At 40.3% G+C, this 124,400-nt stretch overlaps 1 protein-coding gene across 11 annotated transcripts; it reads left to right on the top strand.

Annotated features, from left to right (window-relative positions):
• Window positions 1–5,717: 5,717 nt before the first annotated feature.
• RPS6KC1 (ribosomal protein S6 kinase C1) lies at window positions 5,718–97,935 on the top strand. Of its 11 annotated transcripts, none has more exons than XM_086744100.1 (17): window positions 5,718–5,865; window positions 10,526–10,561; window positions 14,912–15,032; window positions 24,181–24,296; window positions 26,296–26,389; window positions 30,261–30,320; window positions 31,139–31,501; window positions 47,400–47,518; window positions 54,579–54,671; window positions 66,355–66,402; window positions 67,900–68,032; window positions 77,684–79,261; window positions 79,533–79,622; window positions 91,310–91,392; window positions 92,109–92,204; window positions 95,328–95,441; window positions 97,064–97,935. In XM_086744100.1, the coding sequence occupies exons 1-16, from the start codon at window positions 5,761–5,763 to the stop codon at window positions 95,436–95,438; spliced, it is 3,246 nt and encodes a 1,081-aa protein (XP_086600226.1). In that variant the 5' UTR covers window positions 5,718–5,760; the 3' UTR covers window positions 95,439–95,441; window positions 97,064–97,935. The 11 variants fall into 11 exon arrangements, 10 of the variants coding, with proteins under 10 accessions (XP_086600226.1, XP_086600225.1, XP_086600229.1 ...); XM_086744101.1 differs by adding an exon at window positions 11,460–11,573 and having other exon boundaries at window positions 5,771–5,865; window positions 95,328–97,935; XM_086744099.1 differs by having other exon boundaries at window positions 95,328–97,935.
• Window positions 97,936–124,400: the final 26,465 nt, after the last annotated feature.

The following is a 124,400-nucleotide window of genomic DNA, read 5'->3' as shown; positions in this document are numbered from 1 at the left end:
CTGTGTTCAAGGTGCCATTTCAGGGCAGCAGCACCATGCTTACCCACTCACCTGAGACAGTATTTTAACATTCTCAGGTTAAAATGCACCTGAATTTTGCTCTGCAGAGTGACTACTGACCCCATGCAGGCTGAGGAGACCTGGCCTGAAGGACGGGTGGAAGACCTGCCCGAGCTGCAAGCCCCTGCAGATGGACCCACTGCTACTTACCAGCTGTATAAACAATCCTCTGTAGCTCTGTCGATGCTGCTTGAATAAGCAGTTAAAATGCTTTCTTGAGGTCTTCTGAGAACAGAGTAAGTGCTGGCTCTGTTTACTGTAAGAAAACATAGAACAAAGCATGTGAAATAGGATAGTGCTGAATAGTGTAGATGCTGTGCAGGAACAGTAATCAAGTAAAATACTGTTTCTCTGCATTCCTTTTACTTATGTCATAAAAGTGACTTTAAATAACAATAATTTTAAAGTTTTCCCAGGAGTGGTAGGGAAGACTGGAACTGAAATACTGTGGTTATGTTAAGAGTGTGCTAGTTAGGCAATGTGTCTTGGACACAAGTTACTTACTGGCAAAAGGTAAAAATACCCATCAAATTTCTGTTGGTTTCTTCACAATGTAATAAGAGAGCAAAGCTACTAGCTCCATAATACTTGGGTAGTAAAAGATCTCCCAACTACATTTTCCAGACCTACATTATTTTGGCAATTTATTCTTTTCTATATTTTTTTAAGTATTTGTATGTATTAGATGTACTTCTAAGATAGAAGACAGTAAGTCATGGCTATAGCAACAACAACTGCCATTATTTTTAGGAGCAGAGGGAACCTTCCCATGGAATGCAGTTATTTTCTGTATTTTGACCTGCGTAAGTAAGGTTTTTTACATAATCGTAATCTCAATAGTGATGCTACGAAAAAGGGAAGGGGTGAAACTTTGGGTTTTTTTTAAAATAACCCGTAATGAAAAGGAAGATATGCTGATAAGCACAAAAGTTAATTGTATAACAACAGACATAACAGAGGATAAGAAAAGATTAACCTACTAATATGATGCAAATTATTTCTCATCTCAATGTTGCTATTATTTCTTACCTTGACCTAGGAAAGTCTTAATAAGCCAGTAACACTTAATTGCAGATTGTTTCCTCTAATTATCATTTTGTGTATCTAGGCTGACTCTACCTTGTTAAGAGATATTCTTCAAAATAGGCATCTCCAAATTCTGATTTGTATCTACAAGCCAAATTATTTTATGAGTCATTTGAGCTTTTGAAACTCCCTAGTGAATGCAGGCTACTGACTCACTGAGGGATGTTTTGATTGATTATAGTGCACATAAGAACAGCCATGGTGGTTCAGATCAGTAGTCCACTGAGCTCAGTTTCCTGCTTTCTAAAAGTGGTTAGCAGCAGATGCCTAGATATGTGCAGAAGCTGGAGAAACTTCAAATGAACACTCTCCCTGCCTCTAGCTGTGTGTGAGGGATTTCAGTGATGGTCCGTGTAGGGCCACTGTGGGAAATTACAAGCTTAAGAGTGCGGGTTGCGGAGTACCACAGTGTCCCAACTACAGACCACGTGGTGGCAAATGTGAGGGATTTCAGTGATGGTCCATGTAGGGCCACTGTGGGAGATTACAAGCTGCACACAGCTATGAGAACGCGACCTTGGAGAGGGGAGCTAGGAGGGTTGTTATTGAGCAGTATGTTACTGCTATCTAGGAACCGCTGTTAGCCAGCAGGGCACGTACTTGGCAGGCCTTGCTGCATGAGCTGGCCACGCGTGCACCAACACCTGGTCAGTACTCTGCCACTGAATCTGCTGAGGGTATAAACAGAGGTGGCTCGGAGCGGAGAAGACAGAAAGGACCCAGAGCTCACCCTACGAACAACAGGGGATGCTCTGAGGGTGCTGCGGCTACCTCCCTTCTCTGTTCTGACCCCGCTGATCATTATCCTCCTGCTCGGCGGTGTCTCCGGCTTAGTCGGGGTGGTAAGACTTTCATAAAGGGAAAACAATACGCTGGTAACTGCTTATGCTAGGAACTGTAACTGCTTATGCAAGGCTATAATAGAGCAATAAATACTGTTGTGCTTTTAAATATCATATGCTGGGTGAACTTTGTGCATAGGAATCCTACGAAGTGGCTACAAGCTGTTTTCAGCTCAGTAGATTTCCTAAGCCTGATGTGTTTGTCTCTTTAGTTAGTTTCAGTGACTCTCTCTCCCAAGTACTTAAATTTGCAAACTTTCTGCATCATCAACATCCTTTGACAAGAATCCTGCAAGTCTAGCACTCATTATGTGAAAAACTATTTTGTTATTATTAATTTTATGACCTCATTCATACTAGCTTCACTGGCCTCTGATTCTTGTGTTAAGAGAGACTGAACAGTCTCCATCCATCTTATCCATGCCACTCATTATTTTGTAGACCATTATGATGTTACCCCTTATGTTATTCTTTCTCCCATGCTGAAAAATCTGCATGGAGAAGCTATTCCATGTATGTGATCATTTTTATTGTCCTTCTTGGTTCAGCCATGGAGTCATACAGTTGCAATATACCCTTCTCTGTCTTGTTCTCTATTCCTACAGCTTCTTCTCCCTTCCTCCTCCCACCAAATTACTAACTTTTGAGTTAGAGAGCATTTCAAGATGGATTTTTTTTTTTTCTCAGAAGATGCATCAGTTGGCTATTGAAATTTAAATGAGATCTACACTTCATCAAGGATTAGGCAATTATGGCTTTAGTTCCATTAATTTCTGTTAATACCACTAAAACCTCAAAACTACCACATCTGACAAGCAAATGCTGCTTCATAGAACTGGTTGCCTAATTGTTATTACACTAGAGAGTTCTATGAGCTGCATGACGTATGAAATAATCAGTATACCATGCTAGAAAATGTTCCTTGTTTACTTGAGCCAGTGTCTTTTCAGCTAGCTGTTTGGTTTTTGGATGTGATGCCACTACATCTGAGTAGCTGCAAGCTTCCTATAGCTAAAATTAGAGAAGATGAATATAAAAAAGTATCTTTGAGATCATTCTGTCCAACTCCTCCATTTCAGATCTAACCAAACCTCAGATTAGGTTTGCTCATTTGTGCATTAAAATTACTCCAAACAAAAGATCTCTTCTTGGAAAGTCTCTTCCAATGAAACTTCGAGTGCTCATCATTGGTATAAGAAAACAATAACTATCTAATGGAGTTTGATACATATCTTTCAGCTTTCAGCTTTGGGACTTAGAAACTTGCATTGTAAGAATAATGATCAAGACCAAATTATCTCTGAGGTGCTCCTTTTGATAGTTACTTCCATGAAGTTAGATGTACCAACACCTTGTCAAAAGATGTAAAAGACACACTCTTCCTCTCTTGGAAGCTAAGTGAGAATGGCAAGTGAGCTTCTATGTCTTCTCTCTTCCCCATTCCTTAGGAAAATATTCCCCATGCAAACTAGACTAGACCTATCAAGAAATTAAGAGATAAAAAGGATAAAGAATTTTTCTAGTAACTTGATAGCTGGGATGTCAAAGTAATTAAAAAAAATTCAAAGGCAAGATGGTATAAAACTTACATTTGGACTGTTTCTGCCCTATGATATGTTAGGAACAGTCATTGTGTTCTCCCACAGAAAACGACCTTTCTTTGGGATAGCACTATTCAAAGCAGCAGCTGTATCTGGATTCTAGAACACTTCTCTGTGGAGCTCCTCTTACATGACTTTGCTGGGCTTTCCAGGGTTGTCAAACCAACTGTTTTCTGTCAGATCAGCCCTGGGAGAGGAACAGCTGGTCCACACATGCCTGTTTCCCTGACTCTGCATGTTTGCAGGACCTATTTGCCTCTGGTATACAGGTTGGAATTCCCATTATAATGTGATAAGAATTGAGTGAGGGCAGTGTCCAAATTAAGAGTAACAGTAATCTTGTAATCACTAGAAATAAGGAAGAGGTGAAACTCTGGCAGTACTGCCAAACAGTGTCACACTGAAACTGCTTAGAACGACTCAAAGGTGAGCTTGTGCTTCCAGATCTATAGAAATGCATCTGATCAGGAACTAAGAAAATTAATGTGTTTATAAAAGAAGAGCTTTCATTTACATAGCTATAATTGGGAATGTAAAGATTGACAATGCAGTTCAGTCATCCTCAAAGGAGATGTTTACTATGAGCTTCAGGACAAGACTCTCTCATCTTTGACAAAGAAATGCAATTAAATATTTTTCTTTATGTCAAAGACCTGCATAAGATCAGATATATTAATAATTAAAAGCTCATTTTTTAACATCTGCTATTAAATGAATGAAAACACAGTGAAAAAGAAAATAATCTTAACAGTTCATGTAATCTGAGGCATGATATGTATTTGTATAGATCTACGTTGGTACACATCCCACACAGCCAAGTAAGTGAAGGTACCTCTAATCTTATGAATCCATGAGAGGAGAACGACTTACAGCGCAAAGTTTTGCTCCTTTGGACTGAAGCAATGCACCTCCAACCCTGGAGAGTTTCCTTACACCAAAATATTTTGCAGACCTGTGCACACATGAGAGCCCATCTGCAGGGAGAAGTCCAGGTACAGCTTAAAGAATCTGGAGAAGACACAAGACAGAAAACATGGTGATTTGGTAACTATGAAACTTGCCTTTCTGTTAACATTCCTCTTTAAAATCCTTGAGTCATTTCCGTGTTACAGGCCTTTGAATTTAGGGCAGCGTATCTTAAAATAGCCCACGGCAAACGCTGGAAGTGGTGCACCAGCTCTGTGAGTAGATCTTATTACAGATCTGTAGAGGCCATGGGGCATCTGTGGTCACTGCCGAGTGTAAATCCCTCTCAGCCATGCCCTAGTAGACTACCTTGAACAGGACTGGATTGCCGCAGGGATGGATAATTTCATAGAATCACAGAATGGTTTGGGTTGGAAGGGACCTTAAAGGTCATCTAGTTCCAACCCCCCTGCCCTGGGCAGGAACACTTCAGGGACCAGATCACTCAAAACCCCATCCGACCTGGCTTTGAACACTTCCAGGGATGGGATATCCACAGTTTCTCTGGGCAACCCGTTCCAGTGCCTCACCACCCTCACAGCAAATCATTTTTTCCTTATGTCTAATCTAAACCTACCCTCTTCCAGTTTAAAGCCATTACCCCTTGTCCTATCACTACCTGCCCTTGTCAAAAGTCCCTCTCCAGCTTTCCTGTAGGAAAAGCCGCTAAAGGGGTCCCCAGAGCCTCCTCTTCTCCAGGCTGAACTCTCTCAGCCGGGCCTCACAGGAGAGGTGCTCCAGCCCTCTGTTCATCTTCGTGGCCCTCCTCTGGACCCGCTCCATTTGACCATGACACCTTGGCCCCATCCACGCCATGAAGACTTCCAGGCTCCGGCAAAAGCAGCCACATCCAGCCACCCGTTAGGAACCGAGGATACTCAAAACCGTCAGCTGGAAGCGGTGTGGGAAGGAGAGGGCCTGGACAGACCGGGAGCCGTTCACCACCCTGATGGCTGCGGCGCCCGTCTCCGGCTCAGCCTCAGCCCAGCCGCCAAACACCCAGAGCAGCACCCAGGCACACCCCTCACGGCCAGCGCCTTTCCCGGTGGGGCGGAGGCCGCGGCCGGGCGGGGCTCCCCGCGGCGGGGCGGGCCCGGCCAGGCCCCCGGCACCGCCCGGGCGAGGCGGGGCGTTCCTGGGCGCCGCTTCCGCCTCGGTCCGGGCCCGGCGAGGCGGCAGCGTTGGTGGCGGCGGGGGTCGGCGTCATGCTGAGCCCGCGGGAGCGCGGCGGGGACCTGGCCCGCTTCTACACGGTGACGGAGCCGCGGCGGCACCCCCGCGGGCACACCGTCTACAAGGTCACGGCGCGGGTGAGTCAGCGCCCGGCCGGGCCCCGGCCTCCTCCGTGCCGGCTCTGCCCGGACCGCCGCCCTCCAGCCCCTCCGGTCCCCACGCCCGGCCCTGCCCTGCCCGTTATTTGGTCTCCGGGGCCGCCGCTGTGTGCGGAATGGAGCCTGTGGATGGGCTGCCCGGACCAGGCCGGTCGCGACGTGGAAAGCCCCCTGAGGGACACGGGTGGGAAGGGAGGGAAGGATGGGGCACGGCGGCCTCTCCCGAACTGAGCCTCGGTCCTCTCCTGTCAACTTGTAGCTTCATATTACGTTGTAATTGCCTCAAACGCGCTTTGCAATTAACAGCCAGTTTATTTCCTGTGTGTTGCAGGGTGCGTGAGAATAGCTTGCAACCAAACAATTCTGTCTTCTCCACGCCCCCCCCCAACCTTGTTTTCCGCAAAAATCTCTTGGATAGGTTACAGTTGAATTACTCTCCCACCTGCCCCGCAGTGCAGTCAGCTCTGGAGGAGAAGTGAGGGAGCGGAGTATGTAGGTACAGCACGCCTATGCTGGCAGCACAGAGGCGTTTGAGTTTAGTAATTAGCATCTTTCTTAAGGGCTGCGTGTGCCTGGTGTTCAACCCCGTTTTGGCAGAGGAGGGTCTGGATGAATAAGAGAGGCCTAGTAGAAGAAGGAGAGCTGAAGCAAATAACAATATTGGAAGAGCTGTCTTGGTGCTAGTTTTGCTGAAAGCTTCTTCTGTTCCCCTAGGGAAATTTCTTGCTTGCTTTTCTCCTCCGCTTTCCTATTTAAGCCAAAAAGGGAGAGGTAAATAGGTGGAGATAGGTGCGAGAGGAGAGGGACTTCAAGTCACAGGTCTGGTGGGTTATATTGAGAGCATCAGAACATGTCACAGAGGGACAGTTTATTTAAATGATCTGTTATCTTGTAGTTACTGCAGCTGTAGATGTTTGCCTGTGAGAGCAACGTACGTTTATATGCACCCTTCTCTTAATTCAGAATACAGCGTTCTGTATGTCTATATATATTGTAGTGCTCAGGTCGTTTGACTATGATCACTTTTTGTGACTTGTGAAATTAATTTTTTTTTTTTTTGTCAAATATATGTGTACAAGTCCACTAAACACAAATATAGGATGTGTTTAAAACATTCTTTTTAGTCCAATGAAATGTAGTATTTGTTAAGAGAAAAAAAAAAAAAAACAACAGTTGTTTTTCTATAGGATGTTTTCATCTAAAAAAGCCTTTCCTGAGATAGAGACAAGGAGGAAAATAATGCCATTGCATCTTTCTGCAGTAGCTCATGATGGGCTAAGTGTGTGTGTGTGTTTTAAAAAGTTGTGTCAGTGCAATAGGGAGTAATAGCAATGAGCCAAGACTTTGGTTTATTTTATTCTGTTGACTGTGTTCTTGCTGGCTGAAGCCAGTTAAAATGCTGTGTGATGTTTTTGTTTATGCAGAATCATTCAAGAGCAAGTTGTAGCTAACTAGTGAGGAATGTCATTCTTTCTCCGTGTCCTGCAAACTGTAGATGTGTAGCTGCTTTTCCAAGCGAGGCAGTGCAGAATTAGGCGGTGTGCTGACTGCACATAGTTTAGTACAGAGCAAGGAGCTTGGTCAGTCTGTGAGCTGTCCAAATTAAACTGAGCTAACCAGAGATCATTAGTTCTTCAGTGTGTTTTAATACCTAAAAATCCTCAAAGTGAAAAAATATTAAATATTTCTCTTTTGCAGCAAAGGATGCTCTGGATTCACAAACGTGGAAGTAGTTAAAAATAACTTTTGTTCCAGTAGGGCTCTATCTGCTAATCTGTTATGTAGTAGTTGAAGTGAGGATTTGGGGAGTTAGATGCTGAACAAAATGATTTAAAAATAATTCAATGTGTGTATCTGTTATCCTCCCTTTTTCTCTCCTCCTGTTCCTCCCTACTGTTCCTGCAGTGATCTGGCTCCATGGTTGAGATCTCAGCACTACAGCTGTATTTGCTGATCTGATGCTCAGCAACTTTGGGGGACCGCCAGAAAAAAAGTGAGGTGGATCTTCCTGTTGTGTTGAATACCCTTCCTGGCTGAGATCTAGGCTATATGCTCACGGAGATTTCTGGTTCCTTTCAGTGGTGTATGAGTGAATCCTCTGTGAAATGAAGTTAAATGAACTTTCTCTTCCAATATAATGATAGATTAGTAATCATGGATGAGAAAGCACTTGTTTAGTCTCTTCTGAGTGCTGAGGTGGTCTATCCTTATTGCAACTTTTTCTTAAGGTTTTGTTTGTATAGCAGAGAAACTTGCAAACTGTGAAACAATTGTAAGTGCAGACAAGATTAAATGAATATTGACTTTTTAATGTCCGTTTCCAAAGGCTAAAGACCAGAAAGAGATATCAGCAAGTTATGATACGAGGAGTGTTCTTTAATGATATCTGAAAATACAGGCCACTAATAAAAGTTCAGACGATTTAGAAGATGACAATAATTAATAAAATATGTTAAATTAGTTGAATTAATTAAAATTCTAATGAGTTACGTTGGATATCTGTGGGTCGGACAAGGAACAGGATAATCTGAAATACTTTGTTCTATGGTGAGGATCCTTGTAGGATCTCTGTTTTCAGAGCCTAATGCAGTAATTATGCATTGCTTAGCTTATTGGTGGGTATCCTAGTTGTATTTTAAAAAATAGATTAAAATTGCTTGTGTTTCAGATTTGCAGGAGGAGCTGATCCTTGTGGGAGGATTAAAAAAGTGTACTGAAAATTTGGGGGATTGGATCATCTTTGCCAAGTCTCTAGGTTGATTATAGGTTGGATTGAAGGGGCAGACCTCTTCCGAGGTTGACCTTCAGAAAAGGATATGAAGAACAAAGTAGAACAACACATAAATTATTATGTACTGACTTAAAGTTGGCATGGCTGGTAGATATAGAAGGCAATGTAACATTAGAACAAGCGTGAAACAGGGCCTCTGGGTTTTATTCCAGGTTCTTACGAACTGGCTGGGTAATTACTCATCTCTCTGGGTCTCCTTCTGCCCATATGTTAACTTACCTAGCTGCCAAAACTGTTGCAAGACTTTAACAAAAGGTGAACTGCTAAGCAAAGCAGTTGATATGTGCCCTTTGGTGTTCTTCTGTGATGTGTAGCCATGCCTATGATACCTTCTTCCCTCAGCTCTACAGGGTCCTTACATCAAGTATGCCAGCTGTTAAAAAAGAAGGTTAGAAGTATTTCACCAATTGTACGTATGAACTGCCTGGTAGTGAATGAAGGAGCAACATCCACCAAGGTTAGAATTTGGTAAAGTTGCCAAGCGTTAGGTTACTCAAGAGTAGGGAGAAGTTGAGTAAGGTTTTATCAATGTAGACTACACTGGAAGAAGTGGACTTTGGTGTGCAAGGTGAGAGAAAGAACTTAGACTTGTGAAGGAAAATGTTTTAGGTCTTTTTGGGGATTGCTGGGGAAGGTGACACTTCTCTTTCTGTCTGGTCTCTTCCGAAATGTGTGAGAGAGAGTGGCTGGCCTGTGTTGTAAACGGATGTTACGAAATTTGGGAGGCTTTGGCAAAGATTATTGAAAAAATGAAAGGGAGGAAGAGAGCTAGTTTGTAGGGAGTATGGGAGTGTGTTGTTGTCATTTAGCAAGAGGAAAGTGTAGATGCAGTAACTTCCATCTCAGAGCAACAGCTGCGTGGTGCTTGTGGTGCAGCGGGATGCTGTTAAAGTCTCTGGGGTGCAAGCAGCGTGGGCTCCTTGTGCGTGCCTGTATGTGTCACCTGTTCCCAGCATTAATTATTCTGGGGTGTGTCTGTGTGTGGATAGTCCCAGATTGGATTGAGAATGCCCTGTTTTGCTTTAGCTAACAATGGGCTAATTATTTAGTGAAACTGAGTTATGATGAAGGATATACTGACTTGCACAAGATAATTACATTTATGAATTAAAGTTGTCTTTATTTTATTTGTTTCTTTGTGTGGATATGCTCTTACTGCTGTTTATAAGCCCAGTACAGAACTTGGATTGCAAAGGCTTTTGCCATCAATGTCTATTTAAATAAAAAAATCCTGACAAAATACAGGCTTCTTCATGGTGTGTAACCAAGCCTCGTTTTCACTGCAATTTTCTTCTGGACAAAGTAATTTATAATTAATTAGGCAAAGAGTGTTTAAGGAGAAACAAATACACAAAGATAGTGTCAGACGTGTGTGCACATTGATGGTTGTAACTAAAGTGAAAATACTGTCCTAGTAAACGCAAAGCCTCACATTCGCAATGAGGTTGTGTGCAGCTTATATTAAGCCAAGTAGCCTTAATTAGCTCCGCTTATTGGGAGTAGTGTGGCCCTCCAATCAATTAATAGGGAGCTACTGGAAAGATGATGGGGGATGTGCTCAATGTAGCTTTGTTTTATGAGATGCCTTCTGTGCCATTTTGTCTAGAATGTATGTCTGTGTTTCTAATCACAGTGACTGACTGTGCTGCTAAAATACCTCACCATGTTGTATTTGGATATTAGACTTCTCTAAAACTAAATGAAAGCATTTCTAAGAGCATTTCTAAGCAACTGTTTGCTTTTTTTTCCCAGATTTTTCTCTTCAGCAACAAATCATTGTATGTTACTCTTTAACTTCCAAACTGAAAATGCAAGCACTTACATGTTTTTTTTTGGTTTGCTTTTCAGATTGTTTCAAGAAAAAATCCCGAGGATGTCCAGGAGGTAACAGCTAAAACTTGTGCAAATGTCTTTGTGTATCACATTGTGCCTTTTGAAGCATCTTTGATGTAATTTAGCAATTTCTGTGTTTTGTCATTGTAATTGAGCAAACAGGGTTTTTTTTGTATGTATCCATTTGTCGTTAGCTTTCATAGTTGAAAACAGTAGCTAGTGTAACATGTTGCAGTTCTGCCTTCAGTGATGAATCGTGACTTGAAACAAAGTCTTAGCGAGTAAAGTGTCTTTTGATGACAAAACTGCTTTGATAACTTTGCAAGCTCTTTTCCCAGGGCTGGAATTGGCAAATTGGTGGTTACTTAACTCCTACTGGTAAAATTAGAGATCAGTCTACAACCCAAGTCTTAGGTCTCAGCTGTAGGTACTCTTTTCCTCTTTAACAAATACTTCACTGAAAAGCCTACATCATTACTGTCTATTAGTGAAGAGAGAAAATGGAGGAGCGTAGTAGTAGTTGAGAGAGATTAGACTTGAAGTCATGTACTATGCCCCTCTCTCTGAGGCTCCTTAAGTATTTTCCAGTGATATACTTTGAAAAAACTTTAAAATTGCTTACTCTTTGCCCCTTCCAAAAAGGCTCTGAATAAGGGTCTGCTGTATTCTTGTGCCTCTTTAATACCTCAAAACACCATCAGGAACCATTGTATTGAGACAAAAAAGTACATAATGTGTGTGGGGGTTGTGGGTTTGGGGTTTTTGGTTTGTTTGTTTGGTTTTTTTTTTTAGATTAAAAAACTTCTTTTTCCATCTTCATTTCTTCTGGACTAATAACTTGGCATTGTTACTATTATACTATGTACATCCAAAAACTTCCTTCAAAAGCACAACCTTATGGCTTTTCAGACATTGTGTAACATATCCATATGTTCAATTTCTGGTGCAGTCTCTTACTACAGTTGAGGAGAACCTGGATAGTTGATGACAGAAGAGCCCATAAATGAATTCATTGCATCTCTGTGTGGTCAAACATGAGTTACTGATTAGTGGCTTGGCAGAGGTGAGAATTAGCTAATACACCTAACACCCCTTTGTTGCGTCCTTCTTTGCAATCTTGAGAATCAGATGAACAGAAGCTTTCATGCTTTTTGCATTTTTTTTAGTCTCTGTAAGGTTAAAATAGCCTATCAGAATCAGAGATGATCATGGATCTAGTTTTAGAACTGCATTACTGTAGTTTGTCGCTTGATGTTCACCTTTTCCAGGGACGCTCCTGAATTGAACCTATTCATGAACACATTCTGCCATTGCCTTAATCTTCATTTGTGAGAAAAACACTTTATAGCAGCTGTTGATGAGCCATTCATCAGAAAAATATAGTGTAAGTGTCTTTCAGCTAGAGTATTGCATGAGTATATGTTAAGTAGTTTTGAAACAATAGCAAAACCGTATCTTTTAGTCATTGCTTTGGTCGTTGCTTTGATCTGTGGCTGTAGATTAGCCATGCAGGATTCCACAAACTTTAGTCTGCAAGAAGACATAAATGTGCTATGAACTTGTTCATGATTGCCCTTTTCCACCCTTCATTGTATCAATTATTTTGCATGTGATAGCATGTTAGGTGTAGCGTGATTCTGTAATATGAAAGCATCTGAAAGTACCTAGTTATTAAGAGGAATATCCTAGATGGTAGTTGCTGTGAGGGTGAATTGCAGTCAGAAAACCACATATGTTGCGAGCTTTTCTGCTATACTGGCTTCCTATCGTAGAAAAAGATTTGTGGGCAGCCTTTGAAAGGAAAAGAATATGCTTCTAACCTGTTCCCGCTGGAAATAAATTTACCCCAGTTCTCCGGAATGCTGAATTAGAAATTCAATAGGCAAAATTTTGTGCACGCAACCACCTTGTTGCTTTACTATCTGTCTCGTGCAACCTCCTTCCTGCACCCGTATGGCACCACTTAGCTGTGCATGCCTACTCATTCAGAAGTCTCTCTTAATGTGACTGCTGTGATGTTAATGCATACATTACGTATGTACAACTGTACATAAGGCTGTGTACTGTGACCTCAGCTCTACTTGCAAGTTTTCTGTCACCTCTTTTAACTGCCCTTTGGGATACCAGCCTTTAATACATTGTTGATTGCAGTTCAAGATAACCTCAACTGTTGTTACTGGGACAGGAAGGAAGATGGCCTTGTAAGGACTTTGTTCTCAAGAGGATACAGAAGTTAACATGCAGTTGTGTGTTTAGGAGTTAATAGACATAGAAAGGCTAGCGGACTTAACTTTAATTTTCTTGCTTCTGGGGACTGATGGTGGCAACATGGCATGTGAGGCAATTGTAGCTAGTGTAGTCTTGTGAGTTTTTTTCCTCTTACTCTTTCACAGAGGAGAAAAGGTTGTTCGTATCTGAACAGATGAGTTGCATGAGTTAATAGAGATCTACTGCCTCTAGCAATGACAAGCATCTTATTGCATTACAAGTCTAACATATGTTTTATGATATACTTGCTGTGCTTCGTTGAGCCTCAGGAGTACAATGTGTCCTTCCTCCAAATCTGATTTCTCATAAGTATGTTAGTAAGGGGAGTTTGCTAACTTTGCTGAGCTGCATGCATGCAAAGGCATGATTTCCATGAGCTTGTGAAAAGTTTTAGAATGACCTTGACTGCTTTTGCTATGCAAGCTACTTATGGATATTTATTTTTTTCCTCCTGGCTATTGTGAGATCACTTGCAGCGGTTAAAAATAATACTTTTTTAGTGGAACAGAATCTCATGCTTTTATTTTCTGGCAGCTTTTCACATTGTTTCAAAGTACTGACAGTACAGTAACATAATGTTTCAAGACTTCGCCATCTTAAGCAATTTTATATTCTGTATGCGCACTGCTCAAGAAGTGCTAGTCATTCACTTTCTGGGTATTGGCTTAGATGGAAGTACAGCATTGAAAAATTATTGTTTCTGATAGCAAAATGATTAGTTTGCCTTCTTGAGAGATTCTGATTTTTCCTCCCTTGTCTGTTGAACTCCACCAAGTACTAGTTGTAATTGAGTCCTGAAAATATGTGCGCAATAGATGGGGCTGAGTTAGGACTGCTAGTTTCAGTATAGCTAAGTTTGTAAGGTGGGTAGAGTGTTGCCATATTAAAGCTTTGCATATCTACTGTTAATAGTTCTGTTACCTTTTATCTGCATTGTTCTGTAGGTAGAAATTGCATCTGCTGAAACTTAGGCCTCTGACCTCAGTGTTTAAAAACAAACAAACAAAACCCCTCCAAAACTCCAACAACAAACCCTCTAAAATTAGACCTTTTACTTACCTCTAAGTCTGGTTTACTTTAAAAAAAAGTTTTTCAATTATGATCACTCGTGAGAAGGCAACCTGTTAAATCAGAGATATTTGGAATCTTTTAAATGGTGGTTAGTTGTATTAAGCTAGTTGAGACGTTTGACTGATGGAACACTGGTGCATTGCAATCTCTCTCTCTTCCCCCCCCCCCCCCCCCTTCTACTCTAATCACTTTACATTAGTGTTGAGGTTTATTATGATGAGTTAGTGAATCTGACCAAAACCAAGGCCAAAATATAAAATGTCTATGTTTGGGTTTTTTTTCATCCTGATAACAAACCTGTTGGCAGTCAAGTGTAAATTTTGTTGCTCAGTTCTTTTGCTGGCCTGATTTTCCCATTGGGTTTTCCTCCTTCCTTGAATGGAAAGAATAAAAAGAATGGGATGGAAGAAGGATAAGGTAGGTACCTGACTGGGAGATGACTACTACTTTCTGGAAAGGATGGATCAGGAAAAGCTGCTGTAATGAACCCGTGCTCTCCTTGCATTACTGAACTTGCATTTACGCCTGATCAGCATTTTGCATAAACAAATTACAAGCTGGTTTGTAGTCCTGGGTGCTTAATGTGCTGTCCTTAAGAATTCCTTGTATTGATTTATCTTCCCTCATTTTCTCTTTTGCTGTTGTGTCTCTTCCCCATACTGCCTGCAGCTGTGCCGAGCACAGTACGCTATTGAGCGTTGGATAGTGCAACATGGCATTTTTTCCTCTCTTACTGGTTTTCTATGTAGCTCTGGATCTCAATGTGACAGAAACAGTTCTGCCTTTGCCTTCTCCTTTTCTTTCTTTCAGCTTTCAACTATTTTTTTTTTCTTTGCAGTGTAGTCTTGTTAGCCAGAATGGAGGATTAGGGACAGATAATGACCCTTTTTTAATGATTGTTACAGTTGACATTTCTGATTTTATATTTTTGTTAAACGTATTTTCTGAAGTTGGTTGATTTGCTGATGGTTGTCTGATTTGCTTTAAAAAAATGTATTTATGGTGTGATGCAATGTGAACAATGAACCTCACTAATACTTCTTTCTCCTTTCTCTGCTTCAGATAGTGGTTTGGAAGAGATACAGTGACTTTAAGAAACTGCACAAAGATCTCTGGCAAATTCATAAAAACTTATGCAGGCATACAGAACTCTTTCCACCTTTCGCCAAGGCGATAGTATTTGGTAAGCATAATTTCTTCCTGACTTGCTCAAATTATTGGATAGCTTGGTATCTATAAATACACCTTGTTTTGCAGCTACATGGAACTCTTCCCTGTGCTTTCACTACTCAACTTCTTGATTTGTTTTGTCTTGTAGGTGTGCTGGTATCCTAGTTTGATACTTTTATTTATTTATTTTTTTTAACAGTGGTAGTTATGTCCTTGCTTCCATGCTAGAGATATTAGTTCAAATATTTATTGATGCATATGGTCTGTATCTTTACAATATACGTTCTCTGTTTTCAGGAGCATAAAGTCTGTTAGCTTTGTGAACAGCCGTTGAACAATGAACAAAGATTTTCGTATGAGCTGTCTGTGGTTTATAGTGATGAGTTATTGTAGTGTCAAGTGGTTGTTACAGAAAATAATTTTTTATTTTAGGAATTTGATTGTAATTATCCATTTTCTCTACGTAGATGTTTGAGATCAGTTTTACATATAGCAGTTGAACTATTTCACTAAAACAACCCCTAAGAGAATTGTGACTCTTCATGAGAAATACATGGCAAAAAATAAATAAAGCCAAATATTATTATAAGCCTGATGTATATGTCATCATAAATGAATTATAGGTGGGCTTTCAGTGAAATGGTATGACTCCATATAGAACTCCATCTACCACACTTTTTTAAGCAATGTGTTGTGTTTATTTTAGCAGTGTGATATTTTTTTTTTTTTAAATTGTTTTAGCACATGCTCTTGCGTTCAGCAAAGTGTTGCTGTGTTTTTGATGTGCATATACCTGACAATATGCGGTGGATTTGAGTTTTTTAAGCATTTTCCAGCTTTAATGTGTCCAGCATGTTTGACAACTTTTTTTGCATGCATCTGCCATGTGCTTTGTGAGCATTTTTAAGGCGTTTCTAAGACGTTCCTGTCTGGAATGGATTTGGTGCTTTTTGGTGTGCATCTACCACATGCTTTCGAACCTTTTTTCCAAGCGTTTTAATGGGGTTTTTTTTGTGTGTTTTTTTTTTTTGTTGTTGTTGGTTTTTTTTTTTTTTTTTTTTTTTTAGATGTCCAACAAGTGTTTGGCATTTCTTTGCATACATCTACCATGTGCTCTTTTATTGGTTTGGTTTTGGGTAGGCTTTTTGTCTTTTTTGGCATGCATTTACCACTTATTTTTTGAGTGTTTCTAAGGTGTGGCTGGGAGTCCCAAATGTGTTTGGTGCTTTTTGGTGTGCATCTTCCATGTGTTCTTTTTTGGGTTTTTTTTTGGCAGGCTTTTCACTTCCTAAGGTGTTTTTGGGGTTACTAAGGCATTTCCATGGTGTTTACAAATTGTTTTAGTGTGCATGGTTGGGGTTTTTTTGTGTGTTTTTTTATTTTTTTAAGCATCCAACCTGTGGAGGGGTGTGTGGTTTTTTTGACTTTTTTCTTTTGTATGTACCTTGTGTGTTTTTGAGCATCCAGCATGTTTGGCATTTTTTTGGGCAAACATCTGCTATGTGCTTTCTTTTTAGGCAAGGTTTCTGGTGTGAATTCTGCACTTTTTTTGGTGTGGTTTTTGGTTCCTAAGATGTTGCTGTGGTGGGGTGGTATTTTTTTGATGTCCAACATTTCTTAGGTGTAGCTTTCCTCATACATATATTGGTTGCATGCATATATATGGTTTTAAAAGCATTTTTCATTGTTTTTTTGACATACCTAGCATGTTTTATCTTTTTTGGCATGCATCTACTGCGTGCTTTTCAGTGCTTCTGAGGCATTTTTAAGGTGTTGCTAACTGTGGAAAATGGGTTTAGTGCTGCTTTTTAGTGTGGTGGGTTTTTTAAGTATCAGATGTGTTTGATGGTTTTTTTTGGTGTGAATCTACCACATGCTCTTTTTTGATATGCTGTTTGGCAACCATTTTGGTTTCTAAGATTTTTTTGGGGAGCTTTTTGGCTTGTGAGGTGTTTTGGGACTGGCTTTTCAGTGTCTAAAGTGTTTTGGTGTTAAGGCCATTCCATGGTGTTTACAAGTTGTTTTAGTGTGTGTGGGGGTGTGGTTTTTGTTTTCCTTTTTTTTTTTTTTTTTTTTTTTTTGTGTGTGTGTGTGTAGTGTGGTGTTGTTTTTCCCCACTCCCAGCATCCAGCTTATCTTTATAAACTATGCTTATGGTTTTTGTATGCACCTTGCATAGCGTTTAGTGTCCAGCCTGTTTGGCATTTTTTTGAATGCATCTACCATGGGCTCCTTTTTGGAAAGGTTTCTGGTGTGGATTTTGCGTATGGATTTTGGTTCCTAAAGCATTGCTGTGGCATGTTTGGCATTGCTGCTGTGATGTTTTTAGTGTCCAGCATGTCTGGAGTTTTATGGCATGCATCTCTCATGCAGTCCTCTTTTTTTTTTTTTTTTTTTTCTCTCTCCCCCAAAAGATTTTGATGTGAATTTTTGCACCTTTTTTTTTTTCTGGAATGTTTTTTTGGTTTCTGAGGTATTGCTGTAGCATTGTTTTCCTTTGCCATAGTGTTTCTAAGATGTTTTGTTGGGTTTTTAAACATGCGGCACACTTGTGGCATTTTTTGGTGTGCATCTGTGATGTGCTTTTAAGAGGTTTTTTTTTTTTTTTTTAGCATCCAGCATGGGTTTAACTTTTTTTCCCATCCTACTTTCATGTGCTTTTTTGTTTTTTTTTCCATGTTGTTTCAGCATTTTTAGAGTTCAGCATGTTTGGTGTTTTTTGGCATGTATGTAGTGCATACTTTTTGTGTATTTGGACATGTTTTCCATGTGTTGTGCCTGTTTTCTATGTTCATTGTCATGCATGGTTTCGCACGTTTTTTCATTGTGTTGTGCACATTTTAGCATCCAGCCAGTGTTTGGTATGTTTTCACATGCATCTAGTGCTGGTTTTTTTGCAAGTTTTTTTGTGTGTAACATTTTTAGCAGTTCTAGCATGGTTGGGCATGCATCTAGTGCATGTTTTCCCACATTTTTCCTGTGTGCTGCACATTAGCATGTTTTAACATCCAGATTTGTTTCACATTTTTTTAGAAAGACATCTATTGCATGCTTTTACATGTTTTTTTTTTATGTGTCATATTTTTAGTGTGTCTTAGCATCCAGTATGGTTTTGGTGTTTTTTGGCATGCATTGACTACGTGCTATGCATGGAAAATATGCAAAAACGTTTTTAGCATTTTCGTATGCATTTATCATAAGGTTTTTTGCACTTTTGTGTAGCCTAGCATTTTTTGTGGGTTTTTCCTGCAATTTTTGATTTTTTTTTTTTTGTTGTTGTTGTTGTGTGGGTTTTTTTTTTTTTTTTTGTATTGTGCTTTTTTGGTGTTTTATGCTTTTACATGCATCCTGATTTTGGCAGGGATGAAGTTAATTTTCCTCTCAGTGGCTAAGGTGTTTTGGGTTTTGTATGTGAAGAATGTTGGTAAACACACTGTTAGAGTTGTTGCTAATGGACCAAGGACACTGTCCTGCTTTCCAGGTTTCATTAATGTGCAGATATAGGGAGCTGGGAGGGATCTAGCCGGAATAGTCAACCAAAATTGGCCAAAGAGAGTATTCCATACCATAAACATCACGCTTAGTACTTAAATGGGGGTGGGTTAGTGAGCTAGCTCTCTCTTCTCTCACTGTTCAGAATCAGGATTGTTCTGGAATCATTTACTTTTTTTTCTTTTTGGTGATTGTATTGGTCATCAGGTGGTGAGAAATGGTGCATCATTCATTTGTTTTACTTTTCTTAAATTATTCCTATTGTTTTTCCTATTATAATTATTTATATATATATATACATAATTATATAATTATCTTTTCCTTTGCTGTCCTGGTAAACTGTCTTTATCTCAACCCATGAGTTTTCTTTTCTTCCGGATTCTCTCCCCTATGCCCTGGGTGATTGAGCAGCTGTGTGGTATTCGATTGCTGGCTGTAGTTAAAACCATGACATGGTGTGAGGTGCTATTACTTTGGGACAGTCAAGCCTGTCAGTTTGAAAAGTGCCAAAATTGAGGCTGGTAACTTAACCTTTTTTCCACCACTCGGTGTGACAGCACTATATTACTGCCCAGGGTTATGGTTCTGTAGCCGTACTTGCTGGCCCTCCTTTGCCTTGAGTGCCAGAGAAACTGCCTGACACTCCCTTCGAAGCAAAACCTCAGCCTGGAAAGCACAAATTTTCCTTTTGATATTTTAGGAACAAATGCTGCCACAGACTTATAATTTTTGCTACTTAGTGTTCTTTTTTGATGACTACTGCCTGTAGGAATGGCACTGAGATGCTTTAAAGAATGTACTAACATCATCAAGTTGCAGTTAGCTTATAAGACAAGTCCAAACTGCCCCTACAGCCTCTGACTTAACCCCTTGTTGTGTGGACCAACTAAGTGTAACGCAAGGAAGCTGAATTCTCATGCAGATTTAATGGTTCTCTGCGCAGAGCTGGGTAAAATTCCTGGTTTAAACTTTCTTTCACATCAGCTAAATTGTATCCAACTCTTATGTCTTTTTAGTTTTGCTTATTTATGAAGTTGGAAGTGGGTTAGGTTTGGTGCTATGTCAGAACTTGTGCACTAATGATTAAATAGAGAAAGTAGTATTAGCTACATCCTGCAATGATTTTCTATCTGATTTACAGAGTGCTCACTGGACAAGTTATTAAAAAAGCTAATATTTGCAAAGCATAATTTAATTTCAGGTAGAAGATATGATAGCTCTTTGTAGAGGATGAAAGAGAGGGGTAAAAACAAAAGAAAATCAGAGTGGAAGAGAGTACAGACTTCTAATATCTTAAATAATTTTAAATTGCCAGAAATGCAAATTAGCTGTTCTTACACTAGCTCTGTAAGCAAGGGAAAAATTGAGTGAAATCCCTTCTGCAAAGCTTCTTTCTTCTATTGTATTTGATGAACAAAAGTGACTGCGATGTACATTGTAAGAGAAATCTACAGAAATATTCAATGTAGTTATTTACAAAAAGTTCTTTTATTTTGGGTTACTGTTAATTTCAAACCTACTACATTTGAGTGAAGCTGAGCTGCAGAAGAATACAAGAAAGAGGAGGTAATGTAAAAATGAATTTTAAATGATTGGTACGTAGCTGAAAGGAACAGAAATGTCAGACTCTCCTCAATTTAAGAATTACTTTTCTATTTAAAGCATGAAGTTTTGCTATGTGTTCTTCCATCTCACTTCTACACATAACAGCTGCCGTGTGTTATATTTTAATTTAAAGCTTTTATCTTCACATCAGGCCTAGTATTTTTTGTACTAGAGAAAGATGTAATTTAGGTATATTTTGAGTTTTTGACAAACTTGTTTTCAGTCTTGTTCAGTTAATGGTGAGTTGCAAGGTCCACCGCTATTAAGATCTTTTGTTTTCAAGCCGCTTTAATGGAGTGTTTCTGCAGCGTTTCTTCCCTGTAATGACTTCCAGTTGTTTTAGCTTTTAAAGTGGTTACTAAGTAATATAGCTAGAGGTTGCTGGCAGGTTGTTAATTATACATATTGCTTTGTGGATGGTACACTTTTAAAAAAATGAGCATTGGTGGTTCTGACAGTTGAACTTACTTCTGGTAGAAAAATTAAACCTAAGCAGAATCTCAAGCTCAGTGTTTAGAGTTTCAGGAGATGGTACAGAGAACTGAGATGTATTTAAAAATGAGTAGGTCATGCTTTGCTTCCATATTTCATGCAATCAAAGGCTTGCCACATCTGCAGAGCTGAACCACATTGCGTGCTTTACACCACAGTTGTAACATGCAAGTGTGTGTATTTTTATGCTGTTACAATAGAGCTGCTCACATCAAAGCATGAAACGTATTATGGGTGGGAAAAATAAATCATTTCACTTTTTCTGCACTTCACTTGGACCTTTTCCACCCATTTTATGGAGAAAACATAATGACCTCAAGCATGGGAATCTAAAATGTCCTTACAGATCCAGCTGTTAAAGCTTCTCTGAATTGTTACGCAGCAATTATGATACCTATTTCTGGAAGTGATTACTGTCCTTCCCTAATATTTATCAACATAATTTCTTCAGTATTTTCAGACTGCTTTTTTTTTTCTTTTGTTGGACACTTTAAGTATTCCAATATGTTTGCTATACATGGCATTTTACCAAATACTGGTAAATCTGTACTCAGGGTTTCTTATATCTAACAACTGCAGAAATGTATTCTAGAGTGAAAGATACTCTCCCTCTGGAGACTTTCCAGGGATTTTTTGTCCCTCTGGACAAAAAGAAACCAAAGCACCCAGATATTGATAACTTGCTAACAGTGAGTTAGAAAGATGGTTCACATTGTAAAGCTCAGATAAGGATACTTTTTGGATTTGAAAATACTAAATGAAGTAGCATACTTAAGAATTAGGTGTCATGTACAGTTGGAAGTCTTGTGAGAAACTAGCTGAAACATGAACACGAACCTTGCTAGGTGTTTTGTTGTTCAGATCTGCCCCAGAAAATAATTTGTGGGTTCTCTTCACATGAATTTACATTTGGTTTCCGTGTATATAAGAAATTTTGAATGGCTCATTACTAGAGGAATAGCAGAACTGTGCTAATGCATTTGTTATACGTGAAGTTTGTAGTTGATGCTTCCTACAACCCTGGAAAGACATGATCCCTATAATGAAGTTTCCTAGAAGTGTCTGAGAGATGTAAAGAGTAGTGGAAGTAACATTGATTTAGATGCAGGAAGACTTCCTGATAGAAATGTTGGAAGAGTCAGCTGGGTATCTAAGTACCTTTGAACATCTATTTGAAAAGGATGTTAATGAAAGTCTTGAGCAAGACAAGATTTCTTGAAAGTATGCAAAAAGGGAGAGGGGGAAGGAGTTAGGCAGGGTTGGCTGGGAATTAAACTGCCAGCAAGATGCGAGGCAGTCTGTGAACAAACCAGTACTGAATTATGTTCTTCCTTGCCCCAAAGTCCTCTAGTTCTGTAAGTGGTTGTTTATCATGATGCTGATGAGCTGGAAAATGTGACAGTGACTAATGTTTCAATGACTCTGTTCAAACATGTGTATTACTTTTTTTTTTTAAGCTCAGCTTCCTAAGAAAATAAGGCTTATCTAATTGTCCTGTCAGAAAGTCCAACCTCTTACTCATGTGGCTAATATCAGCTAAATTTGAGAAGGCAGGTGGTTGCAAATGTAGTTGTATTTCTGCAAAGTCTATGAAAAGGCAGCTGAGTAAGAGGAGTGCGCATGCTGTGGTGCTACCAAGAGCCAGGCAGGCTCAGCTCATACTCATGAGTTTGCAGCTGCCTGGACAACCAGTGAATGCTGGTGAGCCTGGTAGTGCTGGTCTTGACACGTCCTATCTGGTGCCCAGTGATAGTACTGAGAAGATATGGATGAGAAGAATTAGTTTTTATTGGGTTTGATGACAAAGTAGATTGGGGAGAGAAAGATCCCTCTGAAACCAGGAAAAAATCTTGGAGGATTACTTGCTTGCAAAAGTTACCTGTTTCTGGCCTTGTTCAGTGTTTATTTCTTTGCAATTGATTTTCTGCTTCGTTATAGCAGTGTTCTTGTTATTTTGTACGTTCATTTAAGTGGCCTATGCTGCTGTGCTTTACTGAGGGAAGTTGGTTTTTCATGGTGTCCTATTTTGCGTGGAATGAAGCAAAAGCCCTATTGCACCACTGGTGTTGCTCTGAAGACATAGGGAGTTTGATGAGCAGTTTAATTGAGCCTGATTTCAATGTTACCACTCAACATGGTAGCATTGCCTTTGCCTTCTTTCTGCTTGCTTATTACTTGCTCTTTTGTACGGCTGCTAAAGTTTGTATGGCTGAAAGGGCAGGGTGAACAAGTCACAGAACCAGTCCAGCTGAAAATTAGCCCAACAATGTCTTTCCTTTCCTTTCATGGAAACATAAGCCCCAAAAGCTTTGTTTGTGATCTTGTGAGTATGTGTATGACTTTCTAGTTTTATTTTCTTTTTTTCTGGTACCACATGGGCAGGAGCTATTTACTTGAAGAATTTCTGGAAAGAATCTGCTTTGATACCGTCTTCTGGGATTATTTTTTTGCTTGCTCTGAGTGTAAATGAATTTTGCTTCTGTATTCAATGTTTCTTTTGTCCTCTTCAAAGGTTAATGCTGCAGAGCTGTCACACGTGGTTCTTATTTTTCTGGTCATGCTGTTAGTTTCTTGAACTTGTCTTCCCAGCCCTTTTTTTCCCTCTGTACAGCTGTTCCGATATCTGTTCCATTCTCCTCCAATTATTACTGTTAACCTCTGCCCTTTTCCTTTTGTAAACTTGTAACTATTTCAACAACAAAGTGATGTTGATCTGAAAAGCTAAAATAAGTTGTGTGCAATTCTGAAGAATGTGGATTTAAGGTAGCAATCCAAGGGTTCTTTCTCCTGAGAAACAAATCTCTCAGGTGAACTCTGGGATTGTTTATTAAACATGTTTTTTCTGATTGGAATGTCTTGGGTGCTGGGTAGGGAAAAGGAAAGGATCATACATTTTGGTAGATGAGCTGCTTCCCAGCTCTGCTTACCTCTTGAATCCAGGAGGAGATGAAACCCTGGCTGCATGGAGCTACTTCAGAGGAAAGCTTCAGTGCCTGGTGGCAGGGCTTCACCATCTCCCCTACGCTCTGTCTCCTCCATAAATGGCACCTTGGAATTGATGAACTGTTTGGGGGCTTTTATCAATACTTTGTTTACTATCTACTTGTATTGTGCCTTGTTCTTAAGAATACGTGAAGAATGCTCAGCTCCTTACAGGATTTGGGCCGTAATCAAGGCTGACACTGACTGGCATATTGTCAAATTGTGCATGTATCATTTATTGTTAGATAACACTGGACATCCGTTACTGTCTCTTGGCTAATGAAGAGTGTTGCCTCACATATTCTTACGATGAGAGGGCGAAGGATTCTTGTCGTAGCTGCCAGCTTTCATCATCCGAGTGGATTGCAGAAGACGGGACTAGGGACAATTGAGAATAGGAAGTTTGAAGATTTGCTATGTTCTCCTGAAGCATTGGAATGACTTTAATAGACTCAGGGCATTGTCTTCGGAAGGTTGCTTTTGTCTTGTTTTTTTTTTTTTTTTTTTTTTTTTTTTTTTTTGTGGTGGTTATTATTGCAGAATAAATGTGTGGTTATTTCTAAAACTGTCAATCCATCTGTCTCTTCCAGGGCGATTTGATGAAACTGTGATTGAAGAAAGAAGGCAATGTGCTGAAGATCTGTTGCAGTTTTCTGCTAATATCCCTGCTCTCTATAACTGCAAACAGCTTGAAGATTTTTTTAAGGTTTGTTAGTATTTGCAGAAGTATTTACTTCTTACTTATATGAATAAAGCATAGTACTGATTCTGCTGTATTTTATAAACCATGAATTGACAGTGAGCTGATCTGACATGCTTTGTGAAGTGACTTGAGTTTTTAATTCACTCTAGAAATGTAGCTTTAAAAAAAAAAGCCTATGCCACACCTCTACAAGGTGGAAAGTTTTACAGGAACTTCAGGTGAAGAGATCTGGAATTTGTTTATTAAATGATGAGCAAAATCTGTGATGTTAAATCCAGGTGCACAGCAGGGAAGTAATAAAAATACTGTCACTGTTTCTGTATTTTATGTAGGTGTTTATAGTTTCATACCAAAGGAAGAAAGGTTGATTTCTTATGGCCTGTTACAGATTCAGGTCCGTGACAACAAATTAGACGTATAACTAGTTAAATGTGCTGCATGTACAGTGTTGTGAGAACTGCTCTCCAAAACATAGTTCTGGACAATACCTTGATCCACACTCTTTATTTTCAGTAGCTTAGTTAGCTTAGTCCAACAATCTGCAAACACATAAGCATGAATTTACATGTAAATATGATAGGAACTCCCTTGAATTAAGGAAATGCTCATCTGGCTGAAATGGAACTCAGGTGTACGAACTTGTTAAGTATATTTAAATGATACATATGCAAAAACACAGCAAAGCACAAAATTCCTAACTTGTTTGTATGATGCAGTTATTGCAGAGCCCTTTAAAATATTTAAGATAATTTTCTTTAAGCTTTGGTAGCAGCAATTAATGGGAGAGTTAGAATATTTTACTTTTCAGTTTATTTGCATTTGCACTTTTTCATTTCTTTGGAAATATTTCTGTTCTGTGGTTTTGGGTATTTTCCTCTCCTTTGCATAACAAAAGTATTAGTTTTAGCCTTCCAATGGACCTTTTCTGGCTTTGTAAGACAATGAATCAATCTAGAAAGGCATTAATTTTTATAGGAGCGGGTGGGTCTACAAGGGGAGTTATGTAAGTGTAATGGTTTTGGCTCATTTGTTAGCTGATGCTATGTCATGTTTTCCCGTAAGAAAGCCTTAGGTTTTGATCAGTCACCAGCTCAGCCAGTGTCTTTCAACTCTGCTCACGGGTGTTTTTGTTCCTTTTCACATTTTTGTGCAAATAACCATGGAGAGATAGACTTGGACAATGAAGTCTTAGAAACAACTGAAGGGAGTGCTCTGTGTGTCTGTGTATTATTGACTCCGGAAAAGTTGTCTGTCTAGTGTGAAATTGCGCTCGCCAGTTCAAGACAGATTAGCAATGCCCATTTGTAACACTGCCTTGGAAATGGTGCAGTTTCTGATGTAGTTGCCTGGAAGGCGTGCACCTGAGATGCAAAGTAGAAATTAAAAAACAAACAAACAAACCAAAACCAACAAAACATTTAGGTAGTTTCTTGTGCAATTAATTGTTCCTTTTGTTACTTCACTTACTTCTGATTCCTTCCAAGCTTGGGAGGGAGTAATGTCCTTCTTATATGCTGGCCCTCTCCCTGTTTGTCCAGTCTCGACTACTACTGAACTCAAGATAATGGGTCATGGGTGGAACATTATTCTGATGGACAAACATTCCTGCGTGAGGGATCTGCTGAGCTGGGGAACACCACTGAAGGGTACAGACTGGATATACCACAGGAGAACAGGAGCGTTGCTGTTCTCTCCCTGTTAAACTTTGGGATTTGCAGGCAGACCTGCTACAGCCTGTATGGTTCAGGGCTCTTGTTACTCACCACAGACACTGCAGTAGGCTGACTATTTAGATACCTAGATGGTTTGTGGCAACCAAACACGGCCTAACCAAAAGTCCTTGTTTAATTTTGCGGTCTTATTTAGTTTAGTTAAATGCATTAACTGTAAAGTAATGGAGGATTCACTAGTTAAGAAATCTAATTTTGACTGTCACTGCTATATAATGAGACTTTCCATAGAGCACAGCAGCTAAATAATTCCTTTCCCTCTTTCTTTTCAGGGTGGAGAGGTACATGATGGGTCTGAACTGATTGGTCCGGTTGAGCCTCTGTCTGACTCTCTTACTGACAACCTGTCTGACTGCAGCTCTGAAGGTTTGCTTTCTTTTCTCATGTAACCTTATAACGTTTTAAAGCAGCATGTAAATGACAAGTACTGTTTTTGTAGGAGCATTGGCATCCAGCTTCTATTTATTTGCTATGACAGAAATGCTGGAACTGGGATTAACAAAAGAGAAGGTGGGCTCAGTACTTTACTACTGGAAGTTTGCCTTAAACAGGAAGTTTTCTGGGAGTTTGGTCTATTTTACAAGTCCTAGTGCTCTGTTGCTCAAAATGAACTGCTTTTCGTGCTAACTGAACTGAATCCTCCAGTTTAAATGTACGTAATCCTGCCAGCTTCCAAAAGGTTGGGCAAACAGTGTGGTAGTGTTCACTACTAATCATGACCCAAGTCTCAAGCTGTAAAAATTTGCAGGGAACTTTAAAACTCTTTTGAGGTTGATCACTGAATACAAGATGACTGTATGACTTTGCCTAAAGCCTGAAAAATAAGTCTAAGATTTGAACTGCCCCATTCATTTCAGAGGATTCTTGTTCAACTGTTCATGCTCTGGATGCCACCATGCTTTCAGTGGCTTAGTGAAATGCAGAAGAGAGTTGATACCGTAATTTAAAGGTTTAAGTATGTCTTCTGGATTGACAATATGAGTGGTGAATGTCAAAGCCTACTGCAGGGCTCAGGGAGATAAGCAAGTTGTTTAAGTCTCTTACGAAAACTCCCAACATTTCTTTTTTTCCCGAGAACTCCTCCCTATTCTTGAAAGTCTGAGAGGCTGTGTGTTAGAGCCAGTGTGGGCTATGTTCAGTGGAAAACTGGAAATCCCTCCTTTAACTTGCTAGTGCTTTCTGGTTGTGCTATGCCAATGGAGGGTGTGTACCTCTTCCTAAGATTGCGTTTCCTTAGCACAGTGAAAAAGATGTGTATGGATGGCTTGAGTACCATGTGCAGAGTAATTTCAGTGGGACTTTAGTTGCACGAAACAATAGTTTGGCTGTGATGTAGGGTCCATCAGCCCAAATAGATACTGGACTAGGACTTCTTGCTTGCCTCTGGAGGCTGAGCTAGCTTAAGCATCTCTGTGTATAATCATCTGCCAAGTACCATGCAATCTTACAGATATTTGTGTTTCTGAGTTATGCTTGGGTCCTTGTGACTTCCAAGAAGTTATTTTCCAAGCCTTCAGATTTTTCTTTGGAACTGTTTTACACTCATATATAAATACAAATTATTATACAAACACTTATTAAGTTTATTTGGGAGGGTTTTTTCCTTAACTATTTAATGGTTTAATTCTGGCATAGAACTTGCTTTGGGAAAACTCTGCTTGAACAAGCAACTGCTTCTGTATTTTTTTTTTTTAGTGCTTTGTTTATTTTTGAGGTGTATGACTTCCCACTGGGATTTCTCAATGTCAGTAACTTTATGCTTAGTTATATAATACATTCTACATGTGCAGTGAGTTTTGGATTTTATTTTGTAATATCTTCTTTGATGTTAATGAACAAATACCCCCGCAATACATCATTCTGTGAAAGGAAAGGTATAGAGCTGTTCAATTACAGAGGGTAGTTATCAGAAATACTGGTGATTAAAAGGGCACTATTTCTGTGAAATTTAACGTTCCAGATTCTGACAGTGCACCCATTTTACATTGTGCCTTATAGAGGAAAAAGTACTTAACGTGAACGTTTACATTCTTTGTTCCCAAGGACCTAATTTTTAGAAGAAAAACACTTCTCTTATGTGAGAGAAAATAGTGGGGGGGGGGGGGGAAGTACTGTGAAGTAGAAAAAATATTTAATACCCTTCTTCTGAATTGGCTGGAGTGCTTTTAGGGGATACTTGCAACAACTATGAGCACAGGATTTCTGGATGCCTAATATTACTTTTGTGGAGTTATATTTTCTAGAAATCTATGTGTCTTCCAGCTTGTATTTTCTTATGTTTGAAACCAAATTTTGGTCTTGTGGGAAACTAGGGACAGAAGGAAACATGTATCTTTAAGGCCTCTAGATGGCAGTGGCAATACTCAGCTCCGAGTCTTCTCCCTGCCTCTCCTCAGGGCATCCTGCCTTCATTTAATTTTTCCCAGTCTGATGATCGTAGTTCACTGTGTTCGTTTTTTGTGAGCATTCAAGGACCTCCATGTGGGCACTGCTCCTTCAGGCTGTTGTACTGTGCAGTGTCAAACCCACTCCTTAACAGGTGCTGGTGTTTGCTTATGAGGGTGGGGTTGTGTTCTCACACTTCTAGCTCTTCTTTTTAGGAAAAGTTCATTTTGCAGAAGATGTGCACATCAATGGCAGAAGATGCAAACTGATGGTAGTAGAAATGGTTTTGCACCAAAATAAGCAATAAATATCTTGCTTGTAAAAGCAGTTTGGCAGTTCATGCTTTCACAGGAACAGGCTTTTCAAGGCTTTTCAAGCCAGGTTACCCAGGCTTTCCACCAATTTTTGGAAACAGCATTTGCTCCTCATATACCCTGTGAAACTGCAGAAGGCAGAGACAAGTACAGGAATTTATGTTCAATTTCAGCATTGTTATACTCATTTAATATTCCTGATGGTCATTTAATATTCCTGATGGTTCCTCTCTAGGCACATGGGATAATATTCAAATGTCCAACTTCCTCTCTAAAAGTCTTTCTATACCGATTGCAGAATTCTTTCGAGAAATTCACCAGGAAGCTAATCTTTTTTTTTATTTTATTTTTCCTTCCCTTCTCCATTCTCTTTGCCCCCCACATTGCTGTCCCTAAATTGGGCAGGTGAACAGCCCATTATTAATGTGCTAATTGGCAAATCTTCTGTCTTTCTCCAGTTGTTCTGTTGTGAGGTTGCCTTCTTTCTTGCAGGACTTGGGGCTACACAGGTACACTGGCAGTCTTCTTGTCTGCATGGACACTTTGCTTTATGTCCCTCCCCTGAAAAGATCAGGATCATTGTCTTCTGTGCACCCTGTCCCCTCTTCTCAAGTAGTCTTGTGATGCTAAGTATCACTGTTCCTTGCTTTTCAGACAAAGAGTGACTGGTAATCTGTTCTTCTTCATGTCTTTTTCCTCTCACTCGCATTAAAGGAGCTGCTAGCTTTTGGAAAAGCAATATTCCTTATTCCTCTTCCATAAATTGTAAACTCCTCTAACTCTAGAGTTGCAAAATCAAAAAGAAAGTTTAAGTTAGTTGCCTTTGAGACAGCTCTTTGCTACTGCTACATACCTTTTGAAGATGAGTCAGAACACTTCACCTGATAAGGTGGATAAACTTTTGACTCTGTTGATAATACAGAAGAAAATAGACACCAGGTTTTAGCTCAGAATTTGCTTTCTCTGTGTGTACAAACAGCGAAATGTCTTGACCTTATTGCCTGTTTTATTGCCTCAGCGGGTACATGTGCCAAGGTGATAAAACAAACTGCTACTTGATATCCAGGTGGGACTGCCAAATACATGCCTTGCTCCATATGTCTCATGCAGGGTACTACTCTGGAATGACATTTTTAAGACTGAAAGCTTTGAAGGCTCTCCTGTTTTAAGTCTCCTTAGCTGTAAATCATCAGAGCAGTGAGAGATAGGAATTAAAGTGCTGCTGCTATTGAAATTAGGTGAGTTGGAGTGCTGAGGTTTGAATTAGCTCTTCCCCCTCCCCCCCCCCCCAGCAAGCACTTGTGTTTTGTTTTTTTAACCTCCGAGGCAACAAAAAATGGCAAATCTAATAACATCCCATTAAAATTGTGACAGCGATACCAAACGGGTGTATCTTATAGCTGGTCAAAGAGCAGTTTCATATCATGTACTTTTACCTGTAGTAGGGTCATGCCCTTTCATTTTTATGACAAGTGACCATCTAAGCTTTTGTACAAAAGGATGTTAAAAACCATTTTTGTCATTCTTATCCTTTTCAGTTCGAAAGGATTTAAGTGGGCTTGATGATGTGACACTTACGAGCCAATCCGAGTGCGGAGGTGAGATCTAGAAGTTCTTTGCATTACATTTGTGGAATTTAAATTATTAGAAAGTAATAATTATGAGTCAATGCTTTTCATGGATGATAATCCTTACAGAATGAAATGATGTATGTGTATACCACTTTGCTTTCCATTTATTTCTAAATAACCCTGCTAGGTTGCTATGGTTTAGTTACTGAAGATCACCTTGCAGTAAGTATATATACTTGTAGCTTATGGCAAATGTTAGCTCAAAATCTGGTGAAAGAGTTGTAAGCTAATTCATTTTACCATGCGTTAGCAATGAATGAAGGCTATACGTGGTAGATACGAGTTGGAGGGCTGTCTGATGCATAAGCTGACAGTAGCTCTGTGTTAATTCAAACTCCTAATTTACTATTTTTGTGATAATTCATCTTACCGATTTAAAACTGTGTTGGGATTTCTTGCAACAGTGATTTGACTCCTGCTGATTGACTTTTTCAATAGCACTCACAGAGAAAGGGTTAGTTTTGTAATTTCCCGGAGCCCAATGGTGAGCAGGCTTTGAAAGTTTAAGTTGAGTGTTAGATGTTGGTCTCTTCATTCCCACTGTTAAAATGAAGACCAGTTGCTCTGTGGAGTTTGTAGCTAATTTTAAATAACCTGTTTCTAGAGGTACTAAAAGCTAGTTTTTAAGACAGCTTTACATGCAGGGATTTTCTGTGCACAAAGTCTCAGGAAGCTGCATAAGTGAGAAGAAAGCTAAAATATTTGCATGGAATAAACGATTTTGGAGGTTCCTAAGGTATATGAAAAACCTAGAGTAAGGAATATCTTTCTGACTGTGCTTTCAGGCTTCTCCAGTGACAGCGACCTGATCTCTCTCACAGTCGATGTAGACTCTCTTGCTGAGTTAGATGATGGAATGGCATCCAACCAAAGTTCTCCCAGTAGAGCTGTTGGCCTTTGTCTTACTTCTGAACCCCCAGTACAAAGTACACTGGCACCTGAGCAGGAGAGGAGCAAACCTGAAGGAGAGAGGGAAAGCCATAGTTTGTTTACTGGAAGTTTAAAACCCAAGCCTGGCAAACAGGATTACTTGGAAAAAGCAGGCGAGTTGATAAAATTGGCCTTGAAGAAGGAGGAGGAAGAAGATTATGAAACTGCCTTCAGCTTTTATAGAAAGGGAGTTGATCTGCTTCTGGAAGGTGTTCAAGGTATGGATCTTCCCATTATGTTTGCCTTACCTTTTGGTTATGTGTATTTGTTGATGACGTTTCTTTAGTTAACATCAGCTTACTGAGTTGCAAAGGGTTGATATAAGATTCAAAATGATGTGTGCCTGATTTTCATGTGCTTAATAGCTGCTGTGCATGTGAGAGAGAGGGAGAAATCTTTCTCTCTAAGACTGACTGATAATTTAGGGTCTCATCTTCCAAGTGCCAGATATCTCCTCTTTTAAAATTGCGGCACAACCTTCGACTTGCAGATAAGTAGCAAAGTGCTTCACTTTTGCCTCTTTTCTTTTTATTATCTAGGCATTAATTAATATGTGGCACTTGCAGCACTGTTGAAACATTATTTAATTTACATGGTTAAGTGAGGATTAATTATCCCCATTTTACGCATGGGGAGAGGCAGACTCAGGTTAACTTCCCGATCACAACAGGATTAGAACTATTCTTGGCTCACAGCCTCTTGCTTCTTCCACTAAACCATTCCCCTTTTCTAGCTAAAGGATACATATGAACTTACATGCCTGCACGGCTAGAGGAGAACAGGATTATTATTTTTTTTTTTTTTTTCCAAAAGACTTCGGTGTATCAATATATGTCTCCAAAACTGCTCTTAACAGACCAGATGCAACTACATGCAAATTTTTGCAGTCTCCTTGCACCTTGTCAGTCTGGAAACAGTTTTTTCCCCTTCCATTTCTAGTTCTTGAGAATCTAGAGTGATAACCTCATGTATTTGCATTTTGTCCAACAATGACTTAAAACTATAAAGCACAGGAAAAGATTTGTTCTTTCTTGGAGTGAATTCAGGGTCTATGTATTGTGCTTCTGTCCCACACAGATCAAATGGGTAAGATTAGAATTGTGGTTTTGTTTGACGGTTTACAGCACAGATGCATTATGCTGCTTCAGATCTGAAGTTAAATGCTAATGTACCAAAGCTCACACAAGCTGAAGCCTTTGCTGCATCTCAGCGTGATGCACAGCAGTGGTCCAGACCCTCTGAGGAGTTCTAGGAATGGAAGTTACCTGCTGAGCTACTTTTAACAGGGCCTGGCAAAAAATAATGGATAGGTTATTGATGAAAACTAGAGGTGCAGGCCAAGATACATGTGTAGACTTTGCTTACAGTGTCTTATATTTTTTTGGCAAAAGTCAATCTACCTTCTTATCAAGTTCCAGTGATGCCAGTAGGGTTGCTGCTTTGCTGCGTGTTGTGACTTTTTAATGGCATCCTGTCTTTACTTGCCTGTGTTGTCAAAATGCTTTTCATTCTTGATGCTGAATGCACTGGAAGGCCCTTCTGTAGTTGTTGGGATTTTTTTTTGGTGGTGGTGGTTGTTTGGTGTGGGTTGGTTTTTTTTTTTTTTCTCCGCCCCCCCCCCCCCCCCCTACATATATGCCATCCAGTTATAGTCCATGGTGCAATTTTAAACTGACAGTTCAAGTTTCAGCTTCAAAAAGCTTGCTTTATTAAACAGTTTCAAACTATTAGAGCACAAATACAAGTCAGGCTATCACACATCAATTGAGCTGTGGTAACTATGCATATGTACTTGAGTTTTGTCAGTGGTTAAACGTGATGGATTTAAATCCATGGTAATCCTCATGGTAACTTGAAGTTGTGAAAGGCTTTTCTTGCATATGTTGTAGGTGACTTACTCAACTGATACATACTAAATTGTTAAACTAGAGTGGGTTGAGCTTTTTACTTACATTTGCTAACATTTCCTCACTCACTGGTACCCATGCTTTTTCAAGCTAGGAAAAAAATCAGTCAGTCTTAGAAATGTGTGATATTCTGCCCTGTTTCCCTGATGCCACTTGAACAGTACATTGGGGTTATTAATAAATGTACTGTGTGGGTGGGTGGAGGTGTTCCTGATGGATGAAGAGATATGTAGCCAGCACCTGCAACTTCTGTGCAGTCCCTGACACTGCATCTGTACAGCACAGGAGAGGGAATAATGGGAATGAGTTACTTTTTAACTGGCATCTTATTTCTTGGGAACATAAATGTACACAGGCAGTGTACAGCAGTCAAGTCTTAGCAGTCTTCCTAGCAGTCAAGTCATCTTTCTCCTTTCTTTGTGTTACCCTGCATAGCTATGAAGGTGGAAAGCAAATGAATGTTCATCCTCTGCTGGGCACTTCCACTAGATTTGGGTAGATCCAGCTCATTTTGTGTCCCATTATCTTTGGAGCTTCTGCAAGATGGCAGGGACACACTGATGTCCTCTTTATAATGACAGGGCTGATTCAAATTCCTTCCTAAAAGTATATGTCGTCTTAGGATCTGTGAGGACAGTAAAAAAAACTCAAAAACCCAAACAACAAAACACCATAAATGGCTAATTATCTGTATCACACTTTTTGTAGTCTAGCTGCTTTGTAAAGGTGGTATGTTTGGGATTCATATGTAAATATTCGCTGTATGTTGCAAGGGAAAAAAAACAAACCTTAACCTAATGACTTCAGCTATTTAAACACCCCTGGTTATGTATTTCACATGGATAATAACATGCTCCTTTCAAAAAATAAGGATGGTGCAATTGTTACAAAATGCCTCTGGTCTTCTGCCATTGATTATTTTCAGTCTATTTTCTCTAAATAAGCCTCTGTAATATCTGAAAGTGAAACATAGTGTTCATCCATACTTAGACACATATGAAGTGACATTGCCTTTCAGTGTGCAGCCATTGCAGAATGTGTGGCCCCTCTAGAATGGACTGGAAGTGGCTTTTGCATGAAAAATGGTAGTACGTATTTTTGCCACGTGGTGGCACCAAGAAAATAGAAATTGACACTTAAAAATTGTAATCGGGAAATGTAACCAGTGTACAGGGAGGGGGAGAAGACGAAGAAACATCATTCATCCTCTGTGTTTGAAACTCCTCTCAGAATTACCTCAGAAATGTAATGCCTCTGTAAGTTGGTTAGATGGATGGAAAGATAAGTGTGTGTCTGTTACCAGCCGCTCCTTTAGGCTTGGTGCAAGATCTACTTACATCTTAAGGCTGCTTTGTCAAAATCATGTATGAGTAAGTTTACTACTGCAAGTTTATAGACTTTCGTCGTTTAGTTTGAAGTAGCTGACTTCCATAAAGGCAATCAGAGCACTCATGAGTCTGTTATGTTCTTGATGACTTCCCAGCTCTCTGAGCTAATGGCACTAGTGCTAGACCGAGGCAGGTGTTGCATATGCTTACACCAAAGAAATATCCATCTCTACTTTTTCAACTGTGTGTGCACACTCTCAGAAGTATAGTGGTGTTAATTATACCGTGCAAGGTGTGTATGTATTTTCGTCTGCTAGTCTCTTGCGGAGTTTTAGTATTAAATCTTTTTATACCCTATTCATAGTCCTCCCAAAAGGCCTAATACACCTGTCACTTGGGGAATGAATGCTGTCTGCACTCCGAGAGGTTGGACTGTGGGCATCTGCTCTTTATACATCTTGGGCCTATTTCTGCTCTGCACACACATTTAATATTAAACATGTTTGTCAGTGGGAAGGAGAATGAATTCTTGGACTGGCAGTAGAGCCCTTGGACTACCACTGAACCACCTGTACCTTTCGTACCTCCTTGTTTGACTTGTACCAGAGCTCCCTCATATGCGGTGAGGGGGAATAACTGCCATAATTTCCTTTTTTCTCTAAATATGTACTGATTCTACTGCCCCTCTTCTGTTTTCTGGGTTTTGCTGCATGCAGGATTTTGGAGTTTTTGGAAGGCAAATCTATAAGAATTGTGTAGGATGGTTACACAATTCTCAAGGAGCCGAAACCTTCTGGAATTAAAATTTTCTGATTTTTAAAGCATGCTAAATATACTAACTGATAGAAACTTTGGCTCACAGTTACAGCTGTTCCTTTGTTTTGTAGCATGTCAGAGTACTTTGAGGTCAATGCATTGCTTCAGGCCTAGTGATGGAAAAATGCACTGATCAATAGCAAGCCACCAACTTCTAGGCTGGAAGTGAACTGTGTTTCATGTGAAGTAGTGCTTTCCCTGACTTTGGTGTAGGGCATAGTTTATGTTAGGAGAAAATAGATCAAGAGGCTGAAATTATGGAGGTTTTTTTTATAATGAAGGAGGGAGTCCTGTTTGTATAAACTGCTCCTCTTTTTCCAACTCCATCCGTTCTTGGTTTATATCCGTTATGGATCTGGGCAGTCTGAGCTGTGTGATAAACGCAGAGTTAACGTTATTGCTTATTACTGGGTTTCAGTAACACAAGCAAGAATGCTTCACATGGTGGTCAGTCTAATTCATGTAGAAAAACAGAGGATCTGTTCCTGTGGTTTAGAAAGTAAATATCTTCATAGCTGGTCTGTTACATACAAGGTTCCATGTTGCACATTAACATCCAGAGGGAGATGATCCACTTACTGTGTCAGAGATTTGGGGTGTTTGTTTTCACATGTGTAGTAGCTGTGGCTGGGCATACAGACTATTTATTTGGTTTAGGGGGCTGATTTGGCTAGGCAGCGTGGACCTTGTTGCATGAAGTATGTGATGCCTCTTAAGTCACAGCAGCCACAAGCTGGTTTCCAGGTATCTGTGTTTTACATTAGGTGTCTACAACTTCTAGATAAGCTGCTGATGTCTTTGAAAGCAGTCTGCAAATATCAGTTTTGCACTGCTCTGTGCTATTTTAATGTTTATCCAGTAAGCAGAGCTGGAACAAAAATTACACAAGTTACTGGAACCTTGCTAAAATGACTTTGACTTCTAATCCAGAAATGCGTATACAATGAAACGTTGGGAATACTTTGGACAACTAGGTGATATTTTTGGATATACGGAAAACAGACCTTGTGTTTAATTACTGGGATTATGATGGGCTATGATTTGAACTTGTGATGGAGCCAGGGATGCAAACAGGAGCATGCTTGACAGAATGCCAAGGAGATAGTACTTTATGATAAAGGGGAACAGCCATGGCTGTTCCAAGAGCACGCCTCTGGCTTCCAGAGTGAAAAGCACCTTTTCTTGTTTGTTGAATGGCACTTATGAAGACAACTTCTGTTACAGCACAGTAGCTATTTTAAATTCCTTTCACTTGTTAAGTCCTTTTAAGCAGTACTTCTCTTTGAGAGTAACAATCTCTTAGGCAGTTTCTGAACTACCCAGCGGCTGTGCCTGATTGGAGCAATGTCTTTGAGGAAACAACAGACCAGTTTTCTGAGAAGGTGCATTGGGGTGTGAGCTGATGTCTGCAGAGAAACCCTTACAGTTGTGGTGGGCCCCACAGGGAAAGGTTAATTGCAGGGTGACTGACAGAAGTGTAATTCTCCCTGACCTGATCACAGTCCTCTGTGCTCCTATGGTGTATCATTGCTCACCTTACTTGCCGTTGTAGCTTTACTCTTCCACTGAGGCTGGGACCAGCCAAGGCAAAGACTACCTGCCCCAGTTCCTTCCAAAGGAACTGAAAACTGTCTCTGTTTCCTGCTGTTGGGCTGTGAGGGTGCTGTTAGGGCCCTTTGGTTGCTTAGAAAGCCCAACCCGTGCAAAGTGCTCCCTCTCTCCTAGTGCTTCATGCAACCTTGAAATCACAGCTGCTATTTCAGAAGATTACATGTTTGGGAGAGGACTTGTCTATTGACAAGCAGCTAGATTAAGATTTGCTTAAAAAAAAAAAAATCATCTAATCCCACTGTGCTGCTGGTGATGCTGAAACTCATGCTAATATGGGCTATGAGCTGTTCATAACTGAAATGTATTGGCTTCCAAGCCCACTGCTGACCTTACAGAGCTTCAGAGCAGATTAGTGCTATAGGATCCATCACTGTGCAGTAGATGCTGAGTGGATCACCTTGAGTGATGTCATTCCCTATGCAAGAGTACTGGGTTTAGACGCTTCATTGTGGCAAAGCAGTAAAATACAGCATCTACCAGTGAAGTATGGTGAAGTTGGTGAATGTGTAAATACAGCCAGATTCAGCTATGTAAAGGAACACTTAAGGCAAAGTTCCACTTAAACTGCAAGACTTCTGCACTAAGAGGCTGATAAGGGACTGGGATTTAGTACCTGCTGCACAGCTTAGAGCCTTACGATACATGTAAAGGTGAATTGTAGCAATGCCTTTAAGCCAACGTGTCAGACATGATGCAGAGGTTACTCTGAATGTGGTTGCTTATCATGTGATGTGGTGGGCCTGTTTTCTTCCCTCTTCTGGGGGACACAGCTAGCTGCGTTGGCTTGGTGTTCATCTCACCTTTCCAAGATTTCTGAGTCTGTCCTCATAGCAGCTCCTTGCCAGGTTGCTGCTTGTGCCCAGCCTCTTTGACAGACATCTCTTCCTGCCTGCACAGCCTTTTATCTCGGCTGTTGTTAGCCAGCACTTAGCTGCAGCTAAGTGCGTTAATCTTTTTTTGACTGCTGCTGTGTGGGGGTTTCTACCTCCCATCAGAAGACCTGGTAGGGTTGACACACTTCTTCCAGCATACAGTATAGACAGAACAGACTGATCTAGGTTACAGTCCTTAGGTGAGAAAATTGAAGTCTCTGGCTGCAGAATTAGATGCCTCGGGCAGTGTAGGTGAATTGAGGCAAATTTCTAGCTGGAATAGAAAAATTGCATAGATGTGTTTAAGGCCATGATGCTGCGTAATAATTGGTGCTCTGATCTCCTGCCTCCCCTGCCCCCCCGCCCCCAGTAGTTCTTGCATATACAACTTCTCTCTTTTCACATCCTCCTTTCTCTTTTCCTATCCTGTTTCCCTCTTTTCCCTTACAGTACCTTAAAATAGCCTCTCTAGCTTCAGAACTGTTTAGAAGGACTAGTACATGTTTGATCTCTACAGGTCCTGCCTCTGGCTCTTATGTTTTAAGAGATCTAAATCAGTAAAATGTGATTGCTCATGGAAAGACACCATTTCCCATAGTACTATATAAAAGTACATATGAGTTATATTTAATACAAAGATGAGAGTAGTATTAGACCACCATGATGGAGGAATCTCATAGTTGGTTCTTCATCTGTCTTTTTTCGTTTCTTTCTTTCTCTAATACTTTATCCTACAAACTGCAGTAACTTGTTCTTACTTGAAGGGGTAGGTGTCTGTGTGTCTGGATTTCCTCTGCTCTGAAACAAGGAGTGCTTCATAGAATCATAGAGTGCTTTGGGTTGAAGGGACCTTAAATATCATCTAATTCCAATCCCTGTGCCCTGGGCAAGGACACTTTCCACCAGACCAGGTCACTCAAAGCTCCATCCAGCCTGGCCTTGAATCATAGAATGGTTTGGGTTGGACCCAAACCAAACCAAATGGTTTTGTGTCTGTTGTTGCAAGTGCTAATTTCAACTCTTCCTTTCAGTTAAGAAGGAAGAGTGCAGAGAACTTGTAAAATCTATTCCTCTCTTCTGTGGTGGTGGCCTGTGTAACTGCTTTCCTTGTTTTGACTGTCAGAGTGCTCTCCTCCTGTTCCTTTGGTGCTTGTGTTGGAGGACCTGTTGCTATTGTCACCATTTTGTATCCTCATCTGTGCTGGGATGCCACCATGTGTCCTCCTTGCAACACTCACAGGGTTTTCTTGCTTATTCTTATGTAGTTTTACAGGAAAGTGTTCAAGGATATTTCTCACATTGTGAAGTCTTGTTTTGGTGGAATACCTTGTAGCTGAAGACTACAAGTTTTAGCAGATGGATGGGAAGTTAACTTTTTCCTCTCTGAAATGGTGTGTGCTGTGTGACCATTCATTTTAGTTTTTTCCAGGTAGTCACACATGCGCATGAAAATCTATCACCACCTTGTGGATTTAACATGAGAGTTTCTCTATAAACAGATGTTTGTTGATTACTGTTTCTGGAAAGTTAAGTTTCTTATTATCTTGAGTGTTACTGACTTCTGCTTTTTACTGATCACCCAAACACGTTTTACCCACCCCATTCTTCTGTGTAATCTTAACTTTGGCACATATGCAAACATTTTTTTTTTCCAAAGGGTTGTTTATCTACACATTTACACCACTGATGTGTAACCTTAGGTTTGCTACAGGATGCAGAATTGATAACTTCACAGGAAGTGAAGATTTGTAAGTGTCTTGAGAAATCTGCAATGAAGATGATGTATAAAATACAGATGTGGTTATAAGCACACTGGAAAGTTGGAAGAAGAATTCTTAAATGTTCACTCACTGTCACACATTTGTGCTTCAGCATGTAAGGTTTAACTTTTAAGTGGCTTTTCTTCTTGGTTGATAGAGTACAGTACTGTCCTGAAACTTCAAAAAGCAAGAAAGAGTAGTTCCAATATATGTGGTACATCTTAATAAATTTTAACTCTCTCAAAATGTTTAATAAAAAAAAGAGGAGAAAAGATCACTTCAACGTGTTTTACCCTAAAGGGCTTAACCTCAGTCTTATTTTTTAAAAAATATTTATAGTCTTTTTTCAGTTGCAGAATTTAGCCACCACCCGAAAAGAACTGGTCATTAATGTAACATACAGAGTACTAGAGATGCTGAGCTAGCGGGCTTATTTCACAATTCCAAATTGCCACCTGCTGCTGAAATCTATAACATCTTTCCTCAATGCTGAAGTGTCCATCTACCTCAGTGCCTGCCTCATTTCACTTAAGTAATTGTTTGAAAATTAAAGGTTACTCGCTCTCCTGTGGAAGTTAGTGGAGACTCATTCCAAAATCAGCAGCTCTTCCACTTCCTGAAATAAATTTTGGGGTTATAAAACTGTGTCCAAAGTGGTCACAAACCTGTGCTGGTTTAAGAGTTGCATTGTCACTTGCGGTGTGCCTGAGCTTTTGTTTGGCTAATATGGACAAAGGAGTCTGCTTCACATGATGTAAGAAGTGTTTGCCCTAAGAAGAACAGAGGTCCTCTTGAACCAATTAGGCAAAAATAACAGCTGGGCTACCCACTAATAAGGAAGGTGCTGCTAAACCTCTTTTCATTGTGAGAAGAAATAAATCTTTTAAGGCTTACTCCCTTGCATTTTTATAGAGAGTGATTCTTTGAAAAATTCAGCAATCCAGCTGGGTGATATGTGCAGGAAGACTGTGAAGAAGATAAAGAAACTTTTAAAAATAAAAAATGGTATTATAGCTGTTAGATTTGGCAATTATAAATGTTTCATTGAAGATTTCAGTATTTAGAGAAAGTTTTACTGTTTAAATTGTTAAGAACATAGAGCTTGGGGTTAGCACAACAGGCAGTCTCCCGCAAGTTCCTTGTAGCCTGTTCTGAAGGGGACATTCCTTCCTGGAGCAAATATCTTCTGATATCTTCTTAAATAAAGGCAGCTCACATATATTTTTAGTAACTCTGAGAGAAAAGCAGGAAGATTTGGAATATGAAGGTTACAGAGGAATGGGGCAGACTAACTTTTTAGCCTTACCTTTTGTATGGACATAGCCACATCTCGGTCAAGGTAGGGAGTGCACTGATGTCCTGGCTCTTCCTAAGGAAAATCTGTAATGCTCAGGTGATCAGACACAAAGGAAAGAATGAATATCTAGAATTCCTGAATGGGTGGGTATATACTGTGATTTGCTGAATGTGGGATATTGTGTATGTTAGTGGCAAATGGTGACTAGAGCTGTCTTTGTTACCATCTGGTAAGATACGCATCTTCCACAGGAATTCATCCTAGATCTGTGGAGGACCAGAGCAAGTTTGAGACTGCTTCTGTGCATCTGAGGCATGTTCTGTTAGTACCCCAGGTTATTCCAGGGGAAAGTACGGATTTTTTTCACGGTCCTTACTGCCTAGATTTGTAAAATTTTTTTTTTAAATTTACTTGGTATGTTCCCTTTTCAACAGCTCTTTGCAGTTAATACCTGAATATAAATCATTTTCTTATACGATAAAATTACAGAAGATTTGATGCCAGAATAAAGTGAACTGAGCTGGACATTTAACACTTCAACATTGAGTTAGCTAATCTTTCAAAGATACGTACTCTTCTGAGGTACTAAAAGATTGAGTAGTAGACTCTCTTGAGTAGAAGAAAAAAAAAATTGCTATTTTCGCAGGTGCTGCTAATATGTACCTATTCTGCGGAAATGCTGCTTCTCTGTGTTTTTTTGTTCAGATCAGCGGACTATGGGAAAACAAACAGACAAGTCACAGATGAACTCAGTGGCACTATTATTCTGATATTTGTGGTTTTCCTCAATCAAACCCTCAAGATCATTTGAATGTTGTTAGGAACGTCTGTTTTTGTAAATACATTGTATCTGAGCTGTCCTTAGAAATAAAAATGAAAGAACAAATTTTAAATCATTGGCTACTGTCCTAATGTCCTGGCTACTGTTACTTTGGTCAGCGGGTGGCCTGGTCAGCCTTTCCAAAGCCAATTTTGATTTTAAGATGTTTTTATTTCTTTGAGATAGGCAAAGCCTTTGTAAAATGAGGGAGCAAGCCTGCGTGTGCTTGTGTACATGAAGGCTTATATGTGCAACAAAGTAGCTGTAGAGTTTTTATATTCTGTTTGCAGTAATAGTAAACAGAGCATCTAAAATAACCACTTGCACATTGCAACAAACACATCATCATTTGCTTAAAAAGAGTTATAATTACAGTTGACGAAGCATGGACACCATAAAAAATGCATTAGTTTGGCTTGACACATTAATTACCTGTTTTTGCAGATGTTTTTATATATTGTTGTGTGAACAGTTTACAAAATAATTACAGGAAAGTCATATGGAAAATAAACTAAGTGGGTGGTTTCTCGCCTTAATATTTTCATTCATGTGAATCTGTGTGAGGCACAGCTGCTCCGTAGCAAATGCAGAGGGAGAGGGAGACAGGGAATCTTGAGGGGTTTTTATTCTAAGGTCTCTATGATCAGCCTTGCTACACTTTTATATCTTGCTTTAGCAGTGTAGTTTTTAAACATGTAAAATGACATTGCTGATTTAATCCCAGTGATCAGGAGGGGGGAGAAGCTTTGATCCTGATCAGATGAAACGTAAATCTTCTAGTATCTAGGAAAATAAATGAAAAATCAATATTATTTTAAGCAGGATGATCTTTTATGAGCAGTTGTAAAGATTCATCAAAGGCTTTGACACAGTTTAAACATTTCCTGTTTGCTGTCATTTAAATAAAAATGCCTTTCAAGTTATAAATTGTAATTAAAGAGAGATACCTCTTTAGATTATTGTGGGCTAACCACAGAATGGAAATAAGAGCTCAGTATGTTCACACAGTGTTTAAATCAAAAGGTCTTAACTAGGAATAAATCAGTGGAATCTTTTAAGAGTACACATTTTGTGTAACTAAAAACACTATCTCAACAAAATGCAATATCGTCTTCTAAAAAAAACCAAAACAACAAACCCCCATAAAGTCTGCATCACAGCTTTAACATCTGTTAAACATAAGGATTTGTTCTTGTGCTGTATTTCAGTGATTTATTAGGTTTTAAGTGAAGAGCTCTATGACCTGAAATTTGGTATAAATGCTGAAGATTATTTTTAATTTAATGAGGTCTTTATTATTACTCCTTACTCTGTGTTTAAGGCTTTTTAAGTAACATTTTTTTTTCCAGAATTCATATCCTGTCTTTCTTTCCAGATTTTTTTTTTGAGATATTGTCTGTTTAAATGAGAATTTGTATTGGAATGTAGCTTTTTATGTTTTCTTGGTTAAACTTATGTAAAGAACAAAAAGCCAACATCTTACTTCTGTAAATCTAATTCTCAAACATCCACCTGTAGCAGTATTCAGAGACTGATCTGTTAATGATCTTAATCACATATAAGATGCAAGAACTTGTTGAGTAAATGTTGTTTTTGTGAATGCACACCCTCTTAAGATTTTAATGAGTGAACAATTTACAAATGTTATTTAACAAATTACTCAGGAAGGAACAGTAGAAGGAAACTGAAATTAATGTCTTGTGAAAGCAGGGAGAACAAAGACAGCTCTAAGGGGACATCCTAGCTTGTTTGCGTTAATTACTGTAAAATTACTGAAGCATTGAAAAAAAGCAGAGCATCCCAACTAAACACACATAACTAACAATTAAGCAGTAAGCTTGACTTTTATGATGGCCTTAGACAGTAACCTAGCAGTTTCCTACCAGTCTGCTTGAAGAAAATGCTGGCTGAAGAGTTTATTGCTGCTGTGCAGACAACTTGTTTTCCCTGAGCTTCATGTGTCTAAGAGAACATGGGTGATCACCAGTGGATTGGCGCAAGAAAGTTTTATGGTGCTGTAAGATTAAATGTAGAGATGAAAGCAAGAGCGTTAATCATGTTTTAAGAAATTGCAACACACATAGAATACTGTGTATCTGTTCTCTTTTGATAAAGCTAAATCCAAGTTCAAACAATTGAGTGCTACTATTTTTTTAAGATCCTAGGTGAGAATAAGACTGGCAGTCTCATCTAGGGGAATTTCCTGAGCTGAGTCCTACCAAGTGGTGACTGATATTAGAGGTGCTGGACCTGGTACAAAGTCCCCTCCATCTTTAGAAGGAGAGAAATTGCAAAGAAATTGTTACATATCTGTAGTGTTGTAGGCTGAAAGTGCGCTGAATTTCTGACTGTCCAGTTTCTTCCCAAACCAAGCAGAGCGGGGCTGTGTGTCTCTGTCCAAGGTGGTGACAATCACTTTTCCCTCCTGCCGTGAGGTAGATAATAAGATTTGCCATAGATCACTTACAGCAAAGCTTGGAGTAGATTGTAAGTCTCTTCTGCTTATTATTGGTGGAGTCTGTGTGATAATTCTGTGTGTTTAGGTAGTTTGTAGTCATGATATGAAAAGGAGGGGGAATCTTTACAGGGTCAAAACAACTAGTAGTAGACCATGACAACATAAAGTAGAAGAGAGTCTCTGCCTTCTTCTGAGGATTGTTAAAAGCAAGAGTAATGATTCATTCCCTCTTGCATGGGGCAAGGAGAAGACAGCAACTCTGAGAGCCTGCAGCAGAGGAACTCTGCACAAACTTTCAGAAGAGACCTTATACTTAGTTTTTTGTTATTATCTGCCATCTTGAAAGTGTTTTGGGAAAATTGAGCAGGTGGACAACCTGCTCCTCCTCCTTTATTAAGGAATCAGTCTTAAAGCTACCCCTTCCTTAGGTCCTACAAGTAGTGAAGCTGAGTGCAGATTTCTGAGAGGGACTTGCATGTGCATGCACATACTCTGTATGGACATGGTTGACCACAAACAAATTGACACAGGCAGAACTCAGCAAGTTTGCTGACGACACCAAGCTGTGTGGTGTGGTTGACATGCTGGAGGGGAGGGATGCCATCCAGAGGGACCTTGACAGGCTGGAGAGGTGGGCCGGTGCCAACCTCATGAAGTTCAACCAGGCCAGATGTAAGGTCCTGCATGTGGGTGGGGGCAATGCCAAGCACAAACACAGGCTGGGTGGAGAATGAATTGAGAGCAGCCCTGAGGAGAAGGACTTAGGCGTAGCAGTGGACAAGAAGCTTAATGTGATCTGGCAATGTGTGCTTGCAGCCTAGAATGCCAACTGCATCCTGGGCTGCCTCAAAAGAAGTGTGGCAAGCAGGTCGAGGGAGGTGATTCTCCCCTTGTCATGAGACCCCACCTGGAGTACTGTGTCCAGCTCTGGAGCCGCAAACATAAAAAGGACGTGGACCTAGTGGAGTGAGTCCAGAGGAGGGCCACAAAGATGATAAAAGGGCTGGAGCACCTCTCCTATGAGCACAGGCTGAGAGAGTTGGGGCTGTTCAGCTTGGAGAAGAGGAGGCTCCTGGAAGGCCTAATTGCAGCCTTCTAGTACCTAAAAGGGGCTCACAGGAAAGATAGGGAGAGACTCCCCTGCATGGCATGTTGTGATAGGACAAAGGGTAATGGTTTTAAAATAGAAGAAGGCAGATTTAGACTAGATATAAAGAAAAGATCTTTGACAATGAGGGTGGTAAAACAGTGGCACAGGTTGCCCAGAGAGGTGGTGGATGCCCTATCCCTGGAAACATTTAAGGCCAGGTTGGACGGGGCTCTGAGCAACTTGATCTGGTTGGAGATGTCCCTGCTCCCTGCAGGGGGGTTGGACTAGATGGTCTTTGAAGGTCCCTTCCAACCCTAACGATTCTATGATAAGGATATTGCTTTTAGAGAGACCTACATAACCACAAACAGCGTGAACAGACCAGCCTCTTTTGAACTATTGCTGATCAGGGAAAGACCTGCGGATCAGGAGTTTTAGCTAGCTGCCCGCCAGCTCCATGATCCAGCTCTCAGACATTTTGTCTCTGACTTGCCTGCTTGTCTGGCTTGAAGTTTGTTGGCATATCTTATGCACAGAGAACAATGAGCATGCTCATGCAGAAAATAGTGATGAGTAAAGTTTAATAAGAAGGTAGGACAAACAGTGATGGTCAGGTGGAGGGCTGAAGACAGACAAGTGTACGGACCAGCAGCCTGCTTACACATGATCAGCCCATGTAATTCCCACCTCTGTTTTCTCATGCTTGTGCCCCGTGCTCCACCTTGACCTCTCCCTTTCCTCACTTTTAATCCTGCCGCTAAACATCTCACGTCTTACACATTGCCACAATCTCCCCTGAAAACCCCCCTAGTAAGTTTTGCATGCAAGCATTTACAGAGTAAGTTCTCCCTCAGATGTCCTGTAATAAGTTTTCTTTTTTTTTATGAGACTCATTCTTGATAACCCACAATAATCCTCTTTTTTTTTCTTATCAGTTACCAAGTTTCTGGTTGAAATTCTTCAAGGTTACACTCAGAGGTTCCTTTCATGGCCCATTGATCAGTGTCGTATGAGTTCTAGTCTTCATTATTGTCTCTGTTATCTGCTGTTTGTTAGGTTTGTGTATTTGTGTGTTTAATTTATTACCTCTCCTGTTCCTTGCCTTGCCTTTCATGTTGAGTAGCTGTTAGGCAGATATCCTTGCAGTTCCTTGCCCTGTTTGAACGTTGGTTTGTGAGAGGTGCCGGCTTGCACCTGTCGGTGCAAAAGCCTGTCACAGCCAAGGCTGTGTTTCTGCAAGTCTCTGGTGACCTTGTTTATGACTGGGGGAGACTTTCAGGGCCATGTGAAGTCTCTGCTGTTGTTCTGACCCCTCCTGGGACAGTTGTCTGTAACTGTTTTTCAGCGTAATAATCTCAGTTCTCTGCTGTAACAATTGTGGCTTAAAATCTTTTTATCTTTGCTTGGTGGTTGAATGGTTGGATGTTGTCATCACAAATTGAGTATCTTATAACAATATGCTGTTCATGATGTGAATGCCTAAACATAAGCTGAAAGTTTCAGAGTGAATATGGAATATGTGCGATATCATAGAATTCTTACCTCTTGCAAGAGTTTGGATAGATTAGATGTAACACAAAGATTGTTCAGCCAGCTGGGAAGTGAAGTAGTTGGTGTAAGCACTTCATTTCTTCCTGTGTCACCCCAAGCCAACAGGCAAGGAGTAGGTAGCATTGGAAAGCTCTGAGCAAGACTTCTTGCTGTCTCTCATGTTACCTTCTAGCTATTGATAGCATTTCTAACTGTCTTTTTTTCCTTAGGAAAGCCCATATTAGGAACAGGGGAAAAAAACCCAAGTTCATTTATTGTTTTGTAAATGTCTTCTCGCATCTCCTCTAATTTGTTTTTTTTGGGGTACAATATTTGGATTAGTGGTTTGTTTCAGTTCTTACTTATGTTACCATAGGAACATGTACCAGGTTACAGGAAAATGAGGTAAGACTTTTTATTTACCTTAGTCTATAGCAAGGCTTAAATTGTTGTTTTTTTAGAACTCTGAGATCATAGTACTTGCTTTTTATAAGATGCGTATCTGTAGGTTTGATTATGAATAACCCAAAGGAAATAAAAAAGGTAGAATCAAAGCAGTCATGTGCTTTGATTACTTAGTACCTCTCTCTCTCTATAGAAAAAGTAACTTTATTTTTCTCCATTGAGGTGAATCAAGTCCAACTCGTCGAGAAGCAGTGAAAAGGAAGACTGCAGAATACCTTATGCGTGCAGAAAAAATTTCCAGTCTTTACCATAAATCCTCTGGAGATGCATCTGTTTCTGTGGTAAGCTTTAACTTCTTTTTTTCTGAACCAGAATTGGGTAGAATTAAATTCTCCTGTCTTTTAGTGAAGCACATTCGAGCTTGAGGTTCAAAAACTGTCTAGAATTTCTTTCTTTCAGGAGGCCTGAGGAGTATTTTGATATTACATTTCTGTTAAGTTGCTGTTCTTTTCTGATTCTTATTGGTTGCATTTTATAGCATTACAAGGAGTGCTTGATTTAATCTAGGCCTGGTTGTCTGCATGCTTTCCTTCTACTCTGCAGTTAATGATGTAAACATTTGTAATCATGCTAAATAATTTAAAAGTAAAGCAAAAAAACCCACCAGAACGTGACATTTATTTTGACTTTCCCATGAGAATATTGCTTGGTCCTGTAGGGAGCAGAAAAGCTGTTGGTTTCTTTAGCCTACTATGTAATGGTGTATGAGAAGCGAGTCAAGCACGTGGCGAGGGGGATGGGAGATGAATTTTCCACAAAGTAAGTACTTAATTGAGCAAAGGTTCTTCCTGATCCCTTCAGATGTCTCTCTGGGATGTGCTTGAGTGCTCAAATTTGGGGGTGTTTCTGTAGTAATTCCCACCTTCTTAAGAAGAAACACCCTTATCTGTACCTGTACAAAAGACAAACAAAGCTTATTCCAAGGCACCCTCAATAAATCTCTACTTTGCCCTTCCCCAACCAACTCCTCTGGGACTTATCTGTTCTTACTTTAGACTTTTATTGCAGTCATGCTAAACTGTGTGTGATTGTCAATGACCGCCCTGTTGTAGTAAATATAAAAGTTACCAACTTCCTATGTCCCTACATTTATATCAAGTGAGGACAAAAGGGGCAGAATATCATTGCTGCTTGTTTTGCAAAGACCTAAAAATCTTTAAGGAGTCCACTGCTGCAAAAATGGGAAGCCTTGTAAAATCCGACTGACTGCCTAATAAGTGAATTAAAAAAGCAAAACAATTGATTTTGAAGGATAGCTTTTTTTTTTTTATGTTGAGAGCCCACAAGTACAATTTTAAGGATGTTCCAAATGGGATATATATTTTGTGAGATTTGGAGTGTTGCTGCTGCTGTGCATTGTACTTTGAACAATTTAGTATTTTGAACTGATATGGTTTCCTACTAGGTAGTCCTTCTTTGGGTCAAACACCCCTGAAAATGGGGAAGAATCTATATTGAATGAAAACCTCAATGTGTTTGGAAACCGCAGAACAAGAAAAAACCTATTAACAACCTATTTTTGCCTTTTTATATGTTTAAAATTGATTGTGGTTGGAAAGGAGGAAGAAGTAGCTTGCATTTTTGTAAGTGAGCTTGAGAGGTAAAGTATTTCCGCTTTTATCCTGTACTGAATAAGGCACATGCCTTCTTTGCAGATCCAAAGGAAAGCAGGATTAATTGGGGTAAGACAGGAAAAAAAAATAGTGATAATAGAATACCATTCTCCTCCTGTGTCAAAACTGAAAGTTGACTAGTTAGGGCAAATCTGACTTTGCACAAGCAAAATGTTACACCAGGCTTATTCTCCTGTTCACAAAAACCATATCTCTACGATGTGGCTTTGTTTTACCTAAGTCTGTACATGTATTTAAATATATTTTATTTGTTTTTCATGATGCATAAACTTAACTTTTATCTTAGAGCTTTGGAATTTGCTGACATCAAGGGCAGACGGCACTGCTGGGTCATGGTGGTTGTGGTGAGGAACAGCTTGTCTCCAAGTTGATAGCTGAAATTTAATTGGGAGAGGGACTTACCTCCCAAAGTTATTGTAAGGGTAGTGGTAGGAACCACTAAGAATTGGCATGCTCTGTGCTTTGGCTTAATGTCTTAATGAAAGTGAAGAATGTGACTCTTCCTGCATGTTGTTTGCTGAGCAGATCTGAATTCTTGCACCTTAGTTACTGCTTATCCTTTTTACCATGCAAGATAGTTTATATTGGGGTTCATGTGAATTATTCAACCCCATGCAGACACTGATAAGTGCACTGAAATGATTTGCACCTATATCCAGTGTGATTCCTGGAAGATCCTAGTGGAAACATGCTGATATTTTGTGTCCTTGTCCTAATGAAGTGCTGTTATACCTGTTAGCCCAAGACAGTTTGATCTGTTTAACTGAAATTGGTTTACAAGAAAATGATGGACAAATACTGTACCCTAGCAGTACCTGTGCCTGTATTACAATTGGCAGAGTGCAGTTTGGCTATGGGAAACATGGTTCAGTGCAGGGAACTTCATGGCAGTGGGAGTGCTGAGAGCATTTACACTTTGGAGGAAAAGGTCTGACTAGTAAGCAAGCATTGGTGTTTAAGGCAGTTAATAACCTGATGTTACAAGGCAGAACTGCTTTGTCACCCATGTCTGATGTGGAAAACTTTGTGTTTCCTGTTGTGCTCTTACAAGGAAAAACCACAGTAATCAGTATCAAAACTAGGCTCACCTGGCCTCCTTAGACATGACATTTTCCTTTTTTTTCTCATCCACCAAGCCAGAAAAATGTCCAGCAAGGTAAGCTCAGAAATGCAGTTTCAATTATTGTCCTGCACCCCTCAGCCTCTCATATCTCCCAAAAATTGGGGCTACCAGCTGTGTGCTGAACTATGTGCAACAGTCTCAAAAGACTATGCCTGCTAAATGCACCCCAAGCCACCCATTTGCCATCTGAACACCACATGACAGTAAAGCACAGTGGCTTTTCTCTGAGGATCTGAGGCAGAAGGAAGCGAGCCGTTCTTCTGCGGCCCAAAATGCCAGGCCCTTGTCTCTTCGAAGACCAAATTTCTGGCATTTCAGAGCTGAGAAGCAAAAATTATCTTTGATGCCATGGAAACCAAACAAAGAACAATAGTAGTTTGTTACTTTTCTTGCCTCAGCAGAAAGCCAGCAGTGTAGCCCTCAAGGATAGCATCCTTAGCAACCACCCTGCTGCTGGCAAGTTTGAGTGGTGAAGAGAGGAGCACAAGAGGAGGTGTTTGGACAACCTTTGGCACTGTTAAAAAAAGGTTATGAGTAGAGGGCTTAAGGATGGATAGAAGATTTCTTAAGGGTAAAAAGAAGCACAGGGAACTGATGCAACTGTGACTGACCATGAACTGGGAACTCACTTGAGAGGGTCTTGTAAACATTGAGAAAAGCCTTGCTGTGACCTGTAGGAGAAGGAAATGTGGAGACAGCTTCTGGAGGTTGTAAACGGTCATGCAGACCTTCTGGAAAAACAAGCTGCAGCAAGCACTGTCCTTCTCTTCCTCCTCTGGCAGAGCATGGCAGCCTCAAGGGCCTGCTCGACAACAAACGCTGAAGAATGCTGTGTGATGGCGGCATCAGGCCATTTTGCGGAGACTCAGACTCCAAGCCTGAGTGGGAACTGCAGCAGCAGCCTTTGAATCACACTGGATTGACCGTCAGAAAGCTCCAGGCTTACATAGCTGTCAGCTGTGGGCCCAACACAGCTACACGTACAGGCTGTGGGTCCATTTTAACTTTGGTGTTTTTATAATGCATATTTTTTTTACTCTTTGAAATTATTTCTGTTTCTACTTATGCCCAGATTTTTTTTTGTATTCAGAATTGTCTCTTTTTGCAGCATTATAAAAGCTGTTGTCTTTTAAAATGTCAATTATTTTTGATTTTCAAAGCAATTTAGTAACAAAAGTTACATGCAAGCCTGATGCCCAAACAGGAAAAGCAGTCTTCAGTCTTTGCAGTTTTCATACGATATCTGACTTCCTAAAATTCTCATTAAATGTGCATGAAAATTACATGAAGTGTAAAGAAAATACACTGCTGTAGTTCTGTGAGATGTAAATTTAACATAAAATAAGAAATTCAGTCTCAAGGCTTCCAAGATCACATTCTGCATTCCTGTCTGCTACTGGTTCCAGATATGCATGATCCTAGATGTGTCCCAGCTTCACAGAAGATGCAGTCCCAAACTGATGGTCATTGGGGACCTTTTGAGGCACGCCATAGCTCTGTCCACGTTCAGATGCATGCAGAGATGCAACCTTATTTTCCTGTGGTGCAGAATGAGGAAGGGGCCAGGATGTTATGCCAGGCCAGGACAGCTGGAAGCTCTTTCACACCCATGGTGTGGAGCCTCAAGCCTCAGGCCAGCATCATCTGCTTCAAAACAAGGCATCTCCTTGCTGCAGTTGAGGGTCTGGCCTGGTGCTCGTGAAAGTGCTCTTTTATCCTCAGATTCTGTTGCCTTCTGAAGGCAAGTGGTGGCCACAAGCTACTGCGTCTTTGCAGAGGCCATCATCACAATCAGCATCATCCTTTTTTACTTGAAATTAGCACATGCTAGCCAAAAGGTGATGGTGGGAAAGGAACTGGTGACACTGATCCCAAGTCAGATGATTCCAGCTGTGCAGCTCAGTGTATTCTGGAAATAGTTTCAAAACGTAGAGCCTAGCCACAAGAGAGAAGGTCCTGGATTACGTGAGCAGCATACTGAGCATTTGGACAGGCTGCTGAAGGCCTTCTGCAGGCAAAGGTAGCCTGCCACTTTCCTTAGAATATAAATGCCTTATTTCTAAAGGCAAATGAAGCCTTTGAGTTTTCTGTAAGTCTCCTTCCTGTTGTTTTTTTTCCCCCCTCTATTTTTATGAGAGCTGTATTTTAGTTATTTTTCTTATTGCTGGCTAGATGCTGAGCTTGGATTTTTACTCTATCCAGAGGAGCAGCCAGCTTCATAGAGTGCTTAATTGGTATAGTTCTGGGAATTGGGTATTTAGAGTTTGCTTCCGGCTTGCTTCACAACAAAATGTGATGCCTCCTCAGCACAAGGCTCCTCTATTAGACTTTGCAACAGTGAAACCAAAGTACTATAAAGAGCAAAAAATACCATGAAACTGATAAAAACGGAGAAGCTGTTGGGCGCTGTGGATGTGATTGTTAATCATTTTAAGGTAAGAAGTTACTCCAGAATGTGTATATGGAAAGCAGTGTGTGTACGTAGTATTACTGACTGTGCTACCATTGGTGATATTTTAGAGAAGGACCCAAAAATATGTACTATTTTATTTCGGTTGCTTCAGACATGATGGGTACAGGAATCTGATTCTATAGCATTATTAGACTACTATTAACTTCTGTAGAGATGTATGAACTTAATTCATGGTTGAAATTTTATGCATAAGAGAATTTTAAAAGCTTGATTATTGAGGAATGGTTATAAAATGTAATAGCATGCAGATAGAAGTGGAAATCTTTTATAGTAGTCTAGAGGATTTGGAAATATTCTCTTTCATTAAATGTATTCCTCAGAATGCTTTTGAAATCTTGTCATGAATAAACTCTATGTTAGCACAACTCTTTGTTTCAAAGCAAATATTTCGTTATTGCAGAAGAACTGCACACTCTCAAAAACAGCCCAGCAAAAGAACTCCCTTGACCTTCCAACAGCCCACTAGAATGTAGAACCTAAATTAGATTTGGAGAAAAAACTTCATATAAAGTTTTTTTTTTCTTCTTCATGCTAAAACCTTTAGTAATTTGTAGAATCTGGGCTGTTTTCTCTTAACTGCAATTGATACTTTTAAATGGCAGTGCTTACATGACAAAACAATTATAAGATCCAGACAAATAAATGAAGATAAATAGTAAACTCTTTTAAACATCAAGCCCAGTACGTCAACACAAAAGAAAAGCACACTTTTCTCCATGCTTTTTGAGCATGTGCTTATGACTCTTTCTGTTGAATTTTGCTGGCAGTTCTTAAATAAGTGTTGATTTTGGGGAAAATCTGGAAGGAGAGAAGGTGGTTGACTGGCAACATGAAGGGGAACCGATTTTGGGGAGGGCTTTGAGAAAGTGTGCTGGGCTTTGAGGATAGCCCGGTAAGGATGCCAGAAGGGAAACAGTAGGGGGGAAGCAAATGGAATGACCTAGTTCAGGATCTTCAGTTTTTTCCAGGAGTTTCTAATCATAAGGAAAAATTTCTTAATTTTCCCTGATACTTAAACATTTCATCAATTGCTTACCAACAGTAAGCATTGTGACATTTTTGTTAAATATTGTCCCAGGATGCTGACAAATTAGATAAACAGCTTTTATGTCTTAGAAACCTGAAAATCAAGGAGTTTCACCTTCCTCTTCCTTCCCCAAGTGTACTTGGGGAGGCCAGGTTATGCTTGAAAGGAGTTTGACATTCAACAACTCTGCAAATGAAGTTACCTGATTTGTGAGGAAGAGATTCAGGTCTGTGGTTTGAATAGAAGCTGCAGGCTGAATTTTTGGAGGAGGTTCTAATAAATTCTCTCAGTTGGCAACTAGAAACTTCTGAAAATGTTTGTTAACATGCCAGAGGTGTATGTGATGCTTAAGAAGTTGATCTTCGTCCCAGAAGACTTCCAGTTGAAACGTTGTTCCCTCCTCTGACATGCAAGCTTTGAGTTTGCCTTGAGAAACTACAAAACATAGTACGGACAAAAATACACAGTACCTAGCACAGACAAAAATCTACGTGCGTTAGCTACTTGAATAGTTAGCACCTGCCGATTCTCTTGCTATGGTGTTCATTTCTAGATTAATGATATGTAGCTAGTTGCCTTTTTCTAAGGTACTTTTAGGAATCATTTCTGTTGTGCACCTTGTTGTTAAAAGGATTTCATAAATCTAACCAAAGAGCAAGAAAATTCTATTTATAATTCCGTATTTTATGTTCTTCAGATTTAAAAAGCCTCTAATTTGCTCTCTCCACCTCAGTGATCTCTGAAATATTTTGTATCCAGAATACCTGTAAGGCTTTGATTGATTATTATAATGGGGTAAGAATTGAGTAATCTATTGCCAGGTTCCATTAAGCATAGGAAGTATAAAAGTTCATTATTTTTTCTTTTAAAATTTTTTGTTTTCAATATTATCTCAATTTTTATTTACTTGCAAGTTGTTTTTTTTCCCCCCTCACTAAGGACAAACAGAAAACTTCTCCTTTCATCTTCACTCTCTCTGATTTATGATAAATTTAGTTTCCTTCGGCCTGGCATTTGCTTCAGCAGGCAGTCTTCCTTCAAGTACCACCCTGATTGATGTATAATCTTTGATATCTTCCATTAGCCTCCAGGATCACTAAGTTCAAGGCCCTCTTGGAACCTAAGGAGCCCTGCCGAGGAACTGAAGGCCTTCAGAGTCCTTGGGGTGATTGACAAGGTAATTCTTCAGTGTCTCTTCAAGAGTTCAGTCATAAATCGACTGCATGCTGACATTTTGTCTTTGAAGCTGTGGATCTTAAGGATATGAAACAAAAGGGGAAAATGACTCAAATGCATCTGCACTTTAAAATAACAAAAGTAGAAGAAAAAAGGCTTTTATCTAAGCAATTCATGTAAGGTCATGCAAAATATATTTGAGCTAAAGGATAAGGTACATGTTTGGTGGCATTCAATAGGATGAGGCCTGTTTTTAAAAAATGAAGTCATGGTTACAATACTGGGGTAAGGACAAGTTGATGTATTTTCAGTTTAATAAACTGCCGGATACTCGAAATACAGAAGGGTACAAATTCCTACTTTTGAACTGTCTCTTGAAATAGGGGCTTGGGGTGGGGAGGCAACAACTGTTCTCCTTCCCTGAGAACTTGGAATTCAAATCCTCAGCCAAGATAGAGATTCAGCCATGAAGACAAGCTTATTTGTGACTCATGCAAATAATGCCTTACGAAATCCCAGGGTAGTACCTCTCTGTAAACAGTAAAGCATCATACAGATTTTTTGCAAGCCTAATTAAAAGACCAGAAGAACTGGTGCATTTTTTCTTTTATAATGCTGATTAGTTATCACCTTACCCAATACTTTTAAGATGATGTATTATTCAGCAATGTGGCAGTGGCTAATGCAGACTGTAAAGGCTCGTTTCCTTTTTGCCGTACCAATTCCCTTCCGGCTTTTGATAGTTCCTTCTGTAATACCTGGTTTGTTCATGATGTACTGATGCGTGGTCAATTTATGCATTTGTAACGGGCATCAGAAAACCTGTAGCTGGTCTCTTAAGGTTTGTATTTCTCAATTTCTTTTTCTTGTTGGACTGAACCTGGGTATGGGGACTGATTTTTGTTTTTCTTTGCCTGTTTTGTTGTAATTATGTGTGTAAGTTGATAACTTCTCCTCAGAGGGCAGTATACAGTAGGTATTATAATTGTTTTTATAGCACAGAAGAGTTTTTCAGCTCTGACTTCATGTTCATTATATCTTCTTTCTTCGGTTGTAGGTACAGAATTTAGCTTGTGTTCCTCTCTGTATACCTATCAAAGGTGTTGGAAAGAGCACCTATCGGTTGGATTAGTAGCCACTAATTAAATGAGTAGCTGCTAAATGGATGCAGTAGGCATGGACTTTGTGAATTAGTCTGATAATGTGAGGCTGCGGAAGTGTTGGAAATGAACCAAAAAAGTCCTTTTTGGTACCTTTGTTCTTGTACAAGAATAATGAACAGCAGCCGGAGAAGATGCTTGGTCAGCGTGGAGCTTTTGGAGCCATGGCATTATCAGATCTCCTAGATCTCTCTGAGAACAGCTCTAGTAGGTGTCCCAGGTGCGAGTTGAATGTGTCCAGATCTCTGAGGCAGAGCTAGGAAGAATCAGGGTTCTGGTGAAGACAGAAATACAACATCTTATTGTTGGAGATATGTGTAAGGAGTAACAGGCCTGTGTATGCAGCTGTTATGCTCATGTGTAAACACTATCATGGGGGCCAGAGTTAATGTTTAATTATTGTATGAAAAAGGGAACAATATTCTTTTAGGTGTCTTTGTACTCTCCATACCGGCTTCTAGATTCTCCTCATTATGAACTTAATCTTATTCTGAGTATGCTCTTTATGAACATTTAAAAATATATGCAAAAAGTTGAGGCAAATAAAAAGCTGCTCTAAGCCCAAATGTTCAGAGCATGTTTTATAAGGTTTTATAACGCATACACAAAATGCATGTGAATATGAAGCAGAAGTATGCACGTGTATCTGTGTGCCAGAGACTATGCCCTTGCCATTAGTTTAAAATACCATCGCACTTCCTTCCTCACCGTCACTGTTCTTTGCCGTCACCTCTGTTTGCATACACTCTAAAGCTCACATCATGGAGAAATCCAAATAGATGTGTAAGTATCCTCGCTGGAGCCAAGTGGATGACCTAGTATGTTTGTTCTTGAAAATGGATTCTGATTTTCAGGGCCAGTGCTATACTTTTGGGCACAAGTCTGATTCAGCAACATGCAGAGTTTTGCCTGAAAATACTCTTCTGTTCTAACCTTGAGGTAGTTGCTCTGGTTTCCCTGGAAAATGGGTTTGTGTATAGTAATAAGCCACAGGAATTTTTACTGCTGTCTTGCCTAATCCTGTGCAAGACTGGCTTAAACACACTGACTTAAAAATGGTGGTGGTTGGTTTGCAGACTTGTTCTACCGCTGCTGCTTGAAGCTCAGAGTGGTGTCTGCCTGCTGCAGTGCTGCCTTGAGAAAACCAGCTGTTAACCTGCACTCCATCAAATGCTGAAAGGTTCAGTGCTTTCCTTTAGAGTAATGCCGGTCTTTGTTCTTCTTTTGAAGCCTCTTGAATATTTTTAATTTTCTTCCTTTTCATAGACAAAATGCTTGTTGTTACCTGAAACTCTGGATTTTTCAAACTACTTTAGACTAGGCAGAATGATTAGACATTTAATTTTAGCCAGGTTTATTTCCCCAAGTGCCATCTTTCCCTCTTTGCCTTTCCACCTTCCTTGTCACCTGAATGATTTTTGCTGTGTTGACCTTTTCCTGCTGAATCTTGAGAGTGTTATAGATCTCATTATTAAACTCCTTAAAATATTGTGAAAATTCACAGAAGAATGACCCTATCTGTGCCTCACGTCCCATCCTTCTGCTGCTGCTCTCATGCAAAGGCTTGTGGTATAGATCTGACTATTTCAACGGACCTGAGTGGACCTACACTTTGAGGAAACCAGGTTTCTTGAATTCTGCTGTGTTTGCTCCCTTCACGGTATCAAGGGTTAACTGGGTGGTGGCTGCAGGTATTTTATGTGTTTATTATGGGAAGAGTCTATGTGTGAGTAGATTTCTGAACATAGAGGTTTAATCTAATTATAAAGGCAACTTTTGTCCTGCAAATGTTGTGGACTCTGAGGTGCTGCTGACTGGCAAGCATAGCTCTTGTTAGTGTTACCAGAGGTACCACATTGAAAACAGGCTAGTACCTAAATGTTTTAGCTACTGTTATCACCAGCCGAGAATGATAAATTATTTTATCAGTTCAGGTACCTTAATGTAGAAAACTTCTTTTTGGAATAGCAAAGATTTTTGCTTTCATAATTTGCCTAATTAAAAATCAGGGTTGCAGATCCTGTGCTGAGTTTCTGCCCTAGGCAAGTCTTTCCTTTGAAGCTACAACTGGCCCCTAAAGAAACGACTTTGTTGCGGTGCTGCTGGATACCTTCACAATGCTGTTTCAAACCCAATTTCTTATTCTTTAGAACCCTCTGTTATTTAGATTCATTCAATTTAAAGATTCATCTTGAAAGCAGGCTGCATTAAGTAGTAACTATGCTTCTGTAACCAATGACTTTTATGTCTTTTCCATCCCCTCTCCTGGTCCCGCATCAAGCCACATTGTCTGCGTCAGCACTGGTGTGACTGTGATCGGTTCTTCTGCAGATGTCTGTACGTTTCAGCTTGTTGTTCAATATGCTGTTTGTTAAGTATTATTGTGCAATCTGAAACCTTATAAAATAAAGTACTCTCATCAGGGCTGTGCTAAAATTATTTTGGGAGTAAATAACGTTTTCTGAAGAACTGGAAGTAATTCTGTAGATCTTGAGTGTAGGTTATTTTTTTGTGGCAGTTCTGCTGTCGTGAGAAGTCATAACTCTGATGGTAGTACATTTTGATGAATTGACCTTAGAAATATGCGGAACCACAAAATCAGTATTATTAATTATTTAGAAAGTGTGATTACTACTTGTCTACTTGATGAGTGAAAGTGCCAAAAAGCACAAGTATGTAGAATTATACATAGAGTTTGCATGCATAATCTGCAGACCCATAGTTGAATTCAAACAAGTTATGGTTAGTTTTAATGGAATTTAATCAGAAGATAGGAGAAATGGGCTCTCTTTATAGCAATGTGTGTGCTGTACATGAATAACAAGACGTGGGTAGCTATGTCCCATTAGTATTTGTTAGAAACTTAAATAATCGGCATTTTATTTTAGGGTGAGATTAAAGACTGTTGAGTTGTGAAATTGAGTTGACCACAGCAGATGTGATCTCTCTTGTGACTCTCACGTGCACACTGCCAGGAGTCTTTAGATTGTCTTATGGATTTGAGTCATTAACTGTGTGTATATAAGAGGTGTGGGAAAAGGGAGCTGTAATAAACAGCATGATCAAGTTCAGACGTTCGTTCTTGTTTCATTATGATGCTTAGACAGAGAAACTGGCTGAAAACATGTTACAATGAATTCAACCGACCAGCAAGTTTTCCTCATCTGAACATGGCATAATGGGTCATAGCAGTGGCAAAAATGGTGAAAAATCTGAAACTGGGTAATAACAGTAACTACTAATACAAATAAAGAAAATTTTAATTGCTTGTTTTATGTTTTGATAACCCTTTAGTTTCCTAAGTGACTTGCCAAGTCCTACAAAATCAAGTCAACTGCAGAGTTGTCATCAAAACTGATTTATTGGCACACTACCTTCCTTTCCCTACTGCTGTGGGATTATTCCTAAACTACAGTCAAGTTTCAAGCCCTGAGTAACAAATCTTGCTCAGCTTTAAAACTAATCTCCCTCCTAGCTAGAAAGAGTCCTGTCCCTTCTTCCCTGCCCTGGAACACCTGCCACTTGTTTTCCTGAAGTCTTTCCATTTATACCAGTCTGAACATTTCTGAGTGTTTTGTTTTTATAACCCTTAGTCTCTCTCTAGCTTCTTTTCTGTTTGTCTCACTAAAATTTCTTTTGACTTCAGTGAATGTTTTGTTTCATCTGACCTAAAACAGTCCTAAGATTGGGTAAAGTAATGCAGATTTTGCCCTTCCCTTTATAAAACAGAAGTTAAATTATCGAATATTCCAGTGCAGGCTAAACTGTGTTTACCTTCTGGTCTCCAGAAATAAATATTTTATAGAGATATTTTCTTTTAAACCAAATTTAAGTTTGTCTTCCTAACTATTACTAAGTTGCTTGGTAGATAATTGGTCCAGGCGATTACTCTGTGATGCTGAGTGGCATTTCATATTGTAAACTGTGTTCTCTAGTAAAACCTGCCAGGTATATTTTCTAGGTTAATATTTCACCGTTTGTCATTTATTGGCCAGTTTTTTAGTTTGCTCTAAGAAAGTGGACTTTCCTCTCTGTTACTAACCAACTGAAAGTATTTAAAAATTTGAATTTGAATCCATGCTACTTTCTTAGCATTTGCATTATTTAAAGCTGCGCTGTTTGTCTTTTAAGTACACTTTTAAGTACACATTTTAAGTCATAGGATATACGAGCTGTAAGTTCCTTAGAATAATGGTTTGAAAGGAGGAATAATTGCGAACTGAAGATAATTCATATTGCACAGGTACAAGAATAAGCAATAATCACATTTTTCATACATATTAGCAAAATACAATCTCTTTTTATAACGACAGAGGGAGATGAGCAAGAGTCTGGGTGGTGTAATCTGAAAAGTGACAAGAATAAATCTGTGTTAAGTAGATCTTTTAATCCTGGTAGCCTTGACAGCCGGCAAAGCTGAGGAGAGCGGGGGGAATTGCACGCCTGCTTGTGCCTCATCCCCGCAACCATGCCCTGAGTGCAGCACCCAGCCGTGTGCCAGCCGCTGCTAAGGTTTTCTTGCAGTCCCAGATACTCATGCTAGGATCAGGTGACCAACTTGTCTCGTTCCTGGTTGTCTGTCACTGCCTGTACCAGGATTTTCCAACTGGTGAAGTAAATGCAAGGAGAAAAATCCTAGATGATCATCTGATATATCTTTGAGTTTGTAGGGGCTTTTGCTAGAGAATCTATCCTGTAATAAGAGTGCATTTGTTTAGGTGGACCAAAATTAAGAGATGTCTCACTGGTGACATCTTTATTACATAATGTGTTTTCAGTGTAGAACAACAATTTAATAACAAAATGGAGCTTGTTTTAAAGTAATCTCTTAGCTCTGATGTATTTTCAAGATCTTTCTGGTATCTGGTGCTGCAGTAAGAGATCTTATTCTATTTTCTTTGATCAGGCACAAGGTATTTTTCAACCTGTGTTAGTGAACTTAAAGACACATTTTTGTAAGCAAAGGTATTTTGGAGTGTTCATTTTGATCGGTGTTAAGCCTTGTTCAAGTAAATAAAATGCTCAGGTATGTTCTGTGCTGTGTCTTGAAAGTGTGCAATCTGGAAAAAAAATCGGTATTAGATGCTGAACAGTGGAAACGGGAGGGGAAAAAACCCAGAAGAGCAAGGGGGACTGGGTAAGCAGATGTCTGCAGTGTGGTAGAGAGCTGCATTTATGTTAAAGCAACCTGCAGGAGAGCACTGCGCATAGAGCAGTCCTTTAGTTCTTCCAGTGTTGTCCCCCGCGACCTTGGTTGGGTGCTCGGTAGGGTGACTGATGGTTCACCACGTTCTTTTTTCCTGGTGACTTGCCTGTTGCCTGCCTCTGGGTTTGTGATTCCCCTTATGGTGACTTCTGCAGTATTCCTTCAGTCTCTTATCTCAGGGCTTTGATGCATATGTTCTGAAGGTGGCCACCGTGACTTTGGGTGGCAGCAGATGGTAAACCTTCAGGCTGCCACCGGCTATACTGGTGTTAAGTTGGAAACTTAACGTTTGATGAAGAATCAGTAGTGCATATGAAAGAGCTTTTACTGCAGAAATATCTTTTAATTAAAAAAATTAGCATACTGAAACATTTGCTAATTTCTGTGCATTTAAAGGATCCTAAAATTAACTGTTTTCTTAAAACTAGACTATGGTTATTTACTAGGCAGGTTTTATTTTATTTTTCTCCAATTAATTGTACCTACTATATTGAACTGAATTTAATTTATTTTCTACTAAGCTGTTGGATACACTGTAAATCAAATCTAAGAAGCTAATTTTTTTAAGTAGCTGCTGTCAGCATCAGAATTAACCCTTGACTTTGGGAAAAAAAATAAAAATCACAAGTAGAAAATCCCGTTTAGCATCACGGAGAGGTATTGCTGTCTGCTGCTTTACTGAGATGCTGCCATGCAGTGTTGCTGTGTTCATTTGTTTTTTTTGGATGTGCCTGAGAGCATGTACAGTACAGGGATGTCTGTGCTGCTAAAGACACTTATTTACATTATATATTTATTTGTGGCAATCGCTATTTGCCCGTCCGTTTTTTTGGCCGTGTTGAGGTTGTCATCAATGCAGAAAAATAGGGAAAGAATGAGTAAGCAACAGTGCCGTAACAGCCAGTGTGATATGTGGACCTTGACTCTGTTCGTACGTTAGTATTACAAATAGGATTTTGCCTTGTCTCCTTTTGTGTCACAGTCTAGTTGCTCAGTGCCCAGGAATGCTCTACTGGGCATTCTTCTACCTCCCCTCTGAGACAGGATGCTGAATGTGGCAGCTGACAGCTCATTGTTAGGAGGTATTAAAGATTACAAGTTACGCAGTAGTCATCATCAGTGAAACAGGCTCCAGCAGCTTATGGGAGCTAGGAGCAGCCTGGTCTAATGCGTGCAGCTCTGTGTGATCTGCTCTGGAGAAGAACTGTTATGCTGTAGGGAATACTATGTGGAATCCTCTTTTGTCCCATCGTGCCGTTAGGGTGGAGACGTGTCACTTTATGTTTTAAAAAGAAATCTTAGAAAAAGAATTACTGAAGCTCTCCCTTTTGCAATGGGAGAGAAGTATGAAGGAATGCAAGCAGGAAAGACTTGTTGGGATAGCACTTCTGTATAGAAATTGGCATGAGGTGAGGAGAATAAGTTGGCATTTGGGTCAGTGGCTGGCTTACTGTTATGTGCTTCTGCAGCAGCCTGGTAATGCATCCGAGAGCTTCTCACCTTTCTCTGCTCTGGATGTGTGATAAAAATTCAAGCCAATATATTTGTGACTGTCTCTTTCCCGGTCTCATCCCTTTTGGAAATGTCAGTTTTCTGGTAGTTATTTATTCATTCATGTAGTCTTTTATTTGGGTGAATCTAGTTAAACCACCTCTTTGTAAAATGCATACATGTTGCCTCCCCTTGAAGCGAGTTTTTCCTTTGGTGGGCCCATGTAAAGGTGGAAGTCTGGCAGGGCCAAATGGAGCACCACTACGTGAATTTCTAAAGTTACTTTTATGGCTCTTCCTGAGCTTCTTGGAGTCCCTTTTGAGGTAAACAGTCTTGCAGAAAGGTCGGTATTGAATCAGCAAAGAAACAGTTTTCCGTGAAATTGTAGGTGATCTTTCCTGAGGGAAGGTATGATGCTTGATGGGAAGGAAAAAGAAAGAAGCTGGTTAGTAAGATTGCTTAGTCCATCTAGGTAGTTAACTTCAAAGGCACACAAATATTCTTCATTGTTATTACAGTTATAAAACTATAGCCCCTACTTCCATATTGATGTTGTAATATAACAACAGATGAAGCTAGCCCTACAGGGACCCGCTGTCTGCTTTGTTCGCGTTAGTGGTAGTCATTCTATATGTCATCTTATAGGGCGAGGGCTCCGTAATCAGTTCTGTTGCACCATATGCTAATACCATGCTGATAAGCAAGTGTGAAAAATGAAAGGGAGGAATACATTAATTGTATTTGTGCAATAAGGTATGCTATCAAAGGTAATTATTTCGTGACAGTTTTAGTTATAGCAGTTGTTTCATCATGGAATAAAAGATGGCTTTAGGAGCCTTTTATTGGAAAGACAATTGTATCAAATTAGTACCAAATTAGATTTTTGTCTTTATAAAGGTGAGCAAACCCATGAGCAGTTTTTAAATTGGTGTCTTCTACTCTACAAATGAACAAATCCTGTTTGAGGGTTAAAGAAGCTATTATTCTGTCCTTTATGCTGACAGCTTCATTACTGATTGGCCTACTGTTGATATTAAAAAAATGTTTGGCTCCTTATGATCTTTGTGCATGCAACTATAATATTAATATAGACCACAGAACTGTTCATTAAGAAATGACTTTAAATGAGGTTGATGCTTGTAAATCTGGAGAGATACAGATGTTAAATGCTGCCATTCCTTTTCATATACAGCCGTATGGCTAATAATTTCCAAGTGGCTAAAGCTCTTGTTAGCAAGAGTGCTGGTGTGTTAAGAATGGCCCTATAAATAACTTTAAGAACTGAAGTTGAAGGTGCTTCTTTTAAAGACTATTGTTAACTAAACATTATTGCCAAACAGATGGAAAGCATTCACCAGCCTGATGTTTTTAGGTCTAATTATATTATCGCCAGTCCTGTACGGCTCAGTTGAAGAGGTGTATCCAGAGGCCAATTTATAATCATTTAGCCAACACCTGTTTGGGAGATATTGACAGTCAAAGGGCACGTTTAAAAAAAAAAATCACATATGTTCTCATATTTATTGCCTCAATGTGAACAGTGTCTAGCTACAAACAAACTTTAGAGAAGAGGAAGAAAAGTAACTGTAAAAACATAATTGTTTCTGAAGCATTTTTATCTTCTTTTGGCACTCTTGTAAAGTGGCTTTTATTTTTCTCTAGTTCTTCTGGTTTTCTTTATTGTTTGTTTAGTTGTTTTTTTTTTAAAAAAAAAATACTCCTTTTGATTCAGCAAGGATAAGAAAACCAGTTTCACTGTTGTTATTTGTTCAGCTGTTTTCCACTGTTTCTGGAAGCCCCAGGTAAGAGATGCGAAAAGTTGTTCGGCATATTCAGTGGCTTGGGGACATTTGCCTTTCCTTACTGTGCCCTTGACATGGAAACTGTGTGTCATTCCTTTGTCAAAAAATTTCAGTAACACCAACCTCTGTTGATATTTTTTTTTGCCAGAAGATATAGAACAGCTTTTAAAATGAGGTGCAACCCTAGTAAAAGAGGAAGTCTTTGAGATGGAGAGGTGCCTGTCACTTTATTTCTTTTGGTGAAATTTGTTGTGAGAGAAATGATTAGAAAAGACCCCCATTCTCCTCCTCTTGCTTCAGATGCTCAGGGGTAGGATGGGGAGAGATGGAGGGCAGTGTTTTGAATGTGGCCAACCCAAAGTGCAAAGGTTGCTTTGCTGCAGCCGCTGCCTGCGGGAAGCCAGCACAACCCAGCCCTGAAACCTCCCTTCCTGGCCCAGCTGCTTAGGCCTTTTGCTCATCTCAGCTTCTCTGCCCTCGCTGTGGGCAGTGCATGGGACAGCTGTTTCCGCAGTTCACTTGGCGTGGGGAAAGTCAGCGTGTCAACCTGGTAGACTTCACCCTTTCAGAGGTAGCGGGGCATGATTGCATCGGTGTCCCACACAACAGGGAGATGTTGTGCTGTCCTTCTGTCACCTGATGAATCCCACACCATGTTACTCCTGACACATCATTCCTCTACAAGAAGTCTTTTTTTGATATGAGCTGACTTGGTCTTCACTGCATCTTCTCTATTGACTTAAAGTTGCTACATCTTGTGTATTGAACTCCAAGTTTGGTACCCCAGTGTTGGCATTTGCAGCCCTTTAGGTGTTTGGTTTTGCAGCCTAAATATTTCGGTATAACTGTATGTGAATATTTATCCTGGAAGGTTGCAGTGTGTATTGTAAATCAGCAGTGAATGCACACTCTTGTTCTTTTTCCTAGAGGAGGGCTAGGCTTGTGCTTGTGCTGCTTGTGTGGCTGTCTTGCAGCTGGTGCTTTTCAAGTACATCTGTGTTCCTGGAGTTTGAAAACAATTAATTCCTGAGGAGGGTGATTTGAAGATGGAGGTGGCAGAGGGCTGCAGCTCCCTAAAGGTTCAGTTTCCCAAATACACATATTTTGGTTTGTTTTGAATACATAAATAAATGGAGCTTTCTAAGATGGTAATCGTTATTTAGTACTACACTCATTGCTATGCTGTATTTAAAGTGCTTTCAGTAGGGTTGATGCACTGCTAACAGAGATGCTCTGTGCAGCTGTAGGTGTTCTCTTCTCTGTAGTGAGCCCATCCACTCTTTTCTCCCTAAATAAATCCTCTATTTTTGTTGTTGTCAACTTAATACTAGTTTACCAGTAGCACAAAAGGACTTCCTTGCAGCCATTTCTGTTGTGGCTTATGAGTGCTACAAAACAAAAATGCCAATGCACAAATGAGACAGCAGTGACTGTACAGTTGATAAAACTTGTTTTTTTTGGCCTGGGCATGTGCATGGCCAGCTTTTAGTTAGGCTTCCTGGAAAGCAGGTATGTTGCCAAAAACCCCTCTCTTTCTGGTAACCCACTAGCAGGCAACACATTTGATGTATAGGAAGCCTGATGGGGAAAAGTGTTGCACTAGGAAAGTATGTACAGTAAGGATTTAAGTGAAGTGACACAGGAACGTAATGCTATGTGAAGGTTACTTTTTCTTCTTCGTTGTTTTGCTACCGTTGCATTTCTATAAACTGGGTTCTACTAGATTATTGGTATAATTATAAAGTACTGATTATTTCTGTTACCAAGTTAGGATTCATTCTTTAAGTTAGCTGATCGGGAATCAGGTGGCATTCTGGTAGTTCTCTAGAGATCTATATCCTCAATCATTTCTTCCCTAAAAAAAAGACTAATTATCAAATGTATGCTGCAGGGCATTATTATTTTTTTTAATCATTACTTATATCACTTCCTTTGTAAGCATATTCAACATTAATTTTAAGAACTATATTTTGTTGACTTATTCATGTGAATCTTTAAATATTTCTCTGAATACTTTTTGCTTAGGTTTTGCTTGTAATGGACACTAGAACACAGCAGACTTTTATACTGAAGGTGAGTAAAATTTTTTATTACTCCTTGAAACAGTGTGGCCCCCAAAATTACACCGCCACACAAATATCAGTTTGCATCTAATGCATAGAGTTACCTCTATGATCTATTGTTATGTTAATACATGTGTCCCTATTAAGTGCACTGAAATTCTTTTTTTTGGTATTCAGTTAGCAGGCTTTGGTAAAGAATCACAGTTTCAATGTGCTGCTTGAAACGTGTAAAGCCCTGCTGGCTCAGGACATGGGCAGGCTGATGATGAAGGTGAAAATTCTCCTTCGCCCAAGTACATGCACCACACTTTGTGTTTAGTCTTTCCTTAGCTGAAGAATATGACTTTGGCCAAAGTGGGTTTTGGATGAAATGGACAACTGGTCTTATTCAAAATTACTTTCCTTTTTTTTTTCATCAATAGACTGTGAAAACTGAGTTTAGTGTTGGTTCAACTGAATGGTTGAATTAACAAAGAGTTAATTGGTCAGAATAAAATTTTTCACATTACTCTTTTGTGTTTCAGAAAGTGCTCAGATCAAGATCCCAATATGCTTGGAGCATCTGTGATGCTGAGGATTAGTTTAGTATGAGTATTGTTATTGTGGCCATTATTTCAGACTCCCCTTGACATGAATCATATTCCACTGTTGATGGAAGGGCTGAAAAACTGCTCTAATTAGTTGTTAACATTTTGTAACTTTGCTTCAGGTCTGGCTGACAACCCTGCCTTAACTTTGTGCATCTGGCCTTTGAAATTGTTTGTCTTAAGTGTGTGCAGGGTACAGAAAACCTGTTTGTTCCTCAGAAAGGATTATTTGTGAATATTGTATATTAGAATCTCGCTTTATCTGCTGGCAGATAGGGTAACATTGAATTTCCCATTTAACTGCTTATGTTTATCAATATTGTAATAGGTCACACTATTGACATAATTTTTTTTTCTCTTTCTCTCTCCCCTCCCTTTCTGCCTTTCGCATCAATTTTTTCACTTCTGGCAACTTCATCTCTGTGCTACCTCCCAAAAATCATTACCTCTCAAGGAGACTAATCCTTTCCTTTCCTTTTTGTTGTGGTGTCGTTGTCTTTAGTAAAGTACAATGGAAATGTGAGGATTACCTGTAAAGCTAAGGCATTCTTTTGTCTTTAGAGCTGGAATTGAATTTTTTTAATAGTGTCTTTTGGTCACACACAAAAATAAAATTTAAAAAAAAGGTCACAGGGAAATAACAGAGTGTCATCCTGATGACTTAGTTTGAGAGAGATTCTAATAAAAACATTGACCCATGTAATTGATTTTAATGGCAGCTTTGTGCCATCTTCTGTTCTCTGGAAAAGCGCCAGATGCCATCAGCACAGCCTCGGGGGACCGAGGGGCATAGAGCAGCAGATGAGTGGTTTCTCTGAAGCCCAGAGTAACTCGGATAGATTAGTTTGGTTGATAAACACAGAGCACAGCAGGCTCCAAAGGCAACTGAGGGTACAACTGACCTTTTTGTTCTCTGTCAGGGTCTAAGGAAAAGTAGTGAGTACAGCAGGAGCAGAACGACCATCATCCCCCGCTGTGTGCCCAACATGGTGTGTCTGCACAAGTACATCATCTCCGAGGAGTCTGTCTTTCTTGTGTTAGAGCATGCAGAAGGTTTGTCTCTCGTTTAAGTATATTGCTGAAAAGAGTAAAAGGTTTAAGTTTTAATCTATGGTACATTTCATTGTCAAGTTAATCTCTTATACATCTAATGAAAATATTTTTTAGTGTGCCTAAGAGGTGTCATGTAAGACACCCCACTCCCATCTTCCATCCCTCTCCCTTTTTCCCCTTCATTCTACAGTGGGTCTGATTCCTGTTTCAAACGGCCTCAAATCCTGATGGATTACTTGAATTGTAGAAATATTGAAAGCTTCCAGCTGTTTATATTCTATAGGAGAGTGAGTGCTCTGACTGCAACAACTATCTGCAGTATTTACAGTCGTCTCTCAGAGATAAAATCTTTGGCTCCTTTTGTAAACTCTGGCAAGTAAATCTTTTTAGCATCTTACAGTTAAAATGAGAAGTATTCACACAAGAATTTAGTAACTCTCTGCTAAAATGCATGAACATTTGCCTGTTGGTTAATATTACATAGTTATTCTGATTTGGATTTTTAAGAAAATAGCTAGTGGCATCACACAGGAGTTCAAAGCAGAACCACAGAGTTGTGCCTTCAAACTATTTATAAAATTCCTGTTAAATGTGCGGGGAACAGGTGGCACAAAATAATTACTTTTTGATTTTTTTTGTCTAACACCTGGATTTAAATATTCCCTAAATGTAATTACTGATATTTGTTTAGAATGAGTGTAGAATATAAATTTTGGGATTGCTAATAGTTCTCCTTTTAGGAAACGTTAGTAATTCAGTCGGAATGGAAGATGTGAAGGAACTAAGCTAACTGATAGAGAAGATAATGTTGTTACATTGAATATTATTTCTTTTTTTCCTAATAACTTAGATTTTTGCTTTTTCATTAACAATGTCACACGAGGCCAGTTAAAGTTAAGTTTACAACACAAATGACTTTCTGCTATGTGTGACTTAATTTTGCCATGTGCAGTGATGCATGAAGAAAGGCCTCACATTACAGTACTGCCTGATGGTGATCTTGAGGGTTTACAGTGCTGCTCTGTCTACACACCTACTTTTCTTGAGATGTGTGTAATTCAGTTGAATGGAGACTGTCACCTGAATTGTAATCTCCACATAAGCTAGTATGCTTTGGAGAAATAATATTTAAAAAATAACCCAAAACAAACAAAAAAAACCCCAACATTGTCAGATACCAAATGCCCCTAGGGCTACCATAATTAAAGAATTAGAGACAAAATAAAATAATAATTTTAAAAAACTGTTCCTAATATTTCTGGAATTTCTGAAGATCTGCAGTTTTGCTCTTCAGGAAGAATGTTCCTTCTCAAGACAGATAGAAAACTAGGTGTAGTAGTAGGGGAATTTGAGCAGAATAGTGGTCACGTGGAGAAAACAAAAATACTAAGGAAGGCTTAATGTGACTGGTTGACAAAGATGATCTCCTGGAAGTGATAATTTTATTGTGACAACGGTGAGAAAAATCGAGGCAATCCATAATCAGAACTCTTTCATTTAACAGAAACCTCAGCTTAACATTTGGGATGGATGGATCTTAAAATGGAATGACTCTCTCCTGGTCATCTTTGGCATACTCACAGATCCAGTGAAATGGGCTTGGCCTGAATGTGTTGCTCTTACCAATATTGACTGTAACATGTTTTGAGTTCTATGGGGGAAGGACTCTTAATTTACTAAATTAGTAAGTTAAACCTCCCTTCTAAATCACCTTTGTGCAACACACAGCCTTGTGCAGCACCCCACACCATTTGTTTGAGCTGCCAACAGCGAATGAGTTGTCTGTCAAGCATCCTCGTTTTGGCTGGCCAGGCAGCAAACACATACTCAGCGTCAGCCACAGCTCATGTTGCCTTTCCCCCAGCCGTGAGTCTAACATCTGCAAGTAGGAGACACGGGAGGGTTATGGGTTATTTTGAGGTGGAGTTGGGAGAGGAGGTGCAGATGAGATGAGTGCTTTCTACAGGGAGAGCTCTAACAGAGAACAAGGATTAGGGAATGTGGGAAGAACTGGGGAGCGTTGCAGAGAGGATAGAAGACAGGCTATGCTGGGGAGGAAGGGGAGAACTGCAGAGACCAGAAGGGATTTTGATGTGGATGCAGGCTGTGGTTGGTAATATGTGTAGGATACGTGGATTCACTTGATTTGGTCACTTGTGGGTATACGTTATAAACTGCATAGGATTTTCCTTCATTTTCTGATAAAGCAGTAAGTATTTTGGAAATGGACTCACCTCTATCCTTGTTTGCAAACCATACAAAAATTACGGTGTGCTATAAGCACTTCCCCCTCATTTTCGGGGAATTTAACAAGATTAATTTCTTTAAGGGTAGTCACCTGCTTTCATGAACTTACTGGCTGGGCTCAGAACAGGCAAAAGGAGAGGAAAAGGAGTGATATATTCTGTTCTAAAGAAGGATACCTCATGAATAAATGGCAGGTTTAGGGCCTGATCCCAAATACATAACTGGGGCAATAATTTTTTGTTGCCTTTAGAACTACATGGCCTCTGCACATCACCCAGTACCAGGAGACTGGTGCTGGAAAGGGATTCAGGAGAAGGGCTTCATCTTCAAGCTTCGGAACCCCTGTAGATAAAGCTGTCTTAAAATTTCATCCATCTCAGACCAAATATAAATAGAGAAAGTACTTGTAGTTTATTTTGGAAAGGATAGAAATTTCTAGGACAATGCTTTGTAAGTTATAGTCTCTGAAATTTTATTCCATAACTTCGTTAATGCTCTTAACGTTCATACTCCAAGTACTTCTGTTCCAATAGGAGAGAAGACACTGCCAGTCAAATTTATAAGTGTATTACTTTGTGGTAATTTGTTATGTTAGGTATGTTAGCTGAACCATTGGAAAGTTCAAGAGTAAAATATTAATTTAAATGGGCAATGGCTTGAATTAACAGCAAATTCAGAGGAGGTTTTAATGTTATGTACAGACATTATGTATTTGCTAAGCAGCTTACTATTTCCTGTTCATAGTAAATTTTAGCTGTATTATTAAGTGCAGCACTGTTGGGTTTTGTGTGGAATTCTGAAAGCTTGACCTCAGACTCCTGCTCAAGATGAAGAATTTTCTCTTTTTTTTCCTTTTTTTTCAATAAGTCATGATTCCATTGCATGTTCAGAATTGGTGAGTGAGGTCTTGGATTCTCTTACAGACTTTTCTTATGGCAACAGTTGGAGGCTTCAAGGGTGTCTCAGAAGCACGTAAGTCCATCAAGTTATCTTGTAGCTTTGTTGGAAAGCACTTGGCAAATTCTAGTGTGGTAGAGAGCCAATCTGATGTTAATAAGGCCTCACTTCTTCTTGGCAGTATTAACTCTAGAAATTTTAGAAACAGATGCTTCAAAAATAGGCTGGGGGGCTTCCATGGGACATCAAAGTTTAAGTGGCTGTTAGAAGCTGTCAGATCTCTTTAAGCATAAACAAGTTGGAGTTCCTATCAATCTGGAGAGCACTCAAGAAACTTCATGCTGAAGAGGCTTGCTGCATGCAGGAATTGATAAACAACAAGACGGTAGCATTCTGGCTTGCAAAGCTGAGGATTTGTCGTTAGGAAAGGAGGTAGTACTAGCTGTAAAGATTCTACAGCAACTGGAAAATGTCAGAAAGGTGACATGGTCCTTGGCAAGTGACATTTTCAGGAGGCTGCTTTGAAATAATAGCTTTTGCTCGAAGTGCTTCAGCAAGTGGGAAATTTGCCTAAACTAGCAAACTTTGTGTCAGAGACTCCAGCAGCAGTGGAAGCAGTTGTATATATAGGACTCTGGTGTTTGTAACTACTGTCATGTTAGAGATTAGGTTGGAGATTAGCTTTCAATTCATGTGTACTCTGTAACCCACTGTGGTCATTGTGATGCTGTGAAACGTATCATGGTAGTGCCTACATGCCTGGTTCTCTTTTGGCCTGGAAACTGTACAAACATAATTTTATGTAGTCATTGTATATTAACACAATGAAGTTTACCAGTAGCCATGTCTTTATTGAAAAGAAACCATAAGATTGTTCTTTTTTCCAGTGAGGAAGAATATTCATTCACATGAAGTGCATGACTTATGATTAGTACTCCTGGCCATAAACAAATTCTTATGCTGTGATGTAGAGCGTTTGGCCAAGTTTTGGAGAATAATTCAAGCAGATCATGGAATTACAGAATCATAGAACACCAGTTGGAAGAGACCTCAGGCATCATCTGGTCCAACCTTTCTTGGCAAAAGCATGGTCTAGACAAGATGGTCCAGCACCTTATCCAGCTGAATCTTAGAAGTGTCCAGTGTTGGAGAATCCACCACTTCCCTGGGGAGATTACTCCAATGGCTAATTGTTCTCATTGTGAAAAAATTTCCTCTTGTGTCCAATTAGAATCTCCCTAGAGAGTAACTTGTACCCATTACCCCTTGTCTTTTCCATATGACTCCTTGTAAAAAGGGAGTCTCTATCTCCTTTGTATCTTCTTTTAAATACTGGAACATAGTGATAAGTTCTCCCCTAAGCTTTCTTTTCTTAAGGCTGAACAAGCACAGTTCTCTCAGCCTTTCCGCCTATGGCAGGCTTCCCAGTCCTTTAATCATCTTTGTGGCCCTTTTCTGGGCCCTCTCCAGCCTGTTCACATCTCTTTTGTATAGTGGGGACCAAAACTGAACACAGTATTCCCGGTGCAGCTTAACCAGCGCCGAGTAGAGTGGCTTTATCTCTGAGTAGAGTTCTTTATCTCTGCTGGCGATGCCCTTGTTTTGTCTTTGAACCTTCATAAGGTTCTTGTTAGCTCACTCTTCCAGCCTATCCACGTCTTCCTGCAGGGTGGCTCTCCCTTCTGAAGTGTCCACTTCCCCACTCAGTTTGGTATCATTGTCAAACTTCAGGTTACATTTGATCCCGTTATCCAGATCACCTGTAAAGATATTAAACAGCGTTGGGCCCAATATTCATCCCTGGGAGACCCCACCTGTGACAGGTTACCAGTTTGAAAAGCAGATATTTACCACCACCCTCTGAGTTGCAGCCTTTGAGCCAGATGTTTTTCAGAACTCTGTTTTTAATTCCCTTTCCTATCACAATTTGGAAGCCTGGATTGCTCGCTTTGAGGTTGTTTGGGATTTCCTAAATACAGTGATTACTGCATTCTTAGCTGCATTCCAGTTCTGCAGGAATTGGAGTATATCGTCCTTCAGGGTAAACTCAGGGGCCAGGCTAGCAAAAGCCATTGATTAATTTTGGAATACGTCTCCTTAGTCAGCCAGTCTTTCAGGATGTGAAGCTGAAACTGTAAGTGTCTGAGCACTGGGTGAGGAAAAATCCAACAGGTCATAAATTTTTCTTGTCAGCTAGAACAAAAACATTTTTAGGAGACTAAATTTGCTGATCTGTTAGGTTTTATTTTATCCTATGATACGTACTGTATGGTCTCTATATTTTCTCTTTGATGTTCATGCATCAAGTGCTAATAATAACAAAAAACTGTAGAAATGTTTGAAAGAGCGTTAAAAAATCATGGCACTAGCAAGATTCTGAGCCACTTCATCGCTTGGTCACTTCACGTTGAAATTTCCTGTTGATTATTTTGGACACTAACTTTTTAGATTCTGCCTCTTGAAACAGAGGTATAACCTCCAGAGTGCTGGAAATGTGGTTAAATAAGGCAATTCTACTAAGTAATTTTACATTGAAAAACTGCAGAGAATGTAGAGCTTGGTGAGTTTCATGGGCTAATAAAACCAAGAAGAGTGAACTAGACTGGTTGTAGAGTCAATGTGTGGTAGAAGAAAATAATCTTAATAATTAGTTATGTTAATACTGTACTTCTGAAATTGTATTAAACACTAATAAACCTTAGCTTAAAATGGTAGCTTTTATGGTTATTTAGTATGTTGGACATTTTGACAATGACTGAAGCTTACTTGTATGGATTGATTTCTCTAATTTTAGTTTTTATAGATTCCTGATACTATATTAGCATGGCTTGCTAATGGGTTTTCTTGATCTTACACAACACATGGGGAGAGGGGGAAAGATTATTAGTATGTCATTCATAAAGGCATAATTATATACCCAGATACAAATATCACTCTTGTTTGACCCTGGATTGGACATTTTCAGAAATGAATAAAATTGTTGTTTTTCACTATAGGACACAATTACTGAATAGCATTTATTTACGTATTTCCACTTGACCAGGAGGCCACTCTTGAAATATTTGTATGTAAACATATTTGAACAATTTTTTTTAATGTTTACTTGGATTTAACTCTAAATTTGAGTTACAATAAGTAGTCATTTCCACTGTGATTTCTAAGTCCAAGTGATTAATGAGCAACCTCTTTCTTAAAAAGGTAAGATAATAACACATTTTCTAATAGAAAAATGATCATTGTTGCAGTTCTGACTGTTTTTACAGGTGGACAGTGGTGAATTCCTGAATCCTCTGAGGATAAAGAGACATTTTTTGTCTCTTGCAAATTTTAAGTTTGCTGAAAGCATTTGAAATTTACCATTTTCAAAAACATAGCCTGAACCTTTTGACTCTTGTAGTGATTTTTCAGTGGGATTTTGAGAGATTGACCTCAACACATCTGTTTTCCTTCCTTAATCTTTCTTGGCTTTCCTCCTTTCTTAAGCTACACTAAGACTTTAAGTAGAAGCCAAAATCTAGTGGAGGCTGCATGAAGTGAGGTGGAGGCAGCAGAACCCAGGAGTTGTCCCAAGGGCAGCTTGACCTGTCTATAGCTGAAAAGCAAAATTGTGTGAGGATAATTTTTGCACTTTTCATACTGCCGGGCACCCCAGCCCCTTCCTACCTTAATAGAGGGGTACGAAACAGTTAGGTCAGTGTGAGCCCTTCAGGTGGCACACATGAAAGCACACTTGGTGTCCAGTAACGACAACAGTGGCAGTAAAACACAGAAATAAGGTTTTGAGCTTTCTGCATCCTTGGGTCAAAGCTCAACTCAGACCTCCATTAGAAAGACCTTTTCTTACTACTTGTGTTTGAGGAAGGACTGATTGTGCTAACGTTTGCATTAAAGTTGTGCCTGGAGGCTGAGGTGCTGTTGTGCCAGGCACAGAAAGGTAATGTGGGTCCTTGGGGGTTGTGTTCCCTTTGAAAAATGAGATCTGTGTTTTTCATAAGAAATTTGTGAAGCAGTGCTGGGATAATAAACACTAGCAATATGAAGACAGAAATATTTAGCATTCATTTGTACTAATTAATATAATGCAGGTAGGATGGGGAGACTTTGCATGTTTTATTAAATGCAGCAGGGGTGTAGTTGTGAAATGAGATTTTACTGTTTGGTATGAAATTACCCTAAATAATTCCATGCCTAGTTAATAAACTGGGCAAAATTATTTTGCAAGTTACTAAAATAATTTAATAACATTAATTGTTCCATTGGAATCTTGGGGTAAAATTAAACTTTTCTGTTGCTTCTTTTGTCTTAGATGAAAGTGTGGAAAAAAGGAGGAAGTCTTACACATATATAAAAATATGTATGTTCTGTCTCTTTCTCATTCTCTTTTCTGTTATTTTCTTTCTCAGCGACTCCATAGCAAAAGCATGAATAAATATAAGCACATAAAATTTGAAAAAGAATTGGTGATTATGGGATGAACAACTTTTACCAAATCAGTTTCAAACCAGTAATTCCTGTTCCTAGGCAAGCTGCCGAGCTCAGAAGGCTCGGTGATGCCCTGGCTCTGCCTTTGCCTGGCTGAACAGCTGTGTTAATGCATCGTATTTAAGTCAAGTGGCTTCATCTTAAAGAGCCTGCATGGACCTGCTGCCTGTCACAGAGATAAGGTCCTGCTTGCCAGGCACTTCTTGCAGGACCAGGACCCTTGGTCTTGCTGATGCAGGGTGGCAGGTTGCTCGCATCCAGGCAAGCTCAGAGTAAGTTGCTGTCCAGGGAGGCAGCGTGCTTCGCTGGGCTGAGGGCTACTGCTCTGCTGGGAGTGACCGATGAGCCATGCCTTGCTACTGTGGCACGGCACACTTGTAGGTATTCTGAATCTGTCTTCCGGTAAGTATTTAAAGTGCTTGTGCAATACAGTGGCCAGTATAGGAATTCTTGTTCCCTTTTCTGCAAGCATTGCTTCTGTTTGCTCCTGTTCGTTTACCTGGCATCCTTTCTCATTGTCTTCCAGAAGGTGGCAAGGGTCATCCTGGCCTACTACATCCATTTGTAGCTTACAGGCAGAAACCATGTGGATTAATAGATACCAGTTGTCATCTTTACCATTGAACTCAAGCTGTTAGAATTCACTCTTAACATTTTTAATATACTTAGTTCTACCACAACCAGAGATATTTTTTTCCCCTTCAAAAACAAGTTTTGTCTTAGCCAGGGGGATGGAGGGCAAGAAAACTCCACATTACATTATTCAAATTCATTTTTAAAGTATCAAGGTTTTTCTGCCTTTGATAAGTTATTTTTGAAATACCTGGGAATATATAAAACCTCTTCCTAGGCAATGAAAAAATACTTTCTTCTTTTGTTGTACTTTTTAAAGGAATTTTGCCTGATACAGAGAGTGTTTAGAAATAACTATTAAAGACTATTTTCAAAAAATATAAAACTCTGTTTTACTCAAATAAGTAAAAAAAGACAGAACCAAAAAAAACCCAATCAAAATTTTGCAGATGCCCAGTGGGCTGGATACTTATTTTTTTTTTTTTCTTCTACAAAGATTTTGTTAGAACTTCTGCATTTTCCAGAATTTCTGTACAGTCTTTTAAATTGAAATGTCTTGACTTTGCATTTTTCCATAAGTTATCAGGGATGGCTTTCTAGCTTTCAGACAAATTCTTTGGCATGTGCAAGAGATGCAGTAACTTCCTAATTTGTTTTGTGCAAATTATGTTTTGTAATCTGTAAGCTTTTTTTTGGTATGTGCAGTATTTGGAAACATGAGTCTTATATTGTATGTTTTTAAATTTAACTATTACTTTTGGAACTGTAACTTTCTTAGAGTCTTTGATGTGAAGGAACTGGTTTGCCAGTGTAACTTAAGAGTATGGATAAATCCTTGTGCAATGTGGAAAGATGTAAAAAGCTTTCTTGAATTCTGAACTTAAAGGGAGAAATACATCCATATTTAACTAAGGAAAAAACACTTCTTCAAAAAGAGGAACCGATCCTTCAAATATCCTACTAGTATGCAGTAATTCCCTTCTCCTTACTGAACTTGGTAATTAGTAGTTTTTAGTCTGTCTCCCCAAATGTTGCTTATGAGCTTGGAGCTGTGATACAGAAGTGTGCAGTACAGGCAGAACTGCTGATGGGCACTAAACCATTTGATCTTCCCTGGTTTTGCTTTCTTTTGAGACAGCAGATGGAGAGTAGTCACCACTATGCAACTTGAGACAGACTCTGAAATGTTCTTACTGAAGTTTAAAATTAAAAAAAAAAAGCTTAATCTGAGATGCAGCTTTTCAAATTTTTATGTATTAATACAAATCTGCTTGAAAAGCAAGTTGTGGTCCCTGTAATTATTTCCTCCTGAGGTAGCAGATCCAACTTGTTCTATGGGCATAAGAAGGTAGTGTTTTGTGACAGTTATGGTATTTTCTGTTTCATAATGAAACCAATTCTGTTTTGAGTGAAATTATGAGATTTTTTTCTCCCCTTCTTTTTTTTTTGCAGGAGGAAAACTGTGGTCTTATGTTAGTAAGTTCTTAAACAGAAGTCCTGAAGAGAGCTTTGAAATTCCTGAACCCAGAACTTCCAGTTCAACTAAAATTTACCTGGAGCAGCCGACACCGAGTCCTAAGGAAATCGGTAGCAGCACTGATTCCCAAGAAAGCTATGGGGAGAGCATGCTGAAGGTGGTCCCGTTGAAGAGCAGCCTAACACCGAGCTCTCAGGATGACAGCAGCAACCAGGAAGATGGCCAAGAGAGTTCAAAGTGGATGGACTCATCATCCAGCTCAGAAGAAGAGTGCACTACTAGTTATTTAACGTTATGCAATGAATACGGGCAAGAAAAAGTTGATTCTGGTTCTCTAAATGAGGAACCGGTTGTTAAACTGGAGAGCGAAGGTATAAATACCAAAGAGAGAAGCTGCTTACAGAAATGCAGTGTTGTTGGCAGCGGTAGCTTCACCTCTCAGATGGCATCTCATGAACGAAAGCTTTTCATTGACGATGCTGAGTCAGAAATAGCTAGCCCTACTAGGATACTGGACTCATTAACTAAATCAAAGAACAGCCCTATGGAACTCTTCAGGATAGACAGCAAAGATAGCACGAGTGAGCTCCTGGGGCTTGATTTTGGAGAAAAATTATATAACCTGAAATCGGAACCTTTGAAGCCATTGTTTTCTGTCCAAGATCATGACAGAAGCTTGGATGCTCTAGACAGCAAAATGAGTGTGAGAGCTCATGACACCATAAGCAGAGGTTCAAACGATTCTGTGCCAGTTATCTCCTTTAAGGATGCTGCTTTGGATGATGTAAATAGTGTTGATGAAGGAAGGCCTGATCTCCTAATAAACTTACCCGGTATGTCTGATGAAACAGAAGAGGCAGCAATATCAAGGCCAACAAAGTTTACAAAAACTGATAGGGACATGTTGGAAATAAAATTATTAGAAACTCCTGATGTCTTACAGTTAAATAATTCTGCAGAGCCGTGCAAAGCGTTTGATCAAGAGCCAAATCATGTGGCACCAGAAGTGGGTGATCCTTCCCACGGGAAAGCAAATGGACAAAGCGGTGTCACTCAGGGAGCTCTTGGGACCCTCTTTACATCTGACCCAGAGGTAGGTAGTTCAGAAGACGGGGCTCTGTTTCAAGGGCTTGGAGACTGCTCCTTAAACGTGGGAAGCAAAGAAGAAAGTTTATTTGTTTCCAACCTGCTCTCAGGTGCTCAAGATGTCAGTGTGGACAGAGGCATGTTAAGAAATGAAGCAGTGTTGCTGTTTTCCGATCAAACTGAAGACTTTGGGAAAGAGGGAACAGACCCATCTTTGTTACCAGCAGCTGAAAGTAAAAAGACAGCACCAAAGAGGGAAGACAAAATAGCAGTAGCAGGGGAGAAGGAAATACATCAAATTTTTCAGGACCTCGACGAAAGATTAGCGATAACCTCCAGGTTTTATATCCCAGAGGACTGCATTCAAAGATGGGCAGCTGAAATGGTTGTAGCCCTTGATGCTTTACATAGAGAAGGAATTGTGTGCCGCGATTTGAACCCAAACAACATCTTATTGAATGATAGAGGTCAGGAACTTTTGCAAATGCATTTCTTTTTATTCGCTGTTGCTTCCAATTAACTGAGTAGGCGTTTTATCTTGTAATTAGTATCTTCATTTCCTGTCTAGAGCTTCATTATCAGTGCAGCAAATTCACCCCCAGTAATAGCTTCTAGTACTTAATGATGCCATTATTCTTAATGATACTGTTTTTAGCTACAAAAGGAGTAATTACAGTTCACTTCTGCAGAAAATGGAAGGGAAAAATGCTTTGATTTCTCCTGTCGTTTTGTTTTTAGGACACATTCAGCTAACGTATTTTAGCAGGTGGAGGGAGGTTGAAGATTCCTGTGACAACGATGCCATAGAGAGAATGTACTGTGCCCCAGGTTAGAGCAATCACCTACAATGTTTCACTTGGAAAGTAGATTAGCAGCTTTTGCTTTCTCGTGGAGCCTTTGTAGCATAGAGCTCGAGATCATGCGATACCTGAATTTTCTTTTCTTTTTTCTGAATTTCTTAAAAAGCTAGAGGGTTAATAAGTGCTTTATTGTTGAACTGTGGTGGTGTTTTTTAGATCATTTCCATAAAATGTAATTGTATGGAATGTCTTGTTTAAGCAAATTTAAGGAATGTTTTGTTTTCCTGCAGTTATTTTCTTTGTGTGAGTACATTCTGATAACTGAAAAGAGCAAATAAGGGAAAGGGCAAAATGAAAAGATGACACTAGGAACCTTAAAAATACAAAAATTTATACATGTAGAGAACATGAGGGGGGAAAAAATAGCAGTTTGAAAAATACAACCCTAATAGGCTCAGAAATGCCTCTGACATTTTTGATGAGCTACAGTGAGCTTTGAAATAGTTTAGAGAGCTCTTTTCTTAGAACTGCTTTCATCAATCATGAGGGTGATAAAATCAATATCTCTTGGATTTTTATAGCAAGGATGGCACTTGAAACTGAGCCCTCCCTCCTTTCCTTTTTCCAATTTATTTTCTGCTAATATAGTGGTCAGATGGTAGCGACAGCCAGAACTCAGGTGTTTTACTTATAACTTCATATTTTTAAAACTTTGTAGCTAGCTTAAAAAACCCCTACTTTTAGAGTTGAAATGACTACTGGGAGGCTATTCATATTTGCAGATGTTCTTTTTTATTCTGAATTTTGGAATGCCAACGTATTCTTTCTGCTGAGTGCATGGTCTGGCTAGGCAGTGCAACCTGGCATGCAGGTAGTCCTCAAGCTCAGAGTCTGCCAATATGCTCCAAAAAATGTGGCTAAAGAATATGGTTTATCAGCAATGGAAGACAAAAGTTCTGAACCTAGAATAAACACCTGATGCCAAACTGTGACTTGGTCCCCCAAATGAAACAGAGTAAGGAGCTCTGCCCTGTGAATGAAGGTGGTAGGATCTCAACAAAAATTTGAATGCCAGCCTCTTGAGATTAATAGTAAATAAATGGCTCTGCTATCCAGGTGCAAGTCAAAAGGGAAATGGCAGGTATTACAGAAAAAAGGAAAGAATTTTTTTTTGCTTATCAGAGCAAACTCAATGCCTTCATTCTACCCTCGCCCCAAGAACAAAGAAATTGGGAAATCCCTGCATTTGAGAATTCTTGTGGTTGTGAAATAGAAACATATTCTGGTTGCCAATGTGTGTGATGTCCTGTTAGAAAGTGGCAATTTCCTGTCTCCCTAACCCAGCCTAGTGTAAAGCTCTCCCTAGTTGAGCAGTAGCGAAGATGGAAGTGCAGCTTTTTCCCACCCTGTCACCATTAATGAGCTGTGAAAGTCAAAGCTTAATTTTTCTGTGTTTTAATGAGGATCCAAAGAGAGGCTTTTTTGCCCCCTAAGCCCCAGCCAGCCAACTCCTGCAGTAATTAAGTGTTTAGGGAGCAGTTGAAATAATATTTAGAAGTCCCCAAATGCAAGAATGAAGTTTTCCACACCATCGTTATTTCCACCTCACAGCACAGGTGTGGTTTCCATCCGGGCTTTTCTTGGTTAAGTTGCCCTCTCCTCTCCGCCCTCTCTGCCCTACCCCAAGCTGCAGTTTGCTTTGCGTGTCTGTAACTGGCGAGCTACAAGGTGAAGATTTGCAAATGCAAATATTAGATTCATGCAAGATGACTGAATCGATACTGCTCTATGATTCTTACCTTTCATATTTCTTGTTCTTTACGTTATCTGTGCAAAGTGTACTCTTATTTTACTGAAGCTATTTCATGCTAATTTTTACGTAGGAGAGTAATGTTTGTTGTAACTTAGTAGTACAAGATGTATTTTGGAGCCAAGTGCCATTCTACTCTGACCAATGGTTTAATACTTTTACCCTCAATAATGGTGTGTAGCTGAGGCCAAAGCAGCTTTCTTAGGGCTACTGCTGCTGGTAAATCTTGCTCTAGAACTTTTGATCGGTATTACAAAAACAGTCATGTTAGTGGGCTTTCTTTAGGCTCTGATGTTACAGGAAATAATCCGAAACCTTATTTCAGTACACTGAGAGAAATTGACAAGTTTGGGTTTTTATTCTTTTTAAGTTGCCTTTTAAAACTGATCATAACTGTTTTTCAGAGCTTACTTTTTTTTTTCCTGCTGAAGGAAGAGCTGCAGTTTTGTAGAGATAAACAAGTGATCTTCACAAAATTTAATCTTATCTAATGATTTATTAACATACTACAACACAGTGGCTAAATAAAGTGACTCAAAGTGAGTCTTTATCTTATTTTGAATTTTTCCAGTATTGTGTGCTGTAATGCTCTGCCTCTGGGTACTCAGCCTTCCCTCTGCTTTTCTCTCCTAACTGAAGCATGCAGTGAAACTTGACTTGTAAAATGTTCTCTCCATGTGTTTAGCTTGGTGTGTGTTTTCATCAGAGTTCAGGATATAATAGGATGTGGATATGGTAACTTACATGTTTTGTGGTGTCAACATTTTGTTATTTAAATGCACTTGTTAAGAGTATGCAAGAAAGGGAACGTGTCTTCATCAAAACATTGTCTTTTAGGGTCTGATGTTAGAGACTGAGAGCAGATGATGAGTCTTGGGATATAATTCTTTTACTGCATTGATTTTTGAAGAGTAGATTTTGTAGGCAGAAAAAGGAGAATTGTGAAAGTTAAATAAATTGCAGGATATCTTAATTTTAAAACAGGTAGGGAATCATATTGCAGAGTTTTGTGAAAGATATAAAAATGTGTTTGAAACAGTTTTATCTTTTTAATTGGTAAGATTTCAGGTGTTACTTTTTTACAGCACAAGTTGTCAAGTGCTTAGAAGTTAAGTGCCCGAGGATATATTTAAATTTTAAGTTGCTTTATTGGTTCAAGGAAAATATAGAGTCTAAATTCTACAATTTATTTATCAGTATTTAATTCCTGGAGGAGCTAGAGTTGATCATGTACTAATGCTGAAGCTTTTCAGACCTGGGGGAGAAGAGAATAGAGGTCCAACTACGTGGAGCTTGTTTGCAGGATCTAGGGTTTTGTGTTTGAGGCTTTCAGTACCCTGAGTTGTAACCTTGTATTCAAGCAAAGCAAGGTCGTCTTGGTGCAGAAGCAGTGGTCATATCCTTCCCATGGTGAACAGTAAGGACTTGCTCTGTTCTTGTGATCCTACGAAAAGCAGAGAGGCAATGTGGCTGCATATGTAGAAAAGAAATCATGCAATGTATGTATAAAATAATAGAACATATGCAAACATTATACATGGAGAAGTGTCAAAAAGATGAGGTTAGAGATAGTTTAAGAAGCTGCATACCATTCCCTGCTAGCAGTGTAATTAATTTTGTGTGAAATAGCAATTGTCATTTTATATCGTGCATAAACTAAAAGCAGAGCTGAAGCTGTTGCAAGAAGTGGCACTTCCCCACTGTTGACGGCAGGTGGCATTGTACCATTAATGGATTTTGCTGTTGCACTAGCTGGCTCTAATTTGCCTGACTTCACATAAGAACTGGAGACGGAAGATGCGGTTTATTTGTAATGATTTGCATATCAGGAATTGTACTCGCAAGCTCAGAGTCGTGGTGTGTTATACTGCTGTCGAATCTATTGGTAAAACTGAACGACTCTTTTCACTCCTGCATAGTTTCTACTCAATAAAAAAAAAAGTTCATGCTGAACCAACTGCTGCAACAACAAAGCTATCTGCAGATGCTTAAAAGTAGTGCCTGTGCGATACTTTGATTAATGGCCAAACTAAATCTTTGCTGTTCACCTATGATAAGTCAAATGTTGTTTCTCTAACCCACAAGGGAAATGATGGATTATAAATCATCCCCTATAAACTCAACACCACTTCAAGTAAAACTGTGGGGGTTTTGGCCAAGAATAACCTATTTGCTTTTAAAGAAGAAATTAAGCACTTGTAACTGAGATTTTCTGCTGTGTTAATACGGCTAAGGTGACTAATGTGAGGTGTATATGGGTTTTTTAAAAAAACTTTCCTCCTCTTCATAGAATTTTGTTTTCTGAATGTTTTATAGTGCGCTAAGCAGCTGATATCTGAATATAAAGTTATTAGCAGATCAGATGAGAATGATTCACTTCTGTTTAAACAGCCCTTTGCTCTCCATGCCCCCTGAGAACTCTTATCACCTATTTGTCAAAAAACCCCCACAAAAACTAACAAAAATCCCTCGCGTTATCCACCTGCCTGGTGGCTGATAGTATCAGCAATGTATCTCTTTATCTCTTGGTTAATGTGCCTTGGTATTCTGAAGGGGGGAAAATTCCAGTAACACATTCAATTTACACGGACAGAAAGTTGAGCAAATGCCAGCCTAGCAGGGGGGCCATTATTCTGCTCTATAAATAAGTTTAAAAAAGAAACAAACACACACACAAACCTGTGAATCAACATGTTTTGGTCTAATTGAGGGAAAAGCAAGATAGATGAATTTTGAAATGCAAATGATCACCTTCTGTTATTTAAGTATTGATTTTGCTAACTTTGTGATCTTAAATATAAAGAGTTGTTACCTTTTAAATGGAGTAATAATTATATTCCATTCGTGATAGCAATGAGTTTTAAAATCAAATTGGCAACTTTTTAAAAAAAGCCCATTCATAGTATGCTTAATACCTGTGAGAAAGACAAAATTGTCTACAGTCAGAGCCTAGTCAAGAGTGTCTTCACCTGAACAGATTAAGTTGAGGATTTACTCATAAGAGAAATCTTTTAGGTACTTTTTTGATCTAACCTGTGAAGTGTCATGTTGTAGAAGTGGCTTGTTGGTCTAACATCTTATGTAAATATTGTGTGTGTATGAGGTGTTTTATTTACACTCTCTGAGTTCTCGTTCCAGCAGCGGGGATATGTTCTGTCACATCCCTGTAGGATTTCAGAACTGGGCTGGCTTTGGAGTCTTTTTTTCTTTCTTGTCCAGACAATGAGTTTTCACCAGACTCTGTTTACTAAAAACTGGAGATTTGCTTGTTGAAATCATAAAGCCAAAGGGAGCTTAGCTTCATAGAAAATGTAAGTAGGAAACTGGCCATCAGTAAGGCATCATGTTATTCCGATGCTTTCGTAAGCTGTGTGCTATAATCAAGCCTTGTTTACACAAGCTAGCCTTTGCAGAAGCCCACACATAAATATATGGTATATTTGATTTTATCTAACCTGCTACTAATTGTAGACAATGCTTAACCTAAGCAAAAAGAAGACTTTGTGGCTAAATGATTTTGTCCCAAAAAACCCCAAAATGTTTCAGTGTGCAACCTGATTTTCATACTCTCAAATGAAGATGTCACTTCTGCTCTTAGACAATTGAAAATACAGATGCAAAATGCAACTGATAACCTAAAACATATGGCATGAAAATAGAAAATGCTAGGTTGCTATTATTAGCCTGTATGCTATAATTTTTATTTACTGAATAAGATAAAAATGATCTGCCTCTGTTTACCAAATAGATATTTGATGCTGGAAAACCTGCATATTATTTGTGTATTTGTTTTTCAGTAGGAATTTGCAGGCACTCATTAAATCTACTGTTCTGTATTATAGTAATTTAATTTGAGTAGCTTGTTTAAGAAGCAAAATAACTATGGTAGTAGATTAAAGTGCCGTTGACCCTGAGAGGTGTCGAGGGGTGGGCTGGTCTTGTGGTTATAATGCAAGACTGAACTTCCTAGATTTTACCTCTGACTCAGTCCTAGCTTTTTGTGTGACATTAATGTCTAAGGACGATCCTAAAAAGGAGAAGAAAAAACAGGACAGGTGAATGAGCTTTGAGCAGGAAAGGTAGAAAGATGGGCTGTCTTGGTTTGAAAAGCCCTGGCAATAGGAAACAGGACTGAACTTTAACATGAAAAATATATGGTTGGCATGAATGAAGAATAAAGATCTGGAGTTGAGGAAAAATGAACTGATTATTGTGAAGCTGGGAGTACAACTGTACAACAACTGTTTGGAGTTGTACAGCTCTCCAAAGACACCCAAGTGTCCCAAAGAGATCAGTGACAACCGAGTGCTCCTAAAATAGCAAGATGTTATGAACATGGAGTAGGTAATTGAAAGCATAAGTCTAGGGAGAGAAACAGGTATTTTCTGAAAATAGTCTGATGTGGTTTGGCATTTAGGCTTGTTTTAAATACATGTTTCTGGTGACGTACACGTTTTTGTGGGTTTTTTTGTAGGCTCTGTAACTAGAAGTAAGTACTGAGGTGTACTGAAGCTATTGATTTGTAAACATCTGGTATTAGCTTGTCTGACATAAAAGCCAGTTAATAACTCTGGAAGAAACTGTAAATTACCTGTGATGTGGTGGTGGGTTTTTTTTTTTTTTTTTTTGTTTTTTAAATAACAGATAAGGCTAAAACTTGAAGATATTATAGAAGGTACCTTTTGAAAATAAATGGAGATAGCTGAAAGGTTAATTAGTCTTTACTTTGTTTTGATAGCAGAGCAGTAAAAAGTTACTATGCCTCATCACCTGATTATTTTAGAGGCATTTTTTTATAAATCTTGGGCTGCTAAAAGGAAGAAAAAACACAGTTCCCTCTTAATTTTTTCCTTTTAGTGAAATGAGGAAATTTCTTGCAAAGAGGAGCATAGATGCTCATTTGTTTGTGAATACCTTTAAGATGAAACTTCCTATTTTTGTACTCCATTTGATCTTAGCAGATGTTCATTGGACTTGCCTCACTACTTTATTGTTTAAAGACCATGATAAACTTTTTATGCTTAGCTATAGATGGTTCAATACTGTGTTTTATAAATTGCTAAAGCATTTTAGGCAAAGCATTATGGCCAGATTGCTTGTGTGATGTGTTATTTAGTGACTGTATCTTACGATATCTTGGCTGACTGAGTCTGCCTAGAGTAAATTAGCTTGGGCTCATTTTACTTGGTTCTCTGCAAATGCTTCTTTACATATATAGATATTAAAATATAATAAAATACTAAGCTTTTAAAATTAAATGAGTGTAAGGTAAATAGAACTTCCGAAGCGACTCTAATGTTTTTTTGTGCAATACTGTTTATCTTAATGGCCACAGAAGGGGAAAACATTGTGTCTGATGTTTCCAGATGTTGGACAAGTCCCGTTCCTCCTGAATGGTTTCATACACCTGATGATAGTTCAGATGGGTCTCCTTGTTTTCTTACCAGTGCAGAAATTGTGCTTGAAGGTATGCTGCTTCTGCTTGAAACATGCAGTAAGGGGAAGGGACTCTTCAGGTTTTGAAATTCTTGTCAATCCACCAAGAGCCAAATTTCCTTCTTAATTCCAGGAAAACCACCTCAATGCAAAGCCCTTCCTGGCTTTTAGGTGTTTGAATAAGCAGTACTTCCACCTAGAGCCTGTTTTCTTGTGAGCTGATTTTGGGTCTCATTCCTAATTCAGATAGGGGGTTTTTTTTTGGTGGTGGTTTTTTTTTGTTTTTTTTTTTTTTTGTTTGTTTGTTTTTTAATGTTACAGTTTATCCTACAAAGCTTAATTGAGTTTTTGTTCTGGTGATTCGCAAGCCATCTGGCCTGAGTTGCACGTTGAATGCCCAAGTCCACCTTTAAGCCTGGCTTCTTTTATGTTCACTAGTGTTTGTGTGCACTGGTCGGAGGCCTTGTTGTCAGCCCCGGAGGAAACTATTTAGGAGAAAATATTTGAGGTGTGGTAGTATAAGCCTTTGAAATCCTTCAATAAGAAGGGTATATTTCATCTTAAGCTGCTGCAGAAAGAATGAAAAAATGGACCTTGATGTTACTGTAGTAACTTTATTAAGGATGTGTGTTCAAGAGAGGTGAGGTTCTGCTTTTTACTTTAGAACTGAGACTTCTGTTTAGAATACAGAGCGTTGTCAGCTACGTATCCCTTATCAGGAAGTAAGGTATTACTGTGTATAATGCAAATATTGAGATAAGTATGGAAACCACAAAGAAGTGGCCTTTCAGTTGAGACCAGCTGCTCTGGAAGGACAGTGCTGGGTAGCGAAGGTGTTTACCTGTACCATCTGTCTCTATCTGGACCTGATAGCGTTTTATGAATCTCCTTCCCTTTGGTTATCCCAACGGCTGCTGTTGAAATTGCTTTGGTGCAGGAATTTAGCGTTGCTGTTGACAAGTGTTGCTTGGTGCTAGATGTCGCATGGGTGTGCATCGGGAAGGGAAAAAGAAGAAAACTCTGCCTTTTAATGAAGTTACAGTGAAGCTGGAAGAGCTACTGATTATTTTTTTTTTGACCCTACTTTTTTATTTCTCAGATTTTAAAATATTTCATATTTGAAAATGATACTAATATTTTTTTTTCTGCAAATTTTGTACTGCTAGTCCTAGAAACACCAGCACGATGCACATGTGTGCGTATGTTTATGTTTGTACAAATGTGGATAAGGTCCTTGATTTCAAGGTTCATGAAGTAAAGAATCGGCACAAATATCCCCGTGTTATTCACTTAAGCTTATGGGTCGCTACCATTTATTGTCTAAATTACTTTGCTGATGGATTGAGATGAAAATGTTTTCTTAGTGAAGGCAGATATTGTAGTTCAGATTTGTTGCAATATTAAAGCTTTAAAAAAAAGCATATGCCCTGTGTGGTATATTACATTAGCTAGCTACTCTGTTTCTCTTGAAAGCACTTCATAATCTATAGTTTTTAAATTTTCCCATCATGTGTAGTCAAGATAAAATGCAGTAATATTGATGTGATATCCTGAACTTATTATGATCAGTGTGTTGCATCAGAAGTAATGTGACCTGTTCAAAGTAAGGGAATGTAAACAACATATATTTATTTGTAGTATTCACTTTTTTTTTTTTAAGGAAAATATTTATTTAAATTTGAAGTAAGGAAACTTTGGGACCTAGGGAAAGCAGCAGGAAAGCAGATATTGGGTAACAGGAGAAAAGTTGAGCAAAAATTTAGTTTTTGTAAAAAAGGATGCTCAAATGTTCCCCTCAGCTGAGTTTTCCATTTTCTGTTCTGTGTTGGTTCAGATGACTTGTCACACAGTTTCTGCTGTGTGCATGAGAACCCAGGCAGAGCCCTTCAGCCAGGGAGAAATCTGTGTTACATGACTGTTCTCAATTTATCCCACTTGTGTCGTTTTGGTCATAGTCAAAAGTGCATGGAAGAGTTCAGTGTTGCTCTCTTAAGAGATCTGCAATGACATTTCTTTTTATTTGGCATGTATTGAAAATGTTCTTACAGTTGAAAATATGAGCTTAGATTTTGGAGAAGTGGACTCTAGTTTACTTTTTGACTCTTACTCTGGATCCATGTTCTTCTTCAGTGAAGTAAGTGAGGTTACATCAACTTCCCATAAGGAACAGTGTGTGATCCTGTGAAAGAAGGCAGTGTAACTTTGATGCTTCGAAGAACTGGATCAGCATCTGTGATTGCCAGCATCAAAGAAAATAATACAAAAACTCAGAAATTATTTTTTTAATAATATTTCTTTTCCCTGTGCTCAGAATGATGATTTTTTTTCACTGTTAGAATTTTTTTTTTTTTTTTATATTGGGCTGTAAGTCAGAGAGACCCATACCTACTGAATGTCTTTGAGGAAGAATGGATTATCTCCTCTTGTGGCATTATTCTAAAATTTAAGATGTGTCAATATGGCAAAGTTAATGATAGTATAGGAACTGAGAATGCAGTAGTCAGTCCTAACTAACTCTTGGCTTTACTGTTCTTATTTGGGAGTAAGTGTGGAATTTAATTTAAAAATAAAAATCTTCACTTGTTTGGAAGAAAGCTGTCTTAGTCTAGAATATCCACAGGATTAAAGTCACATGAGAAAGAGAACTGCTCTAGAGAAGTCTAAAGTATTTGTTTGTAGATTTTACTTTCCATTCATATTACTTTGTTTTTGAATGCACATTATTGGAACGTACAGCACTAAGAAATCATGATCAGACTGGAAAGGCTGACCCTTCATTAGGTTTCACGGAGAGATGCTGTCAAAACCTTTCATCAACAGGTTCATGTGGAAAGGCTTGAGTTTGGGTTTTTTGTTTTCCTTTTTTAAAGGACAGTTACCTAGGAGGTCTGCCTTTCTGAAGGGACATAAAATTCAATTGCAAGAACAGATTTTTATTTGTACACAGATTATCTCAATTTACCATAACTGCAACTTCATCTGGATGCTTGCCTTGGGATCTTAAAACATTTAAAAATGCATCTAATTATACTGATACAGTTCTTCATGTGACTGCCATTATATCTTTGTAAAAATTTTTCGATACTGATAAAAGTATTAGTCTGTAAGGAATGGAATAAATTCTAATGCGCGGCACCCTTATGGTGATGTATTTGGCATTCAAACACCATTAACCGTAATAAACTTTTCAATGTGAGGGATGTTCCTAACTAAAGAAACAGTGTGTGAGCCATCCTTCCTTGTTGCTTCTGCAACAGCAACCTCAGCCTAGTCCTATAAGGTGCTGAGCATCATCCAGCTTGTGTGGCAGCTGCCTGAGGGGGCAGCCCTCTGCACAGCCCGTGCTCAGCATGTGTGTGCATCTCGGCGTCTGGGGAGGTCTGGAGGTACTGCCTTCCTTTCGCTGACCCTGGAGTGTGACTCGTCTGTAGTTCTCCTTGGCCATGCTCGTGCTAAGCTCCGTAAAATGATGATCAAGATTTTTCAAACATGCCACGATGCTTTTCACAGCAACGACTGTGTGACTATATGCTAATTGTTGTCCTCTGTTGGGAAGCTTGTGTGGCTTTTGCCACCAAAGCTATTTTAGTGCAGCTTCTGCATTTTTTTGACAGTCAAAATGAAGATTTCATCTTCGTTGCAATCTGTTTTTCTGCCTGTTTTAGAGCAGACAGTGTGGTGTGTTTGTATTTAATAATTTTTGTAGTTTAAAGCCTGAGTCAGTGAAAGCCAAGTGTTCTGCGTGCATCATGCTATTGAGGATATCAGTGTGTATGGCAAGGGACTGTATAACTCCCATCTCACTTCCCTGCTGTCTCTTGCGCATAGACAGCAATGAGAGAGTGCTGGGTGCTGGCTGGATGCTAGAGAAAGCAACTTTGTGTCCCTAGGTAGCTAAGGTGAATTTGGCCTGAACTGTAGCAATATGCAGTTGGTGGCTGTGGTTAGGCTATGTGAAGTAGATTTAGCGTCTCTACATGGTTCCCAACAGACAAGAGAAGCTATTGTGAAAAGCCTCTCTGGGTTAGTCATGAGATGAATCCTGCTCTCTAAGACAAAATTAAGGCATGCAGTAGACTATTGTAGCCTCCTTTGTGTTGCTTTTACGGAAGCTTCAGGTCACTCTGGTTAGTCAAGCTCTTCTGACCAGGGTAAATTCTCTAAATATATTGTCTATCGCTGTCCAGTTTTAGTTCAGTATAGAAGAATCCTAACTGTAATGCCTGCAAGTCTTCAAAATGCCTATGTATGCACGGAAAGGCAAATTATGCATGAAATGTATAGTGTTGCTGTGTTTGAACAATGCAATCTGTAGGTGGCTAAAGGGCTAACTAAATTGCAGGCATAATGAAAGCTCTGTGGTATTTAGTATATGTTCTGTCAGCATTAAACAGTCACCTTGTGAATATATGTTAATTTTGAAGGTGTAACTGACCTTTTTAATATTAATTGAAATGTCTCATGTTTAGAGGTTGGTGCTGTACTAGAAGAGACAGAAGCCTGTGACTGGTGGAGCCTGGGTGCCATTCTTTTTGAACTCCTCACTGGGAAGGTAGGGCTGGGGGCGAGTTACTCAATAAAACTGACCTCTTGGCCAGTAGTTTCTCACAAGTGGTGTGCTCAGGTGTGATTTCCTTGCTTCTCTTTCTCAGATGTGCTTTGCTGACCTGAGCACCCTCAATTTGCTTGGTCTGCATGGGACCAGAGAAACCAAACATGTGCAAGCTTTCAGCACAACAACTTGATAAAGCTGTATCGAACTCAGAACTGAAAAAAATAACCAAAACCCCTGCTACCCCTTTTAACCACTGTGAAATCAAAGTTCTCTAATGTTCCTTCTGTACATTTACAAAATTTTTCCCCTAATAGTTTCAGTATTATTTCCTGGGACAGTTTAGAAGCCGTATGTTACTGTGTTACATTAATTCAATATTTTGCGACAAAGAGTGCTTAGCCAAATCAAACTGGCGAGTAGTTGACAGTTCTGCACGGAGAAAGCAATGTTACCAAATTCCAAGACTTTTCAAGTTTGAGCAATACAGCACAAGCACTAAGACATAAATGTTCTAAAACCATTTCTCCAGGGGGGCATCAGGGTCTGTAGACATTACCCCCAGAATCAATGCTTTTTACTAGGAAGCACTGAAATTTCACGTATAGTAGGAGACAAGACAACACTGCAATTTTTAAATTAATAAATGTATTTGCCTGCATTGATTTTTTTTTTTCCTCTTTTGTTTATTGTTTTTTTTTTTTTTCCTTCTCAAGACTCTGGTTGAGTGCCATCCGTCAGGAATAAACACTCATACTTCTCTGAGTATACCAGACCATGTATCAAAGGAGGCCAGATCACTGATTCAGCAGGTAATTGAGGGAAAAATTTGTTTTCTATAGGTACATGTGGAGACTGGACAAATACTTATCTACCTAAGTTGTTCTGGTGAAGTAAATGTAAAAGCAAAAAGCTGCTGATAGGAATGTGGATGGGTCTTTTGTCAGCACTTATTACTTTTATCTACTTGTCTTGTTGCATCTGGAAACTTTGACTTCTGCCAGGTGTCTCTGTAGAAAACCAGAGTGCTTTGCCATTTCTTCAAAGAACAAGCTTGGTCAATGCTGAGTACTTTGGAAACATTTGCTGGTGATGCATGAACATTTTAGGAATTCTGCCCTAAATGTTCATAGAAACATTTATAATTAATTAAACTAAAAAATGTTGATGCCAATTCAGCAAGAGAGATCTAAGTACTATGAAACCTGCAACACACTGAAGTTATGACCTTGCTGTGGTTGAAAATCTGTAGCTGTCCTCCAGGAAACCTTCTGGATGGCATTTGTTAAAAAAAAGTACTTTAAATTATGAGTACAATGACTTTTGTAGTAAGAAAATAACTGGTAGGTTGGACAAAAGGCAAAGTAGGAAACCTTAAAATATAGACAACCTTCCAGACTGATACACCATTTTCAAACTAATGGGAATAGTATGGATTGCTGGTTTTAGTTTACTCTTAGCTTTAGGTAGTCATGACTGAGAGAATAAACTTGTAGTACAGGATCTTGAATTTCAGATAATGCTATCTTCCTTCTAGTTAATTTTGACCTAGCTCAGGAAGTGGAGTTGGGATCTGACCTACTCCGCTTGAGTAGAATAAATGATAGGTGTGAACTGTTGTTTGGCTTTGAAGAGTACCTTGCTGGTGGATGCATAAATAATGACATCACTTAGATGTACATTTGAACAGACTAGAGTGGGGAAAAAAGTAGTTCTTGAAGAAAACAAAGGAAAGAGATTTTGAAAATTCAGTGAATCAAAAGACCCAATGACAGATTGATTTATGTGCCATTACTGTGAAACGATTAATGGAAATGAAACTAGATGTTTGGACCTCTTGTTTTGACTAGGTGATATGAAGTCACTGAAGGTGAAAGTTGTGTCTGTGTGTTCCTGGCAAAGGTAGAAAGGGAAGTGACTAAAGAAAAATCCTATTTTTGTATAATCTGCATTTATATTGTTAGATGGTAGCAAATTGTTACCCTCACACACAGGTGCAATAGGACTCAAAAGGCTGAGGGAAGGCAAAACCACACAGAATTCCTCCCATGAAGACTAGAAGTGAAGGCAAATGAAGTCATCCAGTCTGCTTCTCCCCGCCAATACAGGATTGTTCTTCATGGCAGACTAATGTGTTGCCTATTTTCAAATATGCCAAAGAGTGGCTCTTTTGCCACTTGTGGTTTAAGTGGCAAATACATCTCTGCCACTCACAGATATATTACAAGGCCATATCTGTTCAGAGAACAGTCACCTCGGTGCCTGTTAGGCTGAGCCTTCTAGTGTAGGGTAGTGACTTATCTGGTGGAGATTTGGCTATATGAGCTAGTAAATCACATTTTTGTTGTATGACTATCCAAGGAAGCTGCCATTCATTGTTGAGGAAGCCTTGTCAGGAAAAGGAAGAAAGCTCTCTTGGCATGGATAGCAATTTGTCATTGCAACTTTCCTTCCCCCCACTGCCAAGGGTAAACAGGTCAAAGCATCACAGAATAACTCTCCGGGATCAATGTTCAGCTATACAGAAAACTGTGTCAGACGTTGTCTCCTGCTGTGGCTTCCAGTGCAGGTGGCTTCATCGTAAACACCTTCATTTAGCCAACTTCTAAGAGAACAGAAATCTATTTATTTCTGGTGAAAGATGAAGTTATTTTTATATAGGTTTGGTATTTTGCACCCAGTATTTTTTTTCAAACACCTCCAGGTTTTCCCACCAACAAAATATACAACGTGACTTTTCAATAGGTATCTATTGCAGTTTGTGTTGCATCTGCTTTCTAAAATTAAAGTTTTTCTGGAAGGGCAAACTCCAGAAAATAAGTGTCTGTGCTTACTTTCCTCCTGCTGGTGCTGGTTGTATTTCAGCAGAAGGAGAGAGACCCTGGCTGCATCTGTTTCTGCTGGCTTGTGGACGATAGCAGAGCAGCACTATTCCCTGACACCGAGCTACCTTTCCTATGTGACATTATGACTGCAAATAGCAGAGCCGTCTTAAAATGTGTAAATTCCTATGTTTATGGATGTAGACTCACTTAGATGTTGAGTGCATTAAGATATGAATACAGATTGTTCTAAGTGACAACTGGGAGAAGTTATCCTATTAGCTGTTGCAGAAAATGAAATCATGCCTTTGTACTGGCTGTAATTGAATAGAGTATAAACAGTTCTCTAAAACTGCAAAATATTTTTGTGTGTCTCTGTTAGTCTCTTTGGAGTATTACCTTTGCATTCCCTTTTATATGGATTGGTATCTTTAAACAGATGTAAATATTGTCATTTCCTTTTCACATGAGTTGAGCATGTGATGTACAACGAAAAAGCAAACGAGGTGCTGAATTTCAGGAAATTTCCATGAAGCCATTACAATGTTTTGTTTCTTCCACTGGGGTTTTGATTTTTTCAGTTTTAGTCCATTCGTAAGACTCTTTAAAACTTTTTTTTTTGTTTGTTTGTTTTTTTTTAAATAAAGAACTGGCTGTAATATTCTGGTATTTTAGGACCAAGTCACAATTTATGAAATAGAAAGTTACAGACCACTGTCCCTGATGTAGCCGTAATGCAGCAGTGTGAGCAAAGGTTAACATGAAGCAAATGCAGTGTCCAGAGTTCTACTGATGCAGGCTCTGGCTGCTGCTCTTTTTTTTAAGATCAGGTTATACTTAAAATGAAGTCCCAATGTGCAGTGCTTCAGGGAATTGCATGCTGTGATCAGTAGTCTCTGAAGACTGTAACACTGAGACTCAAGGAAAGGAGAGTCTTCTTCCATTTACTGGATTTTAGGAATTTCAAGTACGCTTTTGCACTCTTGAAAGTAATTCATAGAGCAGGAAAACAGTGGGATGTCCCTTACCTTAGACCTTTCTGAAACTTTTAAGCAGTTGTTTTTGTTCTTACTCACTGAATCATATGTATTTCTTTCCTTTTTTTATATCAAGCTTTTGCAGTTTAATCCTGCGGAGCGTCTTGGTGCTGGCGTTGCTGGTGTTGAAGACATCAAATCTCATCCATTTTTTGCCCTTATAGAATGGGCAGATCTGCTGAGATGAGAGGTGCGTGCCCTCTGAACAAACTCAGGTCAAGTGGACAAGTTTCTCTGGCACAGAAACACCCCGACTTGCTTCCTTTGGATGTCCCAAACCATTTGGATTTGATGACTAAAGAACGCTGGAGCAATCAGGCCAAAAGTGAACACTTTTAATAGGAATCACGGTTGTACAGGGTGATAGCTTATTTTTATGGCAACTGGTTGCTATGTGTGTGTAAGTCTTTTCACCAAAAGTGGTTTGTGATGAAACCCCTGGCAGCACTGCCAGCTTGTCGACTAAGTAGAAACAGGAATGTGCTACTGGTGCTTTGTCTGATGATGGAAGTGTCTATAGACTGTGCCAGTTGAAAGTATCTTTTATAGTGTCAATAGACCATTTCCCTATGCTGAGTGCAGCTCTGAGGGGGAGGAAGGAGCAAATAATTTATTAATGGTATATGCTGAATAAAATACTAAAATGCTTTATGCAAAAGTTGACAGGTTAAAAATAATATATCCATTAAAAATTAAGAAAGCTGTTGCATAATACTGTGGAATGTGTCTTGAAAATGGCATATCATTTCCCACTGTGGAAAGAACATATAAAAGGCAAATAATGCTGTCAAATGTTGTACTTTGTTGGCTGGCAATGTCTGTTTAAAACTCTTGACTCTGTTGTATTTGATGAGCTACATGTTAAAGTCACTACAGAAAGGGAAATCTTCTTTTCCTCAACCAGATAAACACTGCTTTAGCACTCTAATAAGGAGCAAGAAAACATAACGCTAAGTAAATGTATAGATTAAAAAAGGAAAAACTCTTCTCTCATCACTACAGCCACCACTTTATCACTTAATGAACTTTACTTCCTCTAAGTGTCCTATTTTTAGCTACTACTTCAGGAAAAAACCTTTCTGCTTGTGCTCTTCTGCTTGAGGAAGCTTCTGAACTCTCCTATTCGTTTGTTAATAGTCTTAATAAATCAAAGAGAGCCTTCACCCACTCTGCTGCTCGAACAGGAAGAAGCCTGGGATTTGCTTATGCTAAATGACTAAGTGACATCTCTGAGCAAACCCTAGTGGGTAAGACTTGGGCATGAGCCAGTTAGCTGACCTGTTTGTTTATTAGAAAGGTCTGGAGAATGGGAGAAGAATATAAGACGTGCAGAATATTTTCCTGTGTGCTGCTGTTGCTGCTAAGCAGCCATGCTTGTATGGGTTCCTGATATTCAAATGCTGTACACTGTGATGCTTGTACAGATTATGGATCTGTGGGTTTTTTCCTAAATGTTCCCTTCATGCTCTTTTTTTTTTTTTCCCTCTTTTTCTTCTTCTTCCCAGCTTTATCCGGAGAACAAAGGGCAAATTCCTTTGGGAACATGAGGTGACAGCAATGATTATTGAATTTACAACTCAAAAAAACCCCAAAGTACCCCTCCATTTGTATTTTAGCAGTGTATTTTATGGGCACTCCCAAAAGTGCATCTGCACAGTCTCCATCTGTTAGACACCAGGTCGGTGTATTCAAACAAAGTGGAAAAGGAAAATGCTTCACTTAAACAAAGGAAATCTGGAAACTTTTTTTTTTCCTTTTTAAATTATTCCACTCCCCTCTTTTTTTCTTTCTTCCCTTTCTTGTGATCACCAGGCCAGCAGAGGGGCTGTAACAACACTGCAGGTTGTAACCAGGTCACTAGTATCACTGCCTACGGAGTGCTGTCCAAGATTACATCACTCTCAGAAACTGTGTTTCAACCTACCACCCTCTGGCTTCATAACAGGAACTCCCTCAGGTGAGCCACAGGAACAACTTCCTGCGCCGAGCGGGTCGGAAATCTCTAATGCGGAGACCAAGCTGATCCAGAGCTTCCTTCCAGCACTGCCCTGGCTGTGACTTTGGAGAGGGCTCATTGCTCAAGGGAAGCCTTCCATCCCTTGGCCACCTGACTCCATCCCTGGGGCTTTCTAGACCGGCCACCAGATAATGTTATTGCCCGTGTTGATCTGTCCCATTGCATTTGCCTGGTGATAATTGTAAAAAAAAATATTTCCGTGTTACTTTAAAATACTGTCTTGTTCAGGTTGTGCCTGTGTACTGGTTGCAGGTAACGGCAGGATAAGATAGCACAGGAGCACAAGCTGGTTTCTCTGAGCAGCAGCAGGAAAACGCTGTTCTAGCAGAAAGCAGATGACCAGTCACATTCACTGCAAAGCACCTGGTTTAGTTAATGACACAAATATTTATTTTTCAAGTATGTTGATCGTGAGGAAATCTACATCACGGAGACTGGAAGGACTTGGGACACTTGGCAAGATGGCTTGCCAGAAATGAGCCTTTGAGGTGCTACTGGTTTTTGTAACCTTACCACTGACTGAAATAATGGTTTTGCTAAAGGAAGCACAGTATGGAGTTAATTGCACAAAAAAATCCTGCTTCTGTCTTTTGTTTTCTTTAACATGTATTATGTTGTATTGGTGTTTACATATATTCCTTTAATAAACAAAACCTTTCAAGCCTAATTCAGACCTTGAGTTTCTTTACATTTTATTCTTGAAGACAATCCTTCCTGCCTAATCAGTGCTTTTTGTCCTTGGCTTTTACGACTTGAAACGTTCTAGGTATCTTCATTTTGGTGCCTCTTCTGAAGCTCTGTTGTGCGTATCTTTATTTTGCTGACTGTTAAGTAGTGCAAAGTCCATTCCGCCTTCCTTCTGTTACACCTAACAGCTGATAGCAAAACAAATCAGTGCCATTTTGTTCACAGGAATTAGTGAGAGCCTATGTAAAACGCAGTAAAATAAGCCTATAGATTTTCCTATTCTCCTGCGGGTGTTCAGGTAAGGCCGATAACACACTTAGGACATCTCAAAGTAGTAATTAATTGTGCACTGTTGAACCTCTCTGTAATGATTTTTGTCCTACTAACTGGGTAGAAAAACTGGGATACAAAACCGTTGATGGCTTGCACAGGGTAGAATTGCTGTGAGGTGAGCCAGAGCCCCTGCCCACACCTACAGAAGAAATTGCATCTCATGAAATACAAGGGGCATAACTTTATTCACTCTTAACGGCTGTATTCACAGCATCTGTGCTTGTAGCACAGCTCCTGTATCTCCTGTGAAAATCACCTCTCAGACAGCAGTCACTGTCACGCTGACTCTCCGCACACCTTTGGGATGCTGAGTCGGCAGGGTTACAGTCGGCACTGGAACATCCACCCGGCTCCTCTCGCCAGTGCTAAACATGTTCCTTGGTGTGTCCCCACAGCGAAGGGCACTGGGATGAGGGCGGCTGGGGAGGTCAGCCTTCTCTAAACGAAGCACTCAGCATAACAAGGTACAGGGAAGTGTGAAGTAAACCACTATGGGCATTTTTTTTTTTTTTTTTTTTTTTTGAGTGTGGTGTCATTTGTTTTCTCAAGGACACTGAGTAGGAAGCTGGAGAAACAGACACTTCCTCTCTGGTGAGATTTATGGTAGGGATTTTAGCAATAAAATGAAAAGGTACATTTGTTGATTTCTTTGGGTTTGTGCTTTCTGCGTAGGCTTTGTTGTGAGCTGAACTTGGTGGTTCCCAGCTGCTGCCCTGCCCTGCACTGTGCCTGAGGGGGCCTTTACCTGGGCCCCAGGGCGTGCTGGTGACCCAGCCCATGGCTCGGTCTGTCCGTGGCTAAGCGCTCCAGTCCTCTTCCAGTTAATGGCGTCTGCGGCTGAGGAGCATCTCTTGCAGCTGGCCCTCAGCTCTCTGTGTCTTCTGTGAGCTGCATGCAGCTTTCAAATTGGAGCTCCACAGCTTTTGGCCAGGATCTAAGAATTTGGGTGGACAGGATTTCTTTGTTTCAGCTGCGGACTGTTAAATGCTGCCCCTTCCCTTGCCTCAGCAGCTCGTTACCTCAGGACTGTCCACCCTCACTGCATGGCGTCCTTGGGGTGTGGTGGGTGATGCTGCTGGAGAGGACCTTTCTGTGACCGCAGCCTCTCATTTCCTTCCACCGTGCTTCTGCCTAGCAGCCTCCTGTGTGGCATGGGGGGCCCTCCCGTGGGCTCTCGCCCTGCACCGGTACGTGGCACCATGTAGCTTTACGGTTTAGCCATCACCAAATGGCGGGCTGGGGTGTAGCAGGGACCAGACCAGGCCTGGATATTTGGCTTGGCCCCCGTGTGATAAGGACTTTCTGTATGATCTCATCTCCAGGGCTGGGCCCTGTGAGGGTATTGCACTGTGGTGCTGCAGGAGGACAAGCACTTTGGCAAGGTCATGAGGCTGGGGCAGAGCTCCTGCTTACGTGTTGGGGTGAGATGGGGGAACAAGGGACTTGGCCGAACAGCAGTGGGGGCACGGAGTGTGTGTGAGGGGCTTGGGCAGCCCCCCAGGACAGGGCGCCTTGTACTGCTCCGGCAGCAGAGGAGAGGTTTGGGAAGGGGTGGCAGAGCCAACTCCTAGAGGGAGAATGGGACTTGCTTAAAAGGTGCTAGGCAGCTGCTGTTGGCAGCAGTGGTTTAGACTGGCATCACACAGCCATCTCCTGTGCCATGGGGCCGGTGGAGGGCTGGTCGCTGCCTGAGCCATCTGCAGGAGCAGAGTTGGGGAGCCCTGGCCCAAAGGTGAGGTGTCCTCAAGAAAATCCCAACTTCTGTGGTGAAAGTGGTTTCACCTCCTGCTAGGTGAAACCACTGCTGTTGGGCAGAGCAGGCTAATTAGGGCACAGCAGAGAGGATGCTCCAGACTCCCGGCAGTGGGTGATGGCTTATCACACTGCCCAGAAGGACCTCACTGCCTCTTGGCAGGCCAGAGGTTCTCTTCCTCCAAAGGCAGCTCTGTCTCAATCTTCTTGGCCCAGGGACCTGTCAGGAGGGATTAGAGCTGCTGCCAGAGGGCTGCAGTGGCACCATGATGGGCAGGAGGTCTGGGGAAGCGTGCAACGCTGGGCAGTGGGGAATTAGGGTCCTCTTGGGAAGGCTGCGGGTGCTTGCCTTGATGCTTTGCTGCTGCAATCCTAAGGTTGGCAAGTTTGGGAAAAGTCCTTCTAGGGGCAATAAACTAGACAAGCCAATTGGCAGGGGGTGAGGCTGGATTAAGATGGGCCAGCCAGGGAAAGAGCAGATGTTGCAGAGGTCTTCCTCATCAAAGCCTTGCTAACCTCATTTTGCTTTGCCTTGGAGACAGAGCTGGTTTGCCTCGGTACTGCCTCACCTCTACCGGTTTCTCCTATCCCCTTCCATGAGCTGAGCAGTTTATCCCTGGGGTATTTCCAAGTTTGCCCAGCTGCCTCCATTCATGTCCTGCATTACATCATTCAGCCCCTGTTGCAGATTTATTGCCCTTTCTGTGTCTTTGGTTCTGAAATGTTGCCCCAAAATGCTGGGACCTAGGAATGGATTATTAGATGCAGCTGGTATCCCCACATACCGATGGAAACAAAGAGAGAGGATTACTCCCACAAAATGAAAGCATGGGGGTTGTAAAAGGGTGAGGAAATTGCTTACCCCAGGAGCACGCGAGTGATGAGAGTTTTATGGTGCCCTGCACAGTGGTGAGATAACGAAGAAGCCTCCACGAGAGGGACGCCATGATTTAGAGCTCGGCGCTGGCTAGCTATGCTCCATTCGCAGTCTAGTCTGTGAGCTGTGGTCTGACATTTGCCAGCTCATAATCTTCCTTTATGAACCAGGCATGGAGAACAGCTACTTCAACGACATGGACGATGAGCCAAGTGGCATGTGTCCTTTCTCCACATTTTACTTTTTTTTTTTTTGTTCCTCCCCACTACTCTGCTTCCTTGAACTCCTTCCTCTCCAGCCTCACACCTGCTTTGATCTCAGAGAAGTCCCCCGCGACCAGCCCTTGGTCTCTCACGGTGTCCTGCCAGGCCCAGCAAAGCTGAGACCCAGTAAAGCGAAGCAAGAGGTGAGTTCCCATGAGAAGGATGTTGGCTGCTCTGGCTCCTTGCAGGCAGCCCAGCAGGTGCTTTATAATATTGCAGAGTCGTGAACTAATCGGCTTTCTCGGGTAAAGTAAGTGCACAGCGTGACGTCCTGGCCCCACTAACATCACCAGGAGTTTTCCCATTGACCTTGCTGGGGTCAGAAGTTTACCCTTCAATTACACAGAGAAGCCAATTTCATGAAAATAGGTATAGCGAGCTTTCCTACTTTAAGCACACCTGTGTAGTTTCAGCCTCAGTGTCAGAGAAATAAGCTATTTTCTTTTTTTTTTATTATGTTCTGTTCTGGTGGGTGCAGTTAACATGACTACCCAGTTACTGTCCCTGGCTGGGACGAGGTCTGCAACTCCTCTTCCTCAGCCTTTGCTGTGCCACTGATGGACTGCATGAGCCTCTGTGTAAAGGAGGGAGGGCATTTTGCGAAGTGGCAGGGACAGGAAGAGTTAGCGCCTGCCCTGCGTTTTAAAGCTGAGAAGTCTTTGATGAGCAGCGCTGCACATGCCCCGTCAGGGTGACTGGAGAGCAGAGGGCTGAGAAAGGCAGGCATCTGGTTTCCTCATTATTTCTTTTCATAAATAATCCCTTGTCCTTGCACCCTGGACTCTGACAGCATTTAGAACATGCCGGGTGTGTTTTCTTTTCCCCGCTCCGAAACTTATTCATTTGGAGAGCAGTTAAACAATAGATTTTTGTCTAAATCTTTACCAGTGAAATTGTCAGGAGAGATTTCCGCCCCTCTCTCCCGTCTATCCTCTTTTTGTCTCCTTCAGTTGTCGGGGTCAGGATCTGCTGCCAAATGGAGAGCACGGTTGCTTTTCCAGGCCCCAGATGCCAATATGTGGCAGCATCTGGCTGGTTGGCAGGCGCCGGGGCAGTGGTGCTGGCTGCACCGCAGCCTGTCATGTGGCGGCGGCGCTTGATGGGAGCCCTGCTTCTTTGAGAATATGGTCCTGACCAAGGAAACGGATAATAATTAAATCTACGAAAGGAGGTGAATTATCGGGTAGGGTGGCTGCCGTCGGAAGCTGCACCGACTCCCGGCCCTGGGTTTTTTTTGTCCTCTACAGCAGCATCTCGTGTAACCTTACCTTCTTGTGCTGTGAGTGTTTCGGGTGCCTTAAGGCATGGAGCTCCTTGAAAGAGAAATACAAATCACTAAAAATGTACAGATAAAACCCTCTCCTTAGAGGCCATGTGTTTGGCATGGGAAACACATGATAACAGCTTGCTTTAGAAAGGTGACATTTCCACTGAAGGCTGAATAATAAAAAATGCATTCTAAAAGCCGAGCTTTTCTCTCTCCTCTGATATATTAGACTTTTGTAATGAAGACAGCTTCTGGGACCGGGGAATCTACTGCTTCCTTGAAATATATGCGTGGGAGCTCTCCCTGGCCCTAATGGGTGTCACATGTGGCTCCAGCTACATTAATGTTGCAAGCTCTGTTAAAAGGGATTGTCGGTCGCCCTTCACGTGCCGCAAATCAAAGCTGGCTTTCCCTAACTTTGCTTTAGCTCAGGCTCGTGCGTGTAGGCTGACTTGCCCAGGGTTAAGTCACTTTTAATATTAAGATGGATAGAAAAGATTCTCATACGTGGCTTTTTTTTTTTTTTTTTTTTTTTTTTTTCCTTTTCTCCCTTTTAATTCAGAGCTTGCTGGTGAAGGACTCTGGAGGGATGAGGAAGGAGGAGACAGCCAGGCAGCTTAAAGAGGCCTCTGAGGGTCATGTTGAGTCTGTGCTATTATGTTCCAGCGAGGAGAATAGCTTTATTGACAGACAGCTGTTTGACTCCTGCAGCCATACAGTATTTGCTGCAGAGCCGCATAAATACTGAGCCCATGTTGACAAATTCCTCGTCAGTTCAAGACAGTTAAACCTGCTTGTTTAATCATTTGTGTGCTCTTACCTCCGCAGCTCTGGAAAGAAGGAGCTGCTGTTTTACAGTACGATGCACGAGAAACCTGTAAACGCTCAGAGATGCTTCATGTGAGATTTTCAGGGTGTCTTTTTATTCAGACCCTTTTAGAAATACGGTACTCTATTTTTTAATTATGATTAATTCATTTTTTTTCTTCTTTTTTTTTTTTTTTCCTCTAAAAAGAGTGTAATTTTTGTTTTTCAAATAAAAATCTGGCAAGCTGGCTTTACAATACAGGTAGCAGCAGATCTCTTGGCAGAACTTAGGTCCTGTCTGTGAAATGCCACCCGCACCAGCACAGCACCTTTAGGAGTCCCACACCTTGGTCTGCAGCATGTGTGCGGAGGCACGTGAGGATGTGTGTTTTGGTTTGGCTTTTCTGGCACGGGAGTATGGAACCCGTGCTACTGGTCACCTCCTGTCCATAGCTTGGGGGGTGGCTTTTTGACTTCCGTCCCATTTCACAATAATATCTGCCTTCATACCAGCATACTATCTTGTCACATTGTTGGCCTCATCTCTGGAAATATAGTATCTAAAATTAAAGATTTGTTTCTGTTTTGGAAATTTCGAATTGACCTTTGTTGCTTAAACAGGGACAGAGTGGTGTAAGTCAGGGCACCTGCCACACAGTCAATGGGAAGAAAAAAGATATGTCTTTTGAGACTTTCTTCAGACCCTTTTTACAGTGTAGTGTCTCTGTGGTCCTTTCAAAATGTTTCTGATGTGGGGGTAATTTTTGAAACAAAATGTATATTATTGAGGAGTGACCAAAAGAGGAGGCCTCATTGAAATGGGAACCTATTTTTGCATCAGGAAAAAAACTTAAAACTAAAATGTCAAGTTGGTATTTAGCGAGACCAGTCACTGTCTGTTTGTGTGGCAGTGAATAAGATGGACGTTTCATTCAGGAGCAAATATAAGGGTGTGGATACTTGATGACATTGATAAGTGACAAGATGTCTACCCTAAGGCTACACCTGCTGATGGTGCTGCTGGTTTTTGAGAATCATTAGCACTTTCCTAGTAAGTACAGGGAAAGCCAATGTCATCTGCTGTTTTTATTTTTAAGTAATAAAGTCAGTGCAAGACATTAGTTATAATGAATGTTCGTGCTTGTGTGATGCACACTTGCGAAGAATCCTGCATTTCTGATGGAAGGACACTTAGCCCGATCTGATGTCTGTCTCTGATGAGGTTGCAGAGATCAGCATGCAGATGAAATCAGGCTTCCATTGATTTCTGAGCATATAGGTACTTTTTGTCACTGGCTTAACTAAAAAAACCCGGTGTAAGTATACAGTCTTAGGAGTATGGCACAGCTTTGCCTATTGACCAAGTCCGTCAGCCTCACCCGAAGCCTTCGGAGCCTGAACAACTCCTGCATTACTTCCAAGGAAATTACTTCCTCTTCTCTCTGTATGTATGCTTCTTGGGGTTTTTTGAATTATTAGCCACGTAACTTATGGAATGTTGTTTTTATAATTAACGTGATGGCGATTTTGAGTCTCAATCATTCTTCAGTCTTCTTCCAAAGGGACTTGGGTCTAACTTGCCTTCTAGCCATCGAAAGGACGGTTTGCTGAGAAATTTCGGCTTTCCTTCCATTCAAGCATTTTAAAAGCACGTTCCCTTCTTTTTAGTACATCCCCAATAGCTTGTATACTGAGGTCCAGGTGCTGTACAAGTTTATAATGAAAATACTAATGAAAATACTTCCAGATGTATAAGAAATATTAAAACACCTCCCCCCCCGCCATGCCCCCTCAAACACAATAGGAGCTTTGGAAGTAATACGAACTCTTTTGGATTGGGGCACAAGACAACCTTCAGCCAGTGCTCTTTTTAGATAGGAACTTTCCTTCTGTCCTTTATCTTTCATCATTATAACAGGAATAACAACCTATCTTTACATATAATTAATAAAATAGCTTAATTACTTGACCACTTAAATAATTTTTAAGTGCTTGACAGCCACAAAGACCAAAAGACAAGTTAGCCTTTTTGGGGGACTGAGGAGAGAAAGCCACACAGATACGTCATAGTCGGCTGAATTTGGAGTCTGCCTTCAAAGCAGAGTCAGCAGAGCTTCCAGAAGACGGCCGAAAGCAGGTCAGGTTTCTTCAGGTTTCCACCTTTGAACCCTGACGCTGATAATGTGGCTGTTGTCCCCAGTGTTTTTTTAAATGGGATTTTGAGCTGCAGGCTAACTGTATTTTTGCTGTAAAACCAAAGCACCAATGGTCCCTGCTGCTAGTGATGTTGGCATGGTCCCCATCCCAACCAAGTGTGAAGTGGACCTTCTGGAGAAGGACATCAAGCCACAAGGCAGGTGGATGAGAGAAAGAAGTCTGCTCTGTGTCCAGAGAGATACCACTATTTTGGTTTTATGTTGCAGTCTTATACAACCTGTGTGCAAGCCTGAAGGAAGGAGAATCCCCAGCCTCAGAGGACTGCCAGTTCAAATAGCCTCAGGTCAGAGGGCGTGAAAAAATGGGGCTGAAGCCACAGTGTTTGGTACTATGGATCATGTTGGGATTAGGCACTTCAATCTCTTCTTTAGGTGCTTGATATGGGCTTCCCAGCCCAGTGCTACGCTCACCCTAATAAGTAAAGGTGTAGATAATTTATGTCCACCACAATTTTCTCCCTCATTTTCTTTGTTCCTGAATGACAAAAATCCCAAACGTGCAGATGTCCAGGTGTCTCTGGGGTGCAAGTCCCAGAGGATGAAGTACAGCAGACCTACTCTGAGCAATGGGTGACCACAACCACAATCACCCTGCGGAGGCCACCGCGATCGCTGTCACGTGCACCTTTGCTCTCAGGAAGTCTGAGAGGTTTTCTAGCATGGGACAGGGCTCTTCTGCAGTCATCAGGGAGCAAGCGTTTTCCTTGGATGTGTGCAGCTCATTTGCCATGAAGTAAGCTGTATTCCTGCTGTCTGTCTGCATGCACAATGCTTATTTATTACAGCCCTTAATCAGAGCTGGGTCAAATCCATCTAAGGAAAACATAAATGTGTTACAATGGACTTTTTAGTAATTAAATTTGTAACTCCTTCTCTGAAGTTTTGATTAAATGGCTCTTAATGTCATAATGCTGTGAGAAATAGCCATTATCAACAAAAATCAAACTAGGTATAAACCGCTAAAGGAATTTTGCCTGGACCGGTTAAATTTCAGTGCAAACACAAAGGGTCAACTTGTGACACTTGGCTCCTGTATTCTGCTCGTAAGCATCCCGGTGTATTTGCTTTGCTCTCTCTGTCTTTTTCCTCCTCTGTTCCCCTCTCCATATATCAGTGTCGGGGAGTTCAGACATCACAGGGGCCGGTGGGTTTTTTATTATTATTGTAGCGCCTAATGTGGAATTTCGCATGAGCAACACTCCTTCCTGTTGGTACTTGGAAAATCTTTTGTGTTACGTCCGTCCTTTCTCTGAAGTAATCGCTCAACTATTTCTAGCAATAAAATATTCCTTTCTAGCCCCATCAGATATGTTAGAAAGATTAGCACAAGATCTGAAGGCTCTGTCCAGCTAAGTTCAACAAAACTTCCCCGGGCTTTAATGTTCTCCTTTTATTTTACTGCAGATACCGCCTGAGGACATGTATAGGAAAAAGGCACCCAGATACTGCCTGATAGACACAAGTGATATACTCTACAGTTACAGCTGCACGCTGTCTGAGTGAAACAGCTCACACGAGCAACCTGCCAAGGGACAGGGACACGATGAACAGGAGTCTGTGCATAACCACATCCTTCTTCTCTCTATTTTTTTTATTAACTTAAAAAACACTATGTTAAAGATTTGTCTGAAACTTGTTAGGGTACTGAGAACGGGAGCTGCCTCTCCTGTGGTCTGAAAAGGCAGTGTGGTTCCTGTCTCTCCGCAGCTGGGGAACTGAGGAGAGAAGCCACTCTCAGTAAGGCAGTTTAAAAACCTCATTTGGTGCCTGAGATGCACTTTGGGGGAGGGAAGGTTTTCCTAAGGTATTTAGCCATGTACCTGACTAACGGTCGAAGAGTTCACTTCCTTTGCTCCCTGCTCAGGGCCTGACACTGGTTGAAGTAGAGCCGAAACTCCCGATAAGTGTTAAGAAAACCTTAAAGAATGGAGAAGTGATGCCCGTACTGCTCTCCATGTCACCAGTTTCACCAGCTGGAAGCACACATGCAAACTGAACTTGTTTCCAGTGGCTGCTCTGACCTGCCTTTGGGAAGCAGGGAGTGAGTCTGTTGGCACTCGTTTGTGGAAAAAAACAAGTTCTCGGGCTTTCACAGGGAAACCAGCTCCTCCACGAAGTGAAGTGCTAGGAACCAAACTGCTAGGGATGAAACTGCTTGTTCCTTGGCCTTTCTTTGGTCTTTCTTCAGCCAGATGGAGGCCGTTTGGGGTGGCTTACCCCATGCGGCAAAGTCCCTCCTCCCCGGGAAGAAGCCACGTGTGGGCAGCTGCCCACGGTGCCGCCGTCCGACTGCCCCACTTGCTGCCTTTCTCCACGCTGCTGTCTCCTATGGCTTCGGCTCTAAAAAAAAAGTTTACTTCAGTTTGAGGGTATTTTTCTGCATTACCTTTTTTTTTTGTTTTGTTTTGTTTTTGTTTGACAGCCATGACAGCCTCTCCTCATTATTATGGAAAATATAGGGTTGGTGGTAATTACTATCTGAGTATGAATGGGAGCAGAAGTGGGCATAGCCTGCACTGGCCTTTCTTTGACAAGGTATAACTTTCTTCTGTATTTCTGTGTTAATTAATGCTTATTTAAAAACCACTTTAATTGGCAGTAAACACCTCAACTTTTTGTACTCATTAAAATGCACCCATTGATGTGTGATGGATTTTTTAAAGCATAATTAACTTTCTTCCTGTATATATAACCTGTAATAATGACAAATACTGGAAACTGCCTTCCCCCTACTCCCCTCCATTTTCGGCTCTCCCCTTGATACTGCTATCACTTGAAGAAAGGCTACAAAAATGTATCCTGACTAGGCCAGGATGGGTAGGCACACTGGGGACAGTAATTCAGCCCCGCTCCCAGCCCCCGCGGAGGCTGGGACAGCGGCTGGGAGCTACGGGCAGCTGCCCTGCCTGCCCGTGCCCTGGCCCGTGCCTGCAGCTGCAGCCCAAGATGCCCACCCTACCCTCACCCTTCTCCCTTGTGGGCAGAAATTGGATCTTTTTCCCATCTTCACTGCGTGTCTTTGATGACATTTTATTTTATTTTATTTTATTATTTTATTTTATTTTATTTTATTTTTAATAAGACCTACTGTGTGAAACTTTTTCTCAAGTAAGCTTGCAGGCCAGCTCTTCCCTGAAAAACCCAAAATCTTTCAGTGAAAATCGAAGTGAAAATTTATTTTCTGGTTCTTTTTCTGGTTTTTTTTTTTTTTTTTTTTTTTCTAAATAGATTCAGGTGGATTTATCTTCATGCATATGTGTAAGTGCCAAGTCAAAAGAACCAAGAAGCCTCTAAAAGTGCTTTTCTCTTCCTCCAATTTTCAGCCCACGTCTAAGCCACAGAGCAGGATTTAGTGTAAAACTTTCTAGTGCAATGAAGTGAACAATGATTTCAAGCTGTATTTTTTAACTGTCTGAGCATTTTAGACTATGAAATTAGACTCCCAAATCACTTTTGAATATGGGATTTAGGTCCTTTTTGCAACTGTGATCCTTCGTATGCAACGGAAATTACCAACAAGCAGAGCACATTACAGTAATCCATGCAAAATATGCAATTTGCTGGGTTCAGCTATTACACACAGATCATTTCCCAGTTTGCCTTTGCAATTTCTGAATACTCTTGTTTAAGGTGGATAAATCAGAAGTTTTAAAATGGGGAGTCTGGTTTGTGAGGACACCTATTCTGAGTACATTTTAAATGCATGAAGCAATGATTTAATTTCCAAAAGTGCTTAATTTCCGAAAACTTCTACTGTCTTCAGTGAAATGTAAATATGCTTAAAATATCTTGTAAAATGCTCTTCATTCTCCTTTACTCTGTGTGCTTTCTCTAACCCAGTCTATAACCATACTGTTGCCCAGTTCCTTTCTCTTTGCCTGTCTGAAGGAGCGATTAGGCTGACCGTCTAAATTCCCCACCACAGTAACAAATACACAGAGGTATTCCCTCCTGCTTTGTAAACTGTTGCGTGACCACTGCCTCTTGTCTGCTTTACAGGAATCTGCCACTCTGCGGTGATGGACACAAGTCTTTATAGCCGCTGCTCATAATTCAGTTAAGCACCTGCTTTTTGGAAGTACATAAATAAGTGCACTATTCCTCTGGGGGCAACCAATCTTGTTCAGCAACTTGCAGGCACTTTTCAGATACCCCCCTGGCTGGTGATGTTCAGATAAAGACTGTTTATTCCTGGCACTCTCACTCCCACTTGCCTGAATTTGTTCCTTCCAGCAGGCAGGGATCAGGCCCGTGGCTGTGCACACTTAAAACTCCGAAGCTTGCTGAGTTTCTGCTGCTGGGCAATTTTTCTGTACAGCTTGGGAACAGAAAAAACATGATATGCCTTGATTAAGAACTTGATTTCTCTCACCTGCTCAAGGTAACTTAATTAGGGTGACAATATTTAATTATGATTTAAAAATATACATTTATGTGGCTAAATGTGGATGGCATGCGGTATTTGAACATTAATGCTAACTTTCTTCCTGGGCTGATTTCAAGGCTATCATTAAAATAAAATGCTGCTGCCTGTTAATTTGACCATGTCAATAAATAAAAATGTCCATAACAAGTGTATGAGGCTAATTAGGATTTTATGGCTGTGTTGTTCTGGTTGATAGCTGCGCTGCCGGCTTGCCGGGTCTTTATGTTTGTGATGTACACCTCATTGATGCATAACATGTAACACCTGTTGATGCGTTAAATGTTTAGTTCTGGCAATTGGCCCTCACATCATTTCTGGGTACAAGAGCGCTGTGTAGCAGACGGCACGTCTCATAATTAGGCATCCTTGCTTTAGAAGAGCTTTTCCTAAAGGAAAACTTTAAAGCTTCTGTAGTCCTGGCGAAGTTTCCTGAAGTTTATGAAAAAGGCCAGCGTTATTTTTTGTCGCAAAGGGGCAGGTTTATAGCCATGGGCTGGTTTGGTCCTCGCCTCTGTGAGGCAGGGCCATGCCCTGCGATAGGATGCTGAAGGCTCCAGGCACAGCCGCTCTTTCTCTCCCAGCACATCCCAGCAACCACACAGCACTACTGATGCTGCCGTTTCCTTCGCTTGAGGTGCCATAAAGAAACATACGTATTCTGAAATAAAATCAGTATTCACTGACTCAAGCGTCTGTTCTTCACTGTTTTTCAGCCCCAGGCCTGCCTGAGAATTGCATCTGTATAATAAAGAACCACAAAATAATTTTCTTGTAGGTGGAGTTTCCAGCAAAGTCCAATTAGTTTCAGACTTTGCTTTGAAATGTAAAAGATTATACCCATCTTACCTTTGTTTAGCTGAACAGCTTTAACTAGATCTACTTGAACTGTTGTTAAAATTTATTTGGTTTAAAATATTTATTTATTGTTTTAAAAATCCTATTAATGTCTTGGTTTTAACAGGATTTTGTGACTAGGGATTGCACGAGCCCATTTGACACTGTGCTTAACTAACATTTTTATCTTTTGCCTGGAGTGCTGGCTCCCAGGCTAAGCTCCACAGCAGTTCGCGTTTGTTAGGAGAGCCACCCCGAGCTAATGAAGGGGGCAGAGGCACCTTCCAGGATGGCTAGCCAGGATTTTGGGGCAATTGTAGCCACACACCTTGGGGTTTCTGTTTTGTGGAAGTTCAGCATCCGTGACCAAGTTCCTCTGCTTTCTATTATAAGAACATTACAAGCATATTCTATTAATGCTATTATTCGGTCCTTTAAAACTATTAATCATAGTTTTAAAATAATAGATAATTAACAGGACAACTGTGTTACTTATTAGAAAGAAAAAGCAGGTAAGCAACCCAGCTCGGTATAAAATCCAGTAAATGAAAACAAGAAATAATTCCAGAAATAATTCTCCCACCTCAATCTTGTCATTCTGTAACATTTCAAAATTTAATTTTTCAGAAAAGAGCATGGTTGCCAAATGAAAATAAAGCTGCTGCAAAACACTCTGCCACTATATTTCTATTGGATACAATGGAAGAAATGTGTAAGAGAGCAAAGACTAAAGTAGAAAAGAGGGAGAAAGATCTGAATAATGGATTTCAATGAAAGGTAGGTGTATTCTGATGGGGAATTCAGATTTTTTTTTCCTTGCTTTTTGGCTAAAGTTCTCTCCTAAAGGAAAGACCACATTTTTGACTGCAAAACAATTTGAAGGAAACATATTTATCTGCACGGGTTACAGCACAAGGTAAGTTGTGCTGACCTGTGATTTACTTGTTACCAAGATGTTAATGACTCAAATTCAGAGATGAGTTGTGTTCATTGCCGTGATGGTATCACACCTGCAACCAGCACCTGATACACAAGCAACCAACCCAAACCAAGTCCCTGGTTTTATGGTTTGAAATATGAAACCCACACCGCTCCCTCTGCAAACTGACTTGTGAACATATGATGATAAGAATTGCTGGATTAAATGGGTCAGGTTTGTTCAGGAATCTGATTTGCAAATTGTGGGATCACCAATGTCACTAATTTTTCAGATTTTTGCCAAAGCAAACTGGTAAAAAATTTGATTTTTGAAAACTGGAAGACAGTGGTTTCCAGATTCTTCAAATAATCTCCTTAAAAAAACCCCTCCCTCTCCCCTGCTAGGTATACAAAAGCAGAAAACTAGAAGAGTGAAAGTTAAAGGCAAAAAAACTTGGATTTTTTACCAAGTAACTTTTACCAAAATGAAAAATTTTAATTAAAAATTATTTTGTTTAACAGGCCATTTTGATTTGATTATTGTTTTTATTTTTCAGTGGCAAGTTATTTACTGTTTTCTTTTCTCCTCATTGTGTGGCCCCAGGCCTTACTAAATATGTTCTATTCAAACCCTACTCTGAAGACAGAAATATTAATTTCCACATGGGCTTTTCTATAGAACTCATCACTATGGTAACTGAATGTTTCATAAACATTAATGAACTTATTTTCACTGCACTGCAGTGAGGCATTGGGTGGTAGTATTATCCCCATTTCATGATGAAGAACTGAGGCAGAAAGAGATTAAGTACAAAAGTATTCTCTAATTTTAGGTTCCCAATCTGAGATGCATGGTCTGATTTTTCAGAGGACTCAGCTTGTTATCTGTTCAAAGCACAGCTCCCATTGCCTTCAGTTGCAGCTGTGAGTTCAAATTTCTTTGTGCTTTCTTTACTCAGACAGAGACTGCTTTAATCCCATCCATACATGCCCTCTTTAATTTCTTTTCCTCAAGATAATCAGAAGGAATTGAAAAGTATTAGGTACTGGCCACATATTCTTTCTACATATTAATTGAAATTACGATAGTTATATAATTTTATCCAAACACCAATTTGTAGCTTTAGTGTTATAACTAAACTAAGAAATTACCTTATCCTAACTTCTCAAAGATTAGAATAGCATTTGTTCTGGTAGAGTTTATTTTTAGTTTTCATGAAAGGGAGCAAAAAGCAAAACTCCTGGGAGCCACTTGTTTTGAGGATAACCTGGAGGCTGCTGATGTAGCTATAAACAGTCAAACTGGTGTTTGGAATCATGGATCTTTATCCGGAGTCACTCATTTGAGAAATACATCCTGCTCTCCCTGAAAGCCAAGATATCAAACAAACAAAATGTATTAGATATATTTTGTTATATGGGATTTTTCAAGCAGGTGAATCAAGTATCTTGTTTCAAACACACCTGAGCTTTGGTAAAGTTCAGATTTGCAGTTATTGACCTGCAGACATCTGCCTACATAGGAGGGGGTCTACTAAGACGTTTTGTGTCTTCTGTCTTCAGACAGTGAGGCTTTATAGTGGCTTAGGATATCTTGAAGAGCCAGGCCTTAATTTGCATCAGAATATGTCACCTGGACTCATGGCTCCCCTCATTTGGAGTCATTTTGCAGGCTCCTGTCCCATTCTTTCCTTTAGACCTACAAGTTGCAAAAGTTTACAAATGAAAAGTTTACTCGCAGATCTTGAGACATTAACTTCTGGAGCAAATTTTTGTAGATGTTTTTCTGAAGCAGCAGTTTAGAAAGCAAGCACTGACCCCATCTTAACCACAGAGGTGCAAACAGGCTGCTGTAATATTGTGTTGCTGAATTCTCCTTCCAGTGCCAAATGAAAGAGAGCTTGCCCTTTTCCTCAAATCTCTCCCCAGTTGAGAGATGCGTGAGCTGGTAACTACAATATCCGACGGCTCCACCAAGTCGAGAATGTGCTGTCTGTGTAATAACACTCAATTTTGCACACTTCAAATCCATTAGTAGCAATTACCTTACCTGAGGTGTTTTGAGTTAGCATTCTTGCAGTTGGTAGATAATGAGCATAATAATGTATACAGCATTTTCAAGTCTCTGTTTTTAGCTACAATAATGCCATTAGGATTCTATTTAGCAAATGTGTGCTTCACACAAAAAGTTAAGACTTTTTTGTTCATGTTTTTCCCCCTCACTTTTTCTATTGCACCTCACGTCCTATTCTATGCAGCGCTGGCTTTCCTGAAAGAGCAGTAAAGTCTTTTAGCCACTGCACTTGTGCAAAGGCAGTGGGGCCTGGTACATCGAGCAGAAAATGAAGATGCAGGAAAACAGGGTTTTGCTTCAGCCCTGCTGCAGCCTGCTGGGCACCCCTGGGCAAGATGCGTGTCTGCTGTGTCCTGTTTGCCCAAGGGATGAGGATGCTGACACCCTTGCAGCACAGCACAGCAGCTGTCCTGCTCACACCAGGCTGGGCTGCCACACTGCTGAAGCTGCTGGCGGACTGCACGGTGGTAGGACATGCAGGTGGGCTGTCTGAGTGTGAGAGATGGAGGCGTTGCAGAGCCTTTTGCTAGGGATGCCAGCTTGGTCATCTGTGCTGGGGGTCCTTGGGCACTGCAGATGTGCTGTGGCCACTCACTGAGCTTTTTTCCCCTCTTCAGAAAACGAATTTATAGTCCGTATGGGGAGTTACAGCTGAGAGGAGCCCATAATAAGGGGTGGATGGTAAAGCAAAGGTGGCTGCAGTTCATGTTGCCCCATGCCTGCTTGTTTCCAGAAGTCAATGACTTCTGGTCAGACAGCTCTGGTTTAGGTGAGATAACTCTGCCCTTACTCTGGGTTGAGAAACCACTCCAGTACACCACCATAACAAGATCCCTCTTCATCAGGTAGGCCCTGCTGTCCTCGTAGTGATGTAACTATTCATGAAAGCTTTGGTTTGGGAAAACCAGTATTCCACCAGGTTTTCCTTCCCTCTGCCCTCTGAATGGGAAAAACAAGAATTCTGATTTTTGGCTATCATCTGAACCAAATGATACTGCTAAGCTAACCCCTCCAGTTCTCTAAGAAACAAGATTTCTTTGGTTTTATCTTCCCAAAGAATTCCTTATCAGAGAATGACAAAAGGGTTGGGGGGATATAACTAATGCCTTTGCAGAAGTCACTGCTAAGGTCTCTGGCACAGTGTGTTAAAAATAGCTCTAAAATATTACAGCACTCCTTTCACATCAAATTGACCAGACTCAAGAAGCAAAGAGTATTTGGGCATCTACACAAAATGTTTTGGGAAACTGACTTATATTTGCAGTTGATGTGTTTAGAAACAGAGTAAGAGCTGGGAGAGCCTTCTTTGTTTTAAAAGGAAACATGTGAACATGTCTTTGGCAGACACGCACCTTCTCTCCAGCTCTTTTGCACTTGCTCTTTTGAAAAAGCAAATTGATTCTTCTGGCATTGAATTGATATTTCTCACCTTTTGGTGGCTCTGGCACACTGACTGCACGCCTGCCCAATGTCTCCTCCTGCCCTGTGAGCACACGTTAACAACATGTGGGATATGCTGGGAATCCCATACTTGATGGAGAGTGGTGGGGAGCTGTCCTGGTAATGCAGCAGGGAAAAATAAGCTGAATTTTAGGACCCCACAGACAAGGACAAAATGACGGAAAAGCAATTGGCTGCATGAAGATAACAAAGTGCCTCCAGCTGTGGGCTAGGTGGGATGAAGGGAGTAAAGCCTATCCCCCTCCTCTGCTGCTGTCCCTTCTCCCTGCCTACAGGGCTGCCACGCAGCCAGTCAGGCCGTGACTGCCTGTTTCTGGGGCTGAGGTGTTTGCTCACCACCTCTTGGCCCCTTCAGCTGTGAAAGTGACTGTCACCTCCATCCGTCTGCTGCCCCGGATGTCTGCTTACTTGACAGCGGAGCCCAAAAGCTGACCCCATCTGCAGCCTGCAAACTGAAGGGGAGCCGGGGGAGGCAGATATCACCTCCGTCACAACGTGCCCGGGCTGCTCCGGGGGCAGCACAGCAACGCGCTGGCCCTGATCTCCTTGCATTGCCATCACCTACCCTGAAATTAGTAACAGCACGTCCAAGGTTAGTGGCGAATTCAGATACCCAAGCTACAGAGGAGGAGGGTGAATAAAGGACAGTGGTTGCGTATGGTATAAGTGATTGCCTTAGACAATGCATGACCTCTGAATTAAAAACACCAGGATTAGCGAATAGCTTTTTGCATTATTGGGCCCATTTACAAAAAGCTTTAGTCCTAATTGTATGGTACCGCAGAGCTTTAACTCCAGTATGTATTGGTTTTGTAACCTGATCCCCACATAAATCATAGTCGGTGAGAGCAGAACAATTAGTGCCTTAATCTACTGGAACTACACAGTATCTTTAAATCTGAATTTTCCTGATTATTACAGGCATTACAAGAGTCAATTAATTTATATTTCACGCAAAATGTAATTAAATCCCATGATAACCTGACTGTGAAATGAACGGGTGGGGGTGTGAGGAGCAGGGGGGAAACGGCCTTTCCTCATGGAGCTGCCATCAGATGTCGCGGCGGACCTTCAACGGAGGCAAACTGCCTCCTCTTCAACTTGACAAAGTACAGAAGTCTTGGGGTGAGGGGTGTTGTTTCCTAATTTCACACTGAGCAGCCGTGCGGTCACAAAAAGAGTTGCCACTGTGTACTTCCAACACAGCCTGAAAGAAAAGCCTACCGTGTTTGCTAACCCATTTAAGTGCTTGGAAAAAAGGAAGGCCTTGATGTTGCAAAGAGCCCAATGCCTGTAGTTGGTCACCTAAGGGAATCCACTTATGACTCTATTACCCAGTAAATTAGCAGAGTGGTTCAGTCAGGTATATTTATCATGAAGAGAACTGAAGATAATTAATACACTGCATTGAATGCAAATTGCACCCACAGCACTTATCTCATTTTCAATTAGCACAAATGTTACAGCACTGCAGGCTTGTTACGGTTTTACCATGGGCTGGGTAATTAATTTCTGAGAGCTACATATCAGACACCTGATAATGCGGTTTATTAATAAACGTCACCCCAGGTATCTGTTAGGAGAGGTAAATAAATTAAATGTTCAGTTGTCTGCCCTGTGCAAATCTATTCTTACACCTCATTGCGTCTTTTCACTTGTTTGTTTATCAAGGAGAATGACTGCAGAGATTACAATGGCAAAAAAAAGAATATGAGGAGCCATAATCTGTACCCCGAAGCGGTGTTTCTCTCTGAGGCAGCCCCACCGCCGTGCGTCTCCCCCCTGCCCCAGGGCACGGCTGCGGTCCACTGAGGTAACCCCAGGGCCGCCCAGGACCCAAAAGAGGAGAAAAGCTGAAGTGCCCCCCAAATCCTCCACTTTCAAGGAATTTGCCAACCACTTGTCGGTATATATTTCTGTCTGTAACTCTCTTCCTCAGAGCGTTTTAGCTGCCCCCTGCCAGAGTCCATGTTCAAAGCCATAATGGCTGACATCCACACAGCTCCGTGCAGCATTTATGCTCATTGGCTTCTGAGGTAATTTCAGGCTTGTATTTTTCACTTTCCTCCCAAAACTTCAGAAGAAGACAGTGGGTGTGGGTGAACCTGCTGGCTTGTCTCCACCCTGTGGGGGCCGTGGCTCCTGGCAGAGGTGAGGGCCCCTCCAGCCGCCTCAGGGCTGGGGGAGGCCGGGCACAGCCTACGCCAGGCATTGTCGGAGGTCTCTCCTCAGTTCGGGAATAAAATAATAATGATTATAGCGAGAATGAAGCAGGTACATATTCTCTGATCTGTTCCAGGCTTTGGGAAAAGAGAGGAGCAGGAGGTGGCACGATTTTGACAGACTGATGGAGGAAAAAGCTGGGTAAGGCCCTTGTGCAGGAACACAGAAAGGTCGGGAAACGCCATTTCCCCCAGACCCTGCACTTCTTTTGAGTGGGTACATCATATCTGGCAAACTTTATGGCTGACTCCTGCTTTCAAAAGTTTCAACATGAGTCTCGTCAGCTTTGCAAGGAAAAGTCCTTTTTTTTGGCTCTCCTTTGATTTTGAAATTTCAGCGAGTCACACAATAACAAAAATAGTTGAAAATGCTCCAGCTAACCTGAACTTCAAAAAAAAAAAAATCGGTTCACCAAAATGTTAAAAAGGCTGTTAAGGTTGGAAGACATGCATGGTCGAACACAACCTGTTGTGACTTTTAGTTTCTCTGCCGACTTGTTTTGTTGGGTCTGTTTAAAGAGTATCTGCCTCTCCTTTGGCTTTCACAGCAGAGACCCGTGCTGCAGGCACTGGTGGTGGCTTTGCTGATCCCTCTCCGCAAGGCAGACCACAAGCAGGTAGCTGCAGTCACTTTAAGCAAACTTTGCTTAATCTGTCTTAGACCGAGCAGGCCTGATTAGATTAAAACAACCTCCACTGTGTGGGTGCAATTCAGCTGATACAAAGATACTTTACGTTAGTGATTTCTTACTGCAAGTACAGAATCAAGGCAAGTACAGCTGTACTGTATAAATACTTTTATTCTGGTGTACATTAAGAGTTTTACTAGTTCAAATACACTGGAAAAATAAATACGTCTGACCATTACATTAGTAGAAATCTGAGTATGGAACAAGTGTCAATCTTTCCTAAAGATGAAGAGTGCTTACAGCAATAAATTAGTTGCAATACAACATTCAGTTCCACAGATACAGATATATTTAGGAATAGCCGCATTATGAGCAACTTGTAAGTTAGCTACGGGGAAGGAAGCCTCTAACAAGTGACTCTTGCTACAATAATTTAATCAGTGTGAATTTCAGCAGACACTGCTCTTAAGCAAAGTGCTTTCATCTCTTATGCAGATCTTCATTATATTTCCTAGTTTTTATATAGTAAATAATTTCTATATGCTTCCTGGTAGCGTGACCTATCATCTTACCATCGTCTGCTGTGATCTTTTCAGATTGCAGAGATAGTTCGCTATTTGGAGATGGGATTTACAATAATGCTTTAAAATTACTGCAGCACTTGAAAAATCAATTAAAAAATTCTTATTTGGGTTAAGATTCATAGTCCAGAGAAGAACATGTGATTTTAAAGGCCAGATGACCTACCAGTATTCTTTAAAACCATGTTTAATACTTTGAGAAGTATGTATAAACTCTCAGTTTAAACAATTATTGTAATATACATGCAGAGGAGCTGGCAATATATACAATTAATGCAAATTCCTTATTTGAACAGGGGCAATATATACAATAAAAATAGAGATGGTGAAAGCACTTTAGTATCTGAGTGAGACAGATTTGGTTACTTTCTGGTCAGATCCAGGTTAACTCCCAGGCATGGGAGTCCAACATGGACTGCTGAACCACGTGTGTGCCCTGTGCGCCCCTGGGTAGCCACCTTGTCCCAGGAGGGAGATCGCAGACAGTGTCAGGGCCATGCCAAGCCAACCACACCATGTCAACCAGGCTTTGACTTTGCTGGTGGGACTGTGCTACCTGTGTAATGAGGGTCTGTCATGGGGAACCGGCACTGTGGAAAAAGTGCTCCAGGAAGGGACCCTGCACCATTTGTCAGAGTCTTCTGATGGGATCCTGCAGCAAAACAAGGAGATTTTTACAGGGAGAGTGGCCTAGGAGAAGGCCTTTGGTGGCTGAGGTCAGTAATGAGCTGGTGGGGAGTGAGCTTGTGTGGCTCATCCTGCACCCTATGATGAACCTTGTACCTGTGCATCGATTCCCTCTCCACCTTCCTGCCAGGGAAGAAGTGAATGTAATAGAGCATCTTGGTTTTATGTTTCTGATGTTATTATTTATGCAAGTCAGAGAAATATGCCTTATGATGGAGGGGAAGTTTGGTGAAGGTTTGCATTCCCTGAAGATGTTCAATCCACAGGCTGAGGGCTCTGGACAGATGTGTATGATTCTTCCTGCAGAGAGCTCAGAGGGCTAGTGAAGCGAATCTGTCAAATGTTTCCTTCGCTGCAGCTTTGTACAAAGTGTTAGATGTGACAAGGATGATAAGAACGAAGACCATGAACTCAATTAGGAATTCCATGGGAAGTTGGTGCCAGGCCCAATGCCAGGTTTGATATGCCGCTATCACTGAAGAGATGCATTGCAGCAGTAAATGAAGTTTTCTAAGCATGAATGCTGCGTGCTTGCATATTTCAAATGACTATAGTCCAGCTGAGAAGTGACACAGCCATGAATAACGGAGACAAGGCCATCACCTGCCAGGGTGGCACAGAGCCTCCTAGCCAATGGAATAGAATAGAAGTGTTACTTGCAGAGGCTGCCATGGGAAAACTTAGCATCAGCAGCAAATCAAAGAGCACTCCTAAATTATGAAACAAACACACCAATTGTGGAAATGCACGCTCATGCCAGGCATGGTGCACTCAAGTGACAAGCTGTTAAAGATGCTTTCCTGTTGCCCATCTGTCTTACCTCTGTTTTGCTTGGATTTAACCAACTGCTTTTCTTCCGCTGGCCATATTGGCAGTAGCAGTGTCTGTATATATACAGAAATGTAGGTGTAGCTGTATTTCACCTGCCTGTTTCTGGCAATTCAGTCTGTGCCAAGTCACCTAGCAGCTCTGTGTAGACACAGGGAAGCACCACAAAGAATACAAATCAGGAGTCCACAGGAGAGAGGAGTGTAGTGCTGGAGATAACATTTTTTCACAAGTCACGGGGTGTGTCCCGGCAGCAATGACTCAAAATAATTTTAGTACGTTACCCTGGCCTTCTGCCACCCATCAGGGAAGACAGCAATATCTCATGGTTAATGCTGAAGTCAAGGAGGATGAGGATGGATGTCTACGCTCTCCCCACTGACAGGAGGGCGTCATCCATCAATGCCACTCAAATAGCTCCAGTTCCACATCCTGGCTTGAATCCAAACTGTGCCAGATCTAAAAGATTCACTTCTAGTAGCTTTAGTCCAAGCTACCCTTTGGCTAGCAGCTGTAGGAGCTTTCCAGGGAACTGGGAATCCTGTCAGATGTTAGTTAGGAAAAACTCATGTCATGGATTTCCTCAAGGCTGGGTGACAGTCAATTCCCAACATGTTGGTAATTCTCTGTTGGTGTCCCCCAGCTCCTCTCTTTCAAGACTTCAGCCCTCTGGGTTGGGCTCTGGAGCGATCCAGGGCAGATGGCGGCATCGGGAAGCCAGATAGCATCACCGGGTTAAATACAGGACAAATGGATACTGAAACAGAGCGAGTTCTGAGGTGCAGCCACTTGCAGCCGTAAGCCCTGTCCTGTCCACACATTGGTAAACACCTGGTCCTCTGATCAGCTAAGTGAGAACACTTTCTAGGATTTTGAGATGATTAATTTGGCCAGATGTAGAAGAACACCCCTGCTTTTTCACAGGATGGGGGGGGGGAGGAATGGGAAGCGTTTACAGAAGATATAACTATTTGGTCTTTGGATCCCGTAATGAAGCCGAGCAGCTGAGTTCCACTTCTGAGGAAGTGACGGGTCCCTCCTGTTAATTACGTTGTAGGAAAGCGCTGTGGAAGGGGATGGCATTGCACCCTTTCATCAGCATGATGTCTCCTGCAATGAATGAAAATCAGGTGTCTGCTGTGATGCCCGTAGTACGTGTACGCACCGATACTGGTGGTGGCAGTGTGCAGTGGTGGGCCTGGCCCCAGGGTGGTGCTGATAACTGTGTGGCCGCCGCATCCTCAGGCCAGTGCTGCAGGCAGAGGTGAGGAGCACTGGTGTGCACCACACCACCCACACCAGTGGGACCCGCTTGTCCATTGTGCTTTGCCCTGATTTGCAGCATGCTCAGCTGACTCTGGCAGTGCTCGGCTGCTGCGGAGGCTGGGTGAGCTGGGAGCTGTTGTGTCTCTGAGCAGATCAGCGTGTGCTGAAGTGCCTTGGGAAGAGAATTACAGAAGAGAGAAAGTCTATTAGCTGCCTCTGTTTAACTCCCTATGATTATTTATGTCCATGTGTGAGATTTCTTTTGGCTCTGTGGTTACTTCTGGATGTCGATACTGTAATGGAGGTCCAGGGTGGCGGTTACTGTTTACTGCTAGGTTGGGACCAAATGCTCTTGGCACTGAAGGAAAATAAACATAAATAGCCTGAATATGCAACAACTTTTTCCCACCTGCCTTGTGGGTTTATGCCAAACCCTTTAAGTCTTTACGTTCCAGCAGTTTTTCTGTAGCTACATGTTAATTACATGTTTATATTCTTACAAATACGGATTTACATTTACCTGTATTTTAAGATGATTAGTGGGTACCAAGCAACTGATTACACTTGCAGCCAATCATGTGCCATTAACAGGGAAAAACGGCAGGCATTGTGGTTTCAAATCTTGTTTGGCAAGGGTACAATGGTAAAAAAATAACAGCTAAATCAATTGCTTGAATATACAGGTTTTTTCACCCTCAGGCATCTTTAGCAGCACAGTTTTGATTAATATCTGTACACTGACTGGCATGTTCCTATTACCATAAGAGAAAATTTAACAGGCTGTTCACTACTTTTCTCGAAGGGATGGATTTTAGAAGATAAAAAAAAAAAAAATCTAATTTTTATGTTTAGAGGAAGTCAAAGTTGATGATCTTCATATTTTACTCACAATCAGAAAAATTATTTGTGAAGTTCTGTGAGCTATTTAGTTTTCCAAATGACAACACTGACTATGTTTATTTTTATTAAACAAACAAAAATTCCAGTGAAGTATTGTTTGCCCCCCTACAAACAGGTCATAGTTCATAATAAGCATATGTATAATGAAAGTAAACTAGGCAGGCAGAGGAGAGGGTCAAATGTTTAATCTGAAACTGAGTTCTTAGTGAAAGTATGCAGTTTTATGCTGCTTTTAGTGAATTGTTTCAATTTGGGGAAAAAGTTAAAAAAGTACCAAAAAACCCTGCTTCATTCCAGCATTTCTAAACATTTCAACATATTCTACAATGGAAATGCTTTGATTTCTCAACTTAAAATATTGTTTGATTTTCAAAATTACTTCAATTTTATTTAAAAAATAAAATCAAAGATATAAAATATAAGTTAAACTATGTTGTTTTGGAGTGAGTAAAATGTTTTGCTGAAATGGTATCACAATTTGCCAATTTTTTTTTTTTTTTGCTAAAGCTTTCTTTTTTTTTTTCAAAGAAAACCTGGAAACTTGTTTTAGGTCAAACAAAAAAAATGAATAATTACATGTTTATTTTATTTGGCTTCTATTTGATATGTCTGCTTATAGCCACTTGAGCAAATCTTGTAGGAAGAAATGTCAATTTCAAGTTTCCCAGTTCCCAGGAACAGATAAAATGTCCTGATTGTTGGAATCAGGTAGGATAGTTGATAGCATAGTGGGGACTTCACTTCATTTGGGATAGGGAACTTTGGAGTTTAATCTTGCTACCTTGAAAGTGAATGGAAAAATGTGCGGACAGGGTCTAGCCCGTTGTAACTAATCCTGTGAATCAGAAGATCTGCATATCCAGACACTTACTGGTCTTATTGCTAATGAATCTATGGTATAAGAAAATGACCTTGACCCTGTAGTACGTACACTTCTTTGCTATCGTTAACATTGCTAAGCTCCTTGCAGTCCTGCTCAGTGCTGTAGATACCACACTTCAGCAGTCATTTGTTACCTAAGGAAGTTTTTTTGATAATCTTTGCTCTAACAAGGAAGCAAAGGTTGTGGTGTGTGAAGACGAGGGTGGGGGTGGGAAGGATTTTAATCAGCAAGTGATCTGAAAATAAAGAAAGGTTACCTGTTTGTTTGTCAACAGGATGAAGTAAATAAGAGTTAAAAAAATCTGAGACACCAGTCAAAGGCAATCAAATATGTATTTAATTAAAGCAAACATAAAAATTAAAGTTACATGTTGAATCAATAAACAGCACTTTTTTCTACATGCATTTTGAACAAGACAGATCAGAATCTTGCATGATGAAGACATAATGTGTCATAATAATTAGGAACACAGACAAAAGAACAGCTAATCAACATGCAAATTTATGCAGTTCTGGCGATTCAGATGAGGCAGATTTCTACCTCTTTTTTTGCTTGATTCATCTTCATTGCTAATCATCTGAAGGCTGCCAAATGTTCACTGACACTAATGTATTATAGGTCAAGAGAGGCAGGTCTTCACCTATTACCCCCACAAACAATATGCTTTCCTTCCCTGTTTCCTCTTCAGGATTTTCAGCAATTACTGCCAGATGCAATCAGACTCCTTGAATAGGAGCAACTGGGGCTTGTTTGTGGCTTGGATTCATTAGAATCAGGAGGATGAAGAAAGGAATAAATTACTTAATTGCACAAAAAAGTTGCAGCCAAAGTGATGGTGAGAGAAGCTGATTGTGTAGTTGCGTATTAGGCCACTCTTGGAATGGAGGATCTTAGAATAGCTGGTAGTTTGGCCTTCCTGATTCAGACAGATTTGGGTGTCCTCCAAAACAGATGGCTCCACACACCATCTATTCTTCTCTTTGTCAGGTTTTACCATTTATTTGATCTTGTTCATCTATGATGCTAGTTGTATTAGATGTAACACAAATATGCATTCAGATCATATCCATTTAGTCTTGCATCCCAACTTTTATTCTTTTAGCCTTGTTTGATGAGATGATCAAGTTGAACAAAGCCCTTGTTGTCCTATTCCTGCACAACATCCATACATAAACCACCAAAAAACTGTGACTAAAGCCTTGCACAGACAAATAATCCTCC

This window comes from Chlamydotis macqueenii, chromosome 3 (assembly GCF_036417535.1).
Source record: "Chlamydotis macqueenii isolate bChlMac1 chromosome 3, bChlMac1.mat, whole genome shotgun sequence".
Taxonomy (NCBI): Eukaryota; Metazoa; Chordata; class Aves; order Otidiformes; family Otididae; genus Chlamydotis; species Chlamydotis macqueenii.
This window is presented reverse-complemented; position numbering and strand designations above follow the sequence as displayed.

What these genes read in the sequence shown, in the direction of transcription:
- RPS6KC1 (XM_086744100.1), top strand. Translation starts at nt 5,761, where the DNA reads ATGCTGAGCCCGCGGGAGCGCGGCGGGGACCTGGCCCGCTTCTACACG. An exon ending in GAGATGCATCTGTTTCTGTG is followed by an intron (nt 47,519 to 54,578) that starts GTAAGCTTTAAC and finishes ATCTTCCATTAG; the next exon opens with CCTCCAGGATCACTAAGTTC. An exon ending in TCCTTGGGGTGATTGACAAG is followed by an intron (nt 54,672 to 66,354) that starts GTAATTCTTCAG and finishes CTTTTTGCTTAG; the next exon opens with GTTTTGCTTGTAATGGACAC.